This window comes from Poecile atricapillus, chromosome 3, assembly GCF_030490865.1.
Source record: "Poecile atricapillus isolate bPoeAtr1 chromosome 3, bPoeAtr1.hap1, whole genome shotgun sequence".
Lineage (NCBI taxonomy): Eukaryota > Metazoa > Chordata > Aves > Passeriformes > Paridae > Poecile > Poecile atricapillus.
Genome location: NC_081251.1, coordinates 31,561,222 through 31,705,400, shown reverse-complemented (window position 1 = coordinate 31,705,400; position 144,179 = coordinate 31,561,222). Strand labels below are relative to the sequence as shown.

At 38.6% G+C, this 144,179-nt stretch overlaps 3 protein-coding genes across 3 annotated transcripts in view; all 3 read left to right on the top strand.

Annotated features, from left to right (window-relative positions):
• Positions 1–10,776, top strand: part of TMEM30A (transmembrane protein 30A) — an 11,158-nt gene extending 382 nt beyond the window's left edge. Inside the window, exons 2-7 of the mRNA XM_058835008.1 lie at positions 5,220–5,336; positions 5,962–6,069; positions 6,334–6,421; positions 6,891–7,034; positions 8,165–8,371; positions 9,261–10,776. Of these exons, the coding sequence (XP_058690991.1) occupies positions 5,220–5,336; positions 5,962–6,069; positions 6,334–6,421; positions 6,891–7,034; positions 8,165–8,371; positions 9,261–9,454 (858 nt within the window). The 3' untranslated portion in view covers positions 9,455–10,776. The remainder of the gene's footprint in view (positions 1–5,219; positions 5,337–5,961; positions 6,070–6,333; positions 6,422–6,890; positions 7,035–8,164; positions 8,372–9,260) is intronic.
• Positions 10,777–15,009: 4,233 nt separating this feature from the next.
• LOC131578031 (cytochrome c oxidase subunit 7A2, mitochondrial) lies at positions 15,010–18,897 on the top strand. The gene is made up of 4 exons (XM_058836405.1): positions 15,010–15,164; positions 16,236–16,325; positions 17,764–17,848; positions 18,683–18,897. The coding sequence occupies exons 1-4, from the start codon at positions 15,147–15,149 to the stop codon at positions 18,739–18,741; spliced, it is 252 nt and encodes an 83-aa protein (XP_058692388.1). The 5' UTR covers positions 15,010–15,146; the 3' UTR covers positions 18,742–18,897.
• A 21,609-nt stretch (positions 18,898–40,506) lies between these two features.
• COL12A1 (collagen type XII alpha 1 chain) lies at positions 40,507–140,752 on the top strand. Its single transcript, XM_058835058.1, has 66 exons — positions 40,507–40,908; positions 43,465–43,572; positions 51,489–51,605; positions 52,278–52,421; positions 53,312–53,368; positions 54,032–54,295; positions 54,409–54,573; positions 55,025–55,198; positions 56,018–56,308; positions 56,533–57,135; positions 58,526–58,798; positions 61,034–61,306; positions 62,222–62,494; positions 73,948–74,217; positions 76,065–76,331; positions 78,237–78,429; positions 80,036–80,157; positions 82,829–82,978; positions 83,065–83,184; positions 83,706–83,870; positions 84,060–84,206; positions 84,826–84,965; positions 86,112–86,241; positions 87,276–87,421; positions 87,688–87,817; positions 88,602–88,741; positions 89,487–89,616; positions 90,985–91,124; positions 91,381–91,513; positions 91,615–91,641; positions 91,945–92,087; positions 94,201–94,330; positions 95,171–95,310; positions 96,424–96,553; positions 97,211–97,353; positions 98,258–98,387; positions 99,305–99,447; positions 100,810–100,939; positions 101,137–101,256; positions 101,858–102,004; positions 102,736–102,852; positions 103,288–103,434; positions 103,522–103,596; positions 104,111–104,250; positions 106,123–106,246; positions 106,442–106,585; positions 108,408–108,572; positions 111,261–111,299; positions 111,395–111,533; positions 113,754–113,896; positions 114,256–114,365; positions 119,356–119,505; positions 119,921–119,998; positions 120,567–120,653; positions 121,488–121,541; positions 122,056–122,151; positions 123,564–123,617; positions 124,535–124,588; positions 125,771–125,824; positions 126,919–126,990; positions 132,618–132,653; positions 132,761–132,827; positions 134,741–134,929; positions 135,970–136,038; positions 137,076–137,246; positions 139,637–140,752. The coding sequence occupies exons 2-66, from the start codon at positions 43,500–43,502 to the stop codon at positions 139,816–139,818; spliced, it is 9,369 nt and encodes a 3,122-aa protein (XP_058691041.1). The 5' UTR covers positions 40,507–40,908; positions 43,465–43,499; the 3' UTR covers positions 139,819–140,752.
• Positions 140,753–144,179: the final 3,427 nt, after the last annotated feature.

Here is a 144,179-nt window from a genome sequence, read left to right as displayed (position 1 = left end):
GGCAGGGCGAGCGGCGATCGCCTGCTCGGAGGCCGCCTGCGACTCCGGGGAAATCCGGTCCCCTCCCGGCCTGCCGGGAGCCAGGCGGAGACCCAGGGCGGGCTCTGTGAGGAGCGGACACGGCGCCCGGGCGGCTCCGATCCGGCCTAACGTCTGTGCTCGTCAGCAAAGCGCCCTTTAATTACCCTGAGCAGACACCGAGCTGACAGTCATCTCCGCATAGGCTGCAGCCCTTCTCTGAGTTCTTCCAGGAACTTCTAGGGAAGTTACTGCTAGCATTTAATCGACACAGCCCAGTGCACGTTTATTCCCCTCAGCAGTACAGAAGGTATGCGCATTATCCGTGGGATAGCCTGTGACAGTCCATTATTTATCTTCAAATGTTCCAGAGTAATTGTATTTTAAGGACAAAACTCTGTGGTGAATGTGTTGCTATAATTCTTACCTGCGCCGATAATTTAATGTCGCAGGTGCTGTGTGGGAGACCAGGGTGTCCAGAGTAAACTTGGAAATAAGGTCGAAGAGTATGGTTTATTCTAGTTAACACTGAAAAAACTCAAGTCATTTACATCTGATAATCAGCCATTCTCCTTCTGTGAAAAGTTGCTGAGTGTTAGCTGAAAACGGAACCGTTTCAGTTTTCTTTATCTGTACACAGATACAGAAATCATCTGTATCTTTCCATCTGTATCATAGATGTATCCATTTGATAACAGAACCGGTTTGTGTTGTAAGGAAATAACCTGCACGGCTTAGGGACGGACAGCCTTGAGAAGCAATTGACAGCTATTATTAGTTTCGGTTAGCTAATAGGACTGAGATTGATTGTGGGGAAGAAGGTGTGTTGTTGTTCGTTGTTGTTTTATTGGAGGATATGAATCTTTGTGGATGAAATCACTCCAGTTACTGGACTAAGTTGCCACTTTCAAATCAGTAGTGTTTAAGACAATAGCTTGGCTGGTGACAGTAAGTTGTCCTGAAGCCAAATTACTAAAGAAATCATGAGCTAGGGAATTAATGGTATTTCCATATTTCTCTTAAAATGCAAATAAGGTTATAACAAAAACAGTTTTACCCCCTTTTATGTTAAGATCTACAGTTAAAGTCAAGGAGAAAAGCAGAAGGGAAAAACCCAAAAGCTGAAGAGTATTTTAGAGCATCCTGATTAGTGTGTAAGCATATTTTTTAGAAAATAGTTGTTTTTTATATGGAGTGTTGGAGTTACACTGAATATCTGAAAACTGGCACAAGTGCTTCAGAGAACATGGCCAACTTGTCATGTGCACATAGATTTTTTAATTGTCATGTTGTAGCATATTTAAGGTAAATACAATTGCACATTTTCAACACTCCATGGAGAGAAGTAAAAAAAAAATCCTTGCTAATTCTGATTTTTGTTGACAACTGCATTTAAAATAGCCATTTCTATAGTAAAGCAGTACAAAGTTTTAGATCATTATTGGACAAATATATCCTTTTTCCATTATGACTGAATCTGCATTGATCTATGGGAACAAGAAATGCATGTTTCACGAGTCCAAAAATGTACATGTCTTCTTTTGCCTATATTGCTGCTGTATGCATATACGGTATTTTTATGTACTATTGTTGCTTAAGCAGCTCAGTCAGGTACTCCTGGTAAGTTCCAGTAGAACCCAAAAACCAGCTGTGCCCACCTAACATTTGGCACAAAAGTTGTTGGTTAGCTGGAAGCACAACCCACTCCCCTACACAATCAGGTTGTGTATATACAGCAGCAGTAACCATTTGTATTGGAGACCAGTTGGCAGGCACAGGCCTTCAACCCTCTCTAATTTCAAGATATTCAGCACTGGAAATACTTTAATTTGTTTGTTTTGCTGTATGGATTTGCTCTTTCACCTTTTGAAATTCTCAAAAATTATTAGGCTTTTTGTGAAGACAGGAGGGACTTTGGAGTCTGTGGTAAGTCAGAAGGGGGAATCTTGTGTTCTGTTGCCTGATCCTTATACATGTTTTATGAAGTGCTTATCCAGTGACATTCTGCAAGTGAGATTATCATCCTAAAGGCAGCTCAATCTCGAAAAAAAAGCAAGTTTAAATCAAAAAAGGCTTTATAGTTGCAGCTGCAGAACACGGATAAAGCATTTTACCAATTAGGACCAACATCTGTGCTCTAAACACACCACTGAGGAGTGCAGTGTAAGACACTGGTACCACATATATGCTTAGATGACATATGTTCCTGCTTAGAATGCTGGCTTTTGTTATAACCTCCAAAAGTTACTCAAAAACAGCTGTAAGTTTAGTTGTAGGAGACAAGACATCCAAAAGCTACATGCAGTGACTAAGCTTTTTTAGAAATGTAAGCAGGGGAGGAAGCACAGGTGGTTATTTACCTCTACCTCCTAGGCAGTATCTCTTAAATGTGTGTGTATGACTTAGTGTATTGGAATTGAAGAGGATGTATAATTTGTGACCCTAAATACATATTCAAGTCACTCCTGAAATGAGGTATGGTAGCCATTAGTATTTCTGTGGACTGTGCTGTTCTTTTACAGGTGCAAGAACTGTTTGCAAGCAGCAAAATGTACCTCTTCCATTGATTTCCTTTATAAGATGTCTTGAATTCAAATGTGGAAGATTTCCAACAGTTTTTTTAAAACAAAACTTAAGTGTACTAGAATTATTGGTGTTTTGTTGTGTTTTCTCTAGCAATTTTTCATTGTTTCGAAAGGATATAATCAGTCATTTGTCTTGGGTCTGTCATGAAAATAGTTCATTTGGGTGGAAAATTAATTAGCTGTGTAAATGTCTTTTTGCCTGTTACTAAAGGCTGGGAGAGTTCTGTGTTTCCTGGAGGTTGGTTTTTTTTTTGTGTGTGTTTTTTTTTTTTTATATATATCTATATACAGAGTGAATAAGAAGCATTGACAGAGCGTATTAATATATGATAAAATGTGAGGAATATACACAGTATTAAATGTGTAGGAAAGAGATCTTTGTTCTGTGACTGCTGCAGTGAAATGCATAATGGTAGGTAAAAAAACAGATGGCCTTAAGGCATGGCTAGGAATGGAGAACTGAAAGTAAGTGCGTTCCTGTTGCCTGCATCATTACTACAGTTCCTGTAGTCCCATGTCAGAAATGATACAAAAATTAGTAAAACCTACAGAGAGGAACAGCAAAGAGGACCAGATTTATGGATTGCCTTTTATACAAGAAATGGTCAAGCAGAGTAGGATAAAAATGTGACAAGGTATGAAGTCTGCAAAATCATAAATAGCTTGGAGAATATGTGTATGCAGTAGTTATGTTATTTCTATAGGTGTATGTCAACGGACAGACATCAACAGCCAGAAAAACTATTAGTGTGCAATAAGTTGGATATACCCAATGTCCTTAAATCTGGAAGGGCTCACTGTGTCAGGTTGTCAGATATTGGCCGATCCCAGGGGACAGAACTGTGGGGTCAGGCTGGTTCTTGCTGTGGGTGCCATAGTAAGTCCTTGGCTTTCCCAGTTACAGTGTTACTTAGTCAAGAGTTGAAGATGAATGTAGAAGTCTTCATCCTTTTAAATAAGCTCTTTCTTGAATGTAATCTGTAAATGTGGATGCAGGAAAAAAACCACTTGTGTAACTGTACAGGAAAGCTCTTTGATAGCATGCAAGCTGATAACAGTGCATCAAAGCGTGGTCCTGCTTCAATGTACATCAATTTCATGCTCCACAGAATTTAGTCAATTACATTTTTTAAAGTGAAGTCTTTAGGTCTTTTGCAACCTTAGTCTTTAGCCTGCACTCTTCTCTAAAACTTCTCACACTGGCAGGTTCTTTCTAAAGGAAATGCTTACTTTAGCAGAACACACCCACCCCTGAGTTAGCCTTCAGCAAATGATCTGCATTGTTCATTGAGAGCAGCAGTGGGTCTGTCTGCTCTAGCTAAACAGAGATGGCTGCTGCAGCAGTGCTATTTCTAGCTCAGCATAAACTTAATATCTTGTTCAGCTGAAGAACAAAGATTGTGATCCTCTCTCAATCTCCCTCTCTCTCTGCCAGCTAAGAGCTTCCGATGCTGTCTAGTTTCAGCTAGGCTCATTAGCGTGTAGGTTTTGCCTGTCAGAAATCTGGCAGCAGAGCAAATGCCAATCAATAAAAGTGCTTGCTGAGGGAACTGGTTGCAGCTTATTAGATACTTCAGAAGTCACAGGAAGAGAGACCCTGAAGAAGATGCAGAGGAAAATAGGCTTCAGTTCTTTCCTGGACACACCTTATGTGTTTATTTTAACTAACCTTAAAACAGTTATTAGGACTGATCATAAATCATTGATTCTTGTTTATTCCTTTTACTACAAATATAAATCAGGACAAACCACTTGCGGCATCCTTTCATATAACTGTATAGATGTACTGTAAATGCTACTGCTGCTAAACCTTTTTGTTTGCAATAAGTATAAGGTATATATTTCACCAATCTTATTCTAAATTCTAAAATAGGTAATTCCTAATTGTGGAACTACACCTTTTATAGGCAGATGGAAGCTTTCTTCTGCCACACTGCTGCAGCTGTGAGAAAGAGCTGAAGTGGTCAAGCCCCTTGAGTTGGCTTAGACTGTGATCATCTTTCTTGTCCATATACTGGTTATTTTACCATTCCTGACAAAACAGTATTGGTGCATTAATCTTTCCTGTTTTAGGACAATTCAGGCATTAAGTGATTTTTTTTTTTTTTTAATCTTCTAATTAGGTGGCTAAAAATGGTCAACAAAGCAAGTTTTCTAATGCAAATAAATGCATTTTTTTTAATACCTAGACTTTTAATAGTTTAATCTCTCTGGAAAGCATGTGAGAACTGAGATCTGCTTGTCAAAGTGTGGTTGGAAACATTATGTTGTCTGGAGTGTCTGCTGGTTTTGTTTTGGTGTGTTTTCTTGGTTGGTTGGTTTGGGGTGGAGTTTGGGCCATTGTAGAGGCTTGTTGGTTTTGTTTGGTTTTGCTCCAGGAGTAATTTCAGCTCTGTTAAATTTGTTTGCATCTGAAATCAAGCATGTAGTCAGAAGCAAAAACTGGTTTACAGAATCATAGAACGGTTAAGGCTTCTTGAGGTTATCAGATGGGCCTGAATGTGCTCTTGGTCTTGAGATGTAATTTCAAAATAAATGTCATAACATCTCTTTGGCTTAATAATAATTTTTCTTAACTCTCCCACTGTAAGTTAATGACTATTTTTCCTGTTACAGATTGACTACACGGGAACAGAACCTTCTAGTCCCTGCAACAAATGCTTAAATGTGTCCTGGGACAGCACACCCCCTTGTACATGCACCATCAACTTCACACTGGAACATTCATTTGAGGTACGTTGCCCTGACTGCAGGATGAAGTCGGAGCGGTTTATATGATCTATTTCATATTGAAAATGAAAACTTTGTCCCTTAAGGTTTTGGGTTTTTTTTCTATTTTAGAGGATTATTTTTAGTTTTCTTTTGAACTTGGATCTGATTTTTGTGTCCCCTTTTTCATTAGCAGGGATGAGATGTTTCTTAATGCCACTTTTTATCTGGAAATGTGCAACATTAAGTGGAATGCTTGTGTTTTACACATTCAGAATTACCTATGTATCATATAGCTGGAGAGTAGATCAGCTATTCCTGCGTGATTTACAAAATCTCAGTTCAACAGGAATTGGAAATACCAGATAAGTGCTTTCTGGCAGATTGGAGGCAAATGAGTCTTACGGGTTCTACATTGGTCAAGACAGGTATTTGGATTAGTGCTGGTGAATATCATTCTGGTCGTTGGTGGCACATTTATATTGTTTGACTTCAGCCTTGTTAGGATAGTACTTTTATGTACTCAGTCTGAAGAAAGGCTTGACATTCTTATGTTTTGAGTGTTGCTGTAAACATAGAGTTTAAGGGCTTAAAATTGCCCTTAAAGGTTCATGTGAATGAAAATCTCTCCCCATCTTGCTTCATGTAGAGCAATGTATTCATGTATTACGGACTTTCCAACTTCTATCAAAACCACCGTCGTTACGTGAAATCTCGAGATGACAGCCAGCTAAATGGAGACAACAGTTCACTACTTGTAGGTATTCATGCTTGGATGTGAATGAGCTACTCATTTCTGACTACTGCATAAATCACCACATAGAGTATTTAGTCAATTTGTAAAGAGGTACTAGAATTTTTGCATAACAGAAGGCACCCATAAGGAATTGATATTTTGTGAATTTGATACTGAAAATAATTATAAAGTAATATAAAATTTCATGTTGATCATGTAGTAAAAAGCAGGTTAGTTGTATAAACTAGCACAGACTCATTTGCCTTTTTTCTTTCTGACTATCAGAATCCGAGTAAGGAATGTGAGCCTTACCGCACAAATGAGGACAAACCCATTGCTCCTTGTGGAGCTATTGCCAACAGTATGTTTAATGGTATGGTAACAATTCTAAGTTATCATTTATATGGGTCTGTGATCTAGTGTATGTTTTCTGTTGTGTTGCACATTATTCCAAATAAAGATACCACGGGGTTTTTTGTTTTGAATTGACACATTTTCATTGTTCAGAATAAAATAAATGTCTTGTACTGCTTGTACTTGTTCCAAAATTGCTAGGAGAATGAATTTAATCTCATAGCACACAAAGGATGGAAATACCTGTTGTGAGAATCTGCTACTGGTGTGATGTAGAAACATAGATATCATATATGTATAATAAACTGCTATCTCATATACACTGATTCTTACAGAACCGCTTGTGATTGTGTCAGGCAGATAGTAAATGCCTTGCCCGGTTATTTTTGTTTTGTTTTCTCCTGGAGGTAATTGTTTCAGTGGTTATCAAGACCATCTGTCTAATGAAAGTTTCTGCAGCTGGTCTTCTAATTTGATTTTGTCTTTAGATACACTGGAGTTGTACCGCATTGATAATGACACAAGGACTCCGATTACTTTGATCAAAAAAGGCATTGCCTGGTGGACAGATAAAAATGTAAAGTTCAGGAATCCTACAGGAGATGGAAACAACTTAACTGCGCTTTTCCAAGGTAAAAAAAAGAAAAAAATTTAAGAATGGCAAAATGCTTCAAACACCTTTTGATTGTACACGTTTTGATTTCAGAGTTTTGCCTCACTGACATTTTACTGAATTTGCTAAATAAATGTGTGCATCTGTGTCCCCTCCCAGTCTCTCCTGGACCCCCAGTCTCCTCACAGGTGGGGTGAGGTGAGGAGCAGAAGAGGCTTTAATGCAAATACTGCTTAGCAATTACAGAAAAATCACTCTTTATCAACACTGTGCCCAGCACAAATCCAAAGCATTGTCCCATACCAGCCACTGTAAAGAAATTTAATTTTATTCTAGTCAAGACCAGTACAAGTTCTGTCGTGCTTGGATTTAACTTACAAAGAAATCGTGTGCAGTTGTTAAATAAAACTCTTCATATAGAGTTTTCATTTAAATGTTTCTATGGCTAGGTTGTGCTGTTCTCCAAAAAAATGGATTTTTTTTTTTCTTGTTATTAGAAGTGACTGATGTGTCTCATTTCTTAGGTTATATACAATTTGGCAAATCAAAGTTTCCTTTGGCTATTATGTTTAAAAAATCTTAGGGCTCTAAGAACATGTGTGTTTATGCAAGATACATAGTAAGTTCAGGCTTAACCTGCTGTGGGTTTCTTGCTTAGTCATAGCCAAGTTACAGTGTGATGGCTACCCTTGGAAAAGCAGGTACCTTACACTAATACAATGTGGAATTGTATTTCCAACAACATTAGCAAAAGTGTTTGGACGTAATCTGAAATGATGTTTACAATATTACTTGCTCGTGGTTCAGGAAATGGTTCTCAAATTCTACCAAGTGAGCAGAGGACCTATCATCATAATGGAGAATTACATACCAAGCAGTGCTTTGAGACATGACTTTCGACCTGCATGAATTGTTTAAACAAATGGACAGTGCTGTTATGAATTGTATTTATAGAATTCAAACTATTTAAACTGCAAAATAAAAAGTTTATAAACAGCACAGTGTGTTGCAATAGTATTGAGTCAGCCTGTCTGTTCATACTATTTAGAAGTTGATGTGTTTTTTTGTGATACTAGAATGGATTTTGATGAGCCAGTGTGTTACTCAGTCCTGTATTTGAAATACTTTATTATTTTTGTTTAATCCTAGGCACAACAAAACCTGTGAACTGGCCCAAGCCAGTGTATATGCTGGACTCAGAGCCTGACAACAACGGCTTTATCAATGAGGACTTCATAGTGTGGATGCGCACAGCTGCTCTGCCAACATTTCGCAAGCTCTATCGTCTCATCGAAAGAAAGAATAACTTTCAGCCTACCTTACAGGCTGGAAAATACTCTTTGGATATTGCATACAGTATCCTTTGAAAGCAGGCCTTAGCTGGATTACACAAGCATATATTTGCAAGCTATCAGATTGAACTAGCCTTTCTTCTTACCGTGTCTAAAAAATGATGGTATTGAGCTGTGGTTGAAAGCTGGCACTGAGACCTAGATAAATTTTTACCATCTTTTACTTCTGTGCTAGTTTTATAGCATTAATAGCTTCATAGAGACAGGGAAATCAGGTTGGTTGGGTGCTGCAAAGGAATTGAGAAAAGCATAGGAAAAAAGGTAAGAACAGAGGTAGCCAAGGAATTTATGGGCGGTAACTTCAAGGTGAAATGACATTATGTAATAAAAGGCAGACTGACTCTGAAGGTCACAAAAATGACAGAGCTGTAGATCAGGTGAAGGTCTGTTATTCTTCTTTGGGGAGACTAAATATTAGGTAGAAGTACAGGAAACTAGAGAAGGAAGGTTGTCATAGTTACTGAATTCTTAAAATTCAAAAGCACGTAATGATAGTTTTTATATAGCTACTGCAGTGTTTTCCTTTGCTGTAAAACTGGGGAGTACGTAAAACAGAATGAACATAAAGAAAAATTCTGTAGTAAAATAGACACAAGGACTGATACTGTTATTTCCCTCACTTTATCAAAGCTACTTTCATAATCCCACAAAATCATGCATTTTACTCTTCTTCAGCATTAGTGTCTCCTAACATGGCTTTTGTATTGAAGTAGCCGACAATGCCCAGATTAGTTTTAGCCAAAAAGAACAGCTGAATGTTTCATATTTGCAATTCAAGTTCCAAAGGCAGCAGTTAGTATTTGGAACCTGAATGAAATTACCCAAAATTTTTCATGTGACCTTTTCAAGCTGTGTTTGGACACTTGCTTCTTGTTTTCCTAAATGCTTTTCAGATTATCCTGTACACAGTTTTGATGGACGAAAAAGGATGATCCTAAGCACTATCTCGTGGATGGGAGGCAAAAATCCCTTCCTGGGAATTGCTTACATCACTGTTGGGTCCATATGCTTCTTCTTAGGAGTGGTACTGCTGTTCATTCATCACAAATACGGCAATCGGAACACTAGTGCAGACATTCCCAATTAATCTTGCATTCGGAAAATAAATGTACTGCATGTGCATCAAGGCCAGTCCAGAATGGACCCAGTTTTTGAAAGACAAACATCTGCTTCTGTCATTTCTGAGACTGGGTGCATAATTTTTACCTAAAGCTCCCCTTTCTCATACCGTGGATAAACTCTTGAAAATGACGGGTGTACAATTAGCTCAATTGATTGTATCTCTGCCTATGTCAGAAACAATTTTTCTGATGTTTGCCTCTAACTGGGCAGGCCACATGATGCATATAGCTCCTGTTCCCTTGATGCATCTGCTGCTTGTTCACGTGCTATGTAATGTCGGTATGATTCAGTACATTTAGATTGTGTGGAGAAAGATGGTTATAAGATACTGTAAATTGTTGACTTTCCAGAATTCAGGTGTCAGTGCTGTTGGAAGAAGTCAAGTCTTAAATGTTTTCTTCGATTTACTGTCTTGTGTGCATGGGCTCCTACATTTCTTGCTGAGATTTTAATATATTTATACAAGTTGTTAAATATTTTTCCTGTGTCCTACCCACCTCTGTTATATTAAATCCTTTAAGTGCTCTGTAAACTTCAGCACTCTGGATTCTTTGTATATTTACAATATATGTGCCTGGCCAGTAAACGAGCATTCTATGAAAATACCAGAAAACCTATTTGTTAATTATCTGCGTGATGCCCTTTAAAAGATTGTTCTAAATCGGGACATACTTGTTGCAGGTATAATATATTTCTTACACTCTTTGCTTTAAGTCCTATCCAATACTAGTTCAATTTTTGCTGGTTTTGCTCTTTATGAGCAGCACCAAGCATTGATCAAGAAGAACTTAAAAGATTTTTTTCCAGTAATACCTTGGGGTGAATTCCTTTTACTGGGGTGAATTCCTTTTACTGGAGGAGTTTCCTAATTTTTTTAAAGCATACATATTCTGAGCAGGCTTTGTTTTAAGGGAACTGTATACTTTTTCCTTATTTGTAGTGAACACCACATTAATTTTTTGTGGTGTTAAGGAAGTAAAAGTTCAGAAGTTTAGATGGCAGTGACATTTTTCCCTGAAATGCAGATTTAGCTTGCTGTGGAACATAATTTAAATATTGCAGATAGATGCAATGTGCAGGTTAGAGTCTTAAATTACAGAAGGATTCACCTTTAGGTTAATTAAAAGTTAACTGCACCCTATAAAATATTACTTTTTGGTGACTTTTTTTTTTTTAGATGATGCACAGAAACTGTAATGTATATGGTGGAGATCACTTTATATGCAACTAGCTTGATAAAGTATGGAGTATATTAAAAGAGACCTAATAAATTCTGCAAACCATTTAGTAAGACACTTGGTTTTGTTCTTGAACATACATTTATTTTTATCTGGATAAAAAGATATCATTAAGTGGAAATGCAGTTTTAAATGAGTTGTATTTCTGAAATTGCATATTTTTTACAAAAATGCATGGTTCAATAGCTTAATCTGCAGGTGACTTTAAACAAAACTATTAATTTATCACATAATCATGACTGGTTTTACTTAATTACTTGTGTAGCCTAGGAGTTAAAATATGTAAGTCTGGATAAACTGTGGAATGAGGCAGCATTTCCAGTGTGCTAACTTTCTGTAACTCCATATAATAATTTATTTGCATAGTACAGCCTGGTAGAACATGGCTTTCAAATAGTACCTTTCAAGATTTTATTTAGTGTTATGTTCATGTTTCTGGAGTTACAGAATAAGGGCAATTGCCCTCGAAAACTTGAAGAATATGTTAAACTGTCATTCAGCTGTAGAGTAGCTGCTAGTCCAAGATAAATGAGTGAGGGAATGTCTCACAATTACTGATTAAAATGTTTTGATTTTTAAACTTTGTCACTTGAAATGCAAATATATTCTGCTTCATTCGTAATTCCTATTTTTTTCCAAGTGGGAAAGGTTGCTTTTTGGGCTGTGCTTAAAATTAAAAAAGAAATATTTTTCTGTCTTCACCTTGTAATATTTTTCAATGCCTTTTACTGACTATAGCTGCCAATATATCTTCAATCTCAATGAAGTGCACCAGGGTGAGAATTGCTATCTGGTTTTTGTTGCAATTAAATATTCTCTGAGACTCTTTAGAAGTAAATACATGGGACAGTGTGCCCCTGGAGCTTAAAATGCTTGTAAGAGTTTAAAATATTGGTTACATTTGTAAACTCTTCCTTTATTCATGCTCATTTGTCTGGATGTCATGTTGATAACAACAGAGATCCTTGGAGGATCCTTGGAATCTTTCAAGGATTAGTTATGAATATCAAACCTTGAAGGATGCAAGTCTTGTCTTTTTGTAATAGAAATCTCTGAGGGAGGAAAGGCCATGCCAGTGTAGGTTAAATAACATCTGCAAATAGAGCAATGAGCATGACTGGTTGGATTGGATTGACAGGAAATGTTATTGACTGCATCCTTCTCTCACATGCCTTATTTGCAGTGGGAAAAGAACAGTTAGACTGAGTTGAAGAGTGCTTTTAGTGGAAAAAGGTGACTTAAGTCTAAATCAAATACCTAGAGTAAATTAAAAAAATAAATTACTTTGGAATGCAACTGCTGAAGACAAAGAACATTGCATAAACACAGAGTAATCTGATCTTCAAAGTTCCTGTGACAAGACAATGGTTTCTGATCTTTACTGAAAATATGATCTACCCTTGGTATGGTATTACTTAAGTTGTTTTTTTTATTCAATAACTCAATATAAAACCTCTCCAGTATCCCAAAATGTTCTACATATAAAAGACTTATGTGTATTGAACAACCTGCCCAAAATGGTCTCTTTCAAAAGAGAAGAAAAAATGATGAAAATCTAAGTTAATTTTATTCTTGCTTTCTTCCTTGCAACATGGCCAGTTTATGGAAGCGGCTGACTGCTTCTGTCAGTGTAAAAATAGACTGAGCTTTATTTTCAGAAAGCCCAACTGTGAAAAGTTTTGGGATTTTGTTTGTTTGTTTAGTAGTAGTATTAAATTTTCCTGAGAGCACCAAGAGTATTTTCATGTAAAAATTCCCTCCCTTCTAGCTCACAGAATGTTTGATCACCATGTGCATTCTGTGCCTAACATGTGAAATCTAATCCTATTTGACAGTTTCAATTAAGACTGAAGACCATTACAAAATGGCCTGATAAGAATTAGCAGGTCCTTGCATGACCTGAGTCTCAAGTAAGAAACTACGTCCCCATAAGCCTCTGGTTCTGAACATCCTTAGCCTGTGCTTGAGAGTAAAGTGATACTGTCCACTTGAGTTACATCAACTGCTGCTATAACGTCTGAAGTTGGAAGATTATCTCTCATTTTGTGATAGGGATGAAATAAAGAGGAATGAAAGTATAAATTAATCATTAAGGAAGCTAAATAAGTTTTTTAAAAAGTATAAATTGAAGTATGTGGGGGTCTTTCTCACTGGACCCTGGATAAAGATAATGTAAAATAAACAATTTGAGCAAATGGAATACTAGTTATGTGCAAATTTAATTGAATTTTTACCTGAGGACTGTGCCCAGATTTTTCAAAGTAAAAAGGTAGATGCTTAGTGTTAGAGGTGCAAGAATGTAATTAATAACTTCATTAGTTCTATTATGAAAATGGGAAGGATTGGACTGTGATATTCTTGGAAGAAAGGAAAATATGATTGTCTCCAGAGTTGCCTACTGAGGCCTAATTTTGTGTGTCATCTCTTTAGCAAGATGTATGTACCTACATAAATAAAATACATAACCTAAAATGTAAAAATACATTTACCTAAGTAAAATACCTATGTATTTTAGATTTATGTACCCTTGTATTACTGGTTGAAGAGGTAGAACACATTTTTCTGGTGAATGCTTTTAGACAGCTAAATTAACAGCCCTCTTTCTGGCTTAAACGAAACTGTTCAACAGTGACTTTGATAAACTATTTTGTTATACAGTGCAATACATGCAGGAGTTGCTCTATTCAGTTAGGAAGAAGCAATGTGTTTCTAATGAAACCTCTTCATCCTAAAGCAGCAAGTTGCCATTTCTCGTTCCCTCAAGTTTTCATTTCTTCATGAATTACTCAGCACTGAAGAGACAGCTGTGCTTGCTCTGAGCAGTCATGTAGCTTTGATCGGTAGGTAACTCAAATGCCAATCCTCAAGTATGGCCTTTCTGTTGTAAAGTGTATTTTTACAGAAAATATCCCTGAAGTTTAGATTCAGACATACCAGAAAGCAGCCCACCCAGCAGAAATCAGGAATAATAATTTCTCAGCGAATTATAATCCATTTTACCAGTATCTCAAGACAACTGAGTGTATGAAAATCAGAATAAAATACTGTATGCACTCATAAGATTGCAAGAAGAATGAATGGAAATCTGTCTTGCAGTGGTAGTAGTGTATTTTTAAGTGTTATTCTATGATAGCCCTGCTTGATGTTTGTTAAATAATGCATCCAGTTTCCTCTGTTAAAGTACCTATTTGTCCATGACTGTGCTTTCTAAGTGCTATTTTTAATACTCTGCGCGGCTAAGGCTATACCTATAAATACTAACTCACCATTGCATTTTTAGTTTCTTTCTGGGACAGCTCATCAGATTGAGAAGTGTAGTGCTTTGAGATATGATCCTTGTTATTTTCATACTGAATTGAGCACTAATTTGTCGTGTTTGACACATGTTGTTCATCATGAGGTTTGGCACCAGTGCAAAAGCATTGTAATGCCAAAAACTAAGTGCACTTCAACTGCAGCAAAGCCGGGAAAGAGCATTCCCGACAGCACTGTATTTCAGCTTAAGGCTGAAGCATGAGAAGATGCAATTACGGGGCTAAATCTGCAATGCAGAAAAAACAGGCTTCTCAGAGTAGGTTCTTGAAGGGCAAATGATTCTTCCTTGATAATCAGCAGGTTTGATTTCATACAATTGTATGATTTCATACAATTGCGGCATTACTTCACTCTGTGTAATTATACATCGTGAAACACGAAGCTGAAGTTGGGGAAAGAGGGGTTTTCACATGCAGAACACTGTATCCTCGCTACTAACAGAGTTTGAGGCAGTGCGCAGGTCCTCCATGGGATAGTTTGGGGTTTTCTGATAGTAGTGGCTCAACACAGGATACCACCCACATCCGCCCAGGGGTGCCAGACCCCCTAGCTCTGCCTCGCTCGGCGTCCTTGCCTGAAGTAGCGGCCGCCGGGGATGTCCAGCGAGTCCATACGGACAGCCGCAGCGCAGGGTGCTGCTCTCGCAGGACACGCGTCCCGCCCTCTGCAGATATTAAACCTTTAAACTAAAGGAGATGTAAAATCCAGTATGTAGGAGCTTAGGGGTACATTTCATGGACTTCCCGAAGCGCCCTCTGAAGGCGCAGGGAAGCGGCCGGCAACCATAGAGTCCCGTGTCAGCAGGTTCCCCGCCGGGCCTGTGTGGCGTGAGGAGACAAACGCTCCCGGTGTGCCTCAGCCGCTGCTGCCCGCCGTGTTCTGAGAGGTCACCACTTCTCTTTCCCGGCGCTGGGCTCTCAGCCCGGGCTCCCGGCCCCGGCCGCGCTGCCCCAGCCGGGCCGGGCGGACTGGCGGGGGGCGCTGTGGGCTCTGCGGCGGCGCTCTGGGCCGCTCTCTCTGTGGTGTGTCCGCCGTGGGCAGGGGAGCAGCTTCCCCTTCCGCTGCCCTTGTTGCCGGCGGGAGGTGACAGGACCAACAAGCGCGATGTGGCGGAACGTGCTGGTGAGGCCCGGGGAGAGCGGCCCACTGCCGCCGACGGTGTGTGGGGCTCGCTCAGGGTGCCCGCCCGGCTGCGGGACTCGGCCGTGGTGGCCGCTCTCCCTGGCGGGCGCTGCGGAGCGACCTGCGGGGGTCGGGGCAGGGTCTTAGGCGGCCCACTCGCTCCACGTAGTGTTGAGCTTCAGGGACTTGAGAGGATAAAGTTGAGTCGAGGGGCTCGGGTACGCTTAGCTCGTTTCTAAGGAGGTATATGTTACAGCGTGTTTATTTAGGGTGGGTAAGGAGAGGAGATACCTTGTCCAGTTCCTTGCAACCAACATCACCTGTATGTTTGCTTGCCCCGTGGCTGCGTTTTTAGCGGCGGTAATTGTGTGGGAACGATGTGTTGTCAGTGTCGCTTGAAGGAGGCCGCTGGCAGCTTAGAGCTACCGCGCTTTGAGCTTTGACATTGTAGCGAAGGCAGATTCAAGAATTGTATATTGATTTTGGTAGGCTACCCGCTATGATCAGTCTGTGGAAACAGATTCCAGCTCAGGACACAGCAAGGTGATTTAGGCTGTGTATGTGGCGGGATGGAGGTGCCTCCTTAGTGCTGTCAAGGTTGTCTCCTGTACTGGTGGCTCGTAGGCGAACTGCAGCAGTGACAGGAGTTCGTTGTCCTCACAGACACGTTTGTCAAAAATATTATTGTCCCTTTCGCTAGTCAGACACAGGAAATGATGCCTAAAACTGAGGTATAAGGGGCAGAAACGGAGAGATTTCTCCTGAAAAAAAACCCTGGAGGTTACGCTACAGATGTGTAAATCTGTTATGTCCTACTGAAAGTAATTTTACCGAGTTTGTCCTTTCCAGATAGCCAGGACCTTTTCAAGCAGTCCTTTACATAGGTTGCTGAAAAATTTACTGAATTCAGAACTAGCATGTTTTGATGAATTTTGTCTGTTTGTTTTTAAAAGTCTTTATTTATTTGCTGTCCCATTTCTATCTTTCTTTTCAAAGAAGCAATTTCTACCCTGTGTGGAGAGAGCTGTAAAATGTCACTGTTATTAAAACACTGTTTATCTTTTATTTCAGGCTCTTCACCAGGTTTCCCAGAGAGCCATCAGCACTGCTTCACGCAGGCAGTTTGCAAATAGAGTTTCTGAGAATCAGAAGCTTTTTCAGGTAATGAGTTGAATAGTGTTAGTAGATTAACAAGGTTTTAGTAGATCATAACTGCATGGTTTTTTTTCTAAAGGAACTGGTCAGGCTCCCTTTTATATCTGAAGAGAGCTCTCAAAATCAGTTGTATGACTAGAACATTTGCAATTAGCAGTTATTTTCTGCAGAGGTTGAGTATTTTTACATGCATACTTGACTTGCTGACTCTTTAGGGGGTTCTTTACCCCATGAAATGATTTGTACCAGAATTTCACATAAGTGTTAGGCATGGTACAAAGGTAAAGTACTCTGAAATTAGTTGATATGGGGGAGTATGTCCAAGGAACAAATAGAGAAAAAGAGTGAGAAGGCAGAAATAGAGTGAAAAGGTAAACCTGAAATCTTACATCTCTTTCTATAGCTCATAGTTGAGCCCCATAATTTTTAATGAGGATGTGGTATTACTGTATTTCTCAGTTATGAAAACTGTAAAAGTCTTAAGTGACTGGATTAATTCCTTGGAAATTATTGAATCCTTAAAAATAATTTTTGGATTATTCTGTTCCTGATTGACAGGGCCACTGTGTGAAGTAGTAAAAGCAGAGAGAGTACTCAAGAGAGTAATCCCAGCTGTGAGCCACAACCTGGAGCTGTAGCTTCATACTGAGGATAATCTGGGCTTCAGCTCTGTGAAAGGGACTGAGCATATCAGAAGCCCCCTTAAACAGATTTAGCATCTTACTGCTTTTCTTTCCCCTGAAACAGAAAGCTAGTCTTGAGACACTTGACTAAGGAGCACGTTGTTCATTGTGAGCCAAGGGGAAGGAAATGGGAGGGTGATGTTGGTGATAGGAGTGGGTCAGAAGTTCAGTTTCTGCTGGCAGAGATCTCTAGGCATATCTCTTCCTCCTTTCATTCCTTGTGGGACAGCAAATTAAGCTGGGGTAGGTTGCAGGTCACCAGCACTGGAAGATGCTTGAAATCCAGAGCAGGGTGATCTTGCAGGGGTAAAGATCATGTGGGTCTGATGCTTAGGAGTTTTACTTTGGGTGAAGCAAAACAGTTTCCTATATACCAAGTGACGATACAGACTCTTTCCCCTGTTGCTCCCTGTAGCAGGGATTGACTATACTGGAGATGGATGGGAGGTTTCTAGGGATGGTAATCACATCCTGTGCACCCAAGGGGTCTGGCTGGTGTCAGAAGTGTTCAGGCATCTGCCAGTCACTGCTTCAGATACGAGCTGTGCACATGATTTATTATTCTCCCCTAGTGAGTCATCACCTGATACCAGAGTGAAAACTTTCAGAACAGAGTGGGGTCTGAATAAGGTTCACTGTCTTTTGGGAATCAGAAAGATAATATAGGGTAGTAATTCTTCCCTGGGTAATTGTAGTTATATTACCACAATATTGTAAGAACTGCATATAAATAGTTTATCTTTGTCACTTGTTTCCATTAGGAGGATAATGGCCTCCCAGTGCATCTTAAAGGTGGGGCAAAAGATTCCCTGTTGTATAGAGCCACTGCGGGTCTTACGATGTTTGGTAAGGCTAATACTGAAATACTTATGCTTTGGTACAATTTCCAATGCACTAATATTAAAATATTTTTCCTTTGATACAATCTCCAACATGGATGATGTTTTCTCTGTAGAATAATTATGCAATGTCTTCAGTCTATTCTTTATAACATGCAAAGTGTATGTAGAGAAGAAAAAACACATTTGGACATACTGTGTATTCATTTGTGCTTTTTCCAGGTTTAGATTTTCATATGGCTTTTTCCCAGACTTAGTACCATGGTCTGGATACTCCTTCAAGTTTCATGTATGGTGATAGAGAAAAACAGCTACTTCATCTATTCTGCAAAGGAGTAAAATGTAATTATAGCACATACAATGAAACAGTTTTTGCACTTGCCTGACTCTTCTTAGTGATAGGTGATACTCAGTGTGAGTTCTCATGTGCTGTAAAACCTAGCAGAATTATAACCAAGATTCATAATGCAGTATATATTTAACCTTTATGTTGCTTGTTACCTAATTTTGCAATAGTCTCTGACTTAAATGCGGTGATCGAACAGATTTTCAGTTCAGCTACTTTAGAAATGAGTAACCATTACTTCTTGACTGTGTAGGTTACACAGACATACCTCTCCCCACTTTTTATTTTTGTGCAGCCTGTGGGGATGTATTTAATTTTTTTTTTTACCTAAAATATGAATCTCAAAAAAGAATTGAGATGTGTCTTTGGAAATATATTTTGTCTGAATTGCAGCTGCTTATTGTCAGCATTTCTTCTGGAACAAACTGGAAAGCTGCCTTGAAAGGAATTCTGTGTGTGCTAATCTGAAAATATCTTTTCTTTCCGTTAATTCAGGAACAATGTATGCTCTTTATTATCTGCTTGTCTCTTCAATGCCCAAGAAGCCCAACTGATTCTATTTGAGGATGCCTCAGCAACTAACATCTCTTTGTCCAGTTCCCATGTGACTGTGGTGGCAGCTTATTATAAGCAGCTGGCTTAATAATTGGAATCATACGTTAATTGTAACATGTAAACTGCAATCAATAAAGCAGTTTTTACGTGGTGTAGTGGGTGCCTGGACTGTTTCATCTGTTTATGTGTGTGAGCATTTTTGGTTATAGGGTTGCCAAGCTGATGAAGAGGGCTTTAAACTAAGGTTGCCGGCAGAGGAGAGCCTTTGTCCATCCCACTCCTCATCTGTTTGATGCCAGTGCCAGCCATAGAGGCCCAGAGCCAGGAAAGGGATCATAGGTCAGCAGGAGCACCTGCAGAGCAGCACAGAGGACTCAAGGACACTCCTGCCCGGAAGTCTGTCTTATCAGGGACACAACAGTGCCTCTGTAGGAATGCATGCAGCATAGGGAATGAACAGGAATTAGAGACATGCTCATACATGCAGGGCGGTGGTCTCGGCGGCATCACAGAGAAGTGATGGGATGGTGGCTTCTACAATTGGAGTGCTGGGATGGAAGGACTGGAAGGGAAGATGAGGTGCTATCCTCCATGTCAATGACCAGCCAGAGTGCATGGAACTTCACCTGGGGATGGGTGAGGAGTTGGTGGGGAACTTAAGGGTCAGGATTAAAGGGAGGGCAGGGACAGGTGACACTGTGGTGCAGGTCTGTTGCTGGCCACCCAACCAGGAAGACTGAGTGGATGAGTCTATAGACAGACAGGACCAGCCTCATATTCACTAGCCCTGGGCCTTATAGGGGACTTCACCCCAGTCTCTGCTGGAGGGACAACACAGCAGGACATAAGTATCACTTGTTAGGTACCTTGATGGCTCTTACTAGCTTGATTGTTGCAATTATTGGGGAAAACTGGAGTGCCCCCACCCAAAGAGGCAGGGATATGATTTTAGAGGAGTGTGGCTTTAAGACCCATAAGGAGTGAACTCCTCCCTTCTGCCTTGGGGGATGTGCCCTATAATCCTAGGAAGAGTTACTCCACCCCCAAATCCCTTATAAAGTATCAGCCCAGAATGTTCCACCCTTCTTGCATTACTATTCCTTATATCCTGCTGCATATATTTTAATAACCCCTCCTGTTGTACCCCTATTGGTTTGTACCCCTGAGACTTCTCCCTTGCTGTATCCCTATTGGACCCAGACCCTAAACTCCACCCTTGCTCTACCCCGTAAAACCAAGGACCCTGCCTTTTTTCTTGGTTCTTTGTCTCTGATTTGTGCTGGGTTAAGTCATGTGGTGGTGATGCCCCAAATAAATGGATTCCCAAGTTTAACCAAACAAAGACCCGTCTTGTTTATTTCCCACGTCCATCACTGGTGGCTGCACCCTCCCTGGACATGACTTTCGGTGTGATGCAACAGAAAATTATAATGGACACAATGTAGCTCTGCATCCCTAAATCAGTTTTATGTTCTTAACAGAATTTGTGCCTTTTTAACTTTTCTGTCAAGTTGCTACTTGTGGATTATTATGCCCAGAGTATGGTATTGACTGTAACAATTAGGGCTTCTAAGAAAACCCAAACAGTTTCATCAAAGTAATCCTGTTGTTTCTTTTCTCAAGGAAACAGTGTAATTTTCAAAATGTGAAAACAAGCTCAAAAATCTAGCCTCCCACTACAGTGCTATTTTAAGCCTCTTGTGGATTAAGTTTGTTTTTCATTTTTTGTTGCTATCCTGGAGAATCAGAGTATTCTTGTTAAACTCAATGCAAACTGGAAGAGAAGGATGGGTATACTCAGTACTCTCTAGTAGAACCAAAAATCTTAAAAAAGGGGTACATGGGGGAGTACCCCTCAATAGTAGTTTCTCTGCACAGGTGGCTTTGGCCAACTGCATGACTAAAAGAATAATACCTGGATGGATTTGTTGGAAAAAGGTTTGGGAAGTGGGGATGAACATTGATGCCTACAAAGAAGAGAAACCCCATGGCACACTGAACTATACTACACAGAATCTGAAGTAATTAGTCTGCTCTGTGCAGTGCTGGTAAGACTTCTGCTGCCATCACACGCCAGGGTTGCACTCAATATGTGGACCAAATGATGGGCATCTGGAAGGCAGCATAAGGGAAGATCAACATGTTTAAAAAGCTCACATCTTTTCCTGCCCACAGGGATTAAGAAGATTTTGAAAGGAGTAATTGTTCAAATAGTCCAAATTATAAAAATCCTGTAATGAGCTATGCAGTAAATACACGTTTGTGTGAGCAACAAAAGCAGAATGTGCTGCAGTTCTTGTTTTTGCACTGGGATGTGTCCAATGTCCCAGGATCCGCAGCAAGCTGTGTGAACTGTGGTGCCGGCAGCAGCCCTGGTGGGAGAGCACGGGAGAGCAACGAAAGTTTCATCCTACAGAACAGTCACTATTTATAATCAGAGCCTTTAAATGTTATTTAAATGAATGCCATCAAAGGGCAAAACCTTGTTCTGGCAGAGCTGTGTGCAGGAGGCCCGGGATGTCCCTGGAGCGCGCAGCCGGAGCAGGCGGGAGAGCGGCTGGCGCTGTGCGGCCGCCGGGCGCTCACAGGGAGGCGTCCGCAATCCACGGGCTGCCGCCGCTCCGGGAGCTCTGCTGCTGCAGCAGCAGGAAACCAAGCAAAACCCACCGTCAGCTGCTCAGCACCATTTTATGGGACTGCATTAGAACGCTGGCAGGGAAATTTCCATCTACGGTGCAGCCTATACAGGTATTTCATTGCAAGCTCAACCACATCACAAATTGTGAGAGGTAAACTGGGTGCCTGTATTGCCTATACTGTCTCTCTCTAGGAAAATACAAAAAGAGAGCTATGTATCTTCCCTATTGCTAAAATATCTGAAGATCTTAACTTCAGTTTCTCTATGGGTATGGTAGCAGAAAATAAAATAAGCAACATCCATTACTCCTTGCTAACGTGAAAAAAGTTGTTAACTATAAAGGAATTAAATGCTCACTAATATGAAGTCATGGGCTTCTAGCAGTTAACATCCTCAGCTTAGAAGTGAGCCAGCTTTGTCAAAATGAAAAAAAAAAATCTTCATGCAACTAGAAGAGAAATTAATATTCAAATAAGAATCAGGTGAAACAGAAAAATTAAATCCTCAGTACTGCAGTTCCAGGTTCCACAATCCTTTCTGAGACTCCAGATGTACAGACCATGTTTTACTTTCTCCATTTGGAAGGTAGCTCAGAATATCAACTCTTAGAATGGTGCCCTGGGCTACATTTTCTTGGCTGCTGAATACATGCATAGATCCAATTAGCCTGACACACACAAAAGTTTCCCCAGTAAAAGTCTGAGTACTAATAATACCACTATAACATAGCTTTGACTTCCTAAAAGATATGGTGAAAAAGTTCAGAAACTCTCAGAAATAAAAAGAAAGCCCCAGGGAGATCCCTAAGTGTATGATCTTCATTGTACCTTTTTCTTTTTCCAGATTCCAGAGTAGAAATATCACTTTTCTAATGTTGCTGACCTTAGCTATCACTGCTCTGAACTATGAGAATGCAAAATGAATTTTTGGTTTTTAGTATTTTTCATACTATGCTGTTGCTCCTTACTCTCCCATTCTTTCTCAATTCTTTTAAATATCAGAACTGGATGTTAACGTTCACAGTTGCTAGGGTGAATCAGACTTTCAGAGGCAAAATCAATCTGATCAACCTGACTTGACCCTAAATAAGGTATTTAGGGGATGAGTAAGTCAGAATTAATGTATCTTTTCATGTGCATGCTTGTGCGATTATTTTTTTAAAGAAGTTCCTTTTAGCAATAACACCACCTTCGCTAATCTAACTTGCCTGAGCCTTTCCACTTATTTTTTCAGTACTCAGTCAATTCTGCTGTAAAAATAATGGCTTGTCCAGAAACACCATCTGAGGAGAATCTTTTGGCTGGACTGCAATTTTTCTGAATGTAAGTATTCACAAAATCACAGAATTAACTAGGCTGGAAAAGACTTTTAGGGTCACCAAGTCCAGCCCATATCCAAGCCTTCAAACTCAGAGGGCAACACATACAGTCTATGATACATGTTTTGGTCTTGCCTCAGTATTTTTGAAGAGTTGCAATTCACAGGTTTTCAATTAGACTAACTGAACACAGTGTCCCCCAAAACACATCTAAAGCTAAATGCACGCTTTTACCTATTTCCTCAAAAATATGCATCCTCGACAAAAGTGGTCATTGGCTGGGATTCCTGTTTATAGATGTTGTGACAAGCCAAATTAATTCTCAGGGGGCTGGGGAGGTACTTGAGGAAAGGGGTTATCCCACTGTGTCCCCAGTCAGGCAGTTCTGAGTTTAGACCCTCAGAGAAAACCAATGTCTATATACAGCTCACTAAGATCTCAAAACATTCACTCCCATTGCATACAGCCTGCTGAGTCCTAGAGAAAGCTGCCAAAGAGAGATTAATTTGTCCTTTGCTTATGTGTTTCCTTCTTTGAGTTCCCAATTCACAAGTCTGAACTTTCTGAAACATAAGGATCTTTTGCCTTTTCAGTCTGGTTTATCAGGTGCAATATTATCATCTTCCTTCTGCCTCCATGGTATTTTATTCTTTTATTATTATGTTAACCTGCTTTAGTATTTTCATTCATGAAAATGTATGTCCCTTGCCTTGTTTAGTCTCTGCTGTCTGCAAGAAAAGGCAAGATGCTGTCTGGAGGACATGGAAATAAGTTGGAAAGTGATGATGAGGTAAGATTCAGTAATATTTAAGCTTTAAGTATACCAGAACATGGAAGGAGTTACAATAAAAAAAGACCACAGGAGGCTTGGAGTTTTAAAGCTACCTAAGTTAAGGTTTCATAAAGAGAATTGTTGCAAACTAAGTATGAAATTTACAAGGTCACAGTATTGCTTTGAAAGCATATTTCAGCACAAGCACTTTCCTCGTGAACTGCATGTTTGACTGCTAACAAAGTTGTAAAATAAGAGAGAAGTAGAGTGTCTTGTGATATGTCAATCTAATAAAATGGTATCCTTTACCTTAGAGATAATATAGTGGAGTAGCTCACTTGAGGCTGCCTGTGAGCTCAACCAGAGATACAGTTCCCTGTGATTTAACCAGGAGCAGCAGAAGAATGTTTTCCTTGAAAGGAGCAGTAAGATGTTCAATGGAGGTACTTAAAATGTACTAATTGAGTTAAGCATTTTGCAGAGGACTTCTCAGGCCCAAAGAGCCATAGTCCAGTTTTATTAATATTTGAAACAGCAGGAAAAAAAAAATACTTTTAGATGGCTGCTTTATTTTTCCATGGAAGATTGTCCCTTTTAGCCAAGAAATCTGGGCTGTGCAGGATCTGAAGTACATGATCTGTCCAAAATGTTCCTTCTGACAGATTGATTCTTCTAAGACTTTCTATGCAAATCCTATAGTGTCATCCTCATCTGTAACATGATTCATAGATATTTGGAGATGCTTTTGGGAATAGAAGAGATTGAGGGAGATTCAGTGCTGTTAGACTTTATTGCAGGTATTAAGACAGTTTGCTCCAAGTAACTGTGAGCGGCTTCTGTTCCTACAGGGTTCCAAAGAAAAGCTTGTGATTCCATCAGGACCTTTAGGTTACTAATGTGTTCTTAATAATAATTGAGTTATATATGTTTATGTAATATAAAGATTGTTCTACATTGTTTCATCACAACATGAACAATTACTCTGGATGACTAATGCTCTGGGTCCTGAAATTTATAATGGAAAGGCTGACACACACTCAGTCTTATCTATCATAGCACTATGCAAAAGGGAATTATATAATTAAAGCATTATAATGATCTCTATTGCTCAGTGGGCAGTTACAAGTCCCACAGGAGTCAGGCCAACTGTGTTATCAAGGTTTATTCAGTCATCTCTTAGGAGCAGTGGGCACATTTTGCTAAATATAGTGTGGTGTGCTAATAAGTGCTCTGTGTGGAGCATTGCACTGGGATCACTGCCACAGAGCTGGAGTGCAGTGCACAGGATGTTAGCCCATCTCCCTTTGGCTGAGATTTTCAGAAAGAAGTGCTTAAACTTAAGACTGCAAAATCCATACTCTGATGACTCGATCTTCTCGAGTGGCCCGGCTAGCTCAGTGATGTGGTTTCTCTTCACTCGAGTTTCGAGCCAGCATATGTTTGTGGGGTTCACTGATTTTCTTCAAGAATCCAAGTCTATAGAGCGAGTAAAGAAATCAGGGGGGGACTCTCTCTCTGGTTTGCATTCCACAGTTTATTTCTGTGAAGGGGAATCCAAAGGACGAGAGACCCAGGATTTTGGGTCTGGGGGGTTTCTTTTAACAGGGTTTCTCGGAGGGAGGGAACATCAGAGAAAGAACCAATTATTTTTCTCAGTTAGTACATCTTACAAACTTTCTACAAATCAAGGTTACACACACCAAGATAAGAAATAACAGACACCAACTTCTTCAAATGCTCACAAAGGTGTAGGAGTATTCTCCACAGAGGGACAGAGGGGGAGAGAGGGGGGGCTTGGTTTCCTGGCAACACAGGGGGGAAAGAAAGGGAAGGTGAGCATGCCCTCCCAGCTTCCATAGCTCAGAGGCATTCTGGGACAGGAAAAACAAAGTTACAAACTTCCGTGTTGGAAAGAGGGGTCTCTCTTCTCTCAACCCCATGCTTTCCTGGGCTAAAGAAACTTCAAGCAGCTGGAAATGCCAGCACGGTCTTCTCTTTACTCTATCCGGCCTCTCGCCGTGGGGCTGAGGAGAGAAACTTCAGTAACCATGGTAACTTGACGCCAGGTAAACAATTAGAAAGAGAAGCTGGGGGGGGGGGGAAATCTCAACTAAAAGATGAGAAAAATACATTTCAAGCTATCAACTACAACATCTCCCCCTAATTTTTTCTAAAAGAAGGAAGGGAACTCGGTTTTACTTCTTCAAACCAAGGGGAAGGGGTTTGGGGTGTGTTGGGATTTGGGAATTCTACAGCATTTATCTGAGGTACAGGAAAAATTAACTTGGTGGTGGTGGTAACACACCAACGTTACAAAACAGAAAACATAATCAAAACAACAACAACAATTGCAAAAAACCCTAAAACAGTCCAAAACCAGAAGACAGCCATCCCGAAAATCCCTGCTGGGGATGGTTTCTTCCTAAAATACAGGTAAACAAGGAACAAAAAACATTAGCTAAATTCATCAATAAACAGATTCAACAGAGGAAAATCAGGGTAGAATGGAGAATCCGGATTTCCTTCTCCACCCAAATACCTGTTTGTTCTTTTAACTTCTGCCACTGAAATATTAGGGGGTCTTGTGGGATGTTTTTCAATGTACGGTTTTACCCACCTCTGTGGGACCCACCGTAAACCCAGGGGTGTTGATACACAAGCGTATCCTCTTCCCCATGTCACTAATTTGTAAGGACCTTCAATTTTTCCACTCTCAGGGTCTCTCATCAACACTGGTGGATGTTCCTTGAGCTTGTATTTGCTATGAGGGGAGAAATGCTTAACCACTGGGGGGTTTTGATCTTCCATAGAACAATTTAAAAAATTGAGAGTGAACAGGACTTTGCATAATCTTTCCTGTGGTGTTAACTTTACTTTGTCTTTCCATTGATTTTTCAAAACTGTTTTGAGTGACTGGTGTGCTCTCTCTACTATTGCTTGACCTGTTGGAGAGTGGGGGATTCCTGTCTTGTGTCTCACTCCCCATTCTTGCAAAAATTCCTTAAACACTTTCGAAATATATGCTGGTCCATTATCTGTTTTAATTTCTTTAGGGATTCCTAGCACAGAAAAAGCTTGCAACAGGTGCTTTGTGGCATGCACACCTTTTTCTCCTGCATGGGCTGAGGCAAAAATTGCTCCTGAGAAGGTATCAATAGATACATGTACATATTTTACCTGTCTAAATTCAGGAATGTGTGTTACATCAGTTTGCCATACTTCACAGCTTTCAAGTCCCCTTGGATTGACTCCAGCACCCAGGGATGGCAGAGTTGTGCGCTGACAGTGGGGACATGTGGCCACAATGGCTTTGGCTTGATCTCGTTTCAGATTAAACTGTCGAATCAAACCTGGTACATTTTGATGAAACATTTCATGGCTTAATTTTGCCTGTTGAAACAGGTCAGGGAGTCTGGCCAGCCCAACAGGGGCAGCAGCCAGGGAATCAGCTCTGTCATTCCCTTCTGCTATGAAACCAGGTAATTCCGTGTGCGACCGGGTATGCATAACAAAATAAGGATGTTCTCGATGGGACACTGCATAAATCAATTTTGAAAGCAATTCAAACAAAGTTCTGTTTGAGATCTCCTTGAGGACTGCATTCTCTGCTCTGGAAACTACTCCTGCTACATAAGCTGAATCAGTGACCAAATTGAATGGTTCTGAAAATCTCTCAAATGCTCTAACCACTGCTGCTAACTCAGCAATTTGAGGGGATCCTTCTACATAATCAATATCTGATTCCCACTGCTGCGTCTGAGGATCCTTCCAGGTCATTACTGACCTTCCGGATGCTCCAGAAGCATCAGTAAAAACAGTCAAAGCCTCAAGGGGCTTCTGACTCCTCTTATCTTTTGGTACCAAATTAAATTTTGAATTAAACAATTTGTGTGCAGGGGCGTGAACTGAAATCTGCCCAGTAAAATTCTCCAGAGCAATTTGCAGGGTCTCTTGATTCCTCAAGAGGTGCTCAAACATTTCCCTGGTCATCTTCACTGAGGAGGTTTCTTCCTCAGAGAGACTTAGGGGCAAATGTATACATGAAAAATCACAACCAGCAAGTTCTCTCATTCTCAGCCTGGCCTTTCCAACCAGCTGGGCCATCAATTCCTGTGGCCTTGTAATATTTTTGGATCGATGGTGACTGAGAAAGACCCACTCTATGATAATCAAATGGTCTTTCTGGTCCTTGTCCCACTGAAAAATCAACCCCTGAAGGTGTGGCAATTTCCCCATTACAATAAATTTGAAAGGCAGCTCTGGATGGCATCTGTGTGCCTGTCTCTTCTCCATCATGCTGCTTACCTTCTCTAAAGCATCCTTGGCTTCTGGAGTCAGTGTCCTTGGAGCACTCAGCTCATCTCCCCCTTTCAATAAATTGAAAAGAGGGGCTAGGTCATCAGTGGCAATGCCTAGCCAAGGCCTAACCCAATTCAGTGTTCCACATAGAGAGTGCAAGTCGGCTAAGGTTTTGGGATTGCTGTTAAAAGCCAATTTCTGAGGAACAATTGTTTTTGCAGTGATTTCCAGACCTAGGTATTTCCAAGGAGGTATCTTTTGTACTTTTTCCTCCTGAAGGGTGAGTCCTGCAGCTGTTAAAACTTCGGTCACCCGGTCCAGTGTGGACTGGAGCAGTTTTTCCTGGGGGGCACACACTAGCACATCATCCATATAATGCAGGATGATGGCTTCCCCCATCTCAGCTCGCACAGGGGATAACAAGGCAGCAACATACCATTGACAAATCACAGGTGAATTTTTCATCCCTTGGGGGAGGGATTTCCAATGAAACCTTCTCATTGGGGCTTCTCTGTTGAGGGAAGGCACAGAAAAAGCAAACCTGGGGGCATCAATAGAGTCTAGAGGAATTTTGAAAAAGCAATCTTTGATGTCAATCACAGCCAATTCCCAATCTTGAGGAAGCATGGCAGGAGATGGCATTCCTGTTTGAAGAGGTCCCATGTCCACAATGACTTTGTTAATTTCTCTCAGATCATGAACCAATCTCCACTTGTCTTTCCCTGGCTTTTTAATGACAAACACAGGGGAGTTCCAAGGGCTAAAAGTAGGTTCAATATTGCCTTGGGCTAATTGCTCATCTACTAACTCATTTAGCGCCTTTAATTTCTCTTTACTCAGCGGCCACTGGGGTATCCAAATTGGGGAATCTGTAGTCCATTCTAGTTTTTGTGTCTGGCGCTTCTCAGTGGCCGCAATCAAAAATCCCGAGGTGTTTTCGGAATTTCAATGCGGACTCCCCATTGGGACATGACATCTCTTCCCCACAGGGGAACCTGGAAGTCCGTGACAATGGGGCGAATAGATGCTATTTTCCCATCAGGTCCTCTAATCTGAATGGGTTCCTTTGATATCTTGGCCAATTGGGCTCCCCCTATACCTTGGATGTGGTTAACCATCGGTTGCAGTTCCCATTGCGGTGGCCATCTCCTTTCAGGGATGACAGTCACATCTGCTCCTGTGTCTATCATGCCTGTCATTCCCATGCCTTCACTACCTTTTTTCAAATGGCATGAGATGATGGGTTTGTTTTCTCCCACTGCTTGAGCCCAGTAGATCTGAGGTGCTACATCATCTACTGGGATCCCTGATGGAATGGGAATAGCTTGAGCAATTACTTGCCCTTGTGCCAGGTAGAATGGTGGGTTGATGCACCGTGCCAAAAGGATGAGTGCATCCAAGTCAGCTGAAAGAGTGACAGGAGAAATTTCAATCTCTGGGGGTGTGTTTTTTGTGTCCCCAATAACAAGAAACTTACAATTCAGGTCGGGGGTCAGTTTTTCCCTCAGCGGGTCAACGGAAACAACCGTCCAGTGGCGAGATCTAAAAAAATGATCTTTCACAGTGAACAATTTGAGAGGTAATTTTGGCTTCCAAACCTCACAACCCTTGGTGTTATTTCGGTGGCAGAAGTCAGACCTGTGAGAAATGTCACATTTAAGAGTGTTGTCACATTTAAGAGTGTTATCACATTCAATTTTCCCTCCACCTGTGACCTCTATTCCACTTGTGTCTCTGCGCGGAATAGACTCGCGCTGTGTATCTAGTTTTTTTGGTTCTGAGGACCCCCTCCCTTTTCCCGGTTTCCCTGCCCTTGCTTGTTAGGATATGGCACTTGGCAAAACTTTGCAAAATGTCCTGGCTGTCCACACCGATGACAGGTGAATGGTCCCTTCGGCTTGGCTGGCGATGGCAGAGTAGGTACAGCTGTGGCTGCAATCCTTCCTGGGGTTCTCTGGGAATCCTCAGTCCTTGGCACTGAAGTGCTGATTACATCCGTACACATCTCAATCAAAGTTGTCAAGGTCGGTGGTGGATCCTTCGGCAGCATCCGAATCAGTGCTTTGCAGGCTTCATTCGCATTGACCCGAGCCATTTCCAACAGCAAGTCAGAGTGCAGGGTGGTATTCTGCACTTGTCTTTCAATCTGTACCTTTAATCTATTCACAAAATCTACAAATCTTTCATCAAAACGTTGTTTAACTTGAGCATAGGGAACAACAGATTCAGAAAGAGGAATATTGAAAAATGCTTTCTCTGCAGCCTTCTGTATTTTCTCTCTAACTCCTTTTGGCAAATTTTGGGCCTGGTCAATAGGTTCACTCCAATCACCTTCACCACATAAATGATTCATGGTAATTATTTTACCCCTTTCATCTAAAGCTTCAAAATCACTGCTCAGTAATTCTCCCAAAAGGGTTTTCAACAATCTTTTCCAAGCCCCTTCCCAGAGCAAATATTCTCCTGGGGATAGAAGGCAGGAAAACAAATCCTTCAAATCATGGGGGACCAACTGGTTGGAGGAGAGGGTTGCCTTTAAAAGACTTTTAAAAAATTGGCTTTCCTTTCCAAACTCTTTTGCTGCTTTGCATAATTCCATTTTCAATCGAAATGACATTGCATTCCATTCTGGTAATGCTCCTCCCCTCCCAGAAGTTACAGGTGCTGCAAAGAAGGCAGGCCTCTGTTCCTGGTTTGTCCCTTCACCCCCTCCCTTCTCCACACTGTGTGAGCTGGAGGGAGTGACCTGGGAGCCAGCAGCAGAGAGAGGGCAGGCGGGGTTGCAGGGGGGGTAGGAGGGGTCAGGGGCGGGGTGCCTTGGGAGGGAGACACCCCTGAGGGGTGGGGCGGAGGCAGAGGAGGGAGGGTCTGGAGGACCAGGAGGGGGGAGGTTTTGAGGGAGGAAAGGGTTGAAGGGGGGAGGGGAAACAAAGGGATTGTGGGAAGAAGAAGCAACTCGAGGGTCGACCATGTGCTCACCACCATTTTGAAGTTCCTGGGCCCTTTGTGTAACACTTGGGGGGAGACTCACCATGTGGTCTCCTCCATCTTGTGTACCCAAAAGATCACCAGGAACAAAAGGAGAGGGATATTCAGGATAAAGAGGGGTAGGAGAGGGAGCTGGGATGGGTTTTAGGGAAAGGTTTCCAACAGCTTGGCCAGAGCTACTGGAACAGGGGTGCTGAGAGGACTCCCCCAGCTTAGGGTAACAGGGTTGAGGTAAAGAAACAGGGTTATCAGGGTTAGGATTGGATAACCTTTTTTCTTCTTTCTCAATAAGGGTTAGTCTAATCAAAACAAACAAATGGATTACTTTCTCTGCTGAACTATCTCCAGCATTCACAGATTCAGTCAATTTTGTCCCCACTCTGTTCCAAAAGGAAACAGAAGTTACATCTGCAGGAGACACCTGAGAAAATTTTAAAAAAACCCAATTCACTAATTTTTTCACTTTTTTCTTAGAAAATGGTTTCTCTCCAATTTGCAAAATGCCAATCACTTGATTAAAAATCCCCCTTTGTGCTACAGACAGTCTTGCACCCATCTCTGTGATCTCACCTGTCCGTCGCAGCTATTTCACCAACGGCTCCAAACTGCTCTGCATCCAGAAGTTTCACCTGGGATGGGACTCTTCTCTCACCCACTCCCTCTTCACCACTTCCCCCCTTTGGGGAATTCAGTCTTCAGAATGCTCCTGCCGTTGTCTCGCTCTCAAAAGCAGCCCCTTGGTGCACAGGGGTTCTTGCTTTTCTCCCCAACACGTCTTCCACTTAGAACAGCGAAGAGACGCTTCTGGGGTAGATGTCGTCCCAGCGGTGGTCAGAATCTCACCTTCCGTGGTTCTTCTGTCCCCTTTATTGAGGGACAGGCCAGCCCCACGTTCTGGGCGGCATCTGACTCGATCTTCTCGAGTGGCCCGGCTAGCTCAGTGATGTGGTTTCTCTTCACTCGAGTTTCGAGCCAGCATATGTTTGTGGGGTTCACTGATTTTCTTCAAGAATCCAAGTCTATAGAGCGAGTAAAGAAATCAGGGGGGGACTCTCTCTCTGGTTTGCATTCCACAGTTTATTTCTGTGAAGGGGAATCCAAAGGACGAGAGACCCAGGATTTTGGGTCTGGGGGGTTTCTTTTAACAGGGTTTCTCGGAGGGAGGGAACATCAGAGAAAGAACCAATTATTTTTCTCAGTTAGTACATCTTACAAACTTTCTACAAATCAAGGTTACACACACCAAGATAAGAAATAACAGACACCAACTTCTTCAAATGCTCACAAAGGTGTAGGAGTATTCTCCACAGAGGGACAGAGGGGGAGAGAGGGGGGGCTTGGTTTCCTGGCAACACAGGGGGGAAAGAAAGGGAAGGTGAGCATGCCCTCCCAGCTTCCATAGCTCAGAGGCATTCTGGGACAGGAAAAACAAAGTTACAAACTTCCGTGTTGGAAAGAGGGGTCTCTCTTCTCTCAACCCCATGCTTTCCTGGGCTAAAGAAACTTCAAGCAGCTGGAAATGCCAGCACGGTCTTCTCTTTACTCTATCCGGCCTCTCGCCGTGGGGCTGAGGAGAGAAACTTCAGTAACCATGGTAACTTGACGCCAGGTAAACAATTAGAAAGAGAAGCTGGGGGGGGGGGGGAAATCTCAACTAAAAGATGAGAAAAATACATTTCAAGCTATCAACTACAACACTCTGATATTTACATAAATAGCCTGATTTTTCAGAAAAGCATTACCAAGAAATTCTCTTCCATTAAAATAATAAAATAGAAAAATGTCTTACAACAAGAAAAGGTGTTATTATTCCTGGAAATAGTGCTCCTATGTATGAGTAGATTTCTGGGAAAAGAAGGGAACCACAACTTTTGATTTTCCCATCTTAATTAATTGTGGGATGTAAATGCAGTTTCTGAAAGAAAGTCACAAAATGGGTGTGGTGCAGGATAGACCTCAACACTATGGCTGGTCTGTATATGATGTATTTTACAGCATTAGGCAGGAATCTCTGTCTCAATCTATACCTCTCTGTTTGAGTCTGAGATACAAAAGCAGAAAAACAGATGAGTAGGACCTGAAAACCACATCTTTTGATCAACTCCAAGCCCAATTATTGATCTTTTATTTAATTTATTGATTATTCCAGTTCCTGGTAAATAGATACTTACATGAGCAGATCACAAAGCTTTGCACCAGCAGAAGGCTTCACTGGCTAAAGTACCAGAGATGAAAAGTACTTGATCCAATGCTTCAGCTGGGATGCCCAACACTATCTCAGGTTATACTTGAGGCATTTGCTTGGGGCTGGAAAATACAACAGAGGACCTGCAGGAGACTCATATACTTGCATTTCAGCAAAGAGGAACTATCAGGAGGCCTGTAACACCCAGAACAGCACCAGGGGGTTGCCTCTGCCTCCTGGGTGGTCCAGAAGAGTTTGAGATGTGTCAGCATATGTGGATCCTGTCTGTATCTGGCAGCTCTACAAGAGATCTCTGATGCTGCGGTACACTCAAACGGCTCTAGAGCCCACTGATAGCAACTGATCCAAACCCCATGGATGGTGGGTGGCCAAACTGCTCAGGCACTGCTGAGTTCAGTAACTCAGGTCTTCATCAGCCACTGCAGAAGTTTAGATGTTGGGCTCATGTGCAGGCACCCAATGTAGCATAACCCAGAGCCAAATGCCACCTGAAGTGACCATGCAGGACAGAGCAGTGGGCACATCCAATGTTCCTAAAGAGCAAAGCTGCAATGGTAGGGCATGTGTCAAGGAGTACGTGTCCCCTGTCTGCCTTCTCAACCACTGTGGAGGTTAGAAAAACAGACTTTGGAGTTTTTATTAGAAAATAAGGTCCCAACAGCTACTCCTAGCATAAAGGGACCTCATCTTGCAGCAGCTGTTATTAACTGGGGAAGAAGATCATGATGCAGTAAAGCCCCATGTGTGATTTGCCTTAAACAGGAAATCCTCTAAATACATTTCAAAGGGCACTGGGCAGAGGGTAAAGGAATAACAGGTCAGATTTTCCAAAAGCCTCTTTGTTTAAAAATCCTAAGCAGATACATTAATTAGTTTATTTATTTTTTGCTTTTGTTAAACAAATAAGACACATTGGAACTAGCAGTAAACACATTTCCCTGGATAAAAAATACATGCAGAAATCAAGACAATGACAAACTCAAGACATGTTCACTAAACTGGGCTGACTAAAAGCTAACATAGTAGTGAGGCCAGCTGGAGAGCATCCAAGAGATCGGAGGAAAGGGCGTATGAGAAGAGATGTTTTAACAGCTTCAAGTGAAGCCTCTCAGCAGGCTGTAGGGGTGTTGATACCCAAGAGAGAGACCCAGCTCCAACAGGTGAAAAAGGCTTTCAGCAGAGAGTACATGGAAGCTATCAAGTAACCTTTAAAAGCAGAAACAAAAGCCAATAGTTTTCTGTTTACACAACAGAGTGCTTCTGATACTGAAGCACAGGGTAACATCTATTTATAATCCAAATTAATTTTGTCTTCTGGTATTTGGAACTGTCCATATTCAACATATTGGGAAGCAGCAGCCACAAGGCTGCATTAAGAAATACTGATTTAGATCTGCATTGTTTAGTCCATGTATTTTCCTCCTTAGTCACTTGCCAATTATATTTTTTGCAAAAGAAGCAAGTTTCTTTTTCAAAGTGGATTCATGTGGAGTCCATAAGTGTTGTGACAGGTGATACCTAGGCTGTGCTTTTAATGCCTGTGAGCTAAACTCTTGCCTGATTTCTTTTTCCTCAAACCCTCAAAGTTTCCAAGTGTCCATCAATATCTGTGATAGGTAACATGAAGAGGAGAGCCACGATTATAGGTCCCAGGAAAGTATAATTTAGGCTATCCAGCTCCTTGGACCTGGTGCATTCCCTAGCTGTGTCCTAGCCCAAGTTTTTTTTTGCAGAGGAAAAAGCTGTGATGAATGCCGCAGTCTGTGAGTTTGAATATGAAGGCACTGAGACTGAGAAGCTGGGGGAGCAGGGGAGTGGGGGTAGTGGTGACCATGGAGTCCATCTCCCATGAAGTTTAGAAATGGTCAAAAAAATTACATGACTATCATATGTGGACATACTGTAACAGCAAAACAGGTTTTAGCAAGACTGGTGGGATATGTACCTCTGACAGTAACATACAAAAAGGATTCTCCCAGTCTGGTTTCTTTGCTCTCTATCTGAGTGTGCAGACATGCCAGTTAAGCAAGCAATTTTTCACAATACACCAAGGCTATTTTTGTGGAACCAAGAGGGTTGGAACTGGATGATCCTTAAGGTCCCTTTCAACCCATACCATTTTATGATTCTCTGATCCAAAGATACAGGCTTCTCTGGTGTAGTTGTATTTTCTTATTTCTGACAGCTGTGCTCATAGACATATTCCGGACAGCTTGCCTAACTCATCTAAAACAAGTTATTATCTATTGTCAGCTGCTACAAAACAGCTCCCCAAAGTATGCTGTTACCACTACGTATGGTATGGAGAATTTGTCTTTGAAGTCCTGGGGCACTTGAAAATAACAGGTCATGAACTAAATGGCCTCTAGGGATCTTTTCCAGCCTCATTTATTATGGTTCTGTGCATTTGCATCAGATTCACTTGTCAGAATGCTTAAAGTTTTGAATGTTTGTCCTGCTGAACTGAGGATTTAGGGCTGATCTTTACATCCTCTAAACCTTCTTGGAAAGATGTGTATTGGGATTGAATGCAGCAGCAGCTGATTATTCCCTCTTGACAGCTTTCCTCCAGTCTGCTCTTCAGTGAGAGGAATCACCACATCCTCAATGCCTTTTGTTTCTGTGAGGGAGAGAAGGCCAGCATCAGCAGTTGGCCTAATGACAAGGTACTTGAGTCCTAAAATTCGACTCCCACCATTAATTATTCCACTGTCTGCAACAGTCTGCAACAAAAGGATCAGGTCACTCATTAGCTAATGCAACCTGAACTTTCAACAGCTTTGAATACTTTTCCCATTCAGACACAAGCTTATTTTCTCTGTAAAACTACCTACCACCTACACAGACCCTGCTGTCCCAATAGGTACTGATTTTTTTAATATATAGAAATACTAAGAAGAATTAGCAAAATGTTCCTATTCAGAGCTTGGCACTGTGCCGTTTCAGAATTTGTTGCTGATTAGTATCGAGAGCTTCTTCATAGAAAGAAATTACTTTGCAACAGTTGAAGTGTTACCAAATATAGGAAAACACATGGCTATTAATCCTTCAGCAGATGTTGAATCCAATTAGGTACTCAGTGAGCTCTGTACTATAATGTTCTGCAAGTAGCAGCTAGGGGCTAGTGATTTCTAAAAATATTTTAATTTTTCAAAATGATGGGTTTCCTCAGTGAATCATCATTCTTTCACAAAGAAACCCTCAGCTATGTGAAGAGGAATGCTTAGATTTGCATTCACAATTCTTTGTGACTAGTCCATTGCTATGACAGGAACAATTATGTTAAAACATACAGTGATACCTGAAAAATGTACAGTCACTGTCCTCAGTTAGTTTATTTTCTTGTCCACTTTAATCAATAAAGATTTGTACTGGTTTCATAGAGGGATGCTTCCTGAATAGATCAGGACTCTGTCATGAAATAATGAACCAGCTTCTTTGAAAGAAAGCAACTTTATTTAGAAATGTTACTACTGTAACAGTAAAGAGTGTTTGTGTATATGTATGGGACTATAAGATTGTTGCATCTATTGTTCCCAATTTTAGTATTAAAGCTCTATGTTTCCTTAAGAAATACTGCCTAAAAATTAACTGGACTTTCTCAGGCTCCCAAACTCCACTAAATACCAGCTTCTTTCTATTTATAAATCTTCTTTTGAAAGATTTATTTACTTTTCCAGTTCTATTTATCTGGAGCCACAATAATTATCTTACAAAACATTTTATGATGGGAAAAACCAATTACACAAATTAGAGAAATAAATAGTTGCTTAGGAAAACATACCTGATAAGGCAGATAATTATTTCATGGCTGTCACACTTTCCAGAGATGCTGCTTCTGTAGTTGTTCCACTGAATGAGCAGATTTTAGATAGCACCAGTCCTCTCTGAACACTGCTAATATAAGAAGCCAATCCTCATTATGAGAGGTTAGACTAATTCTGCTCTCTGAATACCAGCTCTGAAATGAACTTATCCAAATAAACAAACACCAGACTGAGATTTTGTCCTGCCATTGACTAGAAATCTCTCATAGAAGGCAGAGCCTGGTGGAAGCAGTTTAATGTTAATGTGTTTTGTCCTTCTGCATTTTGTGAGTGTGGATATAGTCCCATGCAATATTAGTCTTATAACTGATGTAATAGGGAATAAAATGTAAACTGGAAAGGCTGTCCATTGTGCAGTCAGGAATGAATGGGCCTCTTAAATGACTGTACTAAGACAGTGTTTAATTTAGATGTACTATAGTGATAGATGCAGTGATAGACTGACCAGCAAAGTACTTCCTGGGCAGATGTGCTGTACTGACTGCAAGTCACTGGCAGCAGCACAATTTTGCTTGTATAACAACACTTAATATTTAATCTATATATTGTTTGATGTTCGAAGAGCTTACCTTTTTTTTTTTTAATTTTTATTCTTCCTCTGTGCAAAACATATACTCAAATGCATATATACACATGAATAACACATTTACCGTATTCATATGTAAAGCAGATGCAACTAACTGTCATGACAACACAGAGGCCAAATCTAGTGTGACAGCCACATGGAAATGATATTCAAGGTTTACAGTGCTGAAATGCAGAATGTCCTGTTTTATTCTGCCCTGTCAATGCAGTTTGAGGTAACAAAAATAAAAGAGGTGTCAGAAAGACAAAGTTGCCTGAATTTATTTAGATCCAAAACCATTTCAAAATTTCTAAGAAATTCCTGGTTACCTATTACTATAACACACCTACACCAGAAATGGACAATATTATTTAAAGTATAAATATTAATCTAAATGTTGATTTTTAAATTTAAATCTATTTCAGTGTGTTCGGATTAGAAAGCAGAGAAAATTGTGAAGTTGGAGTACAATGGTCTTAATGTGTTTAACATTTGTCTAAGAAAAAAGCAGGCAGGAGAGTGTTAGTAAGTCTACGCATTTCAGAAATGCTTTCCGCATCACATACTATGTACATTCAGACTATGAATGTACATAGCAACAGTGCTAATTAAAAACAACCCGTTTAATTACTGTGATATATGAAAGCTCACACTCCAAATGCAATTTTTTGCACATAAATGATCTTAGAAGAATCATGGTTAGAAGTGTTAGAATACGAGTTAAGGATAAGAACAAAATCCTGCTGCCCTTGTAGCTGACTAATCATTTGATCTTGCCAGCTCTGAATCTTACTTCACACAAAGAAATTAAGCAAAGCTGGTCAGCTGAGAGGAAGGGGAGATAGTCCCCTCGGCAGCATCTAAGTCTGTGAGTATGAGATTCTTGCAGACCTGAGAGACACCTTGCTTTCAAAGTCTCCACTAATGTAAATACACTTGTAGCTTTACACTAAAGTATTTAAACCCTTAAAAACAGTATTTCTGAATGATTTGACTTCTACATAGAATAATGCATACTTTATTCCAGCCTCATTTTTGGCATTAATTGCTTTTAACATAATTTATTGCTATTAACATAAAACTTTGGTTATCCTATGATGAAAAACATCCACAGTATATTGTAAAAACGTACCGTTGCAGTGCACAAGTGATAAAAATACCTTATTTGCATTAATTCACTTCCTGTGGAAGGATATTTCATTGCAATCCCTGATGTCCATTCTTCTGAAACTATTTTCCACACCACATTTATGCTTGTCTTCTTGGTGTGTTCATTCAGGGAACTAAAATTTTTAAATACATTATGTCTTAGAAATATTGCTTTTCCATATCAGATCTGCATAAGAAGAAATCCAGTTCCCCATGCCAAAATGATGCCAAAAGAGAAAATCCAACACAACAGCTGGGCAAGGGGGTTTAATAGGTCAAGAGTTTTATCAGCGGAGGAGATGTTGCTTTTAGAAAGTGCATTCTATCAATACCAGACAGCTGAAACTGTGCCGTGTCCCAAAGAGAAGCTGACTCACTTCCAAAGTGTTTGGAAATGTCAGCGCATGTCCTCTGGTTATCACTTTCTTTTCAGTATTTGGGTTCTTGTGTAGATGACAGGTCAGATGATGTGCAGAAATGAAGCTCAGGAGACACAAGTCCTCCTGCCGACAAGTCCTTGATCTCCCAGTCCTGCGGAAAAGTGCCCAGGAGCAGTCCTCTGATAAAATACAAATCTCCGCTATCGGTCACTTCCACGCCGCCTGGAACCCCCCCGATGACTCTGCCGGTCACGTCGTGCACGGAGCCGAAAGGGACCCAGTGTGGCCCCGGAACCTCCCCGGCCGCTCCGAGCGGGGCTCCCAAGCTCTGAGCTGAGGCATGGACCCATCTCTCCCTCTGTCCGCCCTTCCCGGCCCTGTTTTCCATCTCGTCCTCAGAGCGGTATCCCCGGGGCCCAGCGGCAGCCTCGGCAGGCGGACAGACGGGCGGTGGGGCTGGCGGTCGCCGCTCCTGCCCGGCGCCGCCACCGGGGGGCGCTCGGGCACCACGGATGGCCCCGGTGTGGCGGGGCCGCGGCGCTGGGGCTCCGGGACGAGCGGGGCTGCGGCTGGGAGACACCCGCAGTTTTCCCACCTCCCTGTTTGCCCCTGCTCCTCGCCCGTCTCTGTTCCGCGTCCTGACTTTGCGCAGTCTCTCCGAGGGGACAGTGACATCCCTCATTTTAGCCCAGGGGTCTCGGAGGAGTCTCGTCCGCCAGTGTTACCGGGGATGCCGTTCCCCACGGGTGTGGGAGCAGTCCCGATGCTGGCTCGGGGCCCCCTGGGATGCTCTGTCTGGGCCGTCGGGCAGAGAAGGGCCAGGGTGTTCCGCCGTGTCACCCTCTGGCACGGCGCTCTGCAGAGGCCGGGACACGTCGGGTGACCCGGGCAGGCTCCCGAGAGCGAGTGATGGGAGATCCTAGCGGAGCCTCTCCCGCAGCGGATTATCCGATTTTGGAAGGTGAAGTTCCTTTGGAAGGCACGGACTTTCAGACATGGGCTACGGGCGCGGATTTTCCGCGGGGTCCGAGGGAGGGTCGGTGCTGCCGTGCGCCCCGTTCCTCGGCCCGGGGAGCCGTACCCACCCCGCTGCAGGGCTGTTCCCGGCGCCCGCGGCGCTTCGTGCTCCAAGTAAAACACCCATGAGGCGGAGGGCTGTCGGGGGGGAGGGGGGGTGTATTTAATGTATGTTTAACGTATGGCTGCATAGCGTTGAGGCCAGACACACCTGAACCGTGTCACAATGATTATGTCACCTTTGCCCTCACGGCTCCCGGCCGCGCCACCGGCAGTGCCCGCGCTGCTCTGCAAGACTGTGCCAGGGATCAGCCCAGCCTCGGGTCCTCCGCGGGGGCGACGGGGGCTGCTGGAACACCCTCCCCCCCCGCCCGGGGACACCCTACGCGCCGCCGTCCCTCGAAGCCTGCCCGAAGACTCAATTTTTCCACTGCCCTCCCGTGTCCTCCCCGTTTGGGAAGCCTAGAGGAGAGAGGGAGGGGGCGGCAGGCCGGGCCCCTGCCTCTGGGCGCGCTGCCGCCGCGGCTCCCGTCTCATGCCGCAGGAATGCGCGGAGGTATGCGCCAGTTTCCAGAAGTGGATCCCCTTCCTTGCTGGAGCACAGCAGCGCATATATCACCCGGTGGCAGCAGTCCACCTTCCCTGAAGTTTCGTAACCGCTTACGAGGGTAAATTGAGAGTTGGGAACAGCCCTCTATTAAGTAGCAGATTGAGAAGAGGCTCTTCCCACTTGGAGAAGGCAAGTCTTCCCAGACAGACCCCTCGCATCGGGAGCTACAGTAATCGAGACGCCTCCTCTGTTGCCGCAGTTGCCGCTGCCGCTGCTCCTCCTTCGCCGCTGCTGCTACTTGCTGCTCCCTCCACAAGGTGCCCCCGGAGCTTCATCCTTTATCCTCCCTTTATCCAGGTCCGACGGCTGCGGCTTCCGCCGCTGCGGGCACCGCCGGAGTCATCGCCGGAGGAGCTGTCCCGTCACCGAGCCCGGCACCCTGCGGCCACCCCGGCAGGTCTGTGTGTGCCCGCGCAGGAGCGGGGGTCCCCTGCCCGCTCCCCGTGTCCCGCTCTGTCCGCACGCACCACGCACGCAGCTCCTTCCAGCGCACCTTAGGCAGGGCCAGCAGCGCCGGGCTGGAAGCTGACACGGGATTAGGAGGCAGCGTGTGTGCGAGCGTCGGGCATGTCAGAGCCGGCTGCAGGCGTGCGGCCGGGCGGGCGGAGAGGTGCGGGGCAGAGCGCCCCGAGGCCGCTGGCTGTCAGCCCAGGGAAGGGCACCCGGGGGGATGCCGGCCCCGAGCGCTGCCGGCCGACGGGTGCCTGGGCAAAAATCCGGGCAGGGGCGGTGGTGTCCCGGAGACCGAGGCTCCCGGCGGCTGGAGGCTCCAGGAGGAGCCCGCTGTCAGCACCCAGCGCGCCTGCAGGCACGCTACTGCTGCGGCTTTGGCAGGAGCACTCGCTTCCCTCCCTTGTGTGTGCAGCTGCCGGTGATACTTTCTCCTGCTTCCAGTTTTTTATATCTTTGATGGGTAGCGGGCTTTTACTGCTGTTTTTTTCTTTTTCCGTTTACTTTAGTTTTTTCCTTCTTGAAAGTGGTAAATGCAGTGCACTGTGTGGTTTAGAAATGCTTTGGCTAAGCTTCTGTAGGTTGAATTAGCGAGAGATAGGACTGGCACTGTGAAAGCTTGTGTCTGACTTTTTCTAAGTGGTCTCTAAAGATCAGTGAGAAAACCTTTAGTCCTTACACGAAGTCTGTTGTGTCCCTGCTGAGACAGGAGGTGTCCTCTGCCACCTCCAGGGCTTCTTTCACGCCTGAATTCGCGAGAAGGGACCAGTATTTCTAGGTTAGCAAATGAATGCTTTGGCTGAGGTGGTGTATTTCATGAAACGTGTGTTAGGAATGGTAGACCTGCAACAGTGGAGAATTCCTAGATGCCTTTGTGAGATGGTTAATTTCTGTTGCTTTCCAAAATGATCAAAAGATGGCAGTCAAAGCTCGCACAAGATTATCAGGACAAAACGTCCTTTTGCATTCAATTTAGGCAATCGTTAAACTCACTGCAACATGCGGTAGATCTGCCCAGGGGCAGCCGTTTCCCACGCAGAACAGTGATACAATTTTGGAGCTTTCAGAGCATTTTAAGACTAACCTTGGTCTTTGTTGTGTTAGTGTCATGGTCAATATTACTGTTTGGTTTAGCTGCTGGAACTGCCATTAGACTGAAGCCTTTGCTTAGATTTTTGTTGAGCTTTTGGTAATTTCATGTACAGTAAAGGCGTTTGGCTGAGGCAACTATATACAGCTGCTCAAATGAAGCCTGTTAAGCTCAGTGTCAGTAACTGGGAGATCCCTGGATCTCCATAGTGTCTTCCCACCAAATGTGCCGTGCTGGGTAGTTCTTTAGATGGTAGAAGAATATTGTTTTCCCTTTCATTTTTTTTCTGTGGACTAATGATTTATGTATTTTTCTTTTGTTTTGCTCTTGGCACCTTCCTGATAAAATCTGTTGCCTAATTGCTTTTGGAATCCTTTCCCGCAGCCTAATTATGATATATGATGCATTTATGACTTTATTAATTCAAATTGCCATTCCCCTACTTCTTGAGATAGAAAATCTGAAACTATAGAAACACTTAGATGCATGCGTAGATTTATATTAGACTTTACTTAGACAAGAAAATAATTTGGAAGTTTTACTGGAGTAATTGGCATTAATTTTACATGGCCTAGAGCATATAGTTATGAAGGTATGGCTGCTTGCAATTAAGAACCACTAACTTGGTCTAATCCCACATATTTCACTAGAAAACCTGCAGTGGTTGTGAGACTCCTATGCCTGTCAGCTTTATATAGTGTATTTTAAATATATTTTCTCTCAGGACATGTAAATGAATTATCAGATGTTGAAACATCATGGCTAGACAGACGTGTCAAATTGCAGATGTGTGTTACACACACTTCTGTATAACCTATTTCAGACTTTCAAGAAATGAAGAATAGCACATTTGTAGGCAGAACCCCTCAAAAAGTTTTATTACAGTTTCCAAACTGCCTTGAGACCAGTAAAACAAAGCTAACTAAGTGGTTCAGCAGTTATGAAAAAGGAGCCGATTAAAATCCCCAGCTGAAAGAGACATTTACTTGATCCAAGGCAGGAATGACCTCTGAATTAGCTATCATCACATTCAGCGATGAAGTCATGGAGCTCCCTTCTGGCTTCTGCCTGTGCAGAGGCACAGATCTTCACTGCGCTTCCCTGATCAAATTAACCCTAACTAGGTAAAAGCTTCATGTGCTTACTGTGGTTGGAAAGGGTTCAGCAACAAAAGGCACATTATTGCGAGACGAGACTCTCCAGTTAGTCATACAGATCGTTCGTCGTCTTGGACAGCTTTCAAGTCTAGAGGTTCCAACCTGGTCCCGTGGGTGGGGGCTGGGGATAAGGGAAAAAAGTGAAATCTACGGTTTGTCTTTTTTATGTTTTATGAATACACCCACACAATCCTTTAATCCACATGTATCATTTCCTTCTCGTTTCTCCCCCTTCCTCTCTTCCCCATCATTGCAGATACATTCATGTTGTTGTGATCTCAAAGGGCAGAAATGAAGACAGCGCTGTGCTCGGCAGTCGCTGCTCTGTGTGCAGCCGCCCTCCTCTCCTCCATCGAGGCTGAAGGTAACCTTCTCCTCCCTGCCCTCTTGCCCCGGTGCCCTGCTGACCAGCAAATCTTCCAATCAGCCTTGAGCTACTGGCTCTCTCCCTCTCTGTTTATGAGTGTGAATACTTCACCTTCTTTCTTTCTTTCTCTCCTTCAGAGAAACGCCTTTCCTTCCTTGCTCAGCTCCTTCTGTGTTGTGTTTCTCCCGGCTAGCGAGCCGGACCGTAGCTCCCTCTGTCTGTCCCTCTGGTGTGCTGTCCACACCGCCCCACAGGCAGGACGAGGCCAGCTGGTGTGGCCACCCGGGAGCAGCGCCCCGAGGAGCCCATTGCCACTGGCGGGCAGCCCGGCATGGCTGGGGCCATGGCTCTGCCCCCAGGATGGACCAAGAAGGGCTGGTCTCTGGCCTTTTAGTAGTGTTGAGAGAGCAAACAGAAAACCTACTACTCAACAACCTGCAACTTGGAAATAAAATGCTCCAACAGAGTCTGGCTCTCTGCGCCTGTGTGTTTTGTCCAGCCGGGTGCCGCGCCTCTGCCCCACCGGCCTGCCGGTGCATCGGCCTCCCCTGCTCGGCGGGGCGACCCCCGGCTGAGCCTCGGGGGGCCGGACCCTCCCTCAGGGACACCTCAACTTCTGTGGTGGGTCTGACCTGGGGAACACGCCTGGGGAGATGCTGCCAGTGCCGTGACACTCGTCATGGGCACCGCTGAAGGGAAGGCTGGGCCAGGCCTTGCTGTGGCAGCTCCAAGGCTCTGGCATGCATGTGATACTGTTACCTCCAAAAAGGCGTTCCTTTTCCTTCTCCTCCTCAGCCCTTGGCACAGTCTCTCTGGAGGCTGAGGCCCCTGTCAGCCCTGTCAGCATCCTGCCTCTAGCTGAAGCTGTGGGGAGACCCATCTTCACTGCCATACTTGCATTTTTTTTGCCTTTCTTCTCTTTTTGTCTTGAACTGAAACAAATTCCTTGATCATGGCCTGCCACAAGCTCCCTTGTCTGGACCTGGTCACCTTGGCTGATGTCTTCTAAAAGCATGGGGTGTCAGAGATGCCTCTGCAGTGTTTGCCCCCCAAGTAGTAGTGCTTGCTTGGGACTTGTAAAGTACTCTGGCTTTCTGGAAAAAGATGGCATTTTTGCCAGTAGTGCAACGTGTGGTCACCCAAGGAGATAATCAGTCTGCTGCCTTCCTCTTGTGCTGCATTGCTTTGGGCAAAGGAGCTGAAAAAGGTCATTTGAAGTCATTTCAGAGTTGCATTTGAAACACAGGACTGCCATGCCAGAGAAAGCAGAGAAAGTGTACAGTTTTGATGGAGGAAGGGAGTGGATGTGTTTGTGCAGTCTTCCTCATCTTAGAAGGGTGCTCACTTGGAGCTGGAGTAATATTACTGTTCTGCACTATGAATTACACGTATGGTGTATGTTATTTCGGAATGTAAGTAAAGGTGTTTTATTTAGCTGTAGTGTAGACTAAACCAATCATACCTTCAGTACTGTTAAAGAAAGCTAGAAAAAATGTATTTGGAACAGCAGAGTTATAACAGCAAATCTTGACACATAGCTGGATGACCTTGATTAGATGTTGGAGGATGCACTATTGCCAAGCAAAAGAGTGGATAAAGTTTGACCTTGAGAGTTGTAGAGGGCTCTTGGACAGAACTTACATTACTTTGCTTTCAGAAATGTTTGATAAATAAAGTACCTAATTTAGAGTGATCATATTTCTATGAGAAGATTCTCCTAGCTCCAGAGTTTTGAAGAGCAGGGAAATGTGGGATGAAAATTTTTGGTGCTGAAAATGGGGTGAGAAATAGTGGTGCTGAAAAAGAAAGTTCAAAACTAGTAGGACTTGTTCAAAACCTTAGGACTTGGTGTGGTGGGAAGGGATTTTGTAAAGATTTATACAGTGGGGTTTTTGTTTTCACTATACTGTCATTCTTCTGCACTGTTTTAATTTTGTGCTGCAAGTTTGCATAATTTAGTAAATTGCATCTTATTTAATTTAGCTAATTATTTAATTATTTGTTTACTTTATTCTGGTGTCATTGCAACTTAAATCCTGTCTGCTGAACCAACTTTCTCCTGTGAATATTTGTCCCTTGGTCTTATTTTTCCAAATTTCAGATCACTTTGTGGCAAAGCTATCCTCCCCCACCAGTCAGTCAGTCCTGTGTCTTTTTTCTTGGTTCTTTTTGATTCTTCATGTACCATTCACAGGACATGCATTTTGAATTGAAGGTGTGGGTAGACACTTGATGGGATTAAAAAGTGAGAGGAGAATAAGGGAAAAAGGGCCATTTAATGTGATGAAGATTCTTGATAGGAGATGGGAAGGTGGGGTGAGAGCAGAGGAAAGAAAAAGTTTAATTTTCTGCCCTCCCTCAGCTTTCACTTTTCAGTCTCCCCTGGAAGCAGATCTAGTGTTTATCTGATGCTGCTGTCCATAGATTTCTTAATTTTCAAGTATGCAACTGACTGTTCATCAGCATCATAGCAGCTCTGAAGTCCTTTGTGTGCTCTTGGCAGGGCAGTGAGCTGCAGTAATGGTATTACAGCTTTTCTACAGAGGTACAGCAGAACAGGAGTTTCTAGTTGGGCAGTCACTGTAGGAGTAGGCGGTGTAAAACCCATACATAATCTAAGTGCATTCATGCCATTTCACTGGGGAAGTTTGTTTATGGTGGTCAAGGAAGCAAATCTGTTTTCATGCTCAGCATTTTTGCTCTTTTCTTTTACAGTGGAATTCTTGTTTTATTTTGCAATCCTCCTGCTATCTCTCTCCCAGCTTAAACTCCTTGCATGTGATTCTATATTTTATACTTTAAGTTGTTTTGTGCTTTTTAGTCCAGCACAGAAATACTCCAGTGCATTCCATGTCTGTCCACATGTCAGAATTCCTTTCTGTTACAGTATTTTTTTCATCTGTGATCACAAGGAGCCAAGGGCTCTTATTTTAGTTATAGTTAAGTCAAGTATATTGGCATGTGAAGAATCTATTAATTATAACCTCAAGTTACTGTTGTGATCTTGTCATGGCTTCTGTAGCATGTAATGTTTTTTAATACAGAGGGATTTTCAAAGGCACAGGAAAGAAATGAGGAAATAATTGGTTTTGTGTAACCTAACCGAGCTTCTGAAGGTGCTGACTTTTCAGTTTTTCAGGAATTGGTTCAGACCTAGAAAAGTCTGTTCTCTAGTCTGGAGATAAGGAAGGAGGGCATCACTGATCCAAGTAGGGAACATTTGTGTTGTGCATAAAAAAGTTTGTCTGGTGAAAAATCTGTTACCAGGACACTCAGTATAGCAAGTGACAAATAATTGCAGCACAGCAGTTGCAGATGATTAGAATATTTGGCTTGTAATAAAGCTGTGTTGAATACATTACTTTTCATTGACTGAATGACTTAGAGGTGAAGTTTTGAAACTGGTTGGTAGGACCATTATTTTAATATCTTTTGATGGCATATCAATATCTTTTGAGAAAGAAGCTGTTGATTTCAAAAGTTCCTAAATAGAGAGCCATGTAGATTGACATGTGAAATTTAAATTTTTATATACATGAGGGTGACTATACATCCCTGTTTTTCCTGCTTCTAATTAAAAGCAAAATATACATGCATGTGTAAGTGTATATACACATGCATATACATATATATGCACAAACATGTCAAGTTTGGTAAATATTCATACATACAATGTGTGTATATATATGTGTTATGTTGAGATAAGTATGTCTTTATTTGTATAGGTATATTTAGATTTAAATTAATCTTTTTTCAAATTAAATTTATGCATTTACTATCTTGAAAAAATTTCACATACATATATAAAATTAAAAAATGCAAAGATACAGATAGCAATGTTTCTGTGTTGTGATTGGCAATGAATATCTAACAAGTCTAAGAAGCTGCTCTTTTGAGAAGCTGCTCTTTATTTCTAGGCTGTAGGTAATTCCTTCTCGCAGTCACATTGACAATGCAGACTTCAGAGGAACTTAACTGCGGTCATGATCTAGTTAGCTGTGCCAAATTCATGCCATTTCTGAAAAAAATAGTAAATGAAGAGTTTTGGCACCTTCCAGCCTCAGCAGGCCTTATTGCTGGGATGGTAAGGCTGGGCTTACTCTTCAGCTTCTGTAGACTCTATGTAATTTTAACATGGGCTAGCATGTTACTCTACGTGCTGATTACAGGGTGTCCTTTCCATCAATGAAATCACAAAAAATGTTTCACATAGGGATTGTGGATGGAAGCTACTTCCAAGTTATATCACTTTTAAATCTGGTTCTAGATACAAATTGCTTGATATTCCCGTTATATTTTATTTCTGTCTTGTTAAGGTATTCATTGGAATCCTCTAGCAGTCACATTGCATTATCTGCAAAATGATGTAAAATTTTATATTACCTGTGAAGTAATACAAGCTAATATAAGACATATAAGACCTGCATAGCATGAGAAAGATGCTTTCCTCTTTTCATTTTTTTTTTTCTTTTCAGAAATTATACCCTTATTGCATGTGTATATAACACAAGAGCTGGCACTGTTTTAAGTATATTATGTCTGATTTTTTTTCTTTTGTTTTTCTCTTGTGGTGTATAATAGAGAAGATCCAGTTAAGGAAAGTATCATAACGCAGTTCTAAGAGTGGTCAAAATTAATGCTGTGGAAATAATGATTGTTGTGCAGCAGGATATGTTTTTACTCCTCTGGAAACCCATAGGGGAGCTATGCATTTCTGTGCATCGACAGTTGGATCGCTGTATGAAGGCAATACTACAAAACCACGACCTTTTATGATCATGATCCTGTACCTTGACAAGTCAGTGAGAGCTTGGCATGGATTTTGATGGACGCAGGATCAGCAGTGTCACTACACTAAGAATAGGTGCGACTTCACTGCTGCAAGTAGCCTGACATCAAGACTGCTTGCTGGAGTTAAGCTGCACTCACACATAAGATTTTATCAAGTTTTAAGGTTTGTCCCTACAAGGGGCATTTTTTTCCCTAGAACTCTGGTTTGATTCAGTATTGCAGATGTATTATTTTTCCACTGGTGAATTCTCTTCTGGAAGAAGAATTTTAATGAGATGGAGTAACAGTTGCCCTACTTTATTATCACAATAAGGTTTTTATCATCTAAACATTTTTCTGTACTTCAGATCAGCTTACTACTCTCAGTCATATGACCATGGTTTGGTCTTTACGGCACAGCTGGTTTCACTTGGGTGAAATCTGACCCCTGTGAAGGTCCATGGATGTTTTGGAGATTCTGTCTGAGTATCAAACAGGCCATCTGGAAGACGTTTTGATGACATTGGATCCAAAAGGCTTTTTTTTTCACTCAAGCAAGATTCCTTTTTGGATTTCTGGGGGAGAAGTATTCAGTGCTTGAGTTTGATAAGTCAGCCGTAGGCTGAGAATGAATGAAAATGAATGGATTTAAAGTACAGCAATGAAGATGGGGATTAGGTCTCAGAAATAACTATGATGATAAAGGCAATGAGGTTTTGGAGTAATTTCTGTGGGAAGCTGTCAGTCTTGACAATAGTGGAGGCCTTAAGAATGATCTGAGAAAATGTGTCAGGAATGACACAGGGTGGCCAATCTTGTCTTGACCATGGGATGGATGAGGGGACTTTCAAGTTCCCCTACAATGCCATTGTTCTATGATCACCTGGATGAATGGATATATCACTCATGTGTCAATGTACTATTCTTGTTACCTGCCAAGAGCCACAGCTGAATTTTCATAAAATTGAACAAAGTCCTTTAAAATGCTAAAGACTTTTCCTCACAGTCAGCTTTTTCAGTTTATCTGGAATCCGGTCATTTGGATATCAACAAGTTGGGCTGCTGCTGTCCTTCAGCAGTTAAAGCCTAAAGTCTCTGCTGCAACATGCCAATTTACTTGCAAGGTTGGTGGTGCTACTTTTTCCATGTACTGAATTTTTTTAAAAGCATGCTCAGGTCAGTTGTCTCTGCCTTTGCATTAAATTTGTCCTGAGCCATTGCTACTGAAACAATATTTTATAATGATATTCTTATCATCTAAATGTATTTTACTATTAACATGTGTTGCATGATTTTGATACTAAGTAACTACCCTGTCATCTCTAGCATTGTGATACTCATAAACTGAATGATGAATAAACTGTGCATGCAGGTTAATGGTCTAATCTCACTGCCTGTGTATGGACAACAGGAAAAATAACATTTACTTCAGTACTAGTGTTATCTATTGTATCAGTATTATAAAGCCATATTATCCTATCGTTGGAAATTACAGAAAATTAAAAGGGAAAAAATGCCATATTTTTTTGCTCAGTTTTTCTTTTTGTAATTGGACAGTGTCTTTTCATAATTAAACATTCTAGCATTTACTACTTTATCTGCTTTTAAAATGATATTCAAATCTGATATGAAATCTGACATATGACGGAGATCTTCTAAGAAACAGAAGATCTGTCTTTTAAAAATGCCTGCAAAACTCTCTCACTAGTAGTTAAGGAAAGTATGGCTGGATCTAATCTTACTTTGTAGACCTATTTAAACAATAATATATAATACACCTACCATGCACTGACAGTGAGTCAGTAAAATACTGCATGAATAAGCATGACAAATTTACAAAGAGAATATCATTATAAAATATTTATGAAACGTCTTTGTGTAATGAACCTTGTACATGGAAGCTTTGTCCATTGTGGGAAGCTAAAAAAACAATAATCAACATTTCATTTACATATGCATGATGCTGCAAATTAGCGTATGTAAACTATTTCTTTCTGTACTGTTCAGTTACTTCTGTCATCAGCTCCTACAAGTTTTATTTGCAGTCATTTGTTCAGTTCACTGGTGCTCTCTTTGCCGTTTTCTATAAATTCTGTAAAATAAATGTCCTTAAATATATTTTGATGTTGTCTTTTCATAATTAACCATTTTGTTGTTTGGAACCATACTGGCATTTTATGCTAAAATGCCACTATTAGTATGGGTACACCTGCTGCAAAGGGAACATGAAAACAATAGTTTACACCTTTGAACTTGTACAGAAATCTGGTGTAAACAGGTAGAATTTTATTTTTGAGAACTTCACATCAGCTTGAATATTTTGGCAATTTGCAACCATTGCTAATGCCATTTATTATTCCCTTAATTCCTGAATCCTTTGTTGCTATATGCAAAGTATGTCACTTTAGTGGCTTCTAGGAACAAAGGGGTGGAGTTCTCCATATTTTATAATATAATGATACATCAATGTATCATTATTGCTGATATACATTTTGCATATATATTAATATCTAGACCTTAACAGAAATTGTTTTATTGAACATTAAATACCCAGTCTTTTCCTGTATTCTTTAAATTGTTTCTTTTCTCTGCCAAGTTTATATATTCAGTCAAATTTATAAGAAATATCATATGCAGAGACTATATTAAAAAAAACCGGATCAATTCTTTGATGTCTAATTAAGAAGAGTACTGTGTTCTCCACATCCTAAATGATCTTATGATATTGTAAGCAGGTTGTGATTTGGCATGCTTGTACGGATTGCACCCAGCATGTAAAAAAATTTCCTTTAATTGTTATGTGAAATGTTTGCATATGTGGTGATTATCTGTGAACTCATTGTACATGTATCCAAATGTGTTTTCTATTGTGCTTGATTTTGCTGGCCATTCTTGAATGTCTTGGCAACTCAAGAAACATATGTTCTGTGCTGTCCTCTGTAATGCATATACTCTTTGATGTTTTGTCATATTTCGTCAGCTTTTATTTTACCCTTTTTCCAACAATATATCTTTATATTTGTTGGAAACAAATTTATGCAAAGACAATTTTAGTAAGCTTTGCTCAACATTTTTTTTTATTTATTCATTTGCCAAAACTTGTTCAAGCTTTTAAACACCTACCTGATATAAATCTTTTGCAGTTAATCCACCATCAGACTTGAATTTTACAATTATAGATGAACATAATGTTCAAATGTCATGGAAAAGGCCACCAGATGCAATAGTGGGTTACAGAGTAACTGTGGTTCCAACAAGTGGTGAGTTCTGTCAAAATTTTTTATGTGATTATATGTTTTGAAATGTTGAGTTTATTTTTGCCTATATCTAACTTAGATGTGAGAGTAGCTGTTAAAATCTTTTAGAAGTTTGTGATCAAGCCTGGGTAGCAGTAAAGGGCATACAGGAAAGACAGTGATTCTTCCAAGTCAGAGATATTCTTGCCATAGTGTTTACCATTTTGGGACTGCAAGTAACAATTTTTGGATGCCTTTGCTTTGCAAGGAGCAAAAATAAGGTCAAATCACCACTCTATGCTCCTTCTCTATGCTTTCACTTTAAAGTTCAAGAATTGTATTATGCTCTGTAAGACAGCTGTTATTCTATTTCACTTTGAGAAATAGCCAGTGATATTGAATCAGAACAGGACATGATTTTTTAGATGATAGTACATTTTGTATGCACATTTCAAGTTTCAAATTTCCTGGAATTTATTAAACACTTTAGCAATTTTATTCACTATAAAAAAACCCACATTAGCCTAAAGTTTCATGTTTCAATATTTATACTTCATGAAAACAGAAAGTGTATCATTCTAAAATTATCACTGGGGTTTGAGATAGATTTTTGCCTGTTGCATTTTGTTTTACAATCAGCTTTTCAATATTATTGGATTTTAAGGCTGCATTGAGTGTTTTATATATTTATTGCAGATGGACCTACTAAAGAATTTACTCTTTCACCTAGCACTACCCAAACTGTCATATCAGATCTTATACCTGATGTAGAGTATGTTGTATCAATAGCTTCATATGACGACAGAGAGGAGAGTCTTCCTGTGTTTGGTCAGCTGACAAGTAAGTAGCTGCAGTACAATTAGAAAGCCAATTAAGATAACTGAACGGTCATTCATAAAACCTGGCTTTCATCCAGTTCTCCAGCAAAATTGCCACATACCTAAACTCTCCTTTAGTGGAACTGTCTGAACAGCCTTTTTCCATTAGTCATAGTAGATGCAGAGAAAATTTGCAAGAGATCAAAGGGTACTAACATGGATATAGTGTCTGCCAGCCTCTATAGAATTATTGGCAGGAGGCCACTATGTATTTTGAGCTATACTTCCTATAAATTGCATCTGCTGAATTCAAGGGGTACACAATCATTGACCTCAGTAACAAATGAATTGGATTGTCATCCTGTGTAAGAAAGCAAACCAGATTCATCAAATAATCATAAAATCTGACACAGGATATTTAATGCATACTAAAATATGAAATTTAGGCTTTAATAATTTATATTAATAATTTATATTAATAATTAAAAAGAATAAAATAAATTTAATTAAATAAAAATGCACAGCAGACTCTTTTCTATGGCACATTTTGTATCATGTCTTAGGCTTCACAAAGAACCATGGGAAAATTACTAATTATCAATTCCTCTAAGTTTTAGAGAGGGGTAATACTAGTATTCCAGGCATGTTGCAGTTAATTTTCAGGAAATGACTGTACAAGATGTAAAAATAAAGAGAATTCTTAGATATTTACATTTTCTGTATTTGTATCCCCCTGAATACTATGTTGTCAAAGCTGTAAGTACAGATGGTATATTCAGAACCTGCATTTATGTTTTTGTGTTCTTGGGCTTGTCAGATGTGTTTCTCATATTCCTTATGTGCTTTTCATTGATGTTTAAAAATTTAACCCTGTTTCCCCCATTCATTCTGTCCATGTTGTGCTTTGTGCAGTTCAGACAGGCGGCCCAGGGATACCAGAGGAAAAGAAGGTTGAGGCTCAATTACAAAGTAAGGTGCTTTGCTTTTCAACTTATCTGACCTTCATCATATCTGAGGTCTAGCTCACAAAGTGAAATTGTAGTTCTGTGTTACCTACCAAAGAAGTTAACTTGTAAAGTTGTGCAGAGTTAAGAAAACTTGTGAGCGGACTAGGATAGAAGGAATTTATATGCATTGAAAGATTAAGGTGCAAAGTTGGTGTTGAAGCTAGAGATTTCATGCAACTAACCTGTGCAAGTCCATGAGTGTCTTGGTCCTATTAACGAAAGACATTGTGCTGTTGATAAAAGGTTTTGCAGAGGAACCTATGCAGCTACAATGGGGAAATAAAGATTCAAGGCACAACTGGTAACAAAATAAAAATTTTATAAAACTTTTAGAAAAGTTTTGTATGGATGTTTTCATCTGTTGTGGCATAACAATATGTTATTATGGATTAGTGTAAGAGGTCTCTAGAAGCAGTTCCCTTTTGATTATGCCTGTTAGAAAACTCACTTATGTGAGTAATGTTTCCCCAAGCAAGATATCCCAGATAAGATCAATATTTTAAATATCTGTTTGCTTTGGCTTTTACCCATTGCATTTCCATTAGACATTTCTCACTGATTTGTAAGAGTACAATTGCTCATTTACTAATAGAGTTCTTTATTTTTTTGTCCTGTTATGTTCCAGGATGCTCCATAAGTGCAATGACAGATTTAGTTTTCCTGGTAGATGGTTCATGGAGTGTAGGAAGAAATAACTTTGGGTATATTCTGGACTTCATGGTTGCCCTTGTATCAGCTTTTGACATTGGAGAAGAAAAGACAAGAGTTGGAGTTGTTCAGTACAGTTCAGATACAAGAACAGAGTTCAATTTAAATCAGTATTTCAGAAGAAGTGATCTTATTGATGCAATTAAAAGGATACCTTACAAAGGTGGCAACACAATGACAGGTACAGATTTCCCACATACATGTTTATTCTGCATTTAATTTCACGGTTCAAATTTGCTTTAAATCCTAGTTCATACAAGTCTAATAAGACACAACTTGTGATGTTGGTTTTAGGTGAGGCTATTGATTACCTTGTTCAAAACACTTTCACTGAATCTGCTGGAGCAAGAAAAGGCTTTCCCAAAGTAGCAATTGTCATTACTGATGGAAAAGCTCAAGATGATGTAGAAATTCCTGCAAGAGAGCTTCGCAACGTAGGAGTTGAAGTTTTTTCCTTGGGTATGTTGAGTTTTTCTAATGATTGGGAGATTAACATTCATAAAAAATTAATTTGTAAGTTTTACAGACTGTGTCATTGAAGAATTTCATTATGCTCCTGTTTTCAAGTGTATGCCTTGAAATGGGTCATTTGTGCCCTCTGGAGTGGAACACACCAGCTGTATTAATTTGGTGGTAATTATGTAGCTCCTACATGGAGATTAATATGACTGACTAGCATAGTTCCAACCTTGGCCTCATTCTTCACTTACACGTTTTCCCTGGTTGAAAACTGACTCTGCTGCCTCATTTCATTAATCGTTACTTTGTAGTTTGATTATTGATCATGACAGAAGGCAGAACTAATTGAAACTTGGCTTCATCCGAGGATGTTTTGATACTTCATGAATACATTCACAGCTGTCTGTATTTTATGGCAACTTCTCACAGTCCTGTCTATTGCAACTTCTAGGTATCAAAGCAGCAGATGCAAAGGAACTCAAGCTAATTGCATCTCAGCCGTCACTGAAGCATGTGTTCAATGTGGCTAATTTTGATGGAATTGTGGATATACAGAATGAAATTATCTTGCAAGTGTGCTCCGGTGTTGATGAACAACTAGGTGAACTGGTTAGTGGGGAAGAAGGTGAGATACTTGATATAAAAGTATTTATTGTTTCAGTTTATTCCAATGTCTATTGAAGAGGCTATCCCTACTTCCTTTCCTTTATTTCTAGAGTTTCATCCATTGCTTCACTTAGCAAGTGTGGAAAACTGGTCACAGTTTTCTGTCTTTAAATGCAGGATAACAGAACATGTGACTTAGCAGATTTGGAATATCTCCATTTTTCCATAGTTTCAAAGGCAGCACAGTGGTGTGCAGTTATCAGAATCAGTTTGGATGCAGGCATCACTTCTGTGGAAAAATGTGTTAAAGGGAAAAAAAACTGCTTGGGGAAGGGTCAGAGTATGTAATAGCTTAAGAACAAAAGCATGAAAACTGGAGAAAACTGAGAAAATAAACACATGAAGCTGTATTACTGCAGCTTTCTTGCCCTGTAAGGTTTTAAGTAAGTAGTTATCCTTTGACAAAAATGGCGGTAGAGATGACTGTGCTGTTGTAGTACTCTGCTTAAGTCTGCATTTGTTCTTTCTACTGTTCTCCTGTGAGTGTAGCTTTCACTTTGGGTTGAAGCAGTTTTAGAGCTAGGCAGCACTTCTGCTGGAAGTTTTGCTATACTTGGGGGACCACAAATGCATTGTTCATATTTTTGCCCTCACATTGATGTCTCATTTGGACTTTCCTGTAATAAATTTCTATCTTTTTATGCTAAAAAATACCCCAAAATTATTTTTAGTAAAGATCAAGCAAAGATAACTAAACTTATTCCAGAAATAGAAGCTGTTAAGAAAATATGTTTACGTTTGTAACTAATATTTTGGATTTGCTTTTGATTTCTTTCAGTGGTGGAGCCTCCTTCAAATCTCGTGGCCACTCAGATCTCCTCAAAGTCTGTTAGAATCACTTGGGATCCATCCACAAGCCAAATAACTGGCTATCGTCTGCAGTTCATTCCAATGATAGCTGGGGGAAAACAGCATGTACTGAGTGTGGGTCCTCAGACTACTGCTCTAAATGTTAAAGATCTCTCTCCAGACACAGAGTATCAAATTAATGTTTATGCAATGAAAGGACTGACCCCCAGTGAGCCAATTACCATAATGGAAAAAACACAACAAGTAAAAGTTCAAGTGGGTGAGTTTGGAGCCACCTTATTTTCAAATTGTAGGTTTTCGTTGATGAAACCTCTGATGCTTTTTTTTAATATCATACCTTTATTATTTTTGAGACACAGCTTTGTTTAGCATAGTTTACTTTGTTTATAAGCAGTTGTGTGGGATACATGAACTTCAGATATGATTGTAATGTTATATGGCTATTGAAAATCTGTTTACAGTGTTTATTCTTCTTCTTTGCAGAATGTTCACGTGGTGTGGATGTAAAAGCTGATGTTGTATTTTTAGTGGATGGTTCCTATAGCATTGGTATCGCCAATTTTGTAAAAGTAAGAGCCTTTTTGGAAGTGTTAGTTAAAAGCTTTGAGATATCACCTCGAAAAGTACAGATAAGTCTTGTCCAGTACAGCAGAGATCCCCATATGGAGTTTTCTTTGAACAGATACAACAGAGTGGAAGACATAATTCAGGCTATTAACACCTTCCCCTACAGAGGTGGATCTACCAACACAGGCAAAGCAATGACATACGTGAGGGAGAAAGTATTTGTTACCAGCAAAGGATCAAGACCAAATGTGCCAAGAGTCATGATTCTTATCACTGATGGAAAATCATCAGATGCTTTTAAAGAACCTGCAATTAAGCTGAGAGATGCAGATGTAGAAATATTTGCGGTTGGTGTGAAGGATGCAGTACGTACGGAGTTGGAAGCAATAGCATCACCTCCTGCGGACACCCATGTTTACACTGTGGAAGATTTTGATGCTTTTCAAAGAATATCATTTGAACTTACACAGTCTGTGTGCCTACGAATTGAGCAGGAACTGGCTGCCATAAGGAGAAAATGTAAGTAACTACTATTACTTAGAAGAATGTAGAAAATGCAACGAGAAAAGGATCTGAACCAATGTTTTGTGCTTATAATTACCTAAAGAATTTATATTGATGAAATTGTCCATATACAAATGATAATTTTAATAACTGGGGATTTGCTTCTCATTTTCAAACATATTAAAAGCAACAGGTGAAATTAATGGATAAATGGAAATGAAAAAATATTGGAGAAATTTTTTCCCCCACCCCTGCCAGGTATCTAAAACACTAATAAAATGTGTGTCTATTGGAATGACCTTAGTGGATACGGTCTGCTTTTGCACTCAATGTCTTGAGTAAAACAGTTACCAGAACATTCTTTTTTTAGCTCTACCAAACCAGGTGGCAAGTCTAAGCTTGTCTTTTAGATGTTCAAAGGCAACAAATTAATGCCAACGGCTCTAGAGTACAATTCCATTAATTTTTTGGGTAAAGTTAATGGCCCTCTGAAATGGGCTTATACAAGACAACTTGAGATAGCTGATGCTAGGTGATAGTGATTGCAATCTAACTGTAAAAACTGAAATGAAGTAGCACATGAAAGTCTCCAAATACATCCAAAATCGGCCAGCATGGATAATGTTTAACATTCAAAATTTTTCTAAATGGCCAACTTTTGGTCAGATAAAGTTACTTATGATTAGTTGCCCCCACAGTGTCCCTACCTATGCTCAGTAGGACACTAACATTGAAGAGTCCCCAGTGTTGAAAGCTGCACTCTCTTTAAAAATAAGCCTTTTGTTTCAGGATGGGTATGAGGAACAAACCAGCAAAGCAGTCTTTGTTTTAGAGGGCTTGATTTTAAGTTTTAAGATCCCCACTGCTAGGCTGACTAGGCCAAGCAAAACAAGCCTGGGATGTCAGATTTGTGTTTGCGCATTGTATCAAATTGCTTGTTCCCCCTTTGACTTCATTCCTGAAAAAATATTGGGTTTTATTTTGTCTTATTTTAAATCTAGATCTGAAATAAAAAAACCAACAATTTTTAGTTTCCATTGAGGACATAATGTTACTGCTGTTCATTGGACATATGAAATATGGAAACTAACTTGATCATCATTCTGAATTAAGTTTTCATAAATATGTATTTTTTTAAAATGGATTGTTTTCATTTGATCTAGAAATCACTGAGTTGGTTCTTCTACTTACTGTTAAATGATTTTAGGCAGCCTATATATGATCTTCTTTAAATTTGATAGATATAAGCAAGTATAGAAAACAAATACTGTGCACATGCAGCAAAGTATCTGTTCAATTAAAACAAACAAAATTATTGAGGAACATTTGTTATTTATTTTAGAAATTTTGTGTTTAACATATTCTGGCAAGTATGCCTCATATGCACATTTTTATTTCCATACAGCTTATGTACCTGCAAAGAACATGGTGTTTTCTGACATAACATCAGAGAGTTTCAAAGTGAGCTGGTCTCCAGCTGGATCTGAGGTTTTGTCCTATCTCATTAAATACAAAGTAGCAGTCGGTGGAGATGAATTCATTGTTTCAGTACCAGCTTCAATTACTAGCTCAGTTCTCACCAACTTACTACCTGAAACTACTTACGCAGTCAGTGTGATTTCTGAATATGAAGATGGTGATGGCCCTCCCTTGGATGGAGAGGAAACCACCTTAGAAGGTAGGATTCCCATTCTTCTCAGACACAAGGGAGTCATAAGTTCAAATAAGAATTTGCTTAGCTAGAGAACGGGTAAATGAGGAACAGTCAACTAAGGCTGAGAAGCTGTACTGGCATGCAGGATGAGAATAAACATTATTGTATCTCAATGCATTCAGTAAAGATTTAAAATTCCAGCAATATGCAAATATTAAGTTGCTAAGATTGGACTTTAATTTTCCTGAAGGTTGGATGGATGCTGTGTTCCCCTGCAGTGGCCTCCTTTCAAATGAAATAGTGTGTTCTCAATATTAAATTCTGTGGCATGAATTATTGTCAATATAGACTCAAGTTGGACTAGATGAACATTGTAGATCCTTTCCAACTGAACTATTCAGTTCTGTTCTACTCTATTTAATAATTATGAGACTGATACAGGAATGCATGCTGACTTCAATACATTTGAAGACAAATGTGTGCCTATGCAACTTGCTGTGTCTACATCTAATATAACACTGGTAGAAATCTTTTATTACAATAGGCTTAAAAGGGCTTGAGTTTTGGTTAACTGTTTTTTTTTTATCAGAAATTCATTGGTCTGGTCCAATAACTCATTCAAAACTTCCACTGACGTCAGTATGTGTTTTATGTGATCAATGGCTGTAAATTTAAGCATGGGAGCTTTACTTTTTCTTGATAGAGTTGCCATGGTGCATTTCCCCTTATTGAAAATGAGCAGCATGAAAGTAGATTTGAATTTCTATTCCAGTAGTTGAACACTCAGTCTATTCTAAATCATGCTTTTAAAAATATTGATCTACTCTTTTTCATTATTCCATGCTGTCATTTGTGACCTTTGGTGACATAAATGGTTCCAAGGGAGAAAAGTAACAGCATGAAGATTCGTTAATTGCTCTTTCCTCTTAAGACTGATAGAAATAAACACTTACAAAATAGCTTAGTTTGGATGTTAAGTTTGGAAGATACAGGCTTCACTGTCAATGTGCACATTTCCATGACTGTACCCGTCAGAATATTTTGGCCACACATTATTTTCCCTTAGGAAAACAAACTCTTGGCTGATAGGGCATGTAGCTTTTGTGCATAAAGGACAGGAGAAGGAAAAGCTTTAATAAAAATAATCTGTCTTCCCATTTGTAACTGATACTACCTTAAATAATTATTAACATTGTGATGTGATGATATCCCAGCATGTCTCAGAAGACAGAGTTCTACTACAGCAACGTAAACATCAGCAACTCTCCATGTAGATCTAGCTAACAGTTTGAGCCAGATGGCTTTCTTGGCAATTGACTTTGGTTTCAGGCTTTTAAAGGATTTGAAGTTGAGTATTGTGTTTCTGATTAATAGAAAACAAGTTTATTTTTTAAACCAGGATTATTAATTACTCCACTCTTAACTTTGAAGAAGAATACTTATGGAATATAAGTAGCAAATAAAAAGCAGAATTTTTTTCCCCTAAGTGACAATGCTATGTACTGCTAGGCAGTGTGCAGTACAGTAGATCTTTATGCCTGTTGGAAGAGTCAAGTCTCGTTTGGTGTGCCCACTGAGTTCATCTGAACTGCTGTAGCTTTTGTCAAGGAGCAGGTTAAAGAATTCACCACCACAGTTTTTCTTTAGTTTCTAGGATAATAAACTATTTCTTTGAGTAAGACACTAAATTTAGAAACCATTTTTAAGCATTAGATGTAACTCATATTGCAGGGAATATATTGTTTGTTTGAAAAATTCAAAGGAGTAGAATTGGTTTGGTGGGGTTGTTTTACTGTTTGCTCCTTGTTTGTTCTTGCAAGTAGGACAGCTGTCTGTGTGTAGTCAGATGTCTGACATCTGCCATTTTCCACCTGTAAATGAAAGGGGTACAGAAGCAGATGGCTGCAGCAAGGAAACTTATACCATTTGTTAAGAAGTTTCCTCACTATGCCCAAATGTCCCCTACACAGTTCAGTTCTACTGCTACCACTAAACAGTCAGACTGTCTTGAGTTTCAGAAGCAGTTGTATAAACTGGGAGGAATGTACGTTTGGGGACAATTGTTCCACTGCTGAATGTAACTATGACCCTAAATTTTAGAAATTACTAAAGATGTGTGTACCCTAAAGCAATGGGAGGGCAATATAAGCAGTTTTGGTAAACTGGATGAGCTAGCAGAATGGTTGGCATGGTTTTTGCTTCAGATAGTGCTTCTCTAAAGGCAAATATTTACAACTTACATGTGTATATTTTTTGTAGTTAAAGGTGCTCCTCGAAACTTAAGGATAACAGATGAAACTACTGATAGCTTTGTAGTTGGCTGGACTCCAGCTCCAGGAAATGTGCTACGGTACAGGCTTGTTTATAGACCACTTGCTGGAGGAGAAAGGAGACAAGTGACTGCCTCAGCAAATGATAGATCAACTACTCTGCAGAATTTGATCCAAGATACAAGATATGAAGTGTCTGTTGTTCCTGAGTATCAGTCTGGACCTGGGAATTCATTGACTGGATATGCAAAAACTGATGAAGGTACATATCAATGGTGTGAACATAGTAAGCATGAGATAAACATGCTGCATTTTGGTATATTCATATTGAAAGGAGAATAAATAATTTAATTCATATGTATTATCCTAGATGAACAGAGTTATAACATTGCCCAAGTCTAGGTGAGAGATAACTTACAACAGTAGAATTTATAAAAATCACAATATTTCATTTTAAAATACAGTATCTTGAATCTGATATGGCAACGTAACTTGGGCAAATAATCTACTTGTATTTTTGATTAATTATCCCCATGAGTCTTCATATTGTCAATGATATAAATTATATACCTTCTATACCTTTTCAGACTCTGTTTGCACTTTGTGCTGAATATTTAGCAAGAAATTAATGAAACATTTAATTTTCTCAAGTTATCACTGTAGATTTAATGTATGTGAAAATGCATGATCCTTTAACATGTATCATACCTTATTAAAAAAAATCCAGAGTACTGACAGTATGACTGTCCAGATCATTGTTGAAGTTTCACTGAGCCACAAAAGTTATCATCAAAAAGACCTCTTTAAGAAACCAAAATGTGTTAATTTCACATTTCATTTGTCATCTTTGACTTGATTCTGAAGACAGTTTCTTCAACATAGATCTTTGTTGAATCTGAGCATGTCTAGAGGCACTAGTATGTATAAGTGCTCCAGGACTGAGCCTGCTTTAACAGGAAAAAAAAATTAAGTAGACTTTATGGTGCATTTTTGCCTAAGCAGGGTGGGGATGTGATTGTACAGTCCTGATTACAGTAAAGGTGCACTGTAGCAGTGTTGGTCCAGCCTATTAGAGAATTATTTTTTAGCATAAAATCCTATGTAGTTGTAACCTAAAAGATAAACCAATAAATTAAGCCTGCTTCAACTTGTTTTCAACACCTTTTAACATGTGCAGTCCGAGGAAATCCAAGGAATTTGAGAATTTCTGATGCTACAACCTCAACAATGAAGCTGTCTTGGGGTGCTGCCCCTGGCAAAGTGCAGCAGTACTTTATAACATACACACCAGTCACGGGAGGTGAAACTAAGGAAGTGACTGTGAAAGGTGACACTACCTCTAAAGTGCTGAAAGGCTTGGACCAAGCCACTAGGTATGCGCTGACTGTGTCTGCCTTGTATGCCTCTGGAGCAGGAGACGCCCTTTCTGGAGAGGGAGAAACACTTGAAGGTAATTATTTATCGTTTCTGTTATTATTTATTCATTACCTGACTTATGTTTATGGTGTCTTAAAGTGTCTTCCCAAGTTTTCTGTAGAAGTAAATATTTAAATGAAAAATAGACATAAAGATACTTCCCTACTTTACATGGACTTTCTAAACCTTCTGTCCTCAAAGAAAAAAAAAAAAAGTGGGTTAAATCACTGGTTGTGGAGGGGATTCTGTGTCTCTTGAAAAAGCTATTGCCAGAAGCACCAACCACAACTGACTGTACTTCCACACCAGCCTCCATTAAATATTTTGTCTTAAAACTATCATCTTCCAAGCAGTTTTAATGATATATTCTTCTTAGTGTAACAGGATTAATTAATGGGGTTTAAGTATTTCATCCATTTGAAAATTTGCAGCATTTCTACAGTACTCAGATTGAAAGATGCTCAGGGGACATTTTTGCATCAGAGAAACAACATGTAGTCTTAGGCATACAGAGTCAAATCCTGCTTCTAACAAAAACCCGGAGCTGAGCATAAACAGAATGCTGGAAAAAGCACAAGTCAGACCCAAAGGCTTTCTTATAAGGTGGAAAGGCTGTTCTTTGACACTGAGCAGATAATTTCCCAGAATAATTCTCTGTGAGCATTCTCAGTGTGATCTGTAGATTGTCAGAGGATAAGGAAAGCTGCCTTGTAGGCCTTGAAAGGAAGTGTGACTCTGCACTGTGCTGGCCAGTGATGCACTGTTGAAATCTGGCACTGCAGCTGTGTAGGTACCACACTTGAAAACATCTTATGGATGAATTGCGTGGAATTAAGGCTTGTCCATTGGTGCTAATCAAGTTACAGTAGGAATATACTTGATTCTCAGTTTCTCTACCAGTTCAACTTTTTGTTTATGACATAGGTTAGGGAACAATCCAGAAAATCCATTTTAAATAAGAAAATGTAAAATGAAATAATTTTAAAAATCTGTTTCAATGATTCACCAATGTGCTGAATTTTTCCTACCAAAATTTAGGTATTTGAACACTGCTGTCTGCAGCATGGGCTCTCTAGGATTCTTCTGTGAATGAAGAAAGGCAAATACGTCCAGTAGGCAGATAGTCCATCTGAGATCTCATTTTTCCTTCAAATGAGCATTTCTCTGTCCACTGACTATACAAAGAGTAAGTGAGAGCTCTAGACACCAACTGCCTGCCTGTCCCACTGCCTCAGACCTGTTTACTCTGGTGGATTCAGCTGTCAGAGAATCAGTCACCTTGCAGTTCATGCTGAAAGTTTCCTAACTCCCTTGCTTTCACTACCCATGCAAGATCCAAAAGTCTCCTTTTGTAGGAGAGGAGAGCCTGTCTCCTGCCCAGAACATTGCCGAGATCCAGTTAAATGGGATCAGGTATCAATACTCTGCCCATACCCTCCAGAAAAGCCAGAGATGGTGAGGATGTTATGAACTTCCCTGTTGGTGGTGGTGCTGCCACTTCCTAGGTCTAACATTTTTTGGAGAGAAGAGAGAGGGTGAAAATGTAGATTTTATGTCATGCGGGATAGTTTGAATTCACCTCCACACCCCTGCAGGTTCACAATACACAGAATATATTGGGCAAGAATCTCCCTTATTGTTTCCACTGAACATGAGCCACTGTCCATCCAGGAATACAAATTTCACCCTCAGAGCAAAAACAGACTGGATCCCAAGTAGACATAAGAAGCTGAGAGCCCTGCTTTCTCCTCTGTGCTGTCAGTGCATAGAGGAATGCCTCAGTCTTCCTTTGCAAATCTCAAGAGGCCTCTGTCTCACTGTTAAACAGACTGAATGGTTCACTTCCTTAGGACATACCTCATATTTTAATAAAGGTTTGACCAAGTAAGCTGTTTACATTTGGTGGAAACATGTTCATTGAGTATATTTGTGGTAAACATCAGAGAGCTTCTTTATTAACATGGAGCCATAGAGACAAGTGTGTTTTAAATTCATAAAGTAAGCTTAGCTTTTTATCCTATCATAAAACTTGAGCAAAAGAAAAGTCTTTTAGGGCACTGCCTAGAGCTTAAATTAAAACACATCCTAGAGAGAGCAGTCAATGAAATACAGTAGAATGCAAAAGACAAAATCATCAGAAAACCAGAATTCAGTCTCAGGTACAGACTATCTTGTCCTTTTGGTGCTCCCTGCCCTGTGTCCCCCTCATGGACTCTGATTCTTATTTGGACTTTCTGCACTGCTAAATTGTTAATAAGGAGAAAAACATTCTTGACACTGGTTAAAGAGACGAATAATTTAAAAGAATATTTGCCTCTACCTTAAGAATGGGCTTATATGCAACCAGATGAAGTTTAAAATGAGTGTTGGACTTAAAAGATCACAGAAGCATTTCTGTAAGAAATTTTGCTCCAAGCAACTGAATTAAAACATTACATTAAAAATTCAGTGACAGATTTTGTCTTGGGATATATATGAATAAAATAGTATCTTATCACTCAACTGAATGATTTTTATTCAGATTTTCAGCTGTGAGGAAACTAAATTAAAAATTACCATTTTGACACATATAGCTTTATGACTCAAGTATAAATTCTTTGAAGATTCAGCTAAATTTGAAAATCCTTTCAAGGTGCTCTTCAGAAAACATTGCTCTTCGTATTAAAACTGTCTCTTAAATTTTCTTGGTTATATGAAATGTTAATAAGAGTACTGTGGAGATGTCAGTCCTTACTGGGTGATCAAAGGGAAAGAACAGAATACAAATTTCTTTTTTCATGACAACAAAGACCTAATTCATGATATTTCCTCATGGAATATCTACCATGTATTTTGTAATCAGCATATCTGAAGTTTCATGGGGCAATAAAAGTACTTGAATTAGGCCAGGACTCTTTGAACATAGTTGTAGATATTTTAAAAGACTCTCTGAGTAACAATATGAAAGGTTTTCAGAATATTTTTTGCAGCATATAAGACAGTATTTCACTGTATGGCCCTATCTTACCACAGTGAAGGATAAAATGACAAAACTTTTAAAGAAACCCAGACAATTATGAATAAAAGGGTTGTAGTTTTGGAACTGAAAGGTAACATTCAAATTTCAAAGCTCAGTATAGATGTTTACATGAAAAGAGATGTCATGCTGGCTGTGAAGCTAAAATAAACATGGTTGGACCAGGATGAAAAGTTACGCAGGTCAGTGAAGTGAATAGTTGACTAATGAGTAGCTGAAATAGCTTGTCTGACTGAGGCTGGAAATAGGACAGGTCTTAACTTCTGGAGAAATAAACTTATCAACAGTAATGACAAAAAAGCTGTGAAAGGAAGCATAAAAAAGTGTTTAGTATTTCAGTTAGTTTTTCCATGAGCCATGGTGTCTGAGAAACAAAATAGTGTGGTGTGTGTTTTTCATTGCCAACAACCCAGAAAGACTGAGCACTTAAGTATTTTTCTGTATCAGGAATCCCTATGGGCTTACTTGATGTCTTCACCATATGAATTCTCACCAAACCTATTCAGCCACTGGTGCCATAGTTGTTCATCGTATCAGGAGCAAGGCTTGAGATTGCCTTTCAAACTGGGATGGTTACTAGTTCATGGAATTAATATGTAGCCTAAGAGGAATCAGTTTGGGTGTAGAGAACATTTCAGCACTAAGAGGAAAGTGAGAAAGGAGTTGGATAGAGTACCTTCTCCAACTATCTTATAGTCAAGTGGCAGGAAATGAAAAATCCAAACTCTCAGATGTTTATGGAATTTTACTGAATCACTAAATGGTCTTCTATGATTAAGGATGTAGGCAAACATTCTTCCTGCTTTCAGTAATGATTTATTTTGTTCTGCATGTAGTAGTAGAACTCACATAGGCAGTTGCTCTCAGACAAGGGTATCCTTCAGCAGAAAGGAAAAAACCTGAGAAATTTTTAGGCTGCTCTAACCTGATCTGCATGACATGTCTGCCCAGGCATTCATTGAAGGCCTTTCAGTTATGTTTGTTATCTCCAAAATATTTTGGAGCAGTTACAATTTGCACCCTGCTCCTCTGCTTTGCTCTGCATGGTAGTTTTGCAGTGTTTTGAAGTGGATTGTTTGTTCCATGGTTCACGGGAAAATCAATCCACAGAAACCCAGAAACGATTCTGTGTACTTGATATCATTTACCATCTGGGTAATCTCAGTTTCTCCTTGTGTTTTCCTTTTTGCTTGCCCTTATTGCTTCTTTGCATAAAACAGAGAGGGCAAATATTCCCCCAAGTAACTGTAGATAATCTCTTTTATAAACTGTTTGCATAGCTCTCCGGTCCAGCCCAAAGATAAACACATGCCAGAGGATCAGCATTTTATGAACTGTTCACAGACAACACAGTGTAGAGAGTCTAGCAAATGAGTAATCAGAAAATGACTCATTTCTGAGAGTGCTGTTCCATTACCAGGTAATTGTTATTCAGAGAATGGATTTATTTCTCTTTTTTTGATGTTTTTGGAGTAGGAAAAGGGAAACAAAGTATTTTCCCCTTTGTTGAAGGAGTATGCTTTCCTTCTTCAGTTATCCAGATTTTAGGAAATTTATAGTGCTCTCATCTTTTATATGACCTCTTTCAGTCATTGGTTGATTTTGTCTACAGCTATAAAGTACCATCCAGAGGTGAAAATTCTGGAGCTTTATATTTCATACTGCTTTAAACATAACTGCATGTACAAAATATGTGCTGTAGAAAACTCTCCACTTTTATTCTCTCACTTTCAAAAGTGCATGGCAATCCATCACCGGGCAGCTTTGGTTGGAGCATTTCTATAAAGGTGCCATGGAAAAATTTTCCTCAGACATACTTTTTTGGCTATGATTCCCCTCAGCTCACACTAAGTTGTTGAAACTGCTTAAATAAATTAAATCAGTGAAGGCTGCCATTTACCTTGGTGGGGAACAGGGCTTGTGACAGCTGGAGGAATTGAACAAATTTGCACTGATTGTATTTGATGTTATGTAATAGAGATTGAAGAACAAGCAAGAAACCCCAACGGAATGTCTTAGGAAAAAGTCTTTCTCTTATCTCCAAACACTCCAAACAAACATTTGGCTTTCAATATTTCTTGGGATCATATGGTTTTTACCCAAGCCTTCATACATCAGATTTAAAATACGAGAAACCTGGTGAAGGCGGTGAGTCTAAATGCAGCAGACGGCGAGCGGTTTGTGAGAGCTACTGTTTTTCTAATCTGTTTTTTAATAAGAGAAGTGGTTTTAAGTCTGGCGAGAATTTGATCTTCTGCCCAAATGCATGCTGTCAGATGAAAAGAACATACTGTACATTAACTGTTAAACAGATTAACTTTCATAATTTGCAGTTGTTTTAAAGAGTAAGAAATTCATTGCTAGATTAAACAATCGATACAGAAATGCTTAATCCTAATAAATGTCTGAAAAGCTTGAAAGCTGAAGATCTGGTTTATGTGCCCTTTTGCTGGCAGCTATATGGTTTTCAGAAAAGTTTTAAGAATATTTGAGTAACTGGCTGTAATCAGGGAAGTCATTGCACTTTTAAATAAGAATTTCAGGTAAATATAGAAAAAATACTGGCTTATTTTTTTTCCAGAAAAATAGTGATCAGATTTCCATCTTGCTTGCACTGAGAAATTTCCAAGTAATTCCACTTATATCAGTGAAGATCCTAGGCCAGACACACTTTTTGGTAAAAAAGGACAAAGTTCTTTGGGATATGTGAGGTTGATGGTCTCCATTAGTAGGGGTGTCAGCCTATTCTGTTTTTTATCTTCTTGCTTTTTAGAATAAGCAAAAAGAGGCATATTTTATTATATTCAGGAGAGTATAAATAAATTTGAGAGATAATTATGTCATTGTGTTTATGTCATTCTGCTTTAGAAAGAGAATCTTTGTTTCAGTGATATGGGGCCGAAATCTTCCATCTTGTTTGAGGGGTAGCTATTTGTGTTGTGAGAATTGGGCTGTACTAAAACAATATATGAAAAAACAAGTTGTCATGACTGGGTCATTTTAAGTTTGAAGTAATTTTCTGTTGTATATGTTTCTTATAGTTTAGGTTTGGAGATTTTGGAGGCAGTCTCTTTTTTGTCAGAAAATGGATAGCAGTTCTTTCCTTTTAAATAAATGATTCTTTTTTTGCTGTTTCTGTAGTATCATGAGAATGCTTTAGTAATGAATGAACTCCTACAGGCAGAATAGTACAAATTCAATTGACATTTTCTTACAATGAGGTTTTTAGCATATCAGAGGGACTTTATGTAATGGTCAGACAGTGTAGTGCTGCTTCTGTCCTGACAGAAACAAGGACTCAGTGTCCTCAGGAGATTTAATGCTGTATCATGCATTTTTAAAATTACAAATTACAAGATTTTTGAATGTGACCTTTGAAACTGACTTGAAATTATCTTAGTTTTATCTAGGAGATGAAATATGTATCAGAAAAAAAACAACAATGGGGGAAGGTTGAGTGAATAATAAGATATTTCTACACAATGTTAGCTGAATAACTTTTGAAAAAGAGATAGAATATTAAAGAAACTGAATGTGAATACCTGTAGGCATTACCCTAGATCAGGGACTCTAGAGTGCTCTGGCTTAAGTTCCTATGTTTTGGGTTAGAACTCTCCTGGTTGGCATCTTCTTGCTTTTCTGCAGAAGAGAAGAAATCTCTTCTAGTGGGGTCATGTGAGGATGCCTCTGTGTAGTAAGTCCTTGGCTTTCCCCTGCACCATGGCAAATCCCCTCTCTGCTTGCCTGAAGGCTGGTTGCTAACCCCTTTATATCTTGAAGGGAAGAATATCAGCCCACCCAAGAGACTGCCTCCTCCAGTGCTGAGGAGAGTTTGACCAGCAGAGTAACACTGAAGTGATCCTGCTATCATCTCATCTGCTGTATGCACTTGGATCCTTAGCTGTGGCAATCTAGCCTGCTGACACAATGGGATACTCCTGACTTTTGCCCATTATAAACAAAGCAGGACTCAGGCCAGACCATTCTGGTCTATGCCTCTGCAAGTGAAGGCTTATTTAGTTGATTCTGACATGTTAGGTTGCTGGTTTACAGAAATCATATGTTTAACTTAAATGAAACAGGGCTCTGCACAAAATTCACCACTGCAGATTGATTTTGAAACCTGGTTTTAAAAAACACATACAGAAAGCTGTTTAAAATTTGGGTCCAAATTGCATGTAAAAATCCCACTGAGATCAGCTGGAGTTGTGTAAATGTCTCTGAGGGGAAAGGCCATTTGAATAATGGCCTTTTATGAATGTCAACATTTTAATTTTAGCTGATTCAGTCTTGTGTTCAATAACAACAGTGATTGCTGGAGAGCTACGGGAAGTAAGCCAAGTGGACAGAGGGAAACTGCTTTAATATCATATTGGGTCTCTGGCACACTACAGTGGAAAAACTTAATATGGAAACTGGACATTTCAAAAGTCCAGAACAGGGTATAAAAGCACCTGACTGAAAGTTACCAAGTGAATTTTTGAAAGTGTGTCTGTTCTAAGCAACGGTAGAGAGATGTACAGGGGACTGTAGGCAATGAAAAGTGCTCTGAGCTGAAAGCTGCCAAAGTGAATCTGACAGTCTGAAGCTTGTGCCTGGCTTGCTCTCCCCAGCAAGGTTTTGAATTGTCCATGCAAGCTTTTTGTTTTCCTGTATATGTACTCACCACAGCTTACAACTGTGCTTACATTAGCTAGTTTAATTCTCCAGACTATCATAGGACCTCACACTTGCTAGGGAATTAATTGTTAGGGAATAATTTAAATAATTGAAGAAAAACTTCTCTATCCTTGTTTTCTGATGTCTTGGGGGCTGTATGAAGTGATGAACATACATTAGGTTCCATTTCCAGTCAAGAAAATACAGGAGTCTCTTGCTAGCCAGCCACCACTTTCTCAGGATGTGCATTGTCTCTCCATGCCTCTTAACCATCCTGTTTAAACAAGCAGGCAAGAAGTGGATGTTCAGCAAGCCTTTCTGAACACATGGACCAAATGAAAAAATTGAGTTTTCATGTGTTACAGTTGTAGGTTTTTGTGTCTAGATGAAATATAAGCAAATTGCTTGGTAAAATAAAAATATCTGGTATTTTGTTTCAATCCAAGCAAATAATATTTTATAAGTCTCATTGTATGTTTGTTAGTGACCATGTTATACCAGTGTAATCGTAGAGCATAAATGTCTTTCTTGACTCTGAGTGTAGCAGCTTTGATAATATTGCATGGAATCCTAACAATTTAAGACTTAGAGTTGGACTGCATCTTAAACATAGCTGTTCTCCTAATAATAAATTAAAAAAAACCCCACCACTGTGGGAGATCAACTGAAGCAGAAAAAAGTTGTGAGTGAACTTCCTCACATGTGAGGTGCAAATCAAGTTAGCGTGTTATGTTAAAGGAATGTTCTCTGTTGCAGTGTAACATATAAAAAGTCTAATTTCCCTTAGTAGGTAAGTTGTCTTGTCAGCAGTTTCCAACTATTTGAAGTAAAAATTTTCCATTTAGTTCTAGTGGTTTGGTAGAAATCCCAGTTCCTTTTCCCTCTTTTACCTTGCCTTATAAAAAAAGACATTTAGTTTCAAAGAATATTTCTTTCAGAACAAACATATTACAGTAACTGCTGTTCATTATAATCCATTCCAAACAAATTATTTTCCTCTGTTATTTAATGACCTCAATAATGACTTAATCAATAAGAGTTTTAAATAAGAAGTTATTTTTGCAATATTTCCAACATATATAATTTGCTGTAGTATCCAAGAGTAGACTTGCAAAAAATTGTGCTGTGGTAGCAGATAGTTGAATACTGAAATCATGTTGTGGCAGAGCCATGTTTTAAAGTAGCCAAAATAAAGTGACTTGTATATTTATATTACATTAAAATATGGAAAGAAAGGTTTTTATTGTGAGACATCTGTGCATTCTATCAAGTTAGGTTTTCCATATTTTTTCCATTTGAATTGCCTTAATATTTTTTTTTTTTATTGTATGAAAAAAGCCAAGATTTGAGAGTAGGAGCTTAAGAGCAGACAGAAAAATTGGTGCAATTTACTTTTGAAGGCAAATCTTTTTTTCAGGCTTCCAGGAAAATTGTTATTTGGAGTTAAGATTCTGCCCTGGCTTTCATTTAATACAGTCACTGAATTTGGTGAGACTTCATGAGGCATGAGCTCAATCAGGCCTTTTCACTATAGCTTTTTCAGTATGTCCAAACACTGTTGTGAAATGATAAGTGAACTTTACCAAACTCTCTGTACTTCAACCTTTTTTTTTTTGAAGAGAAGATGCCATAAATTGTGGTAATTCATATTGTGAGGCTAAAAATCAGTTTGAAGGGCACAATTTAAGAACTGATGCAGAGTTAGGATGGAAACTAGAACTGTCTCCAGAAAAAAATGATGGAATGTCCCTAAGACTTAATTAAAATCCGAAACCTCCCACAACACATGTTCTGTTAGCTGTATTTGAGAATCATTTTTGTGACTGTTATGGTACTCTCTGATTCTGCATTCTGGGTAGTTGAATCTTTGATAGGTTGATATTAATTTACATTCATCATTAAGCCAAGTGGGATTAGTTCACTCACTTTTAATGAAGTTGCACTGGCAATGAGATATTTCTAAAAAAAAACTTTGTACAGATAATATTTTCTTCTCTAGTGGGATTGTGTTTGGAAATGTTGCAGATTGTAGTGGAAGTAAAAGACAAATGAGTATGAAAGGTGAAAACTCAGAACATGACTTTGAGCAACTTGTTGCTCAGCCTGAAACTGCTTCAGGCTTCTGAATGTAGTGAGGTCTGTTCTTGCAATGAGACTAAGAAGTGGAAATTGGATAAGTATTGAATTCCTCTGTGTTCAAAGAATTTTGATTCTAGTCCTGTGGCTGCTAAGGATTAGTTTAAGGATATATTTTTATCAGTGAGGGTAAAACTTAACTGTGATGCCATGAGGCCACCCCAAGTGTTTAAGTCCTCTTGCTAAGGAAGAGTCTCTCAGGAATGTCCTGTACAGTGAGAAATCCCACAGAGAATACAGACCAAAGAACTGAGTACTTCTTTGTCTATATGGATCTGGTTTCATGGAGCCCTTCCACAGATTTTGCTACAATGAGGCTGTTGCACTAATTCCACCAGTCAATGCTCCTTTCCTGCCATCAAAAGCAAGCCATTGCAGCAGGAAAATTGAAACATATGTTATAAATGTACATTAAATATTAAACTGAGGCACTCCTTTCATTGCACCACTTTAGACCAATGAGCTTCACTTTTAAGCAGATGAATTACTCTGGTGTGTTAGGTGAGACTCACATATCTGTCTGACAACTGGATTTCACAGACTAATGAGCTGCTTCCTTTGTTCCAAGCTGGCTGAAGCAAACTACAGGGAGGAAAGTGATACCGTTCTTACGAATGGAAAGATGGAGGGTGTTTTCTACAGTAGGTGTGGGCTGGTGCAAACACACTGAAAATTAGTTGTGTATATAAAAATGAAATAGCTGATCTGGCAAGTGGGACTCTGGAAGATACTAGTACTAATAAATAACAAAATAAGGTTGTCCAAGAAAGGACTCTGACTGATTAGAGGCTTGGGCAATCACCAACTATATGAAGTTCAATATGGGAAAGGGCTGTATTCTGCACCTGGGATGGGGCAACCCTGGATGTATGGACAGAGCAGGGAATGAGATGCTGGAGATCAGTGCCATGGAAAGGGACCCACTGGGGCTCCTGTTTGATGGAAAGTTGAATATGAGAGGGAAGAGCAGACACTGATCTCTTTTCTGTAGTGACCAGTGACAGGACCAAGGGAATGGCCTTAAGTTATGTCAGGAGAGGTTTGGGTTGGATATTAGAAAAAGGTTCTTCACCCAGGGGGTGGCTGGACACTGGAACAGGCTCCCCAGGGCACTGGTCACAGCACCAAGCCTGACAGAGTTTGAGAAGTGTGTGGACAATTCTCTCAGGAACATGATGTGACTCCTGGGGATGGTGCTGTGCAGGGTCAGTAGTTGGTGATCCTCCTGGGTCCCTTCCAACTCAACAGATTCTGTGATTCTGTGAAAAGTCTCCATTATGTAACCCTAGGAAAAAAGTTGCACACATAACAGTGAAAATGAATGAATGAAATAAAATAATTTTTTGAGAGTTAAAATTAACCTAATGAGCTGCACCATATTTAAGCACTGTCTCCAATTCCAGGTCTTTGAATACTGCCATTTTTATTTTGCATATTCTAAAGCATGACTGCTAAGTATGGTAAGGATAGGATCATTCATAGTCTAAAGTTAGCTTTAAGCATTTTGTTGAAACCTTCATCTATTTTCTCTTGGAACTACCATTGTATGTTATTGAAAATAATATTGATGGGAAAAGTTTGGTTTAGCTCTTAAGATCATTTGACTTTTACATTTGTACTTTGCTAACTTTTCCTATTTGTGTTTAAGAGAGAATTTGCTGTTTTCTTTCTTGCAGAACGTGGTTCACCACGTAATTTGGTTACCACAGACATAACTGACACTACAGTTGGGTTATCATGGACACCAGCTCCAGGAACAGTTAACCATTACAGGATCGTATGGAAATCACTTTATGATGATACCATGGGAGAGAAGAGAGTCCCTGGAAATACAGTGGATGCTGTGATAGAAGGCTTGGAGCCAGAGACTAAATACAGGGTTTCAGTATATGCAGCCTACAGCAGTGGAGAAGGAGACCCAGTAGAAGGAGAGGCTTTTACTGATGGTAAGTGTAGTACACACCAGTTATAACATTCTGGTTTTGATGAAATTATAATTTTTAAAAGAAAATGGACCTTTTTTTTTTAATGAGAAATTTCCCCAAACCAAAACGCTACCTCAACTCAGCCAATTCTGACATTTTGTTGGACCATTAAAAAACCCACAGAATCTCTTCTATGTCATATAGGTTTGGATTCAGAAAGAATTACTTCCAAGTTAAGATATGATTTGTCTGCATGTTACTCTGAATTCAGCCTTTTGTAGGTTTGGTGTGACTGCTGAAAATCAGGTGAAGTGGATCGAGCAAGGAGGAAAGATGGGGTAAATGCCCACAGAATCAATGAGTTTTCTTTCCAAGTTGTTGCTCTTCCAGTCTTCACAGCCATCAGACTGAGGCTCACTGGGTGATTTTGATGTTTGTTACGTACCTTTCTGGGGCTCTTCATATTTGCCAAACATGTTGTGTTTGTCAAAGCAGGCTTAAGCCTCTCCTGCAGTGTAGGGGAAGTGAAAAAACACAGAGACCAGGGATGGCTTGTTTCTTTAGAGCAAGAACTGGCAAGTAAAGGAGTCAGAATGAATGAAGGGATGTCCTGGATAAGGCTTGACATTTTTGTTGTTTGCCTAAAGGGGCCATGTGAAGACAAAGCCTGAGGGAGGGCTCTGGGGAAGCATCGTGTGTTTACATGTTCTTGTGCTCTGTCCTAAGCATCTGTTTTGACTACTGCTGCAGACAGGCTGCTGAACTACGCTAGCCTTTGTCCTTGACCCAGTGCAGTTGTTCTTAAGGTTTTGCAAGAGTAGTGATTGATGCTGTTAATAAGAGCTAACTCCCCAAAGACAAAGCAGAATGCTGTCCCATGGCTTTCTTCTTTGTTCAAGCACATCAAGACTAGCTGTTCTAGCTTTTCCAGGTTAGGTAGGCAGCCTTGCCATATCATTTGTGCTGACTCTCTATGTTCTGACTGAGGGAACCTGCTATTAGGCCTAGCAATAGCCCCAGACCTGGGGCTGGTAGCCTGAAACTAATATTGTATCTTTCAGGTACACACACAATCAGAAATTGTCAGTTCCTAGGAACTACAAAGCCTACCTTACTGCATGATGAATTACTGACCAATTCCACCATGCCAAAAAGATTCAGATTTGACAAAGCCTAGATGGTTTATTTTGGCTGACAGCCAGCATTGCATACCTGTCAGTTCACTTGGGATTATTTATACCATTTGTACAGTCTGGAAAATATCTCTTAGAAGCTGAATGCTGCGATTTGTCAAGAAAATGCTTTATTAATTCATGTGCTTATTTCAGCACATATGCTATGCCGTGATGAGTGATTTTCCAAGCATTTGGAAAGCCACTCATCTATATTTGAAGGACAGTTTGCATGGGGTTCAACAGCCAGCTGTTGAGGTATTCACCAGTACCTTGTCAGACCTGTAAAGTCAAAACTTAGAAAATCTGAACTCTATAGCACATCGTGTTCATGAAAATCAATGACTTTACAATTTATCACTTTCATTTGAAAGTGCTGAATCCATTATTTAATGGATTATTGAAGAACATGGCTAAATAAAACTCCCAATTATGCTGTGTCATCATGTGATTTATACTTCCCCCTTTTTTATCTCAGGAGTGAAAACCACCCTTCTGTTTGTTTAGTCCATTACAATTAAAAAATAATTAACAATGTCCTGTAAGATTCCCCTGTGTCTTCCCCACAATCAAATACTAAAATTTTAAAAAGGGCAATTTTGTTTTAATGCAGCACAACTAATTTTGTAGTCATGCATTTGAATATATCTGTCTATGATAAAGTAAAAAAAATATCCATATTTTTACACTGAAAAGTGTCACCAAATGCCAGGACTGTGACAGTAGACAACGAGACAGAAAATACAATGAGAGTTAGATGGCAGCCTTCGCCTGGGAAAGTCTTGTCTTATCGTGTGAACTACAAACCACGTGGTGGAGGAAGACAAATGTTTGGAAGAGTAAATGCTCCTGCTACCAGCATAGTGCTAAAACGACTTAAGCCCCGAACTACGTATGACCTAACTGTTGTTCCAATTTATGATTTTGGACATGGGAAATCAAGAAAAGGAGAAGGAACAACAGGTATGTACCACAAGGTTGTACAGGATTTCAAAATGCAAGTTTTGTGCTTAAAATTAACAATCAAGAAACATAGAAAAGCATGGTGGAGTCTGCCAAGATCATGAACAGACAGGCAAATTGAAGAAAATGTTAGAAGTTGAGAAGAGAGTTTGATTTGTTTGAAATTTCACTGTGGGATAGCTTGAGCACAGCTTTTTGCTGTTGATATTAAAAGGTGTAAATATGGTGTAAAATCTGTTTGAAAATATTAGAATTGTTTTGAAATGCTGTCACCAGAAGTTCAAACAAGGTGTTTTGTGAGGAAGACAGACTACTTAATCAAGTGTTGACAACTGTTGCATAATTTTCCTTTTGCTTGAGGGTATTTAATAAATAGCTACCCAGCATCCTGTTATTTAGGTTTGTCTTGTCTGGTCACCATATTTTCCCTGGAAAACCCAAGGTACTAAAAAAAGGGAGTAGATGATTTGGAAGATTTGTCTGTGGAAGTCTGACTTCATGGTCTTTTGGACAGGCTGTCTTCTCAGAAACTCAAACTCTAAAACATTTATTAAGTCTCAGTGAAGTTATTTTTGTGGTAAAAGCAAAACTCATTTTCTACTCTGCCTTTAGTACGAATGTGGTGTTGGTCTTACATTTTGTAAGGAAATGTTATCTAGATGTTCAGATCAATCAGATTTAGTGTCAGTTTTCTGCTTCAATAGATGGAAAGATATTACCAAATGAGAATCTTTTTCAAGAGGTTTCTGCCTGTGTGACACTAGTGCCATTCACTGAGGTACTCTATAAATAGTTCATTCCATTCTCTGTTTTCCAAATATATGTCATATTGAATGTCAGGAAGTAAGATAAAGGTATCCTAGCAGTGGAGATGCCAGCACCTCAGTTACCAAAGAAAGGTTTCTTCATAAACTAAAATGTGGTTGATATGAAGGAGTCATGAAAACTTGATCAGCTCTTGACCAATACCTAGTTTTCTAATACTGAAAACTATACTGCAATAAATTTTAGATCATCCAGCTGCTTTTGATTTTTGAGCTCTCCATCTTGGTACAGATATGCCTCTGCTTTCAGTCTAAATAACATTTTGGAAGCAAGTGAGGCCTGAGTTATCTTTTTATTTGAAGCTGTCTTGATAACTCAGGGAGTATGATGAGAGATGAGACAGAGAATCTGTACTTTTCCTTGTGAGGTGGAGTGCATCTACTGTTTCTCAGCAGGATTCACAATTTGAGGATATTTACGATCTTTTGCCTATAGCTAGACAATTGCATAGGCACAGAGACAAACTCTTTTTTTCCTCTCTCTTTCATGCCAAAGCTAGAGTGGTAACTTTTTGTTTACTCTAATTCCCATTATTTTGGAACTTGGAGGTTACAATGCTGCATTATTTTCCACGAGTGCACTTTAGAGTTGCACACAAGCAAAAGTTGCACAAAATGCAGAAGCTAGAAACAGCTTGTTAACTGCTCTGTCTGTGAGTACTGCCCTGCAGTGGGCAGCTCTTAGTCTTCTGAGGAAGCTGCTCTTGACCTAAAAACCTCAAGCTGTTTGGCTGGCACTCCTCAGAAGAATTGTTTTTTGACACATTGCCACACCTGTGGCTGGTGAAGTTGCTTTAGCTGCCAGGCAATTTATCCCTCAGTCCATTGACTGCAGAGGGAGCCTCAACAATAGACTTAGCCCATGTACCAATTCATTAGATAGCTAAAATTAGGTGACAGGAATCTCATCTTTCATCTCTTAATACTTGTCTTAGTGTCTAAAGAAAGGAACAAAGAGTTTAGGACTGTCACTAATACTAGATTTGCATATATATATATATATATATACTTAAAAGCATAATTGTTGATTTTTTGCCATGTGCAGACCTGATCTGAACTCTTTTGTTTCCCACCCTTTCAGCCTCTCCCTTTAAGCCACCTCGAAATCTGAGAACTTCTGATTCAACTATGTCAAGTTTCCGAGTAACCTGGGAGCCAGCCCCGGGGAGAGTGAAGGGGTACAAAGTGACTTTCCACCCTACTGAAGATGATGGGAGTCTTGGAGAATTAATAGTGGGGCCATATGACAGCACAGTGGTATTGGAGGAGCTTAGGTATGGATGTTACCTCATGTTGGTTTTTGTTTTGTTTCATTTTGTTTCCTTTAAATAACTTTAGCCTAGGGTTTTGTTTAATTGTGATATGGTATTGAAATGCCTGGCAAAATCTACTGTAAGTTAAGCAAGTAATTTTGTCAATTAGCTGTGAAAATCTTGTTATGCCATCTCTGAAAGGTACCTGGCAGGCCTCTTTCCAAGATTATCCATTTACATCACTTGTAGCGTTCTCACAGGAACTGAAAGAGGCAAAGATATAGGCTGGAGTTTTATTCTGTATTTCACATACGAGAAAGATAATGGAATTCTGAAGGATATTTGGGATTTTTAAAGTTTCCTCTCAAACGTTTCATGTCTCATGTTTCTCAAAAAATGCTTAGTTTAGCTCTTGATTAATTTCCTCAGAGGCCTGGATTTTTAAAGCAGGCTTCACACCAAGTCAAAATCTGTTAGGCAAGTATACTAAATATAATTAAAATAGGATCATTAAGTCAAAGAATCATACAGTCATAGAATGGTTTGGATTGAAAGGGACCTTAAAGATCATCTAGATCCAACCTCATTGTTGTGGGAACCTTCCAGTAGATCAGGTTTCTCAAAGCCCCATCCAACTTGGCCTTGATGCCCTGGGATGGGACACCTACAACTACTTTGGGCAACCTGTTCAAGTGTCACACCACCCTCACAGTAAAGAGCTTCTTCCTAATATCTGATCTAAATCTACTCTCAGTTTAAAGCCATTACTCTCTGTCCTATCACTACATTCCCCTGTCAGAATTGCCTCTCCATCTTTCTTTAGGTTCCCTTTAGGTGCTGGACCCCTACCATTAGGTCTCTCCAGACTCTTCTCTTCCCCAGGCTGAACAATCCCAACTCTCACCCTGTCTTCACAGGAAAAGTGCTCCATCACTCTGATCATCTTTTTGATCTTCCTCTGGACTCATTACAAGAGGTCCAATCCCTCCTTATATTGATGGCTCCAGAGCTGGATGCTGTACTTCAGGAGGGGGCTCACATGAGCAGAACAGAGGTTGAGAATCACCTCCCATGACCTGCTGGTCACTTCTTGTGATGCAGCCCAGGCATCATTCCCAATCCCTGCATTTGCCATCTGTGACCTTCTAGCAGTGTGGCTGGAGCACTGTTCAGTGAAAAATACAATTCATTACCTCAGGCATCTCCATATCCTGCGTAACCAGGTCTCCTGCTTTCTTCTGCAAGGGGCCCATTTTTTCCCTAGTCTTGCTTTTATCATCAGTGTACCATGGAAGCTTTTCTTGTTGCCCGTGATGTCTCTGGCTTGACTAAATTCTATCAGGGCTTTAGCTTTTCTAACCTGATCTCTGGATGCCTGGACAATTTCTCTTCACAGAATTAAATAACTTGAATGAGGAAGGCTATAAATATAAGTATAGAGCGTAAAATCAGCTTTTTAATTGTTGAAACATCAATGTCTTGTGGAAGAGCCAGTATTTGGGCTTCATGTTTTATCACCTTCTGTTCCATGAGGTATTTCTTTCCTGTGAGAATTTAATAAGTGAAGTGTTTAGCATTTAACTGGCCAAATAACTTTAGTTAAAGTACACCTCTTTGATTATTTCAGGGCAGGAACGACCTATAAGGTAAATGTTTTTGGGATGTTTGAAGGAGGAGAGAGCAACCCTCTGGTTGGACAAGAGATGACTACCCTTTCAGATACTACTACGGAGCCATTTTTATCTAGAGGTAAACATGACTGAGTTGAAGAAAAGGCAGTCTTGTATTTTTGGATGAAAAAAAGATCAAAATTTTACTACATTTCCTTTTTGTTTTCCTAATGCACATACATGTTTACAGGATTCATTGTATTCCCTTCCCTGATGGCATAAACCCCAGTCTGAAATGACCACAAAGCATGCCCCAGTTCACAGTTCTAGTCCTCTGCACCCTTCAGACCATCTTACAAAGATGATAACGCAGGCAACCTATGTTTTGCTGATTATTCAAAGCCATCTGCATTGCATTTTCAAGCCATCCACATCTGTGTTAAATCACATAAGGTCAAATTCTTGAACAGAGATCATGGCTCATCTACGGGGGTCTTCACAGGAGTATAACAAGGAATTTTAAGCAGATTGTTGGCCTTTTTGTTGTCCATATATGGCGATTTTTCCTTTTGAGACTAAGATGATATAATGAACAAAGATCTGATAGTTGGGGATGTCCTAGTTTAATGTATGTTATTTAAGTTTATATTCAACATAAGCATTGTTTAGTCCTTTGGGTTATTTTTTTCCTGTAGTAGGAGGAGACTTTTTCACAAAGGCAGTTGCAGAGTGCTCTCCAGTATCCCTTTGGGAGTTTCTCACTGTGTAGCTAGTAAACCTTTCTTTCAAGGTTTCTGTGAACGCTGTGATATTATCTCCCTTTGGTGTGGTTAATAGGCCTCTGCATGTTAGTATCAGTGCTCATCATACTCTCAGTTATAACACCTGAAGAAAATTTCTGGGTTCAGTTCTTCATGGAAAGCATAAAAAACAGGTCTGCTTCTGAATAGCCAAGTATACATGGATAAGTAAAGCCTTTTCTCCTCTGCTGTTTCAATGCTTGTGTAACTTGTGTAACCATCAGAGAGAATTTGGTGAGGAGAAAGAACCTAACTGCAAAGTCCTTTCAGAGATAAATAAAGAAAAAAAGGTTTCTGACATCTGATTATATTGATTTTGCTTAGCCCACACTGGGCTCTGTAAAAAAATACTCATCTTGTATTTAAATTTATTGAAACATTTTTAGAAACTCCTTAGTTAATTTGTGTCCCCCTCTGTCTAATACTAGAGGGTAAAACTGAAAAAAACCAAAACCCTAAAGCAGGCCATCAGTGACATTAGACTAAAGCTTTAATAAGTCTGGCAACAAAAATTTGCACTGAGAATGCTTTGTTATTTTTTATTATAGCAGCTGTCATTTCTGTCTTCAGTGTTATACTCTTTAAGCTAATTAATTTTATTAATGCATGGATTTGAGTCATGGTTAATGTGAAAAATGAATTTGTATCTTGGACTGTAAATGTAGTAGTAGAAAATAATTTATTAATGGGGGAAAAAATCACCCTAGATCTGGCACATTTGCTAGAATTTTCCATGTGGGGTACTACAGTATATTAGAAGAAACATAAAAGTCAAAATAGATTAACTTTTATATTGTACATAAAGTTAACTTTAACTTCCTTATTAAAGTTATGCATGCAATTTTTTGAACTAACATGGTTTGACTTAAACCCTACTCCCAGCTGATTTTATTGTCCTGACTAAAGATTAGATCTATATTTTCTGTGCAGAAGAGGATCATGCTTTTAACCCCCAGGTACATGGAATAGTTATATTCATGAGTCTACAGTGTTGGATCAATTCTGTGGAACATATATGAAATCACAATGTCTTTCAACTGTGATGAGTGTGGATGATTTTTCTCAATGGGATTTCTTCCATATAAAGACCAGAAGCTCTGATGGCAGGAAGCCAGAAAATTTGCAGCTGGTAACAAAATCTACAGGAAAAAGAGAAAGGATTTTGGCTTTTTTTTTTTTTAATTCTTCTTTTTTTCCTTTTTTTTTTTTTTTTTTTTTTGCAAATGGCAAATTTTGTGGATAAAATTATTGTGTCTTTCTGTTTTGTATAAATATTTTGTGATTTTCCTTGTGATGGAAACAATATGATGCATATTTTATTTTGTAATTTGTAAACTGAAGATATGTGAAATAACTTCCTACCGTTTTAGAACATTGCAGCTTTATATGAATGTTTGTTCTTGTTCCCTCTGTATCTCTTGACCTGTGTTTATGCTTGTGTGTCTTCTCTGGATTGTGCTCTTTCTTTTCTGTACATGCAAACTTCTATACCACATGTATTATTATGCCTTTTTCCCCTGAAAATTGAGGAATGCTATTTCTTTGAAAGTGATTGTAATATACGCTGTTAATTCCACTGTTACGTGACTGAAAATTAATCAGTAGTTTAGCTATATTTGACAGACTAAAATGCCATAAAATTGTATAATCTAATAGTGCTTACTGCCAAATCAGTGGTTCATTTAGTAGTCTTGTACATAACTTCTGAAATCAAGTTATCAGCCATCTTTAAAGACCAAAACCGACAATGACATGACAATAGAGAGCACTGGCCTTGACATTTGCAAAGGCTTATTTTTAAAAGGAAACATACATGAAGGAATTTAGACAGCTTTTGCCATGGAACCACTGACTAGTGTGAATAATGCTCTCAAATAGGTCATACTTGACGGAGTGCCAGTGAATAAAACTAGAGCTATTTTGGAAGCTAACTCACGACATATGTCATCTAAAAGGATGGGGAAAGAAAGCCATCATGCTAAGGCTATATTTTTCTGGTTGACACGGCAGGTTTAGAGTGTAGAACCAGAGCAGAAGCTGATATTGTGCTGCTGGTGGATGGCTCATGGAGTATTGGGCGGCCAAATTTTAAAACCATCAGGAACTTCATTGCCCGTATTGTTGAAGTTTTTGATATTGGCCCTGACAAAGTACAGATTGGTAAGTTCTCATATGTTGGAGGGAAAATGGAGCATAACTGCTGCAGAGACACATAATAACTGGGTAAATGATGGCTTTTTTCCCAGGTCTTGCACAGTATAGTGGTGATCCCAGGACAGAATGGAATCTCAATGCTTACCGAACCAAACAGTCTTTGTTAGAGGCTGTAGCCAACTTACCATACAAAGGAGGCAATACTCTAACAGGTATGTCACAGTGCCAGGATTTTAATTTAGTTCCAATGAAAATGATTCTAGTAGCTGACCCTAATATTGTTCAGTCAACTCAAATATGTCTGTGATGAAAGGGACTTAACATTTCAGCTCAGTATGGTTGGAAGAGAACAGGTCCAGCATAGGCTATAAACTCAGGAGAAATGTGTAGGAAGAGATTATGGGTGATGAAGAGCTTGTGTTGCTGTTGAGCCTATGAGATGAAGGCTCAGTTCCATGTCAGGGCTGGGATGAAGACAACCAGGAGCCAGAAGGAAGGGCAGTGGAAGTCAGGATGGTGACGCACAACATGCAGGTAAGTGAGCACCGAATAGTATCAGTTGCTGAGAAGCCTAGATGATGGGTTGCAGGCAGATTCAAAATGCTTCTAGAAGGAAATAAACTGTGGAACTATGTCCTCAGAGTGAAGTCACTAGGATGCACTAATTTCTTTTACTGTGACTACTATATGAAAATAGTTTACAGCGATGGCTACTTTCTTTGTGTCATGCTAGGAATGGCCTTGGATTTCATCTTAAGAAACAACTTCAAACCAGCTGCTGGCTTAAGGCCCAGAGCTCGCAAAATTGGTGTTCTCATCACTGATGGCAAATCACAAGATGACGTAGTCACCCCTTCAAGAAAACTCAGAGATGAGGGAGTGGAACTGTATGCTATTGGTAAGTACCCTGTGAAGGCATGGCCTGCAGCAACCCCTTCCTGCTCATCTGCCAAATGCGCAGAGAAGTGGCCACATACACAGTTACATAAAAGTTTATTCAAAGAATGTGTTTAGGGACTTAATTACATGTTACTGTGCTTCATGGCCATAATTTCTGACAGGTTTTGCGTTCTTCTTCTCTTGTAAGGTATTAAAAATGCCGATGAGAATGAATTGAAGCAGATTGCAACGGATCCAGATGACATCCATGCTTACAATGTTGCAGATTTCTCCTTCCTGGCTAACATTGTTGATAATGTAACCACAAATCTGTGTAACAGTGTGAAAGGTCCAGGTACATGACATTTTCAGTCTATTTCATTCTTTGTCCATTTATGTGCTTGCCCTGCGGATTCCTTTTTATTACTTATTGGGAACACAGTGTTAGCCGTAGGCTGTTTTTTCAGCTGCTGGTGTGAGGAAGTTGTGCAGACCACCTGGACTACCCTGCAGGGGTTCTCTTCCTTTCCTTCCAACAGTGACTGTGTTATAACTAACACAGCATGACATTGCTGGATGTGCCTTCTTTTTCTCCCCAGAATTGTGAAGTATCTTTCTTAGTGTGTCAGCTTTTTATTCATTGTGGCATGGTCTGTGATGATAATCATCCAATAAGGAAAATTTCAGCAGCCCTGCTCTTTTCAAGTAATTATGTCTGATAGCCCAAAACCAAAGCTGAGCACGGAAAAAGCAGTAATGTTATCTGATGGTTCCTCAGTGAAACACTGGTGTTGAAGGTGGAATAGGAATTACAGGGAGCTTGTTTAGTCTTGAGTGTGTTAAGGCGAGCTATCTCTTCATGCAGTAGTTTTAAGGATTCCTGTGGAAAAAGAAACATAAGCAACTACATGAAGTGTTTTTTCCCTTTCTGATAAGATAAATGAATATCTTTTTAATTTGCTTCCTTCTTGTAGGTGATTTGCCACCTCCTTCAAATTTAGTTATTTCAGAAGTGACACCTCGTTCTTTCAGACTGAGATGGAGCCCACCTCCTGAGAGTGTTGACAGATACAGAGTTGAATATTATCCTACCTCTGGAGGTAGCCCTAAACAGGTTAGTATTGTATGTTCATCTTTGAAATTGTCCAGTATAACCTTGGATTTCCACATCATGGTAATATCTTTCTGAATTTGTGCTGAGTAGGATAAAACAGTAACTTAAAAATACTCCTAAGGTCAAGAATATCATGCTTTGGTAAATGATACACAAAATTACAAAAAATCGGAGCATATATAGTACTTTGGTAGTTTTAATGTCATGAATCCAGAAGTAAAATATATTTCCTATAACTCCTTTATTTTCATATTTCATTGTCAGATATTAGTTGAAATATGTCTGTACCAGAAATTTTCTGACCATACTCATGGGTAGGTCCCCTGTCCTTTGAATGCATTTTCCTCTTTGTAGAAAAAAAGACACTGGGGGATACAGGTTGCGAGAAGTGTTATAGATTAACACTATTAAGTGCTTAGGTTAACACTATATAGCTCCAAACTGTTTATTGGATAGGATAAAACTTGTGGTTATTACTTCTCTACACAGAGAGCCAGTGGCTGGCAACTCTTGGTTCTGGGAAATCTGAATTGCTCATTACTCTTCAACCAAACAGAATAATATTTAGGAAAGTGAAGTGTTTAGAAGAATGTGGGTAGATGCTTCTGCATAGCTAGCTCTGGACTTCCCATCTCCGATTGTGGCCTTTAAGTCTTAGCTCATACTTGGCTCGTGGAGAGTTCAAGATTTGGCCTTTGATTAAAGTTTGAGCTGTCGTTCCAGTGCGCACTGACTTCACAATTTGACTGCTTCCTGGCATTTCTGTTCTGCAAGGTGTTGCTAATGCCTTGTGATGTAACCATTTGGGTTATCCTGGTTTTTGAAATTTTTCCCTAAGTGCCCCCTTTTTTTTCTGGTCCTTTCTTTATGTTCTTTAGTGATATAGAAGTATAAACTATGTGTGAAATCAGAATGCATTTCAAGTGATGCTACGCAGATCCAGCCCAATTTGAAACAATATCTGAGATATTACAGATTGCTTTTCATAAATATTACTATATTGTCAGACAAAATGTATACAAAATTAAGACCAGACTTATCTCCTTGTCATTGATTTCTGCAGTTTCACAAGGAATGATTGCTTTTCTTAGAGATAAGGTTACAAACATATTTGTCTTACAGTGATTAACATTACTTCTCTTACAGTTTTATGTAAGTAGGATGGAAAGAACAACAGTTCTGAAAGATCTGCAACCTGAAACAGAATATGTGGTTAATGTGTTTTCTGTGGTAGAAGATGAAAGCAGTGAACCTCTGATCGGCAGGGAAACAACTTGTAAGTTAGAAAATTGAATAATATGTTAACAGCCAGTTTGGGTCCTGTGGAACTCTCCAGTAGAACTTTTAGCACTGTGGATTTTCTTCTTAGCAGAAGTAAAATATTTAATTTGAATTACCAAATTGTATTGTGTTACTGTGGTTGTTCAGACCTTGTTGTCTGCAAGACTTCAGTGAAGTGAAACTGCAATGTGGCAGAAAATATTTGTCCCAGCTTCTTTCTAGGCTTATAAAGCATGGCTGTACAAAACTAGAACAACAGTCATGAATTATAAGAAAGAGTTCATAAATTTCTGAAATTTAATCGTAAACAAATGTGTACTCCTTCATTTTTTTTCCTAGGTAATTAATTCCTGACACTACCAGACAGAATTATTTCTCATTAGAAAAACCTAATTCAAGACATTTATGCCACTTCTTTGAGTTATAACTCAGTTATGTTTCTCCTATGAGCTGTCTACATGATTGATTTCAGGTGTATTTATGCTGTATGCAACATAGGGTGACATAGGGTGACTCTTCTGCCCCTTTAATAATATTGAATATTTGCTGCTCATTTCACTTCTTTATCTTGTATTAGGCTTGTCAAAAATCCTTAAAATGTGTGTATAATTTTTATAAAATCTGTGTTACTTTTTGATATGGTTTCATTGAAACTTTTCATTTATTTAATAGTTTTAGAAACATAGGAAACAAAAAGAAAGGACAAGAATCTTTTCTGTACAGATCCCAAGCCAGTCATGTTGTTTCACATTAGAATTTTCAAGTGAGTTGGTTGTGGCAAGATTAAAATGTTCCATTGCAGATTTGTGAGAGTTTTAGCTGTGTATGTAGAAAATCTGTGGCCACATTCAAATTGGTATGGCCATTACCTCATTCTTTAACTAATAATTTAAATACCACTGTTTGCAGATCACCTCTCTACTACCTATAATATGCCCTAATACCCATGTGCAATATTCCCACTGGTATGACCTGTGATATAAAATATTTAGAGGCTGAAAGAAATAATATGTATTTTTTATTTGACAGTGCCAATCTCTTCGGTTAGAAACTTGAATGTTTATGACATTGGATCAACTTACATGCGAGTGAGATGGGAACCTCTCAATGGAGCTACTGGTTATTTGTTAACATATGAACCTGTGAACGCTACCGTGCCAGCCACAGAGAAAGAGGTAAGAGAATTTGTCTTTGCTACCTGTACTCTACCAAAAATAAATTAAGAAAAACTGTTAGGCCATCATAATAGTCAAAAGAGTTGCATGTACTTCTTGAAGTGCAGTGAGCTTACTGGGACATTATATACAATGACATCAGTCAGGAAGCTGTAAATATACTGTGAATCTCACAAACAAAATTCCCTTGATGTTAAATCATTGCTTGCTTTTCTGCCATTGCTTTCTTCAGTTTTTAAACATGGTGTGTTATTTTTCATCTGCAGCTGCGTGTGGGACCGTCAGTGAATGAGGTGCAGCTGGTAGATCTCATCCCCAACACTGAGTACACTTTAACAGCTTACGTATTGTTTGGTGATATGAAGAGTGACCCACTCACCACACAGGAAGTGACGTGTATGGATATCTTGATTTTTGCTTTGTTATTGCTTCAGCAACACCTAATTTTAATTATATTTCATGCAACAGCTTGAATTATATAATCTGTTTCATTTAGAAGACCATCTTAACCATATTTTATGCATTTTCTAACACTCATACATTTCCCAAAGACCTCAAAGGCAATTTCAATGAGAAGGGTCCAGCTACTATAAGGGGAACAACCTAATTTTTAACTTGAATAATTAAGGAAATCTTGAGATCACAGTGTTTTTAAAGGGTTTCAGTTCTGCTTGTATTAACTTAGAAACCTTGTTCCCGAATTCATACATCCTCTTAAGCATAGAAAATACTAAGGAAACATTCTATATCAAGAAAAAAGAAGATCTAAAAATGTCTTCCTCTTTTTTATACCTTTTCTTAAACATTTTCTCTTGGCAGAGGGATGCTTCTGGTGTAGATGCATGCAGCATGGCTACTTTTATGTCCTTAAAATTTTAAACTGTTAGACATAGATGAGAAGTGGCTATTGCCACCAAAAGTTATGTTCTTAATCCCTGCTACTTCTGGAAGTATTGCACTCATAAGTTACAAAGGTGAAACTACCACGGTTTATAGCTATTTTGCTCATTGCTGGGAAAAGAAGCTTATAAACACTCTCATGTAATGCCCAGGACAATGAACTTGAGAAAAAGTGATTCCCTCCATTTCACTGAAAGACATGAAGAGAATTCACTTCCATCTGTGAGATTCCTATAGCTCTGCCATGAGCAGTGTTCACTTACTATCATTATTTTTACAGTACCTTTGCCTGGACCCAGAGGTTTAAAAATTCAGGATGTTACTCACAGCACCATGAATGTTGTTTGGGATCCTGCCCCAGGAAAAGTTCGAAAATACATCCTAAGATACAAAATAGCTGATGATGCTGACATAAAGGAGGTAAAATTTTTAAAGTACTAGGAATAGTTTTATTTTGAGAAGCTAGATTACTAAAATAATAGTAAAGGTATTATTATAACCCACTAATGTGAGTAAAGAACATCAGTTTATACTGATTGCAGTCAGGAAAGACTATTGATTTCTTAGGAAATGAATGAGCACAAGATAGATTTCTTAGGTACTCCCTTTGTCATCCTCCTCCTCCTCCAGAGGGGAAAAAGCCTTAAACCGACTGGAGAATTTTTGTGTGTTTTGGTAAATAGCATTTCTATGCTCTGCTTAAATATGATGCTTCTAAGGTCTAATAATAGCTTACAATTAAGAGGACAGGATAGTGGAATAAAGGTATTTTAGCCCCTTTGCATACTGACAGAACATGTGTGACCATTTTTAGAGATGTTTTTAGTTATGTACAAGCTTTCCTTAATTGTGCTGCTAGGCATAAACCAGCTTTTGGAGAATTACGTTTGTTTTTTAAAGGAATTTTCCAAAAATTCCATCTGCATCCTTGTTTCTAAAGAAATAAAGCAGTGAATGATCTACAAGTACTACATATAAACTGCATATAATTTGCAAAGGAATTAGTACAGAACACTCAATATTCAGGTAAATTTAAGGGCAAATGGCAAAACGTAGTGCAGAATGCTTCCTTATTTTTCAGTGCAGGAATTTCTGCCATTAGACCAAATGTAAAGTAAGAAATAGAGCAATTTGCAATCCTTTAAGTCACTATTTTTGTTCTTAGGTGGAACTTGACAGACTCAAAACCAGCATTACTCTCTCTGACCTCTCGTCCCAAACGCTGTACAATATAAAAGTTGTTGCTGTATATGACGAAGGGGAATCCATACCAACAAATGCAGAAGCTGTCACTCGTAAGTTTTCTTAATAATCATTCTTGTGGGTTTTTTTGCCTTATGTTAGATTTAAGTGGTTTAGTGTTGCAGTATCATATTGAGTTTAGGTGGAGCTCTAATCTGAGAAATACTTTATTTGCACTTGTAGCATTATTTGCAATATAATAAACTGCAGGAATCTTAGATCAGTTGTGTCTTACTGCAGTGAACGCTGACACTGCAGTTTGCAGAGAGGTGACGAGCCACTGAAGGAAAACTATTTCTGTTTAAAGACTGAAGAAGGGTAGGTGTAAAACTGGTAAGAAAATATGAGGACAGAATAAAGTTTTAGCAAGTTTATGCAGGAATCTAGGAAAGTGAGTAAGAAGCCAGCCCATATACTAGAGGATAAGAGAGACACAACCCTGCCTCTGATCCAAGAGAGTTTTTGCATCATGGAATGCTAAAGCAGCTTTTACTTTTAGAGAATCATAAAGGCAGCATTTGAATGACCTCAACAAATAGAGGCAAGCAAATGAAGCTGCACAAGCTGTAAGAGCTGATCTCCATCCAAGAGAAGTGACAGACTGAAAGGAGAAACCAGCTATCAAGGAAGTTCTCATGCTGATCAAGGCTTAGAATTTAAGAATATAATTAACCAGAAAAGCTACAGTAGAAAAGAGTAATTTTACCTTTTCACTGTCTCTCCATCTGGTGTCAAAAAGAAGAAAAACCTATGAATATTCTCTCTCATCTTCTGAATTTTTCATTTGGTAGTCTGATGTATTTAAAAATGTGAGTTTTCATGCTTACTGTTGCACTAGTCTTTGCTCTGTACCTGTGTTTTTGAGTGAATGTGTGTGTAAGGAAAGAAGAGGAAAGGTCTACCAAAGAAATTATTTCTAGTTTAATTCACTGGTTCTACCAATTTACATATTTCTTCCCAGTGGCTATAATATTTTCCCTCCTTAACCTACAGTTAACCTCTGTGAATTCTTTCTAAATAAGGGACGACTTATTTGGCTTACATAAAGAATTTTAAGACTTTCAAGAAACTCCTGCAGAAACTTGACCTGTGTCTATGGGAGTTCATATTCACTCCATATAATGCCAAAATGTTACATCCAGGGCTTCAGTTATTTTGAGTAGGCATGTGAGTTGTGACCTCTGCTGAAGTCTATTTTATCAGATGATGACCTAATGATGTGACCTTATGAAGGATGATTTGCTTTGTGTAAGCGGACTGGGTTATACTTCAGCATTTGATTGTAGTCATTAGAAGCATGGTAACTGAGAGATTAGTTTTCTAAATAATCTTCTAAATTATTTGTCTGAGTAATTATTTTGTTTAACTGTATTTATTTTGTAGTTACATTTTGGGGAATATTTTTCTTTTTCTCATAATAGAGCCTGTGCCAGCACCAGTCAATCTCAGAATCACAGATATAACCACGAATAGTTTCAGAGGTACTTGGGATCATGGAGCTCCAGATGTCTCTCTGTATAGAATAACATGGGGGCCCTATGGAAGAGCAGAAAAACAGGAGGTAAAAATAGGCAGCCACCTTATGCTTTTGTGGGCAGTCTCTCAGAGGATGTATTTTTAAACTCAGAAATGTAATTGATAAATGGCCTATGGCTTTGTAATTCAGTGAGAAGGTGTAGGACACATACAGCCATGTCCAGTGATGTTACTGAGTAAAAAGTTACTCAGTTATATCCCACTCTCTGTTTGCCTGTTTCATTTGTGTGTTTTGGTTTTGTTTATTTATCTTTTTCTTTTGTTTTTAATTTCTTTGCAAGACTATCTTAAATGGGGATGAGAATAGTTTGGTCTTTGAAAATTTGAATCCAGATACATTATATGATGTCTCAGTTACTGCCATCTATCCTGATGAATCAGAAAGTGATGATCTCATTGGCAGTGAAAGAACATGTAAGTAAATAAAGGGATTCTGCATGTTGTTATTCATAGTTATTGAAACATAAGGCATACACATACAAGAATTCTGAAAATTCTTTCTACTTTTTTCCTAGTACCCTTGGTACCTGTCACTACACAAGGTAAGAATCTGAATTTCCAGGTACCATTTTATTGAAGGAAACTCGTAGCTCTCTTTTTCTAAACTGTGATAAATGTTGACATTAAAAAACTGAGATAATTTAATAAATATTATTGTGTATTTGGAAGAATATTAAACACTAGATTACCACATGTTTATTATTTTACAAATATTATAGTTTATGTTCCCCTGTACTTAATACATTCTGCTCTTGATCAGGCATTCATGTAGCCCTAAAAGTGCGAATGAGTGTCTGCTCTTTGATGAACTACATATTTATCCTTTTCTTTATTATGCTTCTCAGCCCCGAAGAGTGGCCCACGAAATCTTCAGGTGTACAATGCAACTTCACACAGTTTGACTGTCAAATGGGATCCTGCCAGTGGACGAGTGCAGAGATACAGGATCATTTACCAGCCTATCAGTGGGGATGGCCCTGAGCAGTCGGTAACTAATTTTGAAGTGCTAAAGTTATTCAACGTTAAATACAACCTTCTACAAAGTAATCCAATAGAATAATTTCCTTTCAAAGGACAACACTGTATATATTAATCACCTTTTATGTGAAAATTTATATTTGTAGTGAATAAGTATATACACCCACGTTTCAAATCCAAGATCCAAGTTAGAATACTCTTTATTGAGCAGTAATAAATTAAGATACATCCTGTTTTCTCAAAAATCACATAATCATAGACTCATTTATATTGGAAAAGATCTTTGAGCTCATAAAATCAACTGTTTATCCAGGGATATAACTAAAATAAAGTGTGCTGGGGAATAGGTCAATCGGCATCTAAGTCTACAAATCAGAGATAAAGGTGTCAAATCAATAATATGAACTACCATGACTACTTTTGTAGTCCAGAGTTTTCCATCGTTTTCATAGTGTGGTTCCCATGCTATCAGAAGACTTTGCTGTGAACAGTTGAGACTGTCTCTCACCAATTTAGGGTCAGAATAACCACAGAGGTAGCAGTTGCAAAGATAAATCTATGCAAAACAGGTCTTAATGAAGTATTTAAGGTATTTTTGACTCTTTTACTATGATGAGAAGCTGTAATGCTATGGACAGACAGTACTTTATGATCAGCCAGCTTTCCCTGTGTTGTCATCATGAACTGTTTTGACTACTGGCAGGCAATGCAACACAGCCTGGGAATGGTAATTCAGTCAGGCTGTTTATCAGAAGTGTGTGCTACTTAAAAATGCCCTATTCTGTAGTGGGAGGCTGTTGTGGTTACTGTCAAATGAGTCAGAGGAGCAGTCTCAGATGAGAACCACATTCATTTAGCTTGCTCCTGTAATTGGAGATCACACATGTTCAGAAGTATATCTAGGAATATTTACTTTAGAATCCGTTGGGTATTTACACATCCATTTAAACTGTCTTCTGAGCAACATGCATTTGTGCATGAGGTAATTGAAATGTATACTGAGCAGTCGAATGCAATTTTAGTGAGAAATCACTACAGGAATAAGGAACAGCAATACATTTATTTAATATCTGTAATTAATTGCTGGCAATGGAGTAAAAAGGAAATTATGATCATTCTCTTGAAATCTGTGCAAAGAATATGGTTATTAGACTTAATTGCTTACAGCTGGATAGAGTCAAGCAGTGACAGTTGGAGAAAACACCTCTATTTAAGGAGAGGGCACAGAACTCTCATACTCTGCTCATGGCATTTAATGTCTGTTTGCAAACGACTTGCAGTCATATGATCATAATTCCTTGTCTTCTTTTGTTACTCTGATATTTTACTAAACTGTAGATTCTGGGTAGGCAGTAGAACAGTCCCCACCAAAGCATTTAAAGTATGATTTCTGGAGGATTTTTATTGCCCTGTCTGACTTTTAATGGCCTCAGCACCAAGAGGAATCACAGATGATTTGAAGAAAAATGGACTGCAAAAACTGCATACAGAACTACAGAGACTAAATGATCATGATCATTTAGAGTCAGGTTTTGAAAGGCAATCAGATACTAAAATGTAGAGGCAGCCATGATGGGATGATAAAAGCATTTGTACTTCAAAAAGGGCTTTGTACACTTGAGTACAAAAAACTCATTGATTCTAAGTTAAAATAGACTGCTTGTAAATTAAAATAATGTATTACTATGAAATGTGAAGATATGTGAATATGTGCTCATTGTCAGTTCCTCATCAGCAGATGATTTGAAGTGTTATGCTGAACACATTAGCTTAATAGATTTTGAAAATGTGCAGGTAGTCTTAAAAGTACAAAGAATGATAGGAGTTACAATATGATTTGTGCTGGTACAGAACTGGGAGTTTATATATAATTGTGGTTATATGCAAGTTTGGAGATTTTAAAGAGCAGTGGCTTTGTGTCTAAACTGGCTAAAACCAATATATATTAAATAATACTACTGTTCAATGTTTACTGTCATTGTGAGTCAGAAGAAAATTGCAACATTTGATACATCTCAGTGTTTTCCACTCTGCATCAAATGCTTGCACTCTTTACTGTTGCTGTAAGCACAAAAGAGACAGTATAAAAGGGATTTTAATATTTTCCTTTTGTTCTGCTGCAGACTACTGTTGGAGGACGACAGAACAGTGTGGTGATACAGAAGCTGCAGCCTGACACACCATATGCTATTACTGTGTCATCAACGTACGCAGACGGTGAGGGGGGACGAATGACAGGACGAGGCAGAACCAGTAAGTAACTTCTTTAGGACTTGTTAGGTACAAAACAATAATGATGTATTGCTTTTCAGAAGAGCTGAGAAAACTTTCTTGTGGTGAAATTCATCCCATCTGTATATGTGATTTGTCCTTTGGTGGTTTTCAAGTTTCTGAAGTAAGAACACCTGTCAGTCTCCCTGGACTGCTGCCTTTGACTGGATGCCCAGTTTTTACAGCTGAGAGAAACCCTAATCTTCTATGGAACTTCTTCCTCATTTTGATTTGTTTAATTGTTTTATGCCATAATGTAGTAAACAGCTTAAAGGATCTGAAGGCATGTTACTCATATACGTGTGCTTACATATATGTAAGCACCTTCAGTTGAGAGGCGGACCTTCATAGTGTGCATTTTAGGACTCCTCCATCATTTTATATTGATGCATTTTTTGATCCTACCATAGAAATCACTGAGTAATTTGCTATCAGAAACACTCCAGGTATAAAAACAATTTCAATATATTCACTTAATTATATAAAAATAAAATTATTAATTCAGTTGCATTTACTTAAATTATGAGCTTGCAATGGAAAGTCGGACACAGCAATGGGTTTGGTGAGGAATGAAGAAATAAATCCTAATGAACTCACTGCATAATTCCAAAATAGTGTCCGGAAATAAAATTTTCTAACTAGCATTGTTTGTGGTTTTGGACAGGGGTGATGTGTTCTGATTGATGAAGATAAATGAGATTTAACATGAGCTACTAAACCTGTTTTGAAAATTTTCTAAGGATGCATTATCAAGGTGTGATCTGACAGCAAAAAGGAGAGAATAAGGTTCCACATTTCTGACATCTTATTGATCTGTTTCAGAACCTCTCACCACTGTGAAGAACTTGCTAGTTTATGACCCAACCACCAGTACTCTGAATGTTCGATGGGATCATGCAGAAGGAAGTCCTCGCCAGTACAAAGTGTTTTATGGACCTACAGCTGGAGGTGCAGAAGAAATGGTAAATTCTTCATGTGGATCTCACTAATCTCAGATAAATTACAGCTCTTGATGGTGTTGAGAGAAATGCTGCTGAGTGAAGTAGGTCTTGTTTGCCCATGTACTGGGTTCTTTCTGTTTACAGCCACACTGGAGAAAATGCACAGCACCTCCATGGAAGTTCTCCCATATGTATTACAGATGTTTGATTTCATATAGTAAACCATCAGTGATTAGTTCTTAGCATGGGATTTAATACCTACCACACACAAATTTTTGTTTTTTTATCCCTGGGGCACTATGTGGGAATTTAAAGCTGACTTCAAGGTGTACAAAAGGTTATAAAGTTAGCAGGCTTCCTTTCTACCCTTTTTTACTGCTAAGAAGTCATGTGATTGTGGGCTTCAATGGTATTTGTGAAAGCAGAAAAATCCATATTCTCATCTCCTGAAATTACTTAATTACTAAAGAGCTAAAAGAATCCTGAACATAGGAAACCCTTGCTGCAGACTGGGAAATACTATTTTCCAATTGTGTTTATTTCTCTACATCAGTGCAATTTAATGTGCACGTGAAATGACCACATGAATGTCATTGTTTCAAAAGCAACTAAAGTGCTGCTGGTGACAAATATTCTCAAGTGCTATGGAGTTTAATTTCCTAACATGAGCTGCTCATTGCTTCTTGCCATTAGTGTGTTGTAGTGTTATGTAATGGATTTTTTTTCCTTGACTTAGAAAGTGATATTTTAATGCCTCTGAGCTGCTAAATAGTAGTCATTAAAGAGATCACTGCAGATTCTGCTACTTTCATTACTCTTCATTTCACTACAGCAGGGTCTGGACCCCAAAGTGGAGAGAGCTATAAGGGATTATATAGGAGAACATAGAACTCATTTGTATTAAGTCTGAGACAGAAGCTTCTTGAAAGGCAGCTCCAGAAGATGCCAGAAACCATGTTTTTTTAAGCTTCACCTTTTGTAAAGTTTTTATCATATCCCGTCTGGAAATGAGATATGGTAGGGGAGTAAGTGAGAAATAAAAAAGCTTAAACTTTATTTCTGTTTGTTTGTTTTGTGGGTTTTTTTCATGTTTCTGTAAGTTTCTTGACCCTTCCTTTCTTTCTAAATTTGTAGACCACAGTTCCAGGAAATACAAACTATGTCATCCTGAGGACTCTTGAACCCAACACACCTTACACTGTAACTGTGGTTCCAGTTTTCCCAGAGGGGGATGGCGGACGTACCTCTGACACTGGACGCACTTGTAAGGAAAACAGTCCTTTTCAAGGAAACTTTAGGATTTTTTATAAATGGCCTCAGATCATTAGAAATTGATTTTACATTAAAACTTTAACTGCTTGCTTATTTTTGCAGTTCTGTAACTTAATTCTGTTTCCTTTGCTTATTTGTGTGGAGGCTTTCAGTCTGCTTATCTCGGGCAATCTCAGCTCCAAAGTTGTGCAGCACACTTAGTGTTTGCTTCACAGAATAGTCAATTTTCAGTTGTAGTGCTAGTAGAAATATTCATGAACAAACAGTGAATATTGGTGTTAATCTGTGCTAATGTCCATACAGTGTATTTAAAATTTTCCCGGAAGTTGGAGCTACGAATGTTTAGCCTGACCCAAAATATGTAGTTTGTGGTTATTTGTCATACTTATCTGATCAACAATGGGATAACAAAGTGTTATGATCATACTTTCAATTTTCAGTATAAGCACGTACTTTGCTGCCTGATATGGAAGTCTGGAAATACTGAACATGGAGATTCTTAACTTTGTAAATTTTGGGCTAACAAAAGCAACGTATTTATCTTGGGCTGAGGTGCTTTTCATCTTTTGACCACTGTTGTAAATTCATGTACAAATAGAATTTACACAAGCAACTTTTTAAAACTATATTTAAATTATCCTTAATCTAGTGGAGAGAGGAACACCAAGAAACATTCAAGTTTACAATCCCACACCAAACAGCATGAATGTCCGTTGGGAACCTGCTCCAGGTCCAGTACAGCAGTATAGAATTAATTATGCTCCACTGTCTGGCCCAAGGCCATCAGAATCTGTAAGTAATTTAGCTTTTATACTATTAGTCAAATGTGTGTAGAGAATATTGCTTCCTTCAATGAGTGTAAAAAATAATAGTAAAGTCAGACCAACTGTCTGCCCAGGAGAGCCTCTGCTGAAAGCACAGCATTTATAGGAGTCTAGTCCATTGTTAATAAAGGCTTATTTGATAAAATGTAAGAAATATTTAAAACTCTGTATTGAGAATTGAGTATCCTTTATCATATTGCTGGTAAAGATGAGTTAAAATATATATATATTTTTAGGAGAGTTGGAGACAGCAAATATTTATTAGGAATTGTGAAATTATGAAACTCGATGCCAGGTTTATGTGCTTTTACTGCCAAACCATCTGCTTACCCCACACCATTACTCTTTAGTGGAGGTTGGTGAGCAGTGAAGTCTGGATATGGGTAAAAAAGTGCCCTCCAAGTATGAAGTAAGAATTCTTGGATTTCTGTAGAAATAAGAGCAGTTTTAAAGTTTCAACCATGAAGGTACTCACACAAAATGTACACCCATATAGGTGTACGTGTTTTTATGTAAGGAATTGTAAGGACTTTGATGTCCTTTATAAATAGTAAACTGTGACAGAATTTACTTTTTTAGTTCCTGTTTGTGAATGTTTCTTCTATTTTTTCTGAACTATTTTAATGTAAAATGTTAGAAATAACAGCTGTATTTGCAGAATGAGAGCTCCTTATACTCTTTTGGTTTTTTTACATGGCTATTTAATTTTTATCAATATTGCATGTTTATTTTAAACTTGTGTTCTTTTTCTTAGATAGTGAGCAGCATGGTCATGTTTCTAATTTTTCTCTATTTCATTCATATTGTTTTCTAAAAAGGGATGGTATAAGCTGAAACTTTATTTATATGGGTGGTTTTTGTTTCTGTTTTAGATTGTGGTGCCCGGCAACACTCGTGATGTGATTCTAGAGCGCTTGACTCCTGACACTGCTTACTCAATAAATGTTATAGCTCTGTATGCAGATGGAGAGGGAAATCCAAGCCAAACACAGGGAAGAACATGTAAGACAGTCAGTACTTTTGTTGTGAAATATATGTCAAAATTGGTGTCTGAAGAACTTACAAAATTGATTACAGTTACAAATAATGTAAGCTATTTAGTGCAACTCTGAATCAATGCATCTGAATTATGCCTGCAGCAATTATAGGCATCAGTGGCAGGAAACTTTTACTATGCTGTCTGTCAGTTGTGGTACTTGAACAATTAGCAATGTAATTTTCAATTGGGAAATAAGCTTAATTTGAATGTGTTAGAGTTTAAAGGCTGTTTAAAAAAAACCTCAAAAATCAAATTTCAGGTGAATCAAAATTTATCTTTTTTTTAAAAAATAGCTGTTTAAGATGGCTAGAATTAGTTATCAACAGAGAAAAAAGGGCTTCATATTTGGTTTCTGACATGGTAAATGTGTTGGCCTCTCCAGCTGTTTGTTATTTTGTTGCAGACACCTAAACAACAATATCTTCTTGTTACAACTTATCTCATAGGATCTTGTCTGGCTTATGCTTTGTCCTTCATACCAGAAATAACATGCACAGAACCTGTCAACAACAATAATTTTCTTCTTCTATGTTTTCCCTGTAAAATCCCCATATTCATCTAAAAGTTGAAGATGTGACAGGCTATAGTTATACTTGTCTGCAGGAATTTGGGAAGCAGAATGCATGTAGATGCTCACTTTGCATATCTGGATATTCTCTCCCTTCCATACTGCTCTAGTTCCTCCAGTTGGGCTCTTTCTATTTAAGATCATCAGGCACTGCTGCATGATCTTTGACTTAATCTCCCCAATGTATTTATTTATTCAGGGTTTTAGGAAGGGCCCTTGACTTTGGCTTGAGGGCAACATTTGAATTGGTGAGGGTGAAACTGATCTAGAGGTATCCTGCCCCATACAACCTTCTGTATTTTCATTCTTCAGTGCCTCGCAGTGGTCCAAGGAATGTGAGAGTATTTGATGAGACTACAAACAGCCTTTCTGTCCAATGGGACCATGCTGACGGGCCAGTCCAGCAGTACAGAATCATTTATTCACCCACTGTGGGGGACCCTATTGATGAATACGTAAGTTCTGTAATTCCTTAGTAAGCACTGAGGTGTTCTCAGATGATTCTATAGGCACAGAAAAACAAGACGCGTGTTCCACAAGTAGCACTCTGTGCAGGCTCTGTGGGTTTTCTGGTCATTGTTGTCAATGTCAGGAAGCCATGGTTTGTATAAAACAGGTTTTTTTTTCCGTGAAGCTACAGGAAATATATGGTTTCGTGAACAAATATATGTGTGAAATAATGTTAAGTGTGTGAGTCATGCATTAATCAGAAGATTCTGAATAGAATCTGCTTCCTGGCATTTTGTTAAAATGCGGTACATTGAATAGCCATCTATTACTTCATACTGTATTCATTAAAAAGTCAGTATGCTATGATACAGAATAAACATATGTCTGCATTTTATAAATTGAAGAGAGTTGACAGAGTCTAATAAGACAACAATGATTACTTTGATTCAGCATCTAATCCACTGTTCTGTGTTTCAGTATGAATTGTGTGTTTCATTTCCTGCACCTTAATGATAGCACAGATTATTCTGAAGCTTATAAAATGCACAGAATATTTATAGCAAAGCAATGCTCAGATCCTATAGGGGACAGTGGCAGAATTCCTGCCAACTGCCACCAGCAAAAATGACATTATTATTGCTTTTGTATTACTGTATAGCACATGCTGAAAATTCACTGTTTGAAAATTCACTACTGGACTCATTAATCAGTACATACATCTTGTCAACACACATATCTTTTTTGCAGAAAAGATTGTACAATCCATAAAAACAACAAGTCTCAAACAACTGAAAATTTTAATTAAGTATTCATAGCAAGTGCTGACTGGCATATGCTTTTGAGATAGATACCTCAAGTTACTTCCCTTCGTTTCAATGATTTATGTCTTCCTTATGGAGCAGGATCACTTTTGGGATTATACCTACATTTTCATTAGAAGGGAGCAATAATACATGGCTACATAAGGAAGTTGAGACTGACAGATACATATATAGGGAAATTTTTATATATCAATATATTTAGAGCTTCCGTCTCAGAATAACTTATTTCTGCCAAGAAAACAAACACATCATTATGACTTTTATATTTCTGTGAGGGAGGAGTACTGCAGTCTTGGTGAAGAACTGCAGCATTTCAGTATGATGGAGGGTTGGGACTGCAGAGTCAATTTGATTTATGTTTTTGTGATGTCCACAGGGTTTTATAATTCAGAATAACAAATACTGGTAATTGTTTATAGGTTACAATCCTTAAGGTATCCTGAATGACTTTTTCCTATGGTGGACATAAAACAGTGTGTGCCAAATATCAGAACAAATTTTTGTTTCTAGTTGAGTGTGTTTACCTCTGTTCCTTTTGTGTTCTAGACAACAGTCCCTGGCATAAGGAATAACGTGATACTACAACCACTACAATCAGATACGCCATATAAAATTACTGTTGTTGCTGTGTACGAAGATGGAGATGGTGGACAACTGACTGGAAATGGCAGAACTGGTAATTATAGTTTTCATATTGTTTGTTCTTTTTTAAATTTAAGTCATATTCCTTGAGCACTTCAACATTGTTAAGGTTTCTTAAGTTAATTAAGTCCTTGATGTGATTGTTACCTTGCAGAGTAATAATCTACATGTCTAAAGATTGAAAAGCAATTACTAGCCTAATTATAATGGGGTTTTTTTCTTTCTTTTCAGTTGGCCTTCTTCCTCCTCAAAATATGTATATAACTGATGAATGGTATACACGTTTCAGAGTTTCCTGGGATCCTTCACCATCCCCTGTTCTTGGCTATAAAATTGTATACAAACCTGTGGGTAAGAAAACTTGTTCATTCTGAGTATATCACTTTTAGAACAGTGAGTAACTAATGGCAGACCAGCGTAGAAATCATATGTATCATTTTGTGTTAAAAGATCTATTTATTTCCTCTGTTTACCAATTTTCATGAAAACTTCAGTCTTATGATCAGTATTCTATAATAAACACAAACTATAAAGCGCAGTTTTGTACATTCAATTACAGGGATTGAATTGTATACTTAAAACTTTATACAGTGACCTGTTTTGTTTTTAACCTCTTTAATGCCTCTTGTCCTTCTGAGGCTATGTATTGGTGTACATGAGATGACATTGGACAGGTATTTGGGTACTAATGGCCTGCAGAACTTTTATGTGGCCTTCAAACAATATACATATCTTTCTAGAAGCTGAACACAAACATTGTACAATAGTTTGCAAAATTAATGTGTATGTTCTGTTTGCAACATTGTAATATGCTAAAATTTAAGAAATCAATAAGCTTTGTTTTAGAGAAGATGAGGTTAACATTTAATGACGTGTAAGAGATAGAATAGTTCTGTAGCTCATGTAATCATGATTCTTTCTTTCTCTTTTCTTAATGATTCCTTTATTCAAGGTTCAAATGAGCCCAGGGAGTTTTTTGTGGGAGAAGTGACTTCCTACACTTTGCATAATCTGTCTCCCAGTACTACTTATGATGTGAATGTTTATGCTCAGTATGATTCTGGAATGAGCATACCTTTGACAGATCAAGGCACTACATGTAAGTCAGAATAATTTTGTTGTAGACATGTTAGATACATATGCTGAAGAGAAGATTTTGATGGCTGGTTGCTAGGAAGCCTGAGCATCCTCTTGTGGAGAATACTTGTCATCTGTCCATGATGTAGATCTTAAAAACACTAATCTTGGAAAGAATAATGAAGATATATTTTAGAGTAATGACTTGATGAAATAAAATTTTCTAGTCTATTTCCTAAAATTTTGTTAAGCTATGTGTGGAGTCAACCTTTACCTGTCTCCAGGGTACTACAGAATCTGTGTTACTCATCAGGTCTAGGGTTTTTGAAACTCTGCTTTTACCTCATAGAAATGTCCAGTGATTTTGATGATGGCCTCAGCTAATAAACTTCTAGAAATTTCTTCAGTTATGATGAATCAAGCATCTTGATTCAGTACATTCTTTTCATAGTGCTATATATTTGAGTCAGAGTTTTATTTTTAGAGGTTTCTTATTTTGTAAAGAAATCAACTTCATGTGAAAACTCATAGAGTGGGTTGTTACCCAGTATGGGATCTGGGGCCTTTGTAAATAGCTAGGTGGGGATCTGTAGGATGTAAAATAAAGAGAATTGTCTAGAATTGCTCTTTATTTCTGCAAGTATTTTTAAAAATCAAGTTCCAAATCAGCACTGCTAATATAATTTTGGTGTTCTTTACCTATTACATACACAATTTTCTGAAGAACAATTTCTCTCTTTCTTCCTTTCACAGTATATTTGAATGTCACTGACCTAACAAGTTACAAAGTGGGTTGGGATACTCTCTGTATCCGGTGGTCACCTCATCGGTCAGCAACTTCCTACCGACTGAAGCTAAATCCAACTGATGGTAAGTGTGTTCTGTTTTTTGCATTTTTCTGGAAACATAATTGTCTCATATCAGTGATAGCACTACTTATTTGGATTGGTGGCAAGCACCAACCATAATGATACATCTGGGTGAGTTTTAAAGCTCTGAACTTAACCTGTTTTTCTTGAGTTGTGGAAAAGCTGCAAAGAGGGAGTATTGCTTATTGTCAAATGAACCTACATCTACCAGTTGCCTGGTTTCACATGTAGGCTGCAATTGTACTTTCTGGTGTGCTCCAGGTTCATAATCACCTCATAATTTTGCTCTTGAAAGGGTGTTATGGGACAGGAATAAGAGTGCTGTCCCATTGGCTCCAACCTCTTTTAAAGAAGCTTCTTCATTTCTATACTAATGTATACATACATTAGAAGGGAAGTAATAGGTTCTAACTTTCTGTTGGGCTTTTTTTGACAGGTTCCAGAGGACAGGAAATCACAATACGTGGGTCAGAAACGAGTCACTGTTTTACTGGCCTCTCACCAGACACAGAATACAATGCTACTGTCTTTGTTCAGACCCCAAACCTTGAGGGACCTCCAGTCTCTATGAGGGAGCATACAGGTAGGTAACAGGAACTGTGAACTTTAAGGTTTAGCTATAGAGTTTTCCTTGTTTCAGCTGTAGAATAAAATTATTATTTCTTTTCAGTCCTCAAACCTACAGAGGCACCAACTCCACCACCTACACCTCCTCCACCTCCCACAATCCCTCCAGCTCGGGATGGTATGTTTATTTCTAGAATTATTCAATATTTTTGTGTAGTTCCTGTACTGCTTTATATTTTGCCTCCATTTTCTATAACTTTAAGTGGATTTAAAACAGAAATGAAGATTCAGACCTTTCCTAATGCCATCCCTTTGTTCTAGAGCTTTACTAGACTTCAGCATTTCCTAGTTTAGAACAGCAAGATGAAATGTATTCTATAGCTCTACAGAAAGTCTATGAGATTATCTGCTCTCAGCAGACAATTCATGTTTTATGGTAGCTGATCAGAAAAAAAAAGTAATTTATAACATTTACATTTTATTCTTGAACTCTTTCACATGTCTTGAAGTTTTCTTTGATATATTTAAATTAATGTTTTTGTGTAGAGCATTAGTCATCTGCCAGGTTGAATGTGTGGTAGTAGACATTTGCTGAATATTTGTCATTCTTGAATTTTCAAATTTTGAAGCAATATTTATTGCATGGTGATATGGTTAATGTATTTTAAGGGTTCCTTTTCTTGGACTTTCAGTATGCAGAGGTGCCAAAGCAGACATAGTATTCTTGACTGATGCTTCCTGGAGTATTGGTGATGACAATTTCAACAAAGTAGTGAAATTTGTTTTTAGTACAGTAGGAGCCTTTGATTTAATCAATCCTGCTGGAATTCAGGTCAGTTTACTATTCGCATTGGGTACATTTTGGAGGGAAAGTGAAGATTAACTGAATTGTTACTTTCTTTCAGAATGCTGCCATTTTTTGTATTATATTGTTGTAAAACACATGTATATGGGTGTGCATGCCTATTATTTATTAAATATATTTGTCATTTTATAAATACAGTCTAAATCTAGTCTATTCTGAGATGTTAATATTCTGAAATACAAAAGTTAGGGTTTGTAGGAATCCTCCAGGTAGAGAAACTGGTGTGATGTATGGTCAGTTTTATATTTTTGTTTATTGTATACAGCATCAACAAGTGGCATACTGCTTTGTTCTTGTATCCTAGATTTTGTCTCTGTCATATCAGAAATATATTTTAGGGACATTCTGACTTGATTGAAGTCTACATTTTAAATAGTCAGTGTAAAAGATGAGTCTTGTGCATGCAAGGCCTAGCTGGCTTGTCATTGCCGAGCTCCCTAGAATACCACTGCACTAAATACCAGAATGCCTTTGAAAAAGGCACTTGCAGAAGCCTTTGCGTGCTGTGGTAACATGGGTCTGCTCCACAGTGGGCACAGTGAAAGTATGAAAAGGTCCTTTTCACGAATTAGTGTATTTTGAGAGAGTAAACAGTAATAGCTAACAAGGGATAGGCTTTCAGGGGTTCTGGGCTCATAGTTATGTCAAAGGAACTTCCTGTCAGGCTTATTACCATAGGCATTGCACCATTATCAGTTTTCTTCTACTAGTAGGAATCTGGATGAAATCAATGTCTAGGTTCCCATAAGCACTTCTCTTTCACTAAATGAAATGAATGACATGACGTCTGAGAGAGTTTCTTACATTGTATTTCTGGAGTGCTGTAGAGAGCTGCAGGTGCAATGCGTTTTCTTTGGTTAGAAGGCTGACAGGAGGTTAAAGGTCTTACTAAAAGTCTGCTTTTCATCTTCTAGGCATATTTTTAGTCATTTGATTCCCAATCTTTAACTCTCTAGACTTTTAAAGGAAAAGATAGTCCTTAAAGTCACTCTGTGTCAGACACTCTTTATCCTTTTTAGCTCTAATCTATACTGGGTAGTTTTCCTTTTCACTTGTTTTTTGTTTCATATATTTTCCTTGCTAATATCTATGGAAGTAGAGAAGACAATATAGGTGACAGACATATATAAACACTAATGTTTAGTAAAATAATGAAGTCACATACCACTTGAGATGCAACAATCTTGGGTTTTTAATTGAAAATTAATAATTTTAAAAAGGGGATTTACTACAAAAATGTGAATATATACATACAGAAATATTTATATTCTGTATTAAAATAGCATGCTATAATATTTCAATGATACAGATTATTAAAAGGAGCAAAATAAAAAAAATATTTAAAGATTATTTAGGAATAAATTTTTAGTGACAGTATTTCATTTTTTAAGGCAAGAGAGTGTACATTTATTGACATTCTATTGACAAATTCTTTTTTATTCCTAAACAAAAAGCAACTGGAAGAAGTTGAGTAGATACTGTACATCTGCTCAGAAGTAGGGAATATGCATATACACCCCATCATAGTAATGGCAAGAATTTGTTTATATGCATTTAAGTCCATATTAGATTTTATTCACAGAAGAGAAAGAAAGAAAGAAAAGGAAAGAAGGAAAGAAAGAAGGAAAGAAAGAAAGAAGGAAAAAAAGAAAAGATGTGTGCATATGGATATGATGTCTATATATAAATATATAAATGCGTGTGCATAATCAGATTTATTTGAAAAATAATTTTTGATTATTTAAGACTTATTAATATACAAATTTACATATTTCAATGGAGAGAGTTGGCCTGAATGTAGAGGTATGAGACTCAACTCTGTGTTATATTCCATTTCAGGTTTCGTTTGTGCAGTACAGTGATGAAGCAAAATCTGAATTTAAACTGAATACATTTGATGACAAAGCCCAGGCCCTGGGAGCTCTTCAAAATATTCAGTACAGAGGAGGAAACACAAGGACTGGTAATTCTGTGCTGTAATTCTATTTATTTAAGATAAAATATTTTCAGAAACTGCATAATTATCCTAATATTGCATGACTGAAGAAGTAGGTTTATATGTTGTGTTTTTGCTTTGTGGCTGTTGCCCTTACAAAGTAAAAGAATTCTTCTCTTGTGGATAAAAATGATGATTCCTTGTTTATTTTACACTTTGCAGGCAAAGCCCTAACATTTATTAAAGAAAAGGTTTTGACTTGGGAGAGTGGCATGAGACGAGGTGTTCCCAAGGTACTTGTTGTTGTCACCGATGGTCGGTCTCAGGATGAGGTGAGGAAGGCAGCAACAGTCATACAGCACTCTGGTAAGCAATTCACAGCACACCTGGCTGTTTCTTTTCTGTATTGCTTCAATTATCTGGGAATAATTTACTCATCCTTTACAGACTCAGAAATACATTCTGAGTATTTGGGAAAACCTCAAAACTGTTCAAAGAATTTATGCTCTCTGGACCTAGATTTACATTTTCTTTCTTAAGCCTTCCCTCTGGGGAAGGATGTGGTTTCCCAAAGATTTCAAGTAATTCCTCATGCATATAATTTCAAAGATGTGGCATTTGGTTATTTCTTCCTCTTTTTGATGTGTGGACCCCAGAAATTTTTGAGAAGTGTACTTCATACTAGCACTAGATTTAATGGGCCAGGTTTGCTGAAGTTTATGTTTTATCTTGTATAAACCAGTGGATCTCCAGTTAGAGTAATTGTTTTTGAAGGAACTGGGTCTGAATGGACTCCTCTGTTGCCTTTTGAGCTAAGAAGCACTGCACCTCCTCGTAAGATTTGATGATTGTGGGTTATGTGTGCGTAGTTATCTGTTCCTGTCCCAGCACTCAACATTTTGTGTTTCAGTGCATGAACCACCTAGTCCTGATCTCTCAGCAGGGAGATGTTACACATCCTTATGGGAATCATGCATGTAAAGCACAAGTGGTCGTCTTTGTCTCTTTAATCTGGAAGAATTAGGTCTGTCTAGATGGTTTCTCAGTCTCCCTGGAAAATATGCTTCAGTGCTTAACTGCCCTTAGGAGACCTTATTCTTGCATTTTACCTGAGTCTTTCTTCACGCCAGTGAGATTGTTGTCTTCATTTACCGAGTTAACCAGGAAAGAAGTTGATCACTGTCCACTGTAATGGGCCTTCTTATTTGAAACCTGTTGTCATCTCCTCTTTCTATCTTCTCTTTTCTAGACTAAACAAAGCTGTTTCCTTCAATCTGATGTTGATCGTGTTTTCAAAACCCCTTATCATTTTTAGTTTCCTCTCTACTTGCTTTGTTTTCTACACATATCAAAGCATAATCAAAGCTGGACAGTGTATTTCAGTCAGAGTTTCATCAGAATTGGTAACAGGGGAATAATTACCTTCTTTAAAAAGAAAAAAATAAAGGTACTTTTATCATTTGGAATAAATGTCAATTCCAGTTTCAGCCTCCAACTGGCTTTTCCAATGTCTGTGCAGTTTCTCTTCAATGAAATTTATACCCAGTGATGTGATTGACTTCTATGGTCTGGTCCTTCTCATTTGGCTTAAGACATCTGACAACTAAATGTCTAGTTTAAGGTCTTTTGTGACTGGTGAAGAGAGCAACAGATCGGCATCTATAGACAATGACTTTTCCTATCCTGAGGTCAGCATGTTAGGGAGCTAAGATGGATTGCTTTCTGAATCTGCTCTGTTATATCTGATGATTATAGAGAAAAACTAGACAACTTGGAAAGAGGAAGTTTGTGAGGTGAATACCACTCTAAGAGAAACTGAGAGGCATAAAATACAAGAGACGGAACCAGATAGACAACTGGATAACTAATGGTCTGTTAAGTTTTTGGCTGCAGAACAGAATTAATATACTGTAGAGTTGAGAGAATGGTACGTTTTGTATTAAAGAGTGAGGGGGCTGTATAGCCAAGACTGCATGAGATTGGATAATTCCCTCCCCAAAAAAAAATGAAAGAGGAGAAGGTTTTGAAAAAAATATGAGAAAGCCTTCTGAGCTTTGACAGAGTGAAAAGACATCTGGAATGTGTGCTCATAGGTAGCTCCTCACAAGTGAATGGTTTGTGCAATATTGACATGAAAAATGTTAATGTATATTTACTGCATTTCAAGTAACAAGTGTGATTTTTACAGGCTTCAGTGTCTTTGTGGTTGGTGTGGCTGATGTAGATTACAATGAACTGGCCAAGATTGCCAGCAAGCCCAGTGAGCGTCACGTATTTATTGTTGATGACTTTGATGCCTTTGAAAAGATTCAAGATAACCTCGTCACCTTTGTGTGTGAGACAGCTACCTCAAGTGAGTAGAAGACATTGGTTTCCCTTTTCCCAAATTAGTATATTTGATTATATAGTGCTGTGAGTGAGTGGTGGGCTGACCTTGGCTGGATGCTGGGTGCCCACCAAAGCTGCTCTATTGCTCCCCTTCTCAGCTGAACAGGGAAGAGAAAATACAATGAAATGCTCGTGGATTGAGATAAAGGCATGAAGAAATCACTGAGCAGTAACTGTCATGGGCAAAACAGACTCAATGTGGGGAAAATTTAATTTTATAATCAATGAAATCAGAGTAAGATAAGGAGAAATAAAACCAGATACTAAATACTTTCCCTCACCCCTCCCTTCTTCCTGGAGTTACCTTTACTCCAAATTTTCTCTCTCTCCTCACCCTGGGCACCACAGGAGTACAAGAATGAGGCTGTGGTCAGTTCATCACATGTCTCTGCTGCTCCTTCCTCCCTGGGGGAGTAGTCCTCAAACTCTTCCTCTGGTCCAGTGAAGGTCCCTACCATGGAAGACAGTCCTCCACAAACTTCTCAACATGGGGTGCAGTTCTTCATTAACTGCTCCAGTGTAGATCAGAGAATCATAGAATCATCTTGTTAGGGTTGGAAGGGACCTCTGGAGATCATCCAGTCCAGTACCTCTGGTCACCTAGAGCAGGTTATGTAGGAATGCATCCAGGTGGGTATTGAATTTCTACAGAGAGGGAGACTCCACAACCTCCCTGAGCAGCTTGTTCCACTGCTCTGCCACCCTAAACATAAGAAAGTTCTTCCTCATATTGAGATGAAGCTTCTCATGTTTTAGTTTGTGGCCTTTGCTCCTTTTTCTGTTGCTGAGAACACCTGAAAAGAGTCTGGCACAGTCCTCTTGACACCTACTTTTGAGATATTTGTATGTATTAATGAGATCCCCCCTCAGAGTTCTCTAGACGAAACAGCATCACCTTCTTCAGTCTCTCCTCATAAGATAGCTGCTCCAGACCCCTCATCTTCATACCCTGGTGCTGGACTTTTTCAGTAGCTCCTAGTCTTTTTTGTACTGAGGAGCCCAGAACTGGACATGGCACTCCAGATGTGGCCTCACTAGGGTAGAGCAGTGGGTCTGCTGTCCACTCCTCCTGATGCACCTCAGGATACTATTGGCCTCTCTGGCTGCAAGGGCACTGCCAGCTCATAGTCAGCCTGTTATCCACCAAAGCTCCAATGTCCTTTTCAGCAGAACTACTGTCTAGTAGGTCAGCTCCCAACCTGAATTTGGGGTAATTACTCTCCATGTGCAGGTCCTTACACTTGGCCTTGTTGAACCTCGTTAGGGCACTTCCACATGGTGCAGTCCTTCAGGCACAGCCTGCTCCATTGTGGATCTCTCATGAGGTCAACAAGTCCTGCCAGCAAACCTATTCTAGCATGGGCTTCTCCCTCTGTGGTGCCAGAGGTCCTGCCAGGAACCTGCTCCAGTAGGCTTCCGACAGTGTCACAGTCTCCTTCAGACCTGCCCTGCCATAGGGTCCTCCAGGGGCTGCAGGCAGGTATCTGCTCCTCTGTGGACTTCTACAGTCTGCAGAGTGACAGCCTGCCTCACCATAGTCGTCACCACAGGAAGACCAGGAACACAGTGGAATCTCTGCTCCGGTGCCTGACAGAGTGGTTTCTCTCACATATTCTCATTCCTCTCTCCAGCTGCAGGCTGTTGTGCTGTTCCAACACACACAGCTCCCAACCCCAGCCACCGCCCCTTGTTAAATGTGCTATCCCCCAGTCACTACCACCACTGCTGGGCTCAGCCTTGGCCAGTGGCAGGTCTGGCTTGGAACCAGATGGAACTGACTCTGTTGGACACAGGGGAAGTGTCTGGCAGCTTCCCACAGAAATCACCCTTGTAGCTCCCCCATTACCAAAGTTTTGCCACACAAAACAAATATAATTTGCCATCCTATTTAAGCTGCACCAGAAGATATGTTCATAATAAAAAGTTAGCTTTCAGAATAACTGGATATAGTTCAAGGGAGCAAGTCACTTTTTAAAATTTTGAAGTATTTTATGTAATCTAATCTTGCATTTCAAAAGTACTGGTAGAAGAATAAAACAGTAACAGTCACAATGTTAAGAAGTAGAATGATGCCTAATGTAAACTGTAAACTTATTTACTGCTGAAATAGGTGAATGGTGCTAAAGATGTATAGCTGTAGTGTGTGGTGCTGTTTTAAAATTGTCTAAGTAAAGCTCAGTTGTTTATTCAAGTGAAATCCTTCTATGGCAAAAATAAGAAATTCTCAGGCCTGTCATGTGCCACTGCATGTTCCCTATCTGCCTCATCTGCTGGCTCCTGAGGAGCCACATAAATTTGCAGTTATTTCTTGAGAATCTGACAACTATTATGCAGCTTGACTCATGCCTTAAATATTCATGGAAAGACTGTGTCATTGTCCTCCTTTCTTCCTATGAATGATACTCTTAAAATATTTGGGGTTCATTTGTCATTCCATACAATTTGTCACAGTAGAAATACCCTACTAAAAGTGATGAGTACAGATTTTGACATCTACCAGAGTTCAGGACACAATATGACAAAAGTAACAAAGACTGTCTCATAATTAATAATAGCTTATCCTTCTTGGTAATAACACTTTCTGAAGTTTACATATGTTCATATCCTGTTAGGCTTAATAGTTTTGAATTATATATTGTTTCATGTCTTTCAGCTTGTCCCCTTATTTACTTGGAGGGATACACTTCACCTGGTAAGTAATTGTCTAATATTTTGGCATAGGTTCATTTGTCTGTTTTAAAACTCTATAGTGTTTCTTATATTTTATTTTCTTTTTTGGACTTAAAGGTTTCAAGATGCTGGAATCATATAATCTAACAGAGAAGCATTTTGCTTCTGTACAAGGAGTTTCACTGGAATCGGGCTCTTTCCCAAGCTACGTAGCATATAGACTCCACAAAAACGCCTTTGTCAGCCAGCCAATACGGTAAGTAAACCTAAAGACTTCTATTTAGGGTGATCAGGTGATGAAGGACTAACAGAGTTTATAGATAGCATTTGTGTGTTGTGGAAGACACATTAACTTAACGTTCTTTTTACTGAGCTTCAAGAGATCTTGACACTCTGAAGAGCATCTATCATTGTTTTCATTAAATACTAATCAATTTCTTCCACTGCAATCATAGTTCACTATTAATCTAGTTGTTTATTTTTCTTTGAGATTATGCTTAACCATTCATGTTGCATATAATCCACAGTTTATACTTAGGCAGTTGAAAAACAATCTCCTTAATACAATGAATTCCATGTTGCTGGACAAATCGTTTCAATATGGAGGGATTAGCATCACTTTTTCCAGAAGCATCATTCTCACTGCAGTAGGCAGCATATTGATGCCATTGATTTAGGGTAGTTTCTCTTCTACTTGATTTGCCTTATTTGGCAAATGGAGCTGAGTTTTCAAGGGCCTGTGGTCTTAGTGCTTGGTTATGGATGGATAATACAATGGTCATTCTTGCCAACATTTTTTTCCCAAAGAAAAAAAGGACTCAGTTAGCAGTTTTACTAAAAGTGGAACCGTACTTTTCTCCCTCTTTATTTTTTTGGGGGATTTTTTGGCATGTTTTTTGTTGTTTTTGGTTTTGGTTTTGGTTTTTTTTTTTTGCTTTGTGTTTTTTTATGGTTTTTTACATTTATTTCTTTCTCATCTATTTCTGTAAGTTTTAAAAAAGGTTATTCCCGTTCAGAGGAGATGCCTAAAAATAGCCCATTGTTCCTATTATATTTAGGAAAATTTAGTTTTCTTTCATAAAAGCCTTTGAAATTGTCTGCAATCCTGCCAGGTTGGGTAAAGATCAGATCAGAAAATCAGAAGCTGAGGTTTATGAAGAAATAATTTATTTTTGCTAGCCTTCTGAGATCACAGCTTTAAAAGAGGAGGACTCAAGGATTTTTAAATTCATTGGCATGCCATTAATACCTGTAGGGATTATAGGTCTCTGACAGCATGGATTTTTTGCATTCTAGGGAAATACAGATAATCCCAGATTTGCAACTCTCTTGCATTGATAGATATTGCATTTGGGATAAGTTGATGAAAAGACAATAAAAAGATATGCTTCATATTTATTTCATTCTTTTAGAAATGTTGTTATACGTAGTCTAATGTCTGCTAAAGAGGTGGAATAGACTTGCCAGAGTATTCTGGGCACTTATCTTTTGTGAGAATCCAGAAAATAAAACTCTGGACTGAGTCAGCAAAGCACTAAACACATACTGATCCTAGTGGCATAGTTGTTTCCATATCTGGAATAACTTGTTATCCCAGTTATAAATTGTGTTGCTATATCTACTTAAAAATTTGAATTCTTGCACTGTGCTGTGTGGTGTTGTTGACTTAGTGATATGGTTTTTATTGCAGTGTTCCTAATTGTATGGGTTCATAAGTTTTGTCTAACATACAAAGCAACTCATCTCTTCATTTTAATGTTCTTATGTTTATGTTCATGTGACTAAATCTCCTTCTGAGCTCTATTATAATGGTTAAAGAGAGGCAGTGATCACCTCCTTTCTTACAGTTCTCATCCTGCATTCCCTCCTTTCCCCTACAGAAAATTCTGGAGTTTCATGCATGTTTTCATTTACTTTTGGCTCCCTGCTTTTTTAATGTGTAACAGTTCAAAAATCAAAAATTTAAACCTGAGCTACTAAAGAATGGGCTGGAGCTCAAATGCATCACCAATTGGAAAGAAGACAATAAATATTCCATCGCTGCTTCTGTGCCTGAAGGGCAGCAATAGTTAAATGCTGTTGCCTAAATGAAGCAGGCCAGATGAAAAAAATTAATAAAGTTGTGGTCCTTTTTTTCTGTACGTATCATCAAGGAATTTAAAACATGTGTAGTTTATACAGAATTTTACCACAAGAATACATACCCAAGAGTTCTTGGTCATATTCTGGTGTCCTCTTGAACTGTGGTGCTGGCACCAACTGAAGACAGGCTGTGAGTTAATCTTAACAAATCACAGTGTTTTTATATCACAATGGTGTTTTCTATTTCAGAGAGTAGTTAAAATGCTCTTTTCCACTAAACACTGTGGTTTCCCTGTTACTCTTGTGTCTTTTCTTTGAAAAAGAGCAAACAAATGTGATCGTATTTTTGTCACGTGCTTCCATGTGAAAAAATGTCTTCATATTGTCTTAACAGGGAGATTCACCCAGAGGGATTGCCACAGGCGTACACTATCATTCTGTTATTCCGTCTTCTGCCAGAATCCCCCAATGAGCCTTTTGCAATTTGGCAGATTACAGACAGAGATTACAAACCACAAGTTGGAGTTGTGCTTGATCGTAAGGATGATTATACTTATTGCATAGAGAAGTTACATGTTACTTTGCATGTGTTCTTACCAAATATTTCCAAACCCAAAGGCATTTCTACATGAAAAAAGGATTATACATTTTTAGTTTAAAGATATTTCTTTTAGAGTTTGTACATCTATAGTTCAACTAAGAATAATTCATCTAAACTACATTTCAACTTTGGTATTAACTCTAAAATCAAAGGAAAGTTGGTCTACATACTTACGATTCTACGATTTGTGTTTACCCAAATAAAGAGTAAACTAGATTTTATCCATAAGTGTGCATTAGGATGGTGGTTTCAGTAGTACACATGAAATGAAATATGTTATTTTTATTTTTTACAGCTGCCAGCAAAGTGCTGTCATTCTTTAACAAGGATACAAGAGGAGAGGTTCAAACTGTAACTTTTGATAATGATGATGTAAAGAAAATCTTTTATGGAAGCTTCCATAAGGTAAAGGATTGAAATTGTGATGTTGCTTTCTGAAATACTGTTCTTTTAAATAGAAGACAACCAAGCAGAAGTCACTGTCAGGTGATTGTATCTGGTTTTTGGATAGTACTTTTAGTTGACTTAAGAACCTATAGATCATGTAAAACAAGATCTCTGAAGCTATAGGTCTTCTTTGAACCACTGTAAGAGATTTGTCAAGAATTTGTCAAGTGTTCATATCTGAAGAGAAATTGTAGCCTGGTTCATGCCAAATGAAAGAGAAAGAATAAAATTAAAGTGGAAGAAAGAAAGGAAAGGAAGTTGTGATGAGAAAAGATTGCATGGGAGTGTAATGATTTAAAATCATTCAGAGCAGAGGAAGATATAACCAGAGAAAGTGAGTAGGCGGGGAACCAGTGTTGGGAGGTCAATAGCATATTGAATAAGATTCTTATTTTTAACAAACCTAACACATGTGTATGTAGGTATTTAGTACATATGAATGTGAATAATTTTTTTTTTTAACTTGAAAATACTGGGCCTAAAATATTCCAATGTCATGTTAACTGAGAAAGCAATGAGGAGAGAGAGCCCATAAATGGCCACTTTATGATTTTGAATGAAACAGTTTTTGAGTTGACAAAATAGCTAGTGAAATCTTTACCTGTTGCTTCATCTGCTTTCACTTGTCATAGATTTGTGCTTGCTTTTCTAATTTTGTGTGCCAGGTTATGAAACTTTGATCTTGCCAAGCTTCCTTACCTCTAGTCATCAGGAAGTGCTTGACTCATGCTATGTGTATACCTAAAAATATTTTAAAAATATTTTCTCGCTGCGTTAAATATATATGTTTAGGGCAAGAAAGTGAGCTGAAATTGTAGCATTTTTGGTTAGCTGAAATGCCCATTCTCATGTTTTCATTTATCTCCTTTCTATTTAGTTTAGTTTTCATCTGATGACTAAATATGGCTTGAGTATAGCAACAGGTTGCCTCTATCGACTTCCAGATACTGGAGGCCAAATCATCAACTGAGCTTTGCTAGACTGAAAGCCAGGAAAGATAACTGGTGCCAGCAGTATGACGTTTTGTGACTTCATCTGTTTAAAACACTAGTGATTATGAAAATCACACAGTACTATAAAAACTATTGCTTACTTCAGAATTTGGAGTAACTTCCCAAACTGGTCTTATACTATATCAAATTATTCTTGTCTTAGAATTTATTCCTGAGTATTTTAGAATTTAGGCCTGATTATTTTTGTATATATGAAGACATTTTTATGTCATCGATTTTGTAACTGATAGTTATGAGTAGCTTTGGATCATACCTACATTAAGCAGTTTTTATTTTGTCTTTGACATATGCCTTTTTTTTTTTTTAAATAGCTTGGTAGGACAACATAATTTTAAGGAAATATATAAATCTACTGGAGTGAGAAAAACTGTCAGTAGAGGCTAGGACGTATCTTGTTTTGGTATGAAGTTTGAGTCATCCCCAAGAAGTACTGTTTAGACCAAAGCAGAATGTAACATGCCTCATTTTAGATATCACTGTGAGAGCTGACACTTCTTCAGGTCAGTGGTGTGGAGCTCTCCACATGCTGTACTGCCAGCAGTCTGTTTTAAATACCTGTTGCTAATTTACTTGATGTTTAGAATCACCTTTTTCCTTATAGTTTCTCTAAACATGATAGAGTTGAGCAAAATTACCTGACAGCACTTACAGTGATGTTCTGCTCATTTATCAGAGCAAATGGGGAAAAACCTGCTCGCTGCTAAAAGTTATGCAAAATTGTTTATTACATTTGCTAGTGAAAAAAGATTACAGGGAAAATAAAAATCTAAAATTTTGTATAATTTTAATAGTTAAATACACTAATACATATGGAGAGAAAATGATCCTAAGATGCCAAAAAATGAACAGGAGTAGCAGTGATTTGAAAACTATCTTAAAGCTTTACAACTACAGATTCTTGCTTAAGATACTATTTCTTAAGGAAAAAAAATCTCAGTTATTTAATGCAATGTGTAATTCTCTGTCTTTTTTTCCCAGAAAGGAATCAAAAGTTCAGATTTTGATAATATTTAAAGTAGCTGAAAGGGTCTTGGTTTAGAGCTATATTTGGGATTTTTCACCATGAAACTAAGCTGGCTTTTCTGGCTTCTCTCCAGATGATTACTAAGATTGCTGTCTCAGTCAGGTTGTTAATGATGGCATCACGGGCTTCCCAACCTGCTGGGAAAGCCTTGTGCATCAGCTGTGTTGATTAGTTCCTAATAATGGATAGCAGTAGTTTCAGATGGATGAAGGAAGGAAAGTAAGATTAACACATTTCTACAGGTACTTTTGCAATTTCTCCTACCATCCAGTTTCAAATAAATGACAAATCTTTACAATGCAAGGAGATGTTTTCCAAAATATTAAACATTTTTGTGGCTTTCATTTGATGACTTACTGGCTCATTCAGTGAAATACAGTTAGCTACACCTAACTGTAGGGAAATTTACTTTGGCGTACTTGAACACTCTGTGTAGCATAGCCTTGGTGAAAGCTGTTGAATCTGGCAAGTTCCATAGGAAAAATTCTGACTGCCTGAGACAGTCATTAAATTTATAACTGATGTTTTGGAGAGAGAGAGACAACTTCTACTTATTCTTACCACACTAGACTTCCTTTCAGCTTGCCATTTTGCCGTAGTTAGCAAGAGGAAATTTGATAATGAGTGTATATCTTTCTGCTGATATACATATGGGAAATTAGTTTGCTGGCTTATTGATGTGATTCACTTAGCAGCAGATCAGAACACCATCAAACTTTACCTTATAAGGCAGCTAGAGAGAAAAATTAAAGTATGCTTTCTTTCCTAACACGTCCTAAATGAAATAAATAGTCAGAACTAATCAGAACAGATTCTTTAGGCTGGTGCCTTAGAAACTGTTGAAAGCAAAATGTATCAGGGTTGAATACAGAGACATGTTATTTACTGTAAACACCAGATGCCTCTTTTAATTAGATTTATTGCCTAGGCCATGAGATTCAGGCTGGAATTCAGATCTGGCAGTAAATCAGTGTTTAAGTGACTGTGTTAAGGCTTGGGAGGGAGCTCCTTATTTTTGGCTGTTGGGATTGCTTCTTCTTTGGATGGATAGGTGATGCTCAGCAGTTATTCCTGTTTGAACCTTTTGAAGCTGATCTCATTCAACATTCTGATGTAGATTTAACTCTCCTAATTTCTTTTTTTGTGCTAATGAAAATATAATCTATATTTGCTATGAAATGTGTTTTATTTTATTTAAATTATGACAAATACTTAACTTTCCAGTAGAAGGACTTGCATATTAGGTACCTTTCAGAATTAGTAAGTTGCATCTATGACGTGTTTAAACTGGATGATGCAGTAATTAACCTGTAAATTTTGGTCATATAATCAAATGACTGAGTATATAATGTACAAATTGTAATAAATTTAAAGTTTTGGCACAGCACTTATTTTGTTTTATAGAAACTTTGGCATGTAATACCAAATTGTACTTTGGACACATAGAGTTATCTTTCAATTGTTGTTGTTGTTGCGTTTTTGGTGGTTTGTTTGTTTGTTTGTTTTTAAAAATTATTATTTGCTCAATGAATACTGTTGGGAATTTTAATTAAAACCCCCACTTGTATACACAGCACTGAGATATAAAGTGTAAGCACATAATTTTTAAAGAGTTTTAGATAAGCTGTGCTGATGCCTTGGAGACAAATCTGCATGGGAAAATATTTGAAAGGGGAAAAAAAAGTAAAAATTCCCAGGAGATTGTTCAGGCACTTGTTGACTCAAGACATTTAGGGGAATCTCTCAGCTTTATGCCAATTTCTAAAGCAGTCATCAAATAGCAATATGCTTCTGTGTGGTTATGTGCTGTGATAAGAGAAGATTTAAAACATAAATACATACTGCAGGAATTCTTTACTCCTGATCTTTATGTGTTGATACTTTAACAATTACACGGATGTTATAATGATATATATGAAACATATGCTGTAGCGTATATAAAGCCCCTGAAAACTTTCTGTTGCCTGAAGATGTTCTTTCATTAACTGCATATTCGATGTGCTAAAGTGGCCCTTGTTTATTTATTGGAGACTCCTAAATATTTTCTGTGCTTTCAGAACAATGTAGAAAAATCACTTTCGTAACATTTGCCATGTGTACTGTAAATGTTTGGAAATATAATCTTCACTTAGGTTTCCTATATTTCTGTGTTTACGGTTTGCTGTTTCCCCCAAACACTTCCTTCTCGTCTCCTGGTAAATGTACTCTCTCTTTATTACAATCATTCTTTTCTCACTCCTAAGTGTCTTCTATTTCCAATAATTAATCTCTTCCTCTTCCCTGTTTCCCCTTGTTTTGGCATGTTTTTGTAACTAGACTTCTCTCATGGAAGTTTTCTCTTGCATCTTCCATTATTTTGTCTTGCTCTGGGCAGGCTTCTCTGGTCACTTCCAGTATCTCAATGTAGTTAATGCCTCTGGTTGAGTCATCTGTGGAAACTGAACTCTGTATCTTTGGGTCTGAAACAATCAACTGTCTGAACTACAGCGTCTATTAGCCAGTGGGCAGTCCCAGGCTTATAAACATGTGTGGCCCCAGCCACCAGAAGAGAACAAGAAATGCTTATATCCACTTCCTCTCAAAAGTTCTTTTATTTTTTACTTTTATGTCATATTAAAAAAATATTTCAGGCAACCTTTTAAAATAGTTAAGAATAGTTAAACTATTACATTAAATAGTGTTTCTTAGCTGTGTTTGTGTGTTCATCTTATTGACCTTTAATACATGCTAAAGAGGTTATAAATGTTGCAGACTTTCCCTGAGTTTGAATTTTTCCACCAGTTGGACATAAAGCAGGATTACTAGGAATAAAATTTAAAACATTACTACCAAATCAGTGAAATACTGTTAAAGCGTTAAAATAACTGTGCCCATGTGCCATATCTAAATATTTAATTAAACCTTTTTTCAGGTTCATATTGTTGTAACTTCATCAAATGTTAAGATTTACATTGACTGCAGTGAAATACTGGAAAAACCAATCAAAGAGGCTGGCAATATCACAACTGATGGCTATGAGATACTTGGGAAACTTCTAAAAGGCGACCGAAGATCAGCAACAGTAAGCAATAAATATGAATCCATTCATAATTGCAAGACCTTGAAATTTTCTGAGGAAAGACCTTAGAGATTAGGGATTGCTGGGAAACCAGTGTTGTATCCAAAGCTTTCAAGCATCTGGACTGTCAAACTCAATGTGCTCAACTGAGAAGTTTGGTCTTTATAGCTTCTTGTTCCAGCAGAATTGCAAGAATAAAAATGTAATAGCTGGAAGTTGCAATCTAGCAAATTCAAACAGGAGCAGGAATTTTTTTCTTTTAATAAGGAGATCAGGTAGTAATTGAGTGCATGTACTGTGGATTCTCTATCATTATAAATAAACAGAGGAGTAATTTTAAATGATAATGTCAATACATTTCATATTTAATGACATTCCTAACTTACTGATCTTTCAAGAGTATTACTTTCTTTTACAGTTAGAAATCCAGAATTTTGATATTGTATGCAGTCCAGTTTGGACTAGCAGAGATAGATGCTGTGATCTCCCTTCTATGGTAAGTATAAATGAACCAGAGGCTATCCAGAAAAATGTTATTAATAGTAAATTTAATAATATTATTATTAGGCTGTTATTAAACCTTGTACTGAGAACACATCTAAATCACAGTTGTCAGAGCAGCCAGTCAACTGCACCTTATTTAAAAGCTTTGTGTCTGACATGCTAGAATTGAGCCCCTTAGAAATGATGCAAAAAATTGCTGTTATAGATGTATTACAGTAAAGTTTCAAATTATAAGTATTATAAATGGGAATATATATATTTATTAATTTAATCTGTTCTTGGAGGGGCATTCAAAAAGTTACTATTCTTTGTCAGCACAAGCTGTTTAAAGCATAGAAATACTAGAACAACATTTTGCTTGTGCCTCTATTGTTAATGCCTTGCATAGCACACAAAGAAAATTTGCTAAAAATATAAAAGATCCTAAACCATGGTTTAGCTGTAAGTTTTACTTGGAAACAGGATAATAGATAATCTTCCTGCTATTGTTTCAGAAAAGCATTCTGCCACTAAGTAAATGTCTTTAAAAGGACAGTAATAAGTTGTGATTGAATTTTCAGAGAGATGAAGCAAAGTGCCCAGCTCTTCCAAATGCTTGTACCTGTACTCAAGACAGTGTGGGACCACCAGGACCTCCTGGACCAGCTGTAAGTTACCAGCTGTAACTATTCACAGTAGATAAATCTTTTGATTTTTAGATTTATGGAAGTAGTTTTGTGTTGGTATGTGGTTTTGTGAAACAATTGTCAGTCAGAGAGTTTCTATCAATAAATCCTTAACAATATGGTAATCCATCCCCTTTTCATCAGCTCCTACCAAATTTACTTGCTTGTATGATCTTTTCATGTATTTCCAGTGTGATCACTGGGATTAGCTCCTCTTTGTTTGATAGGCTGAAAGACTTTGGCCCAGCCTCTTGCACATCATGTACAAGATATTTTTAATGGACTGAGAAAATATTTTTCCTGAATACAGAGTCAAAATTTCACTCCAAGGAAAGATTCTTTACACTGTCAGGGAAATAAATGACTTTATTTTTTAAAGGGAGAGATAGTAATTTATGGAATGGACATACTCCTATCAATTGCTTTGAATATTAGGGAGTTATGCTCAGCCCAGTAGTCATACTTTGAAGCTATCAAAAGTGCTGCATGGGGAATCTAAAGCCCAGTTGAGTTGTCTACTAGAGAGATATTCAGAGATTTTGATGAATATAAATTGAAGTTTATGTCTGCAAGGACAAAAAATCAAAATAATAATTTTTCATGGGTTGAATTGGCAAGGCTGAAGCTGATATGGTTTCCCTGAGTTCCTGATGCATATTTCACTCTACTACTCTTTTTAGCAGTGTGATCTGTACGCTTCAACACTTTGGGACTTCATTTAAGAGTTTGTTACAGAGAATTCATAATGCACACTAGTATTATTCACCTTTGTTTTCTGTGTATGAAATACATTTTCTTTCCAAATACTCAATTTAGGGTGGCCCAGGCGCTAAAGGTCCCAGAGGAGAAAGGGGCTTGACTGGATCATCTGTAAGTATGTTTACCAAACTGCATCTATAATGATGTTACTACAGGCTTACCTGTATGAAAATTTTTATGTTTAGTTTAAGAATGTAGCTTAAAAAGTAGGCTGAAAATATGCCTTTTTGTTACTTATGTGCAGCCTGCCTATTTGAGATGATATATTACAGTGTGTGTAGCCTAAAAGGCATTGGTGACACGTCAGGATACTGGGATTATGTGCATTAGAGTGTAAATATGCACTCTGCAGCATTATTGTTCTCTCTTCTGTACAGAGGACATGGCAGTGCTTCTAACTGGCAGTGCCAGAGGGCATGTATTGGCCTGAGACTGCCAACATGAATCAGAGAATAGCTTATGAAAGGGTATGCCTCTAGAACAGCAATTTCCACCATTGTTCTGAAGTATTTAATGTGTTTCCAGCTTTCTGACTTACCTTAAGTGTCTAACCCAAAGGATTTTGCAGTTCTGGATTTCAGACTGGATTGTCATTTACAATTTTGCTTTAATTTTCTGTTTTAAGGGGCCTCCTGGTCCTCGTGGTGAGACAGGTCCTCCGGGCCCTCAAGGTCCCCCAGGTCCACAGGGTCCCAATGGGCTGTCAATCCCAGGAGAACCGGTGAGTGGCCCTAGTGAGTGCCATCAGTAGGCAGTGTGTGTGGAGCCAGAGCTCTCCATGGGGATGGTGGTCTTGGGAAGAGGGTGGCAGATTTGCCAGAGCATTTGTTTGTCCCTGCAACGCAGTAGTGTTGTGAAATACACTTCTTTCTGAAACAAGTCTCTTAATACAATAGTATTTTCTGTCCTGAATGCTACACGTGCTTATAGGATTCTAATGAAGGGACAAAGTCTGAGTGCTATAATTAAGCTATACTGCACTGTTTTCAGTCTTAATGGCTTTTCTGTAGAGTTGCTAGGCATAAAGGACTCAAAACAATCAAACTGTTGTACAGGAAAATTAAGCATGCAGTATTACTTTGAAGACTTTCCCACAGACTTACATGTTCCACTTCTATATTTTGGCTTAAATCAGTAGCTAGGGGTTTTCTTGGCAACAGCATCCATATTTTAGCAAGATGCTATTTCTGATTTCATGTGCATGCTTTCAAAGCCATAGTAATTCTTATTAACACTGATGAAGTTTCACTATGTTCTGGTTTTTATAGAAGATCCCATACATAACTCTACATTGTGACGGTATTAAGGCTCCTTTTGCCATATTTCAAAAAATAATTACCCTAAAAGCAAGAATATAATTCAGATGTTTCCTATATAGGATTAACTTGAATTTTATTATATTCAGGAGCTTTTTTTATGAAGTCTTTGATCAAAATGTAAAGTTTATAGAAAGAAGTGATGTCTAATTGCATGCTGTGTAATTTTTCATCTGAAAATTGGTTACCTGCTCCATCTGTAATGGAATTTGGGAAATAAAAAATAAAATGTGCTTTAAGATAGACACTAGGAACACCTTCTCCTTTGTAAGGACAAAGTAGAATGATTTTGTTACCCTGTATAAATTCTTTTCATGGTTATTTTGGTTATATACTGGGACGAAAAATTTAATCAAGATCTAGATTTACCAAAGAGCAAGAAAGGAAAAACATTCCTTTTACATGTGTAATACAAATAATACATTTATTTTTCACATTCACTCAAAGAAGTCTGAAGAATGAAAACACCAACATTTGTGGAATTTCTCATTAGCTAACAAGAATTTAGAGCACTTTTGAGTCATGTACTTCTTGTTTTTTGAATCAATTGCAATCCACTTTCTCAGTCTATATTTAAAAATTTTTTGATTAGTTCCAGTTGTTAATGCTGGATAATCATCCAAGACACTGTGAAAAATAAATATTTTATTGTCAAATTTAGCTCATGTGGGTTTGGACTGTGAACTTACACTACAGTGCTGTAGCATATACAGAAGGCGAGCTAGTTGTGAAAGGCAACAAATTGCTTCTTTATATGGTCCTACACCTTGTGTACTGGAAATCTGACGTATTCTGCAATCATTTGTGAAAATTATAGGGTCGTCAAGGAATGAAAGGGGATGCTGGCCAGCCTGGACTCCCAGGGCGATCGGTAAGGTGACACTTAGACAAGATAATGTCATTTTACACTATTCCTGATGCAACCTGGCTGCTGGACAGCTGTCTTTGACATCACTGGGAGTCTTAGGCTCTTCTCATACCTCCCTGGCCCACAGTTTTGGAAACACTTACACTTTGAAATTTGAAATGTAGCTAATAGTAAACCATTCAAAACAGCAAACATGAAAAAACAGCTGTGCATGGTCAGTCCAAATGTCCGTCTGGGCAGTTGTGAATTCACAATGACAGACCATTGGATTAGGAAGAGTACTCTGATAATTATCAAGGAAGGTCTCTCATCTTCTGCCCGCTTGCAGTTAAAAGTCTTCCAAAATAAAGATTGCAGAACCCTTCTTTAGCAATGTTGACTAATTTCTTCCTACTTTTGGAATCCAAATGGCCTTGGGACATTAATTGTATACTTTCTGAAAGAAGAAAACAATATTAAAATTCAGTTATGTACAGGTTTCAGTGTTGTAAACCATACAAGGAAGACAAAAAATTAGGGTCTTTTTTAATTGGCCAAATTTATAGACAATCTAAGGTCATTGATATGGACATGTCATGGCATAATGAATATTCCTTGGTTACTATATTGTCCTTAATTTTACTGATGATGAAAAGGCTATATGAGGAATGCTTGAATGTTGTTGGGGACTTAGTTTCATGTATCAGATAAGGTTGGTCATAGGCCAAGGGCCTTGTATTATTTACCTGTTGCATTAGTCCTTATAACCCTGAGTAATATACTTGTAGGGAGTATTTATGTCCTGTAGGAAACAATGCTACATGTTAGTGTACAATGAGATTAGACAGAAATGAGGGAAGAGCATATATACTTGAGATAGATGGAATGATATAGCAATGTTTGTTCTGTCATGGATATGACCTCTCACTCTCTCCCTCCAGGGAACGCCAGGTTTACCTGGTCCACCTGGACCAGTAGGACCTCCAGGAGAAAGGGTAAGGTTTCCTCAGCTTATGTTCTGAAAAGACCAAATAATGTTGTTTTTGTGTTTTGCTGTATTTTTCCCCTTCTTTATATATCTTTCAATTTTCAAATGTTTTTTTCATGAGGAGGCCTTTTATCAGCATTTCTTGTGGAGAGACAAAAGCAGGAGGATGGGAAGCACCTCAGGGGTGAAAACCTCCCCAGATAGCTACTGGTAGCCAGATAGGTTCTGTAAAAATTGCCCTGCTCCCTCCCCTGACTAGGTTCTCAGCTCTCTTCACCCACAGAGCAGTGTGGCCCCTGGGCAGGGCTCTGCCGAGGGACTCAGCCCCACTGTCTTCCCCACATTGTTGCTGCTGCAGGGGATCCCTTTGAAACTCTGCTTATATCAACATCTGGGAGATATTGGTAAGGAATCTGTCTGTGCTAAACTTACTGTGAAGGTCAAGCTTGCCCCTAAACCTGTGGCTATCAGGAGCTTTTTTGAATGGAGAACTCAGAAATGTCTTCCTAATGAAGGGCATGTACACAGGTATTTCATTGTGGAGTTGTTGCAATTCCTTTCTTCTAACTGGTGTCAAGTAAATGTCTTTTTTCGTCACAGTGAAATATCACTTTTAAAATGACTGAAACAATTTTTTGCCTTTACAGTCAAAATTAATAGCTGATATATGCTTTTATAACTGTTCTTTAGTGGGAATTGATAGCTGGAAATAAAAATAGCCATTTACCAAAGAGGATATTGTTGTATTGGTGGGTCATGGACCATCAGCATTGACTTGTGAATGCTGTATTGAATTACTGAAACGGGATTTCTTAGCATTTATTCTTGCGGGGGAATATATGAGAGGGAGGTGGCTCTCCAGTTAAGCATAAACCTCTGATTGTCCAGTTAAACCGTGAATGAAAGAACAGTGAAAAGAGAGATTTCGCTCTTCTGGGATAAAATAATGATTCCTTTTCTTAAAAATATTAAGAAACATTGATTTCAGTTTCAGTTCAGTTTCAACAGCAGCTGAACAGCTAAAGTGTCTGAAGTGTTCCATAGCCTTCTCCAGCATGAATTGTGATAGATATTTTAGAACTTATATTGTGGTTAGGTTTTAAAAGATAGGCTAGTAGTAACCAGAAGTATTGCAATTATATAATTGTAAAGACCATTTTTCTCTAATCTTGCTTCTGTTTTTGAATAGGGTTTCACAGGAAAAGATGGTCCCACAGGTCCCAGAGGCCCACCAGGACCAGCGGTAAATATAATTTTGTCTTTGATATACTCTGAATTAAGAGACCTGAACCAAGAGACACAACATTGAAATTTTCAATTTCTGTCAAATGTAAAATGGATCCTTTGCTCAATCTCCTAAATGGGTCTGAAAAACTCTTGTCAGAAGGTGAGCAGACAGCTGGACAAAGCATATATTCACAAACATTCGTAACAGTGGTTTTGAAACTGGTTTCTGCCATGGTAAATAAGGAAGGAACCAGTTTCTCTGGTTCTTTAGCCATCATCTTTAAATGCATAGCTAGGTCTTCTAAAATCAATTAGCTTATTAGTTGTACACTGATGGAAACAAACACTGTTATTACAAATTTTTCTTGACAAGAGTACTTGAAGATTAGCTTTTTTTTTAAAGAGCTGCTTCATTGTGTTTTGTGGGTTGTGGGGCCATGCTAGAAAAGAGGCTGACTGTTAGAGAAAAGCCTATGTTGGACTAGAAAACCTGAGATAGGCAAGTTGCTGCAGCTCCATGCCACCAGGCCCAACCTGCAGCAAGCTGGAAAGTGCATTTCCAGAAGGCAGCTGCACAGAGTAAATATTTGCATTACATATAGACAGGAGTCTCTAAGGTAGGTCTTGGGCTGGCCCCACTCCCCCACAATTGTTTCTTATGTTCCTTTGTGAATGTGCAGATGAGCTTTTGTCACATAATCGGATACTGGTCTTTAAATTTTTGTACTTATCTAGTATCATTAGAATGGATTTTGGTCTTGTTGTGGATTTTTACATGGATCACAGATCTGCTAGGTGAACTTAGAAGGCCAAACTTTTTGTACTGCTTTAGGATTCGATCATTAAGAATGTTACCAAAAGCATATACACACTCTGCATCTTTCAGTGCTGAAATGCCTGTTAAACTGTGGTGTTACATAAAAGAACACATTTCCAAGAAGAAACAGTTTATTCCATAAAAAAAATTTCAAGCCTGATATGCACCTAGCAGAAGACAACCTGATAAGGAGCCATTTTCAATATTTCTTTGTACTCAATGCATTAGCACATTTCTTACTAGATCTTAGATTATGTATTTCCACAATTCATTTTACATGTCTTCTGTTGCAGGGTGCTCCCGGAGTTCCAGGAGTTGCTGGCCCAAGTGGAAAACCAGGGAAACCAGGAGATCGTGGGACACCAGTAAGATAATGATACACTTAGAGTATCAAATTTAAAATTATAGTCTGTTGATGAACACGAGACTTCTGCTGCTTTAAATAGTTGTCTTGTACTTATGATGGTGGTTAATACAGTGGAGCTGACCTAAACCCACAAATCTTTCTGAAAGAACAATTTTATTTTTACAGTATGCCATTTTGCTGAGTTTAATAGTTGGGGCTGGAAATTGTGGTCTCTGGTTTCCACTAAAAAGATCGTAGGCTATTATGTGCCAAGACATATATTCATTCCTACACTGCATAAGCATGAAAAACTAGGTCAGCAAAATGATTGTCTTTAAAAGTCTTTACATTGGTGCAAGTGTGTATAGTAAAATAGTGATAAACTGTTGAAGGTGGACAATCTTTGATAATTTTACATAATCAGTTCTATTTGCAAATGTTTCATTCTTTTTACAATGTTAATTCAAAATTATTTAGGAGTGGTTTCTGTGGGTTCTATTCAATCTTTTAAAGTGCTTCCTGAACAGTGAGAAAGAGCAGGAGGTGCTGCCTCTCACAAAGAGTTTCAGGAGAAATTGAATTTGATTCATGTATGGGATCTCTGAGAAACTATGCTTGAGTCAGGGGTGGAGATAGAAAGTGAAATGAGATGTCATTCATTACTTGTGAATAATGTATGGCAGTCATCTAGAATTTTCCATCCTGCCTCAGTGTAGTTGTATATAAAAATGGTGGATAACTTGAAAGAATATGTAGTAGGCTGGGAAACTTGATGGCCATGAAGTGGATGCTCAGGAGCATGTGGAAGCTCCTGGGATCACCTGGAACTTGGGTCATCTTTCATACACATGTCGAATTCAGCCTGTGTTTCCCGGACTGTAAATTCCATTTCTCTTTGTAGCAGAGGACATGGAGTGTCTTAAGAAAGTCTTGAAGCTTTCCAGCCTTTAGATATACATTTCTAACGGGATATTTGTGCTTGGTTACACGTTGAATAGACATGGCCGGAGCACAAAGTGCTGTGCTTTGCTCACAAGGGAGCTTTAAATTGTCAGGTGTATCTGATTTTTCCTTCACCTGGGACAATGGATAGCTGACCCAGTTCAGAACCAAAGACCTTCTGCGATGAGTTTAGAAGGAAATCTGGCTACAAGCCCAATTTAAATGCTTTTGCAAAGCAAGGCAGTCAACTCCTGCCCAAGCAGCATGTCTAAATTCTCCTGCACTCTAATTCTTAAGAGTTCCTTTCAATTAGGAATACATTTTTTCCCCGCAGTTATTGTACTTTCTTGTAATGGGACACTGCACATCATATTTACCATTTCTAATGTTTCTAGAACAGATCCCAGCAGGAATTCTGGCTTGCACCTTGCACAGATGTTTTATCAGATTCCTGGTGGACAGAATTTCAAGGCCTTCCTTTGTTTGCAGTATTACAGTTGCCAAAGGTGTGGCCTGACAGCCAAATGCAACTTGCACTGTCATGAATCCCAATTCTGCCTGAAGAGAAAGATAATGAGGCTTCACATTGCCTTTGGTAAATTCAAGGAATAAATAATTTTTGACCAGATCCTCCCAGTTTTTCTTCTACCTGAACAATCTGTACTGCGAGTACTATTAAATGAAAGTCTTTTACCTGGAATGCAAACCAAGGGGTATTGCATTCCAGGTAAAAGACATACCATTACCTGCAAGTAATGAGAGCCTTGGTGTTATGAAGTTACTCCTAGTGAATGTGGTCAGCTGGAGCTCCTTCCTGTGCTAAGCTGAGGCAGACCACACCGTAAACATTTCTCTAACTCACTGTATACTTATCCTAGAACAAGTATATCCTAGAAGTGTTAACTGAATTTTCATGGAAATTGGAAATTTGGCTTTTTGGTCTGCTTACAAGTACCTCCAAGAGAAACTTAGATGTTTTTTCCAGTGTAGCAACAAAATGACTGAGAAAGGAACCGTAAGAACACATATGAGTTGCTAATCTATTGAGAACTGTGCGCAGGCTGTCCTAGAGGAGATTAAAATATTTGTTGTCTGTCTGGTCAGATAATGAGAATTCCGTAGTGGTTCATACACATATCATAAAGGTAATAACCATCAAGAAGTAAGAAAGACTCATTAAACTAGAAGAGGATATTGGTTCAAGAAGAAATGGACATGTTTTCTATGAATAAATATAATGGGAAATAGAAGATGTTGGACTAGATGGGAAAGGGTCCAGTACTTGTTGTTTTATAGGTGCGACTGAAAACAGTAATGATGGGTAGGCTGACTAAGTTGTGTTAAGGTAGAGCTGTCCTGTTTATAAAACAGACTCTGACAACAGGGTCTGACACTGTTGATTTAGATGGTTTCTGGGAAAAAAAGCAAGGCATTTAAATTTAATAAGTAAGGTGCTATTAAACTGATGCCTCCAGGATGAAATAAACTGTGAAAACCTTTTGAGGATAGTCCAAGACTGTTGTGAATTACATGCAGGTTTTGAGTATTTTGCATCTCTGCTGCCATGTGTTCATTGCTCTTGTATCCATCTATAGAGATGTCCTACATGAGTTCTCAGAAAGGCGCTGCTTTGGGAGCAATGAGCTGGTGGTTCTTGAGGGAAGCAAACATTCTTTTGGGAAAAACAATTGAGCACATTATCTTTAAAAGTATAAATAGCAAAACTTCCTTTGTTTTGTCCTCCTTCAGCAGTAGAACTATGCTGCAGCCCCAGCCTTCATCCCACAGCTCAGAAAAATCCCACATGCAGCATAAACCCAGCGCTGACCCCAAGTGACTCCCTCTGCAGGATATCAACAAAACAGAATGCCAGCAGCAGCTGCTATTTCTCAAAATGCTGTCAAGTGTTGGCTAAACTGCACTTTTTTGTCTATTAAAAGAAAATAAACTGAAATTTAAGAGGCATATAACCAAGTGGGAGGAAGATGCAAATAGTAACTCAGTAATAATTGCAGTTGTAATTACTTTTTTGCAAATTTGTTTCTATGGTGGAAAATTCACTTTATAGTTAACATGGCCAGTCAGCCTCTAGGCTTCAAATTTTAAAGTTAGTTCCAAATAGACTGTAGACTTCCAGCCACAAGGCTGAATCAATGAGTGTTTGCAAGGTCACAAATTGAAGAATGAGGCTCATTTCATTTCAATGAATTTTAAAATTGACCATGCATTGCTTATAATGAAGGAATGGCATTAGCATTTTCCTCTCTGGGGGACCTTGTTGTCAATACTTTAGCACAATGTTGTGTGTTTGTTACCAGAGCGCCTCCCTGTCTTACCAACATGGCTTGTAGTTGAAGACAGCCTGACAATTTTTCTTGACCAGTCAGCAAAAATATTTCCAGAAACAGTATATATGATTTGAACATTTTAACTTTGCACACTTTTTATCTGTTTTCTCTTCTCTTCTCTTCTCTTCTCTTCTCTTCTCTTCTCTTCTCTTCTCTTCTCTTCTCTTCTCTTCTCTTCTCTTCTCTTCTCGCAAGCAAATTGGAACACGGCATTTTAAGTAATTATCAGGATATTTTCAGGATAGTAGATGAGAAATCTGATTTATAATGCCTGCACTTACCTAATGAATAAACAGAAGATGTACTGTATGATTTGCTCTGGAACAAGGTCATACTGTGAAAGCCTTAGAAAGGATGAGAATAAAACAAGCAGGTATTATAATTATCAACACAGCAGATAATTTCAAAGGCATATGCTTGCAGGAAATAGAAAAATTGGCAAGTTTCAGACAGGAAGAGGAGCATCAATAGTTTTTTTACAATTTGTTCCCCCCCAGATTTTCATGTAATAGACTAGTGCAATTAAAAAACTTACAGTTCTGTTCAATGGATATTTCAGGTACATGTAACAGTTTATGAATGAGATGTTAATGTCTGTTTATTTGGGAATCAAACCAAGGTTTTTTAGTGCTTCACTACATCATCTTTTACCACAGTGTTAATTATTGGAGAATGACAGAATTGTCATATTTTCCTTATGGCTTTAGTTGTTACCATTTATTTATGATATGGCATTTACAAGTCCATAGTCTGTTTCAGCATGTGGCTGTAATAAGCTAAAACATAAAGACAGACATTTCCCCATGGACTTCACAGCATAAGAAAAATATAGATGAAAAGCAAAGGACAGAAGGGAAAGCATATTCAACAGCTTCATGGGTATATTTTGTACGTATTAACAGCTGCCTCACTGGTGGCATAATTTATTCCAATGGCACATTTATGGTGTTACAATTCTAAATCTCTCATCTGAGTCTGTACAATTAATTTTGCAAGAATGATCTGTTATTCATGATGCAAATGTACCGTGTGACAACCACTTAACTCAGTGATGGATGAACTGTCTCATATTTTCTGTGCCATGTCATGGGGTAGGTGTGTGCAACTCTGCAGCAGAGAAGCTCAGAGACCACACTAAGTTCACACCCTGACATACCCCAAGGACATTTGTCTGTCCAAACCCTCGATAGAAGTCTATGAAACAGTGTCACCAGATTTGAGTGGTGTCTGCTGTGACCTCAGTGGAATGATCTGGTGTTTCGTGTTGAAATTAATTGCGGGTACTGTAGGAATGTTATGAGAAACAGCTGCAGCCCACACTTGGCCTTTGCTTTGTTAATGGTGATAAATAGATTCCTTAAAGAAATAACACAGTGCAAAAAGCAGTAACACTCAGGATGTGTGTGTTACTATGTGGAGAGCTATGCAGAGCAGCAGATGACCAAACCGATCTTTCACCTTTGAAATATGCCTTATGTTCAAGTAGTAATTTGGGCTAGAAATGAAAATCCATGTGAACTCATTCTAGCCCCATCATTATTCCTGGTATTTTCATATACACATATATAAAAACTGAATATATATATATATATATATATATATATATAAATATAAACTGGAATAATTCCTTCTGGTTTGCTTCCTACATAGTACCCTTGAAAACTGAAAACCCCACAACCACTAAACTATTCAAAGGCAAATGGAAAGTGCTGTTTGAGAAAAGTTGGCAAATGTTAGTAATTATAAAGGACCTCAAACTAAGACTTCTATGAGACATTTTTAAATCTAGAAATGTTTGAGAATTAAGAGGGAAGCTGTCATTATAAGTAGAATAAACACTCTCTCCATGTTATGTGTCATCTCTTAATAACTCTATTTCACTTAATATAGAATTCCTTTCATATGGATTCAAGAAGACAACTGCCCTTCCTTGACATGTGTTATTCTTCCTAATATACCTTCTGCAATAAGTTGTCTGAAAATTTAAAATTAAGCAGTCAGATGTAACTCATACAAGACCATTGACCTTTTACAGAAATATGATGCTAGAAAATTAACTTTGAAATTGACAGTGTGATCCAAGTGTCAGAATACATCCATTTTTTGGTCCAAGTTTGAATTTTTCCTTCAGGTCTTTTTCTTCTGCATCTATTAGTGTGTTTGATGACAAACAAAGGATCATTGTTTCTCCACTCTTTTCTGGCACCTGTTTTAGCATCTCTGAAATGAAAAGTTCAAGGAGAATCAGATCTTTCTTCTTGAAGGAGTCAAAACTTTTTCTAGAATTAAACATCTCAAACTTATAGTTAAGGTGAAATAATCCTTCAGTTGCTTAATTTTTACTTATTTATTTTAGGGTACACCTGGAATGAAGGGAGAAAAAGGTGACAGGGTAAGTCTGCTTAAAAGTCAATTCTCATAATTTTAAAATTAAACACTATGTTTTTAAAAGTACAGACACTTGCTAATGAAACACTTGTTTTGAATTTGATTATTTAGGGTGATATTGCTTCTCAAAACATGATGCGAGCAGTTGCAAGACAAGTGTGTGAACAGCTGATAAATGGTAAATACTGTTGCTTGCTTTGTATCCCATGCAAGTAATTAACTACTTTCTTAAAAAGGGAAAACAATGGTTTAAATTTGAAGAGACAGATATTTGCCACAGAGCACAGCAAGAGCTTGATCAATCTGATAGCTGTCCAATGTAAATGATTTGGTGGAAAAAATGTAGCAGCAAATTTTTATGAGATCCAGAGGCTAGCTTGATAATCACAGAATAACAGAATAAACTGAGTTGGAAGTAATCTGTGACCTTTGGAAATATGCATGCAGTTCTAACATTCTGGTGAGGTTCCCTTTATCATTTTGGTCCAAAATGACTTCATCTTAGCAATCAAATCAGTATATATTTTCTCATTAAACATGTCTTATCTTCAAGACAAGGGAATCTGTGAGAAAAAGGATGCTTAGTGTAGGTTCTTTGCCAGCAGGGAAGGACAGATGAGTGCTGGGTAAATACTGTGCACAAAACCAGTGGTGCTATGCAAGTAGAAACAAAATTTATTTGGAAAAGGACTTTGAATTGAATTTCAGTCCTCTACTGCCACATAGTGCAGCTCTGTAGCCCATGAAGTTGGTCTCTACAGAGGCTTTCTCTCTGACCCTGAAGCAGTACTTTTGCTATCAGTAGGCCTGCCAAGAAAGACAGAGGGAAATTGGTTTTTAATATTGTATCTATTAGAAGGATAAGTGCTAACTGAGGAAAACAGATATACCTTTTGGATCATTAAGAGTGCTTGTGTACAGGGAGGAGGACAATATGTCCTTTAAAATGTCTGTGATGGCTGGGCGCCACCTGAAGGAGACCCTTCCTTAGCCCCTCGACGTAATCCAGGCTAGCTCTATCGATGGAGGGGTTCAGGAGGTCCTTCGAGACCAAGAAAGAGACCCAAAAGGAAGCTGCTTCTCCCCCCGGAGTAACGGAGGATGTTTATTCTGGCTGGATTCCAGGGGAAAAAGAGACCGGGTTTCTCCTTCCCGGGCTTTTTCAAACCTCGGGAGAGGGGCGGGGGGGACATATAACACCAACCAATGGGATCATGTTTCAGGGACAGGGAGGGGAGGGGAAAAACACATCACAGCTGCTTAGAAGGCCCACACAGAAACTAGATAACTATGCATTACCACAGCTGCTAATAAAAACATGTCTGTTAGCCATCACAGAAGAAGTAAAGTACATTTGTGAATGTGTTAGGCTTATGAATAAGGATATCATGTCCAAGATATTTTAACATTTCTTAGAGCATCCCTGCCTTATTTTTTTCATGTTCTGTTGATCTCTTCAGTGTTATGCTAGGACTGACACATTATACTAATCAGATGTGTCTCTCCATTAAGGCTTCCTTCCTGCATAGTTTCAAAATGGTGTTGCTTTTGTTTGCACATCCTTTTTTTGGAAATGAAATTTTCCCATATGCAGAAGGTATATAGGTACAAGCCTGTGAATCCTACAGGCTTAAGAAAATTACTTCATCGACTGTGCTGCTAACGCTACACATGAATAATTTATATTGGCTATGGTAGCTGCAGAGGTCTGAAAGAACATAGAAATGTGAAACTAGTTTTAGAAATGGAGCAAATATTTTCTGTTCTTCAGAGTAAAAACAACCTCTAAATAGAACTCCGAGAGCAAGAGTATTGTAAAAAAAAGCCTTAATTTTGATTTTAATAGTTCTATGATAATTTTTTAATGTCATTGGCTTCCAAAAGCTCCCTTACTTTAACTCCCTGCCCCCTCCCTCCTCCATTTGTGTTCACCCTTCTTATGAGAAATTAATCTTACGTCTTTCTAATTAATCTGTACTAATTTGTTGAATGGGAACAAGCATAGGATTTAATTAAGAGAGATAACACTTTATTCCTTCCCACTCTGATAAAAGATTTTCACTCATTTCACATTTTTCTTTTCTTTTGAAGGTCAAATGAGCCGCTTCAATCAAATGCTGAATCAAATCCCGAATGATTATTATTCAAACCGAAACCAGCCAGGGCCACCAGGTCCACCTGGTCCCCCAGGAGCTGCTGGGACAAGAGGAGAACCTGGACCTGGAGGAAGACCAGGATTCCCAGGACCTCCTGGGGTTCAAGGACCACCTGGTGAAAGAGGTGAATAAATTTCAAGTCAGCTGTACTGTGGACACAGTGCAGAGGCTGCCAGAGGAGCAGTCTGCTCCCTTTACCGTGTCAGGCTAGGAAGCCCTGCTGGGCCAGGTGGAGTGCCTGAGGGACACTGGTGTGCTGTAGGACAAGGTTAACTACATCACTGCTTTCCTGTCTCTCTCTTGCTCAGGTTTCATGAAATACAAATTGGTGTAACATTTTGGCTGCTGTCTGAGACTTCCACATAATAACCCAAGAAAGCAAATGTTCTCAGATCTCTTCTGGCATTAAACAGCTGTGTCTTGAAAGGCTGTTTGGAGTAAAACAACTCTTTGCAAAATAGAACACTGATTAAGAGAGAAAATGAGTCATTAGCAAGTATAAAATGTAGGACTTTAAAGATTTAGATCAACATCTTTAGCACTTGACAATATTTTGAGGGAGGGAAGCAACTGAAGTTAATGTGAACATATGGCTAAACCTACTTTATGGCTATCTTGGATCACTGCAATCACACGGGGTGTCTGTAGTGCACTGTTTTGTGGCCTTTGCTTATTTCCACTATTCTACTATAGCATAGACTCAGTGCTGTATTTTCTAGGATATATTTTATACACTCTTTTAAAAAGGCTAGGAATAATTCAAGGAATTCAGAAGAATTTCTTAAATTTTTTTTCATTATAACTGTTCCTAAGAAAGCGTAAACCATGCTTTATAGAAGTATGCAAGACTGAAAATTCCTTCCTGATTGTAGTTTAAAATAAGAAAATTCAGTGGTGTTTCAGTATCTCAGAACTTTTCTATGTTTGAGAGAGTTTATTCGTGCTAAGTTACATCTACATCCTATTTTATTCTTGGGTAACTATATTTAGTTCCAAATTATTTTCCCAAATTCCCATTTGAACATCTGTAGAACATAAATTTTAATGACTGTTGTTGTATTAAATCATGGGAAGTAAATATTAATGTCAGTGAGAGAATGTAAAGAAATGTCTGTTGATGTGTTTCCTTTCTTTGATTTTCATGGCCTTTTTATTATTCTGTAGGAATCCCTGGAGAGAAAGGTGAAAGAGGGACTGGATCCCAAGGACCACGAGGTTTGCCAGGACCACCTGGTAAATATTTTTTGTTTAATCAGATTACAGAAAAGTAGGAGAAAAGCAAACATTTCTTCATAGACAACCAGACTAGATATGATGAATGAACACCCTTTTCCCATTTCATGTTTTTGGCCTGTATTGGAGTTTATTCTAATAAATTTGTAGGAAACCACCACAAAACCAGCAATTTTGAAAGACTTTTGGACATGGCGAATAGGTATTCATCTTTATATTTTAATTTAGTCATCTGGCATGCCTGTTAATGTGAAAATGTGTTTAATGAAAATACACTGTCCAAATATTTGACAGATATTTTTCATAATTCTTATCAGATGATTCTTTTGTAGTACCTAGGTTGTTTTTTTTTTTACTTGCTGGACTACAAAATACTCCCATGTGCAGAGTTACCAGATAATAGAGACAGGTGATTTGATTATTAGTTTTGGTTTTTGCATTATGAAATTTTGTTTACGCCTTGGCATAATCAGCTTCATCACTTGTTTCTGCTTGTAGTTTACTAGACTAAAATTGCTTTTCATTACACGAACCATAACATGCTTGCAGCAAATTGTAGCCCCAGTTACTTGAAGCTTTACTTGTCTGCTAACCATAATAAGACTGGTTCCAAAAAAAACATTACCTCATCTATCCTGGGGCTACTGGGCAATATAATTGATGTACTCCTATATTTTAATTGAAATCCAGTGTGCTTGTCTAATCCAGTAGTTTCCCTTGAGATCATCATATCTTACACAAAGGGGAAATTAACCAGAGAATACATTGACGTTTCTTACTTGGCTCAAACCTTACTAAATTAGTTTCTAAGAATAAATACTTAAGTAAGCCACACACAGGGAAGCAACTCATGATGAGTCACATTTCTAGATTTCTTTTGTTTTTCTTTCTGTTGACCCCCATATAGCAACAAAGTGTGAGTGCTTTCTCACCAAAGACAGCCTGGGCTGCATAGTCTAGACAGAAGTATTGTTAGCTGTTTTATCTAGATGGCTGTTAAAGAAAACAAACTCCCAACCTCTCAATTCTAAAATTAGGTCCACAAGGAGAATCTAGAACTGGTCCACCAGGCTCCACAGGATCACGAGGACCACCAGGGCCACCAGGCCGTCCTGGAAATGCGGGTATTCGGGGTCCTCCAGGGCCACCAGGATATTGTGATTCATCCCAGTGTGCTAGCATCCCTTACAATGGCCAAGGATTCCCAGGTAGGTTATGAACAACTTAACCTTAACCTTGCCCTAAATAGCCTTCACAGATGTTCATATCGAGCTGCTTTACATGAGACAGTCCTGCTAATCTGAACATACTGAGTCAGAAGGAGATGGCTGCAGTGAGCAGGCCTGCCTCATTGTAAGGTACAGGTATATGAGCAGCCTTTTAGACTTTGGTGTAGGATTACTTGATGTTATACATGGTTTGTTTTAAATAGGAAATAGTGAGTAAATATTGTAGTCTTGTTTGTTTTGTTGTTTTTATTTCTTAATGTAGATGGTTACTAGCTGGTAGTGTTGCTCGTAGGATTTAAGTGATCAATTTCTTCTCTTCTTTTTTCCCCCTCTATCACCACCCCTTCCAATCGTCTTCAGAACAAGGTTGAATTCTCCATGTTTCTCTTGAAAAATAAAAGGAATGCTGTGGTTGGCAGTTTCCATGTGTCTCTTTTTGAGCCATGTCAGGATTATTTATACAAAATAGATTCCTGAAATAAAATTTTTCCACAAAGGAAACCCATTTGGTGATAACAGTGCAGACAGCTGAAAGCACCACTGTCCTACAATATCTACCAAGTTAAACACCATGGAGTCCCTGATTAGCCCTGAGTCATACAAGCCTCCCACTTTGTGACGTAGCTCAAAGCAGTAGGCTGCTTCTGGAACCAAAATGAAGGGTCACAGTGACCACCAATTTTTGACTGGAAGGGTTCTAATATATTTTAACATGGGGATCCTGCAGGACCACAGTATTGTTAACAAATTAATATGTATGCTTTGCCAGATCTCAGAATTAATGTATGTGATGCTACTATTGGATATGGTTTGCTGTTAGTATAATTGTGCATGTATTCATGAAAAGAAAAAGAAAAGAAAATATATATATATATGTACACACTTGCAGACTCAGTGATACTGGTTAAAGTGCCAGGTGGTTGTGCAGAAATCACAAAAAAATTCTTATTTAAATGAAAAATAAAGAAAATTGTACATGTGATTTAGCAGTGTTCTTTCTAGCAAGCAGCTATGTATACATATATAAATATATGCCTAAGACTTAACTGTTATGTGTTTAGTTGGATGAAAGTATGTTTTTGCACATCAGATGGACTTTTTAAAAGACTAACATCATCTTTGGCCTGTTTCAGGTTTCGGCTAACACATTTTCTAAGTCGCCAGTGCTGCTTACAGTTTGAATACATGAAAATCCTGTTTCTGAGATGTTTGCGCACGTGCTTATTAGAAAATGAGTCCGTATGGATATTTCACCACGGATATGGTTCTTGAACCATGTTGACCTCATAGAACGGGGAGATACTTTTACTAACACAACTCATGAATGAGATAAAGGACAGTGACGTCAATTCATTAAGCCTATTGCATTTCAGTAATAAAATAGACAGTCTTTCTTTTTTAAAAAAGACCTAGACCACCAGAAACCTCAGTGGTGAAGGAGGCTTGTAAAACTACTAACCAGCAAAGGTAATGCCGTTAGAAGAGAGACAGTTTTAACCTGGAACATGAGAAATAACTTATGTAAATAGTAAACTAATTGTGGCTTGTAGATGATTTGTATGGGACTGTATTCACTAAAATCTGTTAACAACTCTATGTGATACTTTTGCATAAAAGCCTGCTGCTGCTTGCTGTATGCCAGAATAACATCTTTGACAACTTATGAAACCTACTTGTCTGTTTCTTGTTACCAACATGTCTGAATTGGGGCATATACCTTTTTTTTAATGTGTAATCTTGTTGGATCTGTAACTGCAATTATAAATACCAAAGTTTTATAATACTTTTTCTTCTGTTTTGCTGTAGTTTTTGGTGTTCCTGAAGCACCAGCTGTAACTCGGTTTGTTACGAGGAACAGCACGACAAAATGACATGTACTGTATATTGCCGCTGGTGATAGTTATGCCTACACTTACTTTCCCATGCTCAGAGAAAATTAGTATATGCCAAACCCATCTCTTCATTTTACCTGCTCCATGTCTTCTATTAATTATGCAGATTAAAATAAAGCCCAATGCTTAGATTTACTGAAGTAGCTGTAAAATAGTGATTTGATTTTCTTGGTTTTCTTCTTTAAATAGTTTAACCATGATTTGTCCCTTGCCTAATTTATGACTTTCTGCACTGTTTTGTGTATTATAAATATAAAGCCTTTCAAGATGAATTTTAAACCTTCTATTATTTTACTGCCAAAAAAGCCTTCATGAGCAAAACTGATAAATACCCCCAATGAACTAATTATTTATATATTTATTATATGAAAATAAGGTTGAACTAACATTATGTAGATAGACTAACTTTCATTGCATATGTGGATTCAAAGACATGCGATAACTATTATGTTCAATCGGACAACTATTTTCAACCAGAACCATACGTGCCTGAAAGTGGACCCTATCAGCCTGAAGGTGAACCCTTTATAGTACCTATGGAGTCAGAAAGGAGGGAGGACGAGTATGAGGACTATGGAGTTGAAATGCATTCACCAGAATACCCTGAGCACATGCGCTGGAAAAGATCACTGTTAAGAAATGCAAAAACAAAACCGTAAAAGATCTGTGTCTTGTTTTGGTTTTTGTTTGGTTGGTGGTTTTTTTTGGTTGGTGGTTTTTTTTTTGTTGTTGTTGTTGTTTTTTGCTGTGCTTGCATTTGCAGATACACACAGGGAGAGTGCATCATTCCTTTTGCAATATGGCTTTCTGGTCTTTTCATATCAGATACACCCCTGTTTTGTATCTTGCTTATGTGGGGATAGCAATGTGTGTACCCAAACACTTCATGTTGCTCTGGAAATGCTTGTAAAATACTGTTGCTTATAGTGGTTGCATACAGATTAAGGTGTGCATTCAGTTATCCCAGTGCTGCCTTTTCATTAAAATAATGTAAAAACAAATACATTAAAAAAAAAGAAAACCAAAAAACCAAAACAAAAATAACCACAGAGCTGTTGCAAATTTTCTAAGGACTGTCTGCTTTAGCTCTACATTTTTCTTCTTTTTCAAATGCATGTTTTCAGTTCAGTCAGATCACAGGTCTGCAATATCTAGTTAAAAAGAACCAAAAATTTCTCTCTCCTTCCAGTATCACTGTAATTTTCTTCTATTTTGAGTTACAGTCTGCGGAGCGTATACTGCTCTTATACATCTCCTCTAAACACCACAAACATTAAATAGCTGAAATCATTGTATCAACTGGATACAGTTTAATAATGCCTGAAATCTTGTTTGTAGACACAGTTACATTTATGCCAAATTGCAGTCAATCCTGCAGAGGTGGAATTGCATGTTTATGTTGTATATTTAGTATGGAAATTTTTTTTCAGAATACAATGTTTCGTAGTTACCAAAAGCAGTTGGAAATTGTTTGCAAGACTATGGATATAGAATTGCTGCTTTTATATTTTAACTGCAAATTGTGAATTTCACTGCCTTATATTATTTATTTCTGAAATGAAAGAGGCATTTTTCAATAAAACTACTGAAAATCTATGTGTCAATTCATTTTTTGAAAGGCATTGTGGGACTGATATTGTATTAGTTGTATTTCCTCAGTTATCTGGAAATGCCAGGTATCAAATTCAATTAGAATGGGAATAGTCTAAGAAGTATTTGGGCTATGGTGGCTAGAGGTGGCAGGATGAAAGCAGGAGATGTCTCCTCTCTCTGAGGTATGAATAACTTTTAGGAAATTCAGTCTGCAAGGCTTGTGGTGAGGAAAGGGAGATCGACTGTGAGGATTAATTGCTGTCTTTGGGGGGATTTCTGGTGGATGGCTTTACAGGGAGACAGATTTTCCACCTGAGGAACTGCTTGAACTGCAGAGTGCCTAAAGCTACCCCGCCTCTGTTTGCTGGTGGGCTGTGAGCACTGTGGCAGCACTGACATTAGCAAATAGCTTGCTTGAGGAAGTGGGGTTTGGTGTCTGCCTAGTTCCATCCTCCTGGGAATGGCTGGAATGGCTGACTCCTCCCTGCTTGGGAGGTCATCTGTGTTCACACAGCTCTGATCACAGTGGTGGCTGTGATGGAGCTTTACCTGCAGAGGGTGATAACAGTGGTTTGGGAAAGAACAGCAGCGGGCCAGAGTTGCTAACTGAGGAGGAAAGAGTGGACTGGTGGTGATCCTTCTTTTCCACGGTATCTCAACTGTCTGCCTGATAAGCATGATGGCTTTTGATATAACTGGGAAAGCTGGAGCTATGTTTCTTAAGATCACGCGAGACATCTGTCACAGAGGTGAAGCTAGATGTGCAGGCTGGCTTCCTGACCACTGAATCTTACTCTGCACTGGAAGCTGCATGGCAAATTTTAGTGCTCACAAATGGAAATTACACAACTCCATTGACTGCCTGACTGGTTATCAGTGAAATGAAATACAAACAAATGGCATTTCAAAGAGTGATCCTGATTACATCCACATGTCTTTTAGACTGTAAGAGACTAATTATGGGTTGAACTGAGGAAGGAGAATCAAAGCTATTAATTCTTTGAGCTTTTTTCTAAGTGCTCAGAGTTGAGTATCAAAGACATGTTCTGCAGTTTCATGTACAATAAGGGCATGTCTCGGGCAGAAAAAGATACTGGTAGAAATTTGGAGAAGTGATTAAAAGATTTATCTGAATTGTATTTAAAAAAAATGACATCTTGCATTGATCTCCCATTTTTCTTTTTCTGGCATTGTTTCTAGGACAAGTTTGTCCATGTCTTCATTTAAAAGATTCCTTTCTGTACTTTAAACCAAAAATTTTACCATTTTTAAAGCATATATTTTAAATATTTTTTTTATTTCTTCACAAAATACTCCAAATTCCTGCCAAGGATGCTTCGGTGGGTTTTTTTTTGTTTGTTTGTTTTTTTGGGGTTTTTTTTTGTATTTTTTGTATTTTTTGTTGATGTCAATCCTAATAGAGATTTGATTATATGGTGGCCTGAAATATTTAAACATTCAATGAAGCCTGACATTATTGATAGTCAATACATTTTTAACGACAAAATTCTGCTCACAGATTTGCTGGGTAGATGTAAGGTTTGTGTGCTCCCTACAGGCACAGAATTGCAAAGTATGACTTGTGATCATCTGTGTACTTAAGTGCTGATAAGCATTTATGTTTCATTTAAAAATCCCCATAATCCCCAAAGCTGATTAACACTTATTTCACCTGTTTGACATGAGACAAATTTCTGACTACATTTTGAAGCAAAAAGAAATTTCACTGTCCCATCCAGAATATAAAGAAAATACTTTAGATGTTTGGGCAGCTTATAAACGAGTATTTACTGTTTGAGGCCAACAAAGAAGAAAAATTATTTCCAGGAATTCTTAGGGGAATGACTCTAAGGAGGTGGTAGGGCTAGTGATCACACTTCAGGGAAAGCTGTTGCAAAGGTGAGCCAAAGAAATCCTGGAAAAATACAGATTCAATGCAAATACAAACAAATTCCAGTTCCTGAGTATCTCAGATACAACTGAGCAGTTTACATAGTCTGGCAGTTTGAAAGAAAGAAATTGTTTGAAAGCTGAATTTTAATTGCATACACGTTTCCTTTCATTTTGGGAAAAGCTGTGGATACAAACAAGCAGGTGGGAAAGGGCTGCTGCTTGCTTGAAATCAGTATGAAGTACTTGATAGGCTGAGGCAGTTAAGCGTGTTCAGCCTTAAGAAGAAGCAACTGAGAGGGAGCCTCAGAAAAGTCTGTAAGTACATGAAGGGAGGGTGTCAAGAGGACTTTTCCGGGCTCTGCTCAGTGATGCCAAGCAACAGGACAAGTAGCAACGGGCATAAACTGTTGTAAAGGAAGTTCCCTCTGAATATGAGGAAAAACTTCTTTACTTGTGAATGACTGAGCACTGGAGCAGATTTCCCAGAGAGGGTGTGGAGTCTCCCTCACTGGAGATATTCAAGAAACATCTGGATACAATTCTGTGCCATGTGCTCTGGGATGACCCTGCTTGAGCAGGGAGGCTGGACCACATGACCCACTGTGATCACTTTCAAACTTACCCATTCTGTGACTGTATTTTGTATCTGATTTTGTGAGTCTGTGTTTGCAGAGAGGAGTTTAATGAAGACAGTCTTTGTTCCACAAGCTGACTGCTCAGAGAGCAAGTTATTTGCATTTCTGATAGCATGGATAGCAAAACTGAAAAAATACCCAGAAAATGTTACTGATTTATGGAGGCTAAATATTGTGGTAATGTATCACTGCTGTAATCTTTGCTCAATAGTGGGCAAAAATGGAGCAAAGGAAAGGATGTAAGAGTGCTTTTTACTTTTGCTGTGGTTTTGCAGTAGTCTGTTGAATGCCCTAGTGTTGACTGCATATAGAGACTTAAAAAGAAGAAGATAAAGGGAAAATAACTGATTTGGACAGACACAAAAGGTTTCAAAAACAATAAAAGCAGTTGATCTTTGTTCCCTTGAAGGCTTCTCTTTATATTAAAAAAAGTTAAACATATAAATATTAGTGATAAATGGATCAATCTCTAAAGATCTTAAAGGCAATAAATATTAGCAAGTTTCAAAAATATATCCTTCTGTGGAAAACACATTAAAGAAGACACATAATCCTTTGAGGTTGTCCCTTGATGTTATGAAGTGAAAAGTGGCACTTTTTGACTGCATCTCAGACCACAGCTACGAATGTGAAACATTTTGGAAGATGTTACACTGTGAGATATAAATTGTTTTCATGTCAGTTTTTAAATAAGAATGAACACCTTTTGTATATTTTTTTTTTGATGCACCACTGAACCTACTGATATGAAGGTAGTTGTATTTCTGGTCTTCAAAGTAAAAAAGATCATACCAGCTTTTAGCCATCAAGAAAACACAACTTCTAATAAAGGATTTATTTCCTTTAGTATCCTGCAGAAGGCCTCACAGTTTTGCCTTTACCAACTAGTTAAAAAATAC

What these genes read in the sequence shown, in the direction of transcription:
- COL12A1 (XM_058835058.1), top strand. Translation starts at nt 43,500, where the DNA reads ATGAAGACAGCGCTGTGCTCGGCAGTCGCTGCTCTGTGTGCAGCCGCC. An exon ending in GGCTGCCATAAGGAGAAAAT is followed by an intron (nt 57,136 to 58,525) that starts GTAAGTAACTAC and finishes ATTTCCATACAG; the next exon opens with CTTATGTACCTGCAAAGAAC. An exon ending in GGGATGGCCCTGAGCAGTCG is followed by an intron (nt 92,088 to 94,200) that starts GTAACTAATTTT and finishes GTTCTGCTGCAG; the next exon opens with ACTACTGTTGGAGGACGACA.
- LOC131578031 (XM_058836405.1), top strand. An exon ending in AGAATCAGAAGCTTTTTCAG is followed by an intron (nt 16,326 to 17,763) that starts GTAATGAGTTGA and finishes TGTTTCCATTAG; the next exon opens with GAGGATAATGGCCTCCCAGT. An exon ending in TGCGGGTCTTACGATGTTTG is followed by an intron (nt 17,849 to 18,682) that starts GTAAGGCTAATA and finishes CCGTTAATTCAG; the next exon opens with GAACAATGTATGCTCTTTAT.